This window comes from Pelodiscus sinensis, chromosome 23, assembly GCF_049634645.1.
Source record: "Pelodiscus sinensis isolate JC-2024 chromosome 23, ASM4963464v1, whole genome shotgun sequence".
Taxonomy (NCBI): domain Eukaryota; kingdom Metazoa; phylum Chordata; order Testudines; family Trionychidae; genus Pelodiscus; species Pelodiscus sinensis.
Window position 1 is genome coordinate 17,410,063 of NC_134733.1, and position 103,873 is coordinate 17,513,935.

General features: G+C 48.1%; 2 protein-coding genes across 5 annotated transcripts; one reads left to right on the forward strand and one right to left on the reverse strand.

Moving 5' to 3' along the window:
• Window positions 1–2,573: 2,573 nt before the first annotated feature.
• Window positions 2,574–14,765, reverse strand: LOC102451115 (uncharacterized). Of its 4 annotated transcripts, XR_012897299.1 has the most exons (7): window positions 14,607–14,765; window positions 13,661–13,784; window positions 13,120–13,253; window positions 10,716–11,616; window positions 5,980–6,153; window positions 4,686–4,830; window positions 2,574–4,417 (listed from the first exon to the last, which is right to left on the reverse strand). XR_012897299.1 is itself a non-coding variant. In XM_075906423.1 (6 exons), exons 2-6 carry the CDS (start codon window positions 13,774–13,776, stop codon window positions 4,252–4,254), a joined length of 1,491 nt encoding a protein of 496 aa, XP_075762538.1. In that variant the 5' UTR covers window positions 13,777–13,784; window positions 14,607–14,764; the 3' UTR covers window positions 2,574–4,251. The 4 variants fall into 4 exon arrangements, 3 of the variants coding, with proteins under 3 accessions (XP_075762538.1, XP_006124723.2, XP_025041241.2); XM_075906423.1 differs by lacking the exon at window positions 4,686–4,830 and having other exon boundaries at window positions 14,607–14,764; XM_006124661.3 differs by lacking the exons at window positions 4,686–4,830; window positions 13,661–13,784 and having other exon boundaries at window positions 14,607–14,764.
• A 202-nt stretch (window positions 14,766–14,967) lies between these two features.
• Window positions 14,968–90,629, forward strand: LOC102462273 (ATPase family AAA domain containing 3A). The gene is made up of 16 exons (XM_075906421.1): window positions 14,968–15,291; window positions 17,178–17,254; window positions 19,935–20,036; window positions 21,238–21,297; window positions 21,788–21,857; window positions 25,652–25,817; window positions 29,020–29,089; window positions 47,735–47,890; window positions 48,175–48,231; window positions 48,866–48,991; window positions 55,116–55,240; window positions 59,091–59,142; window positions 60,113–60,183; window positions 65,283–65,450; window positions 67,522–67,630; window positions 85,553–90,629. Exons 1-16 carry the CDS (start codon window positions 15,072–15,074, stop codon window positions 85,730–85,732), a joined length of 1,809 nt encoding a protein of 602 aa, XP_075762536.1. The 5' UTR covers window positions 14,968–15,071; the 3' UTR covers window positions 85,733–90,629.
• The last annotated feature ends 13,244 nt before the right edge of the window (window positions 90,630–103,873 follow it).

Here is a 103,873-nt window from a genome sequence, read left to right on the forward strand (position 1 = left end):
CTTTAAGGGGCTGTGGGAGGGTGTTTGTCATGGATATGGCTCTGTGGGGTATAAAAGCTAGGCCAGTTTCCCCAGGCCCGAGGAGAAGCATTCAGCCTGCCAGGAAAGTGCTCTGACAACGTGAGGAATGAAAGGCTCCCGAGAGCAATGGAGTTTTGTTCAGGGCTTCCCTTTTCCCGGGTGCACTCTCCTGCAGCACTGCGAGTCCTTGCCATAAGCTGAAGTCAATGTTTCTGCATGCTGATGGGGAAGCAGCTACCTGCGCTGCAGCCAGAGGGGGCTGGATGGCTTGTTTCCAGCACTCTGCCATGAAGAAGTTTATTAAATCCCAGCCTTTAAAATCTCCTGAGGAACCAGAGCAGCAGGTAACCAACATTTGCAGTTGCCCTGAAAATGAGAGTGCTGCCGAACAAGTGGCTTCTGCCTTGGGGGAGCTTCCTCTCCTTTATCACCACCAAACTGCATGATTGCAGAGGATGGGCGGGGGGGGGGGGGGGGAGACACCATTGCTTGCAAATGGACAGCACAGCCCTGGGTGAAAATGGGCTCAATCCAATGCAACAGCAGCAACTGCAGGGGAAAAGGAGAAGAGAAAATTTCTTGGGCTCGTAAAGCTTGCAGGGAGAACCTTAGGCTCAGCTGAACATATGAGAAGAGAATCTTCTTTAATTCAATGCACACTGCAACCACATTTTCTCTAGCAGTAAATACAGTACTCCTTTGACTCTGCATGTAAATTATAATCCACCATCACTTACCTAAAAAGGGCCCACCCGTCCCCCTTCTGATACCACTGGTTTATTACAAAGCAGAAGGGACAGCACTTGATTTTTTCCAATCCTGCATTCAGTTTCCCATGTTGGTAGGAAGAAAATTCTGGCTTTGAGTTCCATGCTGTGAATGTTGGATTTGGAGTAAACAGGGCAAAAATCTATGTTAAGTGAATGCAGCTACAGGAGATGCACAGGGGTAAATGGGTGTAGACTACAGCTGAATGTTGCTGGTCACTTGTGACCACATTTGCACGTTAGGTGATTTAGTGTAAGCCATAAATGTTACGATTCTTTGGAACAGAGAACAGTGTATGTGAGCTGGATGGGACTGCAAAGGTTTCAGGAGCATTTGAGCTCTCATATTCCATGGGAATTCAATGGGAGTGGAATTAGGGATGTTAAATACTGGTTAGTTGAATAGTCGAGCAACCTCATGAATTCTTATCAGTTAGTCGGCTCGTCTATAGTCCCCAGGGGCGGGGCCAGCAGCAGCGTGGGGTGCCAGGTGGGAGTTAGTCTGTGAGGGGACCCAGTTTAAAAACCCGCTCCCCTTGTAGACCAGCTGCTTGTCGCCCTATACTGCTGCCTCTGATAAAGAGGCAGCAGTGCAGGGTGGCAGCAGCCCCTGTCAGGGAGGAGTCTGAACTCCCAAACCCAGCCCGAACTGGAACTAAGTCGGGCTGCCTGCCCACCCGGCTCCTAATACACTTTAAACGCAGAGCCACAGCAGGGGTAGGTCTTGGACCCAGCATGAGCCAGAACTGAGCGGGGCTGTTGGCCAGCCTGCTAAAAAATGTATTAGTTCGGGGGGTAGGAATAGAGGGAAATGCATGTAGTCTATAAGCTTTTGCTTCTCCGTTAATCGACTATGCTATTACATTCCTAAGTGGAATTCCCAAATCCCTTAGCGTCTTTTAAAAATCCCCAAGTTGCTGTGAGATGGGCTGTTTGCTGCCTCATTTCATTCATGTTCCTAGAATCAGCAAAATCCAGACCTTTGGAATGTTGGTTATTCATGAGGTAGAGTCTGCAATAGTTTATTAATCATCCAGGTTTCTCATTTATACAGAATTTCTACACAACAGTCATCCCAAGAGAAAACAATCACATGAAAGGGAAGAACAAACTAGTGAGATGAAAGAACCACTTCTGAACAAAGACATAATGAGTCACATTTTTTAAACACAGCTGCCTAAAGTTAAACTCCTAAATCCCTATTTAGGCATTTGAAAAGAGTTGGCCTATGTGTACTATGCAGAATATGTTAACAGTGATCATTTGCTCATGCTACCACAACACACAGGGTGAAATCCTGGCTTCCACTGAAGTCATGGGAGTTTTGCCATCTTTCAGTCAGAAAAACCTTACATAGGTATAGTACAAATCCCTATAGCTTAAATTCTAGTCACAAATTCATCGCACAACCACATGGCAATAATACCTAGGCCCTATATCGTCCTCTTTATCTACTGATCTCAAAGCACTTTACAAAGGTAACTCTCATGATCCCCATTTTAGAAATAAGAAAACTGAGGGACAAAATGACATGTCCAGGTTCACGCAACAAGTCAGTAGCAGACTTGGGAAAAGAAACAAGCACTACTCATGTTCAGTCCTGTGCTCTGGCCACTGGACTGTCTATCATGTAAAGGTGTTCATTTTCTAGTGCAGCTCTTACTGCTTTAGAGGTGGGGGGGGGAGGGGGGTCAGGAAGCATAGCCCACTGTTTAGGTTTTGGAGTGGTTTTAGGGGGGGAGGAGGAGGAGGAAATTTAATAAAACCTAATACAACTGTTAGGAGTTTTATTTCAATTAAAAGTTTTATTTATTTAAACTCCAACCTCCCAGTGATATTTACAACCCACGCACAGTAGCATCCTGCTAATACACGAGAAGCAAGTGAAACCGACTGGGTTCACTTCAAGCTTGCACCGAAATGCAAAAGCTAAGCCAGTATAAACAATGAGAAGGAAATGTAATTTTAAACATTTCAATTTATCTAAGGGTACTGATGGGAAAAGGGGGGGTGATCTGTTGCCTAACATGGTATCTTTCTGTCCTATACACTGCAGATCAATACAACTGTAAATGAACTGGAATGGATTTTAAAGAAGTACCCATATTCTCAGTAATTCTGTTACTTTCTCCCAGTGTGAGACTGGCAGGTTAGTGCAGTAGCTTCCCCAGGAGAGGTAAACAACTACAGCAACTATTGATCTCTCCAGTAGAGGATAATGCCAATCTGTTTGTCAGACATAAATGAGCTGGGAGAGAAAAGACATTTTTAATTTTCTTCTTTATTTGGGCCCTTCTGGACTTGTGAAATGAGTCCCTAGTCCCAGCTCCCCTCTCAGACTATTTTGCCTTTAGTGTAGCAAATAGATTATCTATGCTGGATAGCTGAAGTGCTCCAAACCAAGGCCTATACTCAAGCCCATTGCTTGCAATGACAACTGGTGATAGTGTTATTAAAACAATCAGTATATTCTAATGCCCCTGATGGAGGATTTAAAATGTTAATTAGAAAGTTATTAAAGCAGAATTAATTATACTGTTTTGAGAATGGAGACGGATCATCCCGGGACTGGTTGCTTGTAAATTGTGTAACTAATGGATGCTGCAGGCTAAAATCTTCAAAACAAACTAACGCGCCAGCCTGCCTTTTATTTGGTTTCCAGAACTGTTTCCATTGCATCTTGGGATCAAGTAGCACCAAAATGCTAACATTTATAAGTTGCTGTAGGAAGCAGTTCGCTTTTTGTTTGCCGCTGTCCCTGGGCAACTGGCTGGTTTTGGAATACTTTACTTGCCAGCAGTTAATTACAGAAGGGATTAAAGAAAAAAATGAAGAGTGGGGACTCGTTCTTAAACTGCACTTTGATGGAAGCAAGTGTTGAAAAAAAGGATACAGTCAGTGGAAACGCTGAACAAATGCCATTCTGCTATTTATTAACATGTCCGAGCCAATCAATGCCATATTCTGTGCTTTTCATCCTCCCAAGCTGCAGGATCTGACAGCAAGGGCTTTAGGTCTGTGTCTGATGTCCTCATTATAGACCAACCTTTCTATGGTTTGAGACCCTTCACTTTTCCTTTCTGCCTTTCCCAACACTTCATTAAAAGGTTCTTTATGCTGCAAGTAAGTTGATTAGGGATCATTCCTCGTAGGTAAAAGTCCCCTACCCCCTGCTGTGCAGAGAGCCAGCACGATTTTCTGCTGGCCTGGAGCACAGATATGAATAGAATTTGTGATTTGTTATTTACAATAATGAACCAAATTCAGTGCAGAAGGCAATGAAGATGCATCGGGGTGGGACTGGCCCTTTGGCAACTGGATCCAAAGAATTCTCCTTTCTACCATCTTGTTTCCTGTTCATTAACCGCAGCACATGGACATCCCAGAATTTACAAGCTGGAGTCTCTGCTTGCATCTGCTTCCAGTACAGGTTAGTTCGAGCTCTTCCCATGTGTTTTTGTTATTAGAGAGAGTGCAGGTGAGCAGGTTTCAGATGCTGTTGGAATTCCTTGGACACTGATGCCAGTTCCTGCCTATAGTTATACACAGACTGCAAGTCCTGGCTGCTCCTCAGCAACTCATTATTCTTGTGGGCTTCATAATGAAACTGGGAGTTCTTCATCTCATACCTGGAAAAGAGAAACAACAGTACTGGACAGTCCCTGAGAGGGGACTAACAATAAAAGGCACAGGGCTTTGGTACCACATCAGTGGTTTTTTTCCCCCAATCATCCCTTGTCCTCTGGACTCTTCCTTCGAGCTCTAAATCTTCCAAACGCCCATCTGAGCTGGGCTAGTGTGAAAGCCATGAAAAAGCTGCATTCATTACCTTTGTATTTGTGAATTTCCACCCAACACACAAACCTATCGGATGCCTGGACCTGAAAAAGAACTAACCTCAACCCCAAATATCTGTGTGCAGAGAATCTTGCCTCTCCAGAGCCCTGCCTTTCTCTCTTGGATATCCTATGACTTCCTGGTGGGATGCACATGGTACTCTGTTCCATCATCCTCTTGTGATGAGACAGATCTGTACATGACACTGGAGGAAAGGAAGTTCATTAAGTCTACAGGAAGCCTCAATGTGCTACTACCTGCCCAGGGTAGGGCCCAATTCAGAAGGATGGTACAGAGCCATCAGGTCACTAATGGACATACAGGACCAAGTGACCCTCAGTCTGGGAAATGCTCTTTAAGAGACTCAGTCATAAAATATTTCTCACTATCTGTCCACGTACTAACAAGGCTGAGGTCCTGGAGTACTTCTGTAATTGTAATTGTGCGTGTACAGACTGGTTTATGGGCTCTAAACTGCAGCAAGGGAGATTTAAGATAGACATTAGGAGAAACTTCCTAACTCTCAGGGTGGTTAAGCACTGGAATAAATTGCCTATGGAAGTTGTGGAATCTCCATCATTGGAGATATTTAAGAGCAGGTTGGATAGACAACTATCAGGGATGATTTAGACAGTGCTTGGTTCTGCCATGAGAGCAGGGAACTAGACTTGATGACCTCTCGAGGTCCCTTTCAGTTCTAGTATTCTATGATTCTATACTTCCCATTACATTAACAGAACACTCTCCCACTTTACAGACACTAACACTACAGCTTTACTCTTTAGCAAATGCTGATTTCCTCCTCCCATGAGCCCCTCTCCTCCGCCCCATCTCTCATGGAGCACAAGAGGAGACGGCTACTTCCATTAGCATCATCAATACTTCATCTGAAGAAGTGGGCTGTGCCCACAAAAGCTCATGACACCATCTACATTTTTTTGCTGTCTCTAAGGTGCTGCAGGACTATTTGGTATTTTTTTCAGGTTTCTGAGTTTGTTAGTTAGCTTTTGCTCCCTCTGCTGGTTGAATAGTAGCTCTTACATTTTCAGTACCTAGTGCCAATCTGCACTCACAAAATGTGCGTGCATGCACAGATCCATTTTGGCTCATAATATGGGGTCCTGCAGAGATAAAGGTCAGAAACCTACGTCCTGAGAAAACTGGCTTGATTTCAGAGAGGGATGATAATATTTCTGAAGCACTCTAGGGAATTGGGAAGTTATTTCCCCACCACACTGTATATGCAGTAGCAGCCATGGAGTTTTAATCTGACCTGGGTTCTTTTTCCCTTGGAGAACCCCAGCGGGCAGCCTACCCATCTGGACTACCCACAAGGTTCAGGATTTGCACTTACCATTTTGGCTTTGGACCCCGAGTTCGCTCCAGTTCTTGCTGCCTCTTTAGTTCTAATAACCATTCCTCCTCCACACGCAGGCGCTCCAGCCTGAGTCGAGTCAGCTCCTTCTGATACGGGGACATTTCGATCAGGGACCTCCCAACAGCACCTTCGGCAAGAGTCTGCAAAAACCTGATTGACCAACAAGAGCAAGCCCTTGCATTTCTAGAACATCTCTTGGCTGGGGAATTCACGGCATTTTATAAACTGTGGCCCAAAGTGAATAGTGAGTTTAGTTGTACAATTTTTGAGCACCTAAATAGATTTTTGAAGGGCTTATGGTGACACCAGCTGGCCCCACCCGGGTAGGCTCTGCAGGGCAGGAGCAGCCCCCGATCCACAGTGGGTGGGGGGCCTGCTCCAGCCCCCATCGGTTAACCGTAATTGCCATTAAGGGTGAGGCTTACTGGATAACAGGGTAAATATTCACATCTCTAGTTCTAGCCCCCTCACCCACAACACACGTGATTTTCCAGATAAAGTGGTAGGGGACATCTGGCTGTATATGGTGATGCGGAACAGAGTGTTGCAAGACTGACATCCCTATTGGACAGAGTTAAAGGTGTGTTGTATTGTGCGCTATTAGTTCAAGCAGAGAGCTGTGTCTGAGAGAAGAAGTAAAAAATGTTATCACTAGCTTTAACTTTTCATTTCCAGGATTCTGTGTAAAGTCTGTTATATATAAAGCAATCTTGGCTCACACACACCATAGGACTTTGTATACTAATACAGCTCTAAAGCACAAGACAACGTGAGGATGACTGCCCTATAACACAGGTAATCATTTGTTAACCCACTTTTCTTAAAACAATAGCATGACAGGGTCAGGATGGAGGACTACAATAGATAGAGAGAAAAGCAGCTCTAAGAGGCAGCAACAGCCCTGATTAATCAGGAGCAGAGGAGATAGGGCTGCTGTAAATCAATTACAGCCAGGTGATCTCACTTGATGCTGTCTTAGAGCCTTTTAAAAGGAAGCCCCCCCACCCCCACAAGGAGGGGGAGGAAGCAGAGTGAGGAGACCAAAGCATACAGGGAGAGAACCAGACAAAATGAGAAAGGTAACCGCAACATTGCCAGAGACAGCAGAGGGGGGAGCTCCAAACACTGGTTTCAGGCCCCCCTTCTCCTGGCAGCCTGAGAATCCAGCTTAGAGCTGGAGAGCACTGTTTTTACAGTGCTGACCCCGGGCAATGCCCTTTCTAGCTGAGGGACAAGAGCTCAAACCCTGCCAAGGGCTAATAGCGTAGTACTGAGACTGCCAGATTAAGGACTGAGTAGGGTGCTGGGACCCAGAAGTGGGGTTACCCTGCCACAATACTTAGCACCTCCAATGACATTGGTGACAGGATCATGTTACATAAAACCATTCTGTGCTAAACAGATTTAAATTGTAGGATTACAGATGTATAAGAGTGATCAGTATTTAGTAAAGCTGTCAAATGATAAAAAATTGATTGTGTAATGAAAAAATTAATTTTGATTGATTACACATTTACTCACAGTGTTAAAGAATAGAATACCATTTATTTAAATGTTTTTGGATGTTTTCTACATTTTCAAATATATTGATTTCAGCCACAACATGGAATACAAAGTGTACAGCACTCACTCTATTTTTTTTTTTTATTACAAATATCTGGACTGTAAAAAACAAAAGAAAGTCCTTTACAATTCACCTAATACAAGTAATGCAGTGCAATCTCTTTAACATGAAAGTTGAACTTAACTGTAGAATTATACAAAAATAACTGCATTCAAAAATAAAACACAGTAAAATGTTACAGCCTACAACTCCACTCTGTCCTACTTCTTGTTCAACCAATTGCTCAGACAAATATTTGCAGGAGATAATGCTGCCTGCTTCTTGTTTAGTGTCACCTGAAAGTGAAAACAGGAATTCGCATGGCACTGTTATAGCCAGCATCGCAATATATTTATGTACCACATGAGATAAAGATTCATGTCCCTTCATGCTTCCACCACTATTCCAGAGGCCATGCATCCATGCTGATGATGGGTTCTGCTAGATAATGATCCAAAGCAGATCATTTTCATCATCAAAGTCACATGTGACCAGCAGAAGTTTAATTTTCTTTTTTGGTGGTTTGGATTCTGTAGTTTCCACATCAGCGTGTTGCTCTTTTTAAGACTTCTGAAAGCATGCTCCACATCTCGTCCCTCCCAGACTTTGGAAGGCACATCAGATTCTTAAATCTTCGGTCAAGTGCCATAGGTATTTTTAGAAATCTTACATCGGTACATTCTTTGACTTTTGTAAAATCTGTAGTGAAAAAGTATTCTTAAAACGAACGTGGGCCGGGTCATCTTCCGAGACTGCTATAACATAGCATATACGGCCAAATGCAGGTAAAACCGAGCATGAGACATACAATTCTTCCCCATGGAATTTAGTCACAATTTTAATGAATGCATCATCAGCATGGAAGTATGTCTTCTAGAATCATGGTTAAAACATGAAGGAACATATGAAAATTTAGAATGTCTATATCATAAATACAGGTTAGACCTCTCTGATCCGGCACCCTCAGGACCTGACCGATCCTGAATGAGGGAATTTGCTGGACATGGGGAGGTCCTCTACTACTGGCCCCCCAGCCTGCCTCCCCTACTCACTGCCAGCCCTGGCCATGTCCCCCTGCTGGGCAGCCATGCTGCTGTGGCCCCGGCAGCCCGGACTGCCATATCCCCAGCCCCGCTACCGGGGCTGCCATGGTTGTGTATACCCAGCCCTAGCCCCATTACCTGGGCTGAAGCGGCTCCTGCATCCACGACCCTGCCGCCACTACCGGGGCTCCAACACCTGTGTATCCCCAGCCCCAGCCCCGTTATTGGGACTGAAGCAGTTGCCGCATCCATGCCCCACCTCCGCTACTAGGGCTGCCATAGCTGCTACTGGGGCTGCTACGGCCCTGACTGAGCTATCGGGGCCACCAGCCCTTTTGTCACTGGGGCTCCCAGTCAGGACTCCCTGGTCCAGAAACATGTTTTGGAGGTCCAACCTGTACCTTGGAATGCTAGCTTAAAAAGTGCCATGTGATTGGGGGTTCTCACTTTCAGGTGACACTGTAAACAAGAAGTAGGAAGCATTATCTCCTGTAAATGTAAACAAACTTGTTTGTCTTAGCAATTGGCTGAACAAAAAGTAGGACAGAATGGACTTGTAGATGCTGAAGTTTTACATTGTTTCAGTTTTGAGTGCAGTTATGTAACCAAAAAAAAAAATCTACAGTTGTAAATTGCACTTTCACGATAAAAAGTCTGCACTACAGCACTTGTATGAAATTAATTGAAAAATACTATTTATTAATCATTTTTACAGTACAAATATTTGTACTAAAATAATGTAAAGTGAGCAGAATACACTTTGTTAAAATAGAATACTAATTGAAATTTATTTTTGTATTTTTTACTTTTTCAAATATTAATTTTAATTACAGCACTGAATGCATAGTGATTAAAACTGTGATTAATCACCACTTAATTTTTAATCATTAATTTTATGAGTTAATCACATAAGTGAACAAGGATTGACAGCCCTAGTATTTAGAAATGATAAGTATGCGTTAGGTATGTAAGTAAATCTGAAATGCAAGATCCATAGGCTGATGCCTGTAAAGTGTCAGCTTAGTCACACTAGTCCACAGGCTGAAAATATGCTTAATGTATATGATCAAAAAGTGTCTCATGCCACAAGATTATGGAAAAAAATGTACAAATGGGTGGTATTGTTAAAAATTAACCGTAAAAGTAATTTTTAACTACAAGATCTCTGGTAGTCACAATGTTCTAAGACAGGCCCTAACCACAGGCTGCACTTTGTGCATCAATGCTAATGGGAATAAAAGAGCTACAAACAACCTATGAAAAATGAGGTGCTTCAATATTCTTAGGGGATACAATACAAATAAGGAAAGTGTGTAGGTGGAGTCAGAATCACAGGATAAATTAGGACTCCTAGACTGGCTAAAATGAGTTCCCTAAAGGAAACTCCAGGAGGCGCCATCCCTCTATGGATGCTCCATAGGCAAGCCATCCACCAGACCATAAGAATATCATTCAAGAGGTAAATATGATTCTGTTTCTATCTTTGTGCGTAGTTTTTATGGAATTTTTATACACATGGATAACTAACTTTAACTGTACCTTTAATAAAACTTGTAACACAGACAAGACCTTGTACTTGTGAATATATGTGTGGTCACTAATCTTGGCCTTTATGTGTAGCTAGTGACTAAATCCAAAGCAAGTAGAAGAGGTGACTTCTGCTCTTTTGAGCTTTAAACTGTAGTCACCAGAGCCAAACCCACAATAGTGTAATACAACATGACTAAATTCACTTTCATTAAAAAAGGCTACAGAGGCAATGTTACATTAAAAGCTACAGTAAAATCCTGACTTAGGTTATTTGTTTTAAAGTAAACACTCCTGGAACTGAGTCCAAATCCATTTAAAGTCTAATGGAAAGACTCTGGATGAAGCCCTAAGGTAACAAATTAAAATGTAGCCTGGGAATAAGACGTATTTTCTTGTGTTTGGTTCACTATTTGGACAAACCAGTGTGGAATATGGACCAAAGTCACATTTGACAGTTATCTAGTAAGATGTGCTAGACTAATGCTGACAGGAAGAACTCATGGAAAGCTTGAATCTCCCCGCAAGCCTGTTCTTACCTTTCGTTAATCTCCTGAGCTGTTGGTGAGGATACGGCAGTGGAGGGCAGACTATAAGGGCTCCAAGAATAGTTCACTGTTCCCCTTGAATTCATCCTGGCTGGAGTACAGGACCTGGCAGCCAGGGCTCCTGGTTTGTATATTCTGGATCGTGATTGTCTGGTTGAAGCCGTTTTCTTTCTGCTGTATCTGGACCTGCCAAAGTTTGGTGGAGGCTGGGCACAGGCATTTGCCTTAGCAGAATTTGGTCTCCAGATGGGTCTAGGTGACTGTGAGCGAGATCTTAGCCAGCGGGTTCTTTTGGGAGCCGGAGAGAATGAACGGGATCGGTTGGTCCCAGAACGATCAAAGGAGAGGGACCTGCCTCTGTCTAAGGGAGACGTGACCCTCTCAGGAGAGCGATCCCGCACTGGGATTTTAGGGGGCAACAACGACCTGACTCCAATCACATGAGGAGCACCGAGCTTCACTGGGAAAGATTCTGTATGTGCAAGATCCAGTGATGGCAAATAGTTCCGACTTGCAATCTCACTCCCCAGGAGCCCTGGCACACGGTTGACCGATGATGTGGAGAATGTTGGAAGGCCTAAGCTTGTTAGTGCCGGATATTCTCCCAGTGGCTTGACTAAATGTCTTGGGTTCAGAAACCACGCTGACTCTGCAGATTGTGTCGGTGAATCTCCAATGTCTGCCTCTCCATAGGACCCATTATTAACTCTTGGCCACATAAAATTGAAGGTGCTTGAGTTGACTGTTGTGCCAGACTCTATGGCATAGTCTTGATCAGGGTCAAAACTCAGACTTGAAGCTAAGCTGTCCACCTGAACTTTAAGTTTCCGCAAACTTTCTTCTAAGTCATCAATGGTGGGACTCGCCTCTATATATGGAGACAAGCTAGTTTCTAGGTGGGAAAAAAATATGTATTTAGGAAATGCTATTAATTATACCAGTAGATTGCTGTATATTATCAGCCGATATTAGCACAGTGCAGAAATAACAATGGTAGTAGAAGTGGGTTGTGCCCACCAAAGCTCATGATACCACCTACATGTTTTGTTAGTCTTTAACGTGCTGCCAGACTACTCGTTGTTTTTTAAGTTTTTCCAGTGATAGTATAGGTACTTCTGTCAAAGAATCTCACAGCACTTCACAAACTAAGCTTCACAGCCCCACAGGGATAGAATTATTCTATGTACTATACATATTGTGTGGTACACAGTTCTACTAGTATGGTGTGGGTGTTGTATAATGTGCTGCAAACAAAAGACAATCAGGGTAAGTATTGAAAATATGAGAACTGACCATAGAACAACCTGGATATGAGAGAGTCATTTTGAGGATTACTATTGGTATTTTGGGATTATCCCCCTTTTAAAGCACTATCCATATCATTATAATTGTGGCATAGAATATGGCCCAATAACTTTACAGCTCTTAGGGATTTTCATGCCAAAGGATCTCAGAGCACTTCATGTGCTGTGGGATGAACCCTGTGAAAACTGACTACTGACTATAGTGTTCACTACTGAGAAAGGTGCCATGATCTCCAGGGAAGTACTAGGGTATAAGCAGTAGGCCCAGTAGTAAGTATTTGCAGGATCAGGGCCTATGAAATACTAGGGTTGCCAGGTGTCCGGTACTGAACCGGACAGTCTGGTATTTGCACCTTCTGTCCGGTAAATAAATCGAAAAAATACCAGACATATAAAATATCCGGTATTTTCTGCTTTTCCTGGCTTGGTGTTTGATGGAAACACGGAGTAGCAGGGGAGCAATTAAAGGGGCTGCAACTGCATTTTTGGCAGCTAGGCAGGATGTTTGGTTTTTTTTCCTCCCTCAACAAAATGTTCCCGGCACTTTTTTTTTTGGGAAGGGGGGGTGGAGTGGGAGGGGAAAGGGTCCGGTACTTTTGGTGAAACCGTCTGGCAACCCTATGAAAACAGCCAAGTTTGTTAGCCCTAGACAGTATAGCTTCATCAGTCCTGATGTTTAGACCACACTCCACAGCACTGCTTCCTGTAAAAAAGCCCCATCATTATTCTTGATATAAAATATAGAACAGGATTAAGTGAGTTAATACTTAACACAATTTTTAAATCCTTTGGTAAAACATATTTGCTCTCATTTTGGATTTAAAAGATCTGTATTTTGTATGTTTATGATAAATACATATAAACACAACAGAGATCCCTTGAACATCAATCTTTTATAGCTTAAATAAAGTGGTCCTTATCCTGATGTGATTCACTGGAACTGGTTGGTTCCATTGGTTTCAATGTACTGATTTACATGAACTTGAAACCTGAATAGGGCCCAGAGTCTTTTCCAGATAAGATATACTGTGTAAAAAGAGAGCCCCCACTGTCAAAGAGATGACTTTATCGTGATTTATCTTATATCCTACCAATTTGTTTTTTAAATAATGAAGTTTCTTCCTCGTTGCTGTGCAGTATCTGGCTCTTTTCCAGCCCTCTCAGGTTTTGGTGGTGAGTAGCAGTAGTTTTCTGGGTGCTGCTAAAGAATTTGTTTGGCTTCTCTCTTTAAAGAAAAAACAACATTTTAGTGTTGAGTGGTTTTTTAAAATTGAATAACAGGTGTTGTATGTGTTTGTGTTACTCTTGAAACTGGTGGAAATGTCCACTGTAGTCTAACTAAGCATAATAGTCTCTATTCAGCTGTGAATTATGTCTAACACAGGCTCCAGCAATAGCAGCCTCCCATGGTGTCTCAGCTCTGAAGTACATGGTTATTGTGGAAACTGAAAGACAGAAGCAGACATGAATTGTTTCCTTTCATTTATATCAAAGTAAATTACTAGGAATTTAATAAGTCAGTGGAGTTGAAATGTTGAAGAACTGATTATTTGAGAGCAGAGTCTGGATCACTCTGAACCTAGAAAGTTTGTTTTTCTTCATGGTTTTAGTTTCTATGCTCTAAATATTTACAGGTATGAGCTGATCAGCAGGTGCTTTATTCGTGAGTTTTTCGTTCCTCTGAAACATTTCATTTGGTCACTAGATCTAGGCTGTCTTTTCCAGTCCTTCTGGAGTAAAACCACCATTGGTTTATCTGGCAAAAGAAACCCTTATCATTATTCATATATCTTTCTCTTTACCTTTTGTTGTCATAAATAAACGGACATTCTGCAGAACCATTTATTTCTCTTTTATAAGGCGATTGACTGTTTCAGGATAAATTAATTTAACATTCTCCACTGTCTCTTGGGAAGCAATGGCATTGCTGGAAACAATCGCTGCAAATCAATTTTCATTAATTCCTCAAATGTGTGAATATGGTACAATATGATGTGTGGAACCATCAGAGCAGAGGGTGGGAAAGCCAGCTGCCTAGATCCAATGCTGTGCCACTGAGCTGCTGTGTGATCTTGGCCAAATCACCTTTCCTCTCTGCACCAGCTTTGTCATTTGTACCTAGCATTTGTTCTGTGAAGCATGTGTAAGAATGAATTCATTAATGCATGCAAAGCACTCCGAGCACCTGGCTTAGAAGGAGCTAGAGAAGGACATTATAAAGCAGGAGAGCCCTGAAGCTCTCACGACAGGGTTCATATCCCCATCCCTCTGGGGGTCGTTTCCTTGGGGCTGATCCCCCCCCCCCTTTGCCTGCTGGGCTCTCTCCCCTGAAGTTCCTGCCCCTTTTCTTTGGGAGGTCAGTATCGCCTCCCCGGGGTCGGGGGGTCCACCTTCTCTTGGGGGGGGGGGTAGCTCTTCCCCAGGGTTCCTGATCGAGGGGCGTCCCTCCCTAGGGCTCCTGCTCCCCTCCCCCCGCCCTGGGGCTCCTCGCCCTGCCTCCGGGGGGTTCGCTCCCGTGGGATTCCTACCCCTTCCCGCCGGCAGGTCACTCCCCCAGTTCTCAGCCCCGCCCCGGTACCTAATGCGGGCTCCGCGGCCCCGCACCCCCAGCGCCTTCTCCGCCATGTCCGGAACCGGCTGCTTTCCCTCCTTAGCGACGCCCCCCAACACTCTCGTTGCTAGGGGGAAGCGCCGGCCTGCTTCCTTCCCGTTTGTCCCTTCTCCCCTCCCATCCTGAACTCGAAGTCCCGCCCCCTCGGCGACCTCGCTAACCAATCGGATGACTCCTCCCAGCCGGCGCGTAGCGTCCCGCTCCAGCATCGAACCAATCGGAAGTCGGGAAGGGGATCCCGTGACCGAGGCGGGGCCTCCTCGAGGGACGTGCTGAGGTCATTCCCAGCGTAGCCAATCCGAAGTTCCACGCCGTGGTGCGGCCCGTTTGCTCTGCTCCAATGGACGCAGGGAGGGCGGCGCCGCGCCTGCGCGGCGGAAGCGGCGGCGGCTCCGCGTGTGGCTGGCTCCCGGCGGCGGTGGCGCGGGCACCATGTCGTGGCTGTTCGGGCTGAACCGGGGCTCTCCCCCCGCGACGGGGGACGCGGGGCCGGGCGGGGCAGGCCTGGCCCTGCCGCCCCCTCCCTCCGCCGGGGGCCCCGCAGCGGGCGACGGGGCCGGGGACCGGCACACGCCCAAGGACAAATGGAGCAACTTTGACCCCACCGGGCTGGAGCGGGCGGCCAAGGCGGCCCGGGAGCTGGAGGCGTCCCGTGAGTCGGGGGGGGGGGGGGGGGTACTTGGGGTTGAGGCGCGGGGGGGCTGATGGTTACCAGGGTAATGCCGCATGGCAGGGCCGGGGTCTCGCTGGCCGGGGGGTGATGCCTGGGCTCGGGGGCGGGCGCCCGGCTGGGGACTCCCGGCCAGGTTGGGGGGGAGGCGCTGGGCCGCAGGCTGCTGCCCTGAGGCGGGTGCTGGTGACGGGTGCAGCGTGGAGCTGACTTTATTCTGAGCGTCAGTTGCCCAAACGCCAGGCCCCAGCTGGTCCCGCATTAACACGGGTCCTGATGGCCGCGGGGGGGGGCGAGGTGACTTGGCGTCATGGTGCCCATCGCGCGCTACTGGCGACAGCCTAAAACTCGCCGCTCCGGAGCCTCTGAGTCTGGGCCCGAGGCTGGCACCGCGCTGGCCGCTTCGCAGGGTCGCCCAGTTCATGTGTCTCCTTGCCTTGGCGAGACCTTTTCTGTGGCGGGGCAGCAGCCCTGTCCTGGTGACCCTGCCCGTGCTTTGTGACCGTTGGGGTTCACGAGAGTTCTGTTGATGGAAGCTGGTTTATTGAAAGTTGGGCTGAACCCCTCTCCCTCCCCGCCAATGAATTTACACAAGCTACCTGCCATTTGCTGCTAATAACTTTGTGCGACCTTTGACCTGCATCGGTTTCAGATTTGTGACCTAGAAGTGACTGACTCTGTCTCCTGTGTCCAGTCCTCCCCCCGCTTCTATTCATACATTTGGTTCAGAGTCTCATTATGATAAAGAGTAAATTACCAAATTATAATGCATACATTTTTGAGCACTTAAATATTCCTTTCTTTTGGGGAGTAAAAGAGTGGGGAGTATTTGAGGGTGATGAAGGTTCCTGGCCTGAAGTGAGGGGACTCAACAGTTTTGAAGAACATAACACACAAAACACATTTCTTGAAAGCTTTAAACACTCGGTAGTTTCTTTAAAGCAGGGGTCAGAAACCGTTTTTGGATAGGGGGCCACTGACTGCAAGAAAAATCAGTCCTGGGCCACACAAGTGAGAAGCAAGCACACACCAAAAAAAAAAAAAAAAAACCCATTTATGCGGCCCCCAACTGAGAAGCAGAAAGACATTCCCCACTAAGGGGGCCCAGGCTATGGATTTTGTGGGGGCCCATGGGCTCTAGGGTGGGGCTGGGCCAAAAATGAGGGGTTCAGTGTGTGGAGGGGTTTGCCAGGAAGCATTCTTGGGTGTGGGGTCTGGGTGGGAGAGAGAGTGCAGGAGTGGGCTGGGGATGAGGGGGTCTGGGTAAGTGAAGGTGCAGGGTTTGGATGATGATGTACTTACCCAATGCAGCTATCTGGGGACACACATTGCTCTGTGTCACAGGCACTGTCTCCTGCTGCTCCTATTGACCACAAACACAGGCAGTTGGAGCAATAGGGGCAAAAGCCTCCAGTCAGCGCTTTGCTGTGCCAGCATGGGGAAGGGATAGGCAGTACAACTCCAGCCTGCAAGGCATGGGACTCCCCCACAGTGGGAAGCTGGCTCTCTAGCCCCACATGGGGAGTTGCAGGAGGGCCATGGGGCTGAGTGCCAGTGCAGGCTCCTCAATGGTGGAGGGGAGCCTCAGGGCCGGATTTGATCCCTGGGCTTTAGATTCCCTGCCTGTGCTTCAAAAATAGTTGCATCTGTTAGCTGCTTTCAGGCAGCTATTGCACATGATTACATCAAACAATTACTCACTGCCCTTTTGACTTGGCATCATGTGACTAGTGCCTGGACTGTAAGTTTTGTGGGTAAAGAGCTGAGTTTCTAGAGCCAAAAATGACATCTTTCACGGGCGCTGTTTGCTTAGAAAAATAGGATCAAGTTCTACAGGAACAAGTTCTTAAACAACATTATTATTTCAGGCCATGCAAAAGAGGCTCTTAATCTTGCTCAGCTGCAGGAACAGACATTGCAACTGGAGCAGCAGTCCAAAGTTAAGGTACGTTAAGCCTTGGGATCAGATTCATGCCTGCTACATCTCTCCTCATATCCTTGGATGAGTTTGGCCATCAATTGTCTAGCAATCTGCTTAGGATCGTTTCACTACTACTTGTGCGGAGAAGTTCACTTTTAGCACACTGCTTTTCCCAGCATTTTCATTACTTATCATTTATTTTTAAAAAAGAGTCTGGAAATGCAGCGTTGCAGCTGGACTAACTTCTGCTCTTTTACAGGGTTTGTGTCCATGTTAAGAACTTGTGGTATTTTGTGGCTGCTGTGGTAGTCCCCAGAGTTTCATTTAGCCACAATGGCAATAGATACATATATTTTCTCAGTGCCTCATTTGTGGTATCTGAGCCTCAAGTATGGTTAGGGTAACCATATTCCTCTATGCTGAATACAGGACACCTGGTAAAATTACTCATATTCAAGTCAGTGGCAATCAAACATTCAGAACTATGCAGTACAAACACAAATTAACATCAAGTTGACTGAGCCCCTATTAAAAAGAAATCCTGTGTCGCTTGGGTCTCTGTTTACCTTCTTATTTTTAAAGGTTTGCACAGGCAGCGGTGATGTGGGCTCACACACTTTTACACCTCTCACATGGGGATAGGGCTGACTGACTTGCCCCAACCGCCCCCCGCCCAGTGCTCCCCACCCACCATGCCTGGCTGGACCCCTGAGAGGGACTCACTTCTCCTGGTACCTGGCTCTGGGGTCGTCATGGGCAGGGCTCGCCGAACAGCGGCGAGCCCTGCTCACCAGCCGCACTGTCCGGCGATCTGCGCATGCGCACATCGCCCGAACCCGGCTCTTCCAGGTTACAATCTACTCGTCCGTGGCGAGTAGATTGTATTATTTGTCGAACCCTGTTCATGGGTAACACGGGGGGCGCACAGGGCCCTCCCCCCATTCAAATTTCTGTCAGAGTTCATGCCAAAATGTGACAGATACTTAAATGTGTGGAAGGGAGGGGATGGGATCTGCTTCCAGCCTGGGGGGGCAGAGAGTAGGGATGACCTAGCTTGTATTTTGCAGAGGTCATCTTTTCCCTCCTCCACCCTCCCTCACTGCTTCCCTGTGGCTAGAAGCGTCTTGCCCCTTCCTGCTTGTACAGTGTAGAAAGGCGGTTAATACATCCATGCTGCTGCTGGCCACTGACATAACCCAGCTGCCTCCTGTCCCCTGCCTACAGCGGGGCAGGAGGGGGATAAACCCTAGGATGCATTGTGCACCAGGGAACTTGACTGCAGAGGCTTCAGCGAACCGGGCCAGAGAGATGGCTCTGGTGGGACAGAGCGTGAAGAGGGTGCTAAGCATCATTGCAGGGAGAGAGTCAGAGGGGGTGCTATGCAGCATTTGCTATGCAGGGTTTTGGTGCGAATAGGCTGGAAAGGGCTTCCTTCTTGCCATTCCAGAGCTTGGCTAACGGCAGAGTGACATTTTTGTGCCAGTGCTGTGTGGAGCTTTGCTAGCTTCCTGGCTGAAGGGGCTGAGCTTTCCCCAAGCACCAGCCCAACAAGAGTCAGCGGGGGAAGGAGGGAGCCTGACACCCAGGCTGTTGATGAGCTTGAATGATCCAACCTGGGGCTGGTTCACCATGCAGCACTGGGAGCAGACCTACTCCACTGGAGCATTGGTATGGGGGCATGGGTGAAGGATACATCAGGAAGGGGACAATGAGAGGGAGAGCATGTATAGGGTTGATGAGTGGGCAGCTGAGGCAACGCGTAACCAGCCACCCAAGCAAATAGCCTGTGGGCGTGAGCCTTCTGGCCAAGAGTCTGCTCGCAGCAGGGACTGCACTGTCGGACCAGTAAGGAGTCGCGCCGGCCATGCATGTCGCAGCTTTGCCTGACCACCAGCCTTGCCACTCAACACCCCTTCCCGAACTCACCGTTGATGGGTGGCCAGCCTGACAAGCAAGGATCTGCTCAGCAGTAGGACCCATCAGTACTGATGGGAGGAGAGAAACAAACTACCCCACAATTTGCCCATTTTTAAGAAAAAGGGTCCCCTGCAGGAGGGTTTAAATATGGGACTGTCCCTTTAAAAATGGGGCATCTGGTCATCTCAATATGGCATGTGCATGTGACATTTTGCAAAATGCAAAATCAGAAAAGACCAGGCATCTTAACTCCGGGCTTGTCTAGACTACATCCCTCTTTCAAAAGAGGGATGTAAATGAGCCTGATCGAAAGAGCAAATGAAGCGTGGATTTAAGTATCCTGTGCTTCGTTTGCGTATTCACGTCCGATCGCTGTTTCGAAAAAGGGTATTTCGAAATTGAAACCAGAGTCTAGATGCGGTTCTTTCAGGGGGGATAAAACCCCTTTTTCAAAAGATCCTGTACTCCTGAAAAAATGAGTACTGGATCTTTCGAAAAAGGGTTTTTTTTGTTTGTTTGTTTGTTTTCAAAAGAACAGCAGCTAGACTGTGGTTTCACATTTGAAATACCCTTTTTCAAAACAATGATCGGACATGAATATGCAAATGAAGCACGGAATATTTAAATCCGTGCTTCATTTGCACTTTCAATCTGCCTAATCTACATCCTTCTTTTCGAAAGATCACCCCACCAAGGAACAGAAACTTACTAGAAGGACTATTCTGAAGAATGTCATAGTTTGTAGCCTTCTAGAGGCTTTTGTGTTCAGCTGACGTCTTTCTCATAGGAATATGAAGCGGCCATTGAGCAGCTAAAGAATGACCAGATCCGAGTACAAGCAGAGGAGAGAAGAAAAACGCTAAATGAAGAAACCAGACAGCATCAAGCGGTAAGGAAACTGGGGGAAGCCAGCAGATCTGATGGCTGGCTTGTTTCCCATTCCAGCTAGCAAAACACCATGATAGGCTTCTGCAGTTACAACAGTTGTTCTCCACCTGGGGGTTGCTGTCCTTAAGGGGAGTGCATCCCCAATTGAATCTGCCTCATTCCCCAGTTCTGGCATTCCATTGATGCTGGTTTGCCTCATCACTTGTAGCAGTCTCTCAGACATCCTGGAGAATCAAGTAAATTATACCAGTTACTAGGCTCTGCCTTTGAATCATCTTTAAGTGCTGCAGTACATGGTGTAAAAGTTCTGGGGTGCATTGTAGCTTGCATGTACCCCAGGACAAAAAACAACGGGCTTAACTTGCAGCAAGGGAGGTTTAGGTTGGACATTAGGAGAAACTTCCAGTTAGAGTGGTTAAGCACTGGAATAAATTGCCTAGGAAGATTGTAGAATCTCCATCAGTGGAGATATTTAAGAGGAGGTTGGATAGACACCTATCAGGGATGATCTGGATAGTGCTTGGTCCTTATATGAGGGCAGGAGACTGGACTCAATGACCTCTCAAGGTCCCTTCGAGTTCTAGGATTCTATGTACACATCATGGTAAGAGAAGAATTGAAAACTGTTGGCTTATATAGCATGTCTGTAGTCTGGACAATGAAATGAATCCAAAGTTACTTGGAGTGCCACCTCAGGTTGCCTCTAATTTTCCCTGCTTCTCAAGTTTTCCGGAATTTAACCCCGTAGAAAGAACTCAGGAAGTTACCATCTTGAAAAGAAAAATCAAATTCTGGGTTATTAATTGGCTGCTGTACTTTTTGATGGGGTACATGAGGGGTTATAACCGGGAAAATGCAGTTCAGCTTTTATTCTTATTGCTGACAGACTGACGTTAAGGTACAACATCCTTGCCATTTGCTGAGAACGTGCTTTATCCATGGGAAAAGCAAAGATTTCCAGATGCTTTGAAGCATTCGTCACTAGCCCTGTATTTTCATTTATCATAACTTCAAATCCCCGCTGCCATACACCTTCAGCTTTTTTTGCCACTGGTCTAGGACTGACTGTCTCACACCTTGGCAGTGTTGTTTTTCAGATGCTGATCTTCTTCACTTTGTTTTCTCCAAGCCTCGTTACTGATTTGAGCAGGGATACAAGAATAACCTTAATGTTTGTGCATTTTCTCTTTTCTTTTTTGAAGAGGGCCCAATATCAGGACAAGCTGGCAAGACAGCGCTACGAAGAGCAGCTGCGACAGCAGGTAAGATATTTTGTCTTATAAAACTGCTGAGAGCCTAGATGATCCATATTAACTTCACCTGGAGCAATGATGCTCAATCCTCATGACCTAATGACTGATGCTATTCACCACTATGATGCGAGGGCTTCGTTTTTTTGCACAGCCTCAGGGTTTTTGCATTCCCAGCCTAGCAGGCTTCAGTGTGACGCAAAAGAAACTGACAGCAAATATCGCAAAGAAGCAAGAAATAGCTGGGAGAGCATGAGATCCTGAATATGAGTCTTGGTGATGGGGTGGTGGGTTCATAGGAAGAACATATTTAATTCTAAGGATTGTTTTGTTTTTTTTCTTTCCCCAGAATGTTTGTAATGTTTTGGTCTGCATGTGTTTTAGGTTGATTGGTGACCTTAAAACAGCTAGTGTGTGTGAAAACTACAAACAGTTTTCCATTTTTCTGTTTTGCCTTTTCTCACAACCTAAATCTTCTTTTGTTGTGATCTCTTCTTTGTAGCAACTCCTTAATGAGGAGAACTTGAGGAAGCAGGAAGAATCTGTGCAGAAGCAGGAAGCAATGAGGCGAGGTAACGTTAAATTTCAGTTTTCCCTTTGGGGTTGGGATTTAATTGGCTCTGCGGAGCAAACACTGAACTGCATTTGGAGTGCAAGTACGTACTCGCTGGTATGTCATCCAAAGGTTCAAAATGCAGTGTCTGTAAGTAGCAGCTAGATCATGGCTAGTTTTCAGGTTTGTCTACATGAATGTGTAGTTCACAACCAGCTGAGATGTTACTCGACCTTCACTAGCCTACTGCAAGCTAACTGTCCTTGTGTACCCTGCTAACACACATGAACAGTTCCCTAGTGCATTTTGATCCACTCCTGTTTCAAAGCAGAGTAGATCAAAGTGCACTTATGGCACTGTAAAGGCTTGTTGGCAGTGTCTGCGCAGACAGTGCAGGGTAGATTTGCATCCCACCTTGCTGTGAACTATGGAAACCTCTAGATAAGCCCTTAGAGCATGGGTTTCCAAATTGGGGGGGCGTGAAGAAATTCCAGGGTGGGTGCAAGGTGACCCAGCCTCCTCCCCACCCTCCAATCAAATTTTGCTGCCCCAGTCAGTTCTTTTTTTGCTCAAGTTTTGCTGCTACTTGGAGGCGGGGGAGGGGATGAGGGTTTTTCAAAGATCAAAAAGGAGGCGTGATGCCGAAAAGTTTGGGAACCACTGCCTTAGAGTTACTGGTGTCTGCAGCTCCTTTCTGGGAAAGGCTAAACTTGACTATAGAGAACATTTGTTTAAATGAAACACTCGACTGTGGCCTCCAGTGGCTGAACACTGGACTAGACCAAGAAAGGTTGGTGTATTACAGTGATTCTCAACCTTTTTTATAAAGTACTCCTTTTTCAAAATAATAATAATTATAAACAGGGCTTGACAAATAATGTAATCTACTTGCTCATGGCGAGTAGATTACAACCCGGAAGAGCCAGCGCAGAACGATCTGCACATGTGCAGAACGCAGAACCGCGTGGCTGGCGAGTGGGGCTCGCCGCCACTTGGCGAGCCCTGATTATAAATACCCCCAGTACCTACAGTTTTCAGACATACACAATTTTTCCTACCATTGCAACACATTTGTTTAAACAACTTAATTGTAGCCAGGCTGGTGGTGAAATTTTTGGGTATAAAAAGTACAAAAATAATACAGTGCTATAAAAATTAAAACCAATTCAATTTTCTCCAAATGTCAGTTGTTGACGTACCCCCTAGATGTCTCGCATACCCCTAAGGATATCCGTACCACTGATTGAGAAACACTGGTCTAGTCTAGTATGTATTTGAGAGAATCTGTGTGTTTGTTCAAGAACTCTTCCTAAACTATAAGAACTAGGACCACCAGATTCGGTGTACAGTTTCCTTATACCATAACTTAAAGCAAGGGCAGTGTTTGATTATACCAGGAAAATGGGATGTGCCTGGAATGAGATTTCTGTGGTTTTCTGAGAAGCAAAGTGAAAATGACCAGGCAGGTGAAAGGAGCTGGCTGGGGGACCCCATCACCTGTCTGAAATGGCTTGAGCCTCCCATTCCCCCAGTTGCCTGTAGGAGAAGGCAAAAGGGTCTGAAGCTTTCTCCTCCCTGTCTCCCACATTCATGCGGGAAAATTGTTGGCTGTTCCCCTTCGTTAGGGAGCAAAGGGAAAGTGCACAGTTGGCTGCATTCCTCGCTCTGGCTGGGGAGCGCAGGGGGCAGACGAATCTGGACCTGCCCCAGTCGGGGGGGAACACACCCCTCCCCCAGCCATGCCTGCTGGAGCTGCAGTGGCCATAGAGAGGCGCTTCTCCCCTGGCTCCAAGCTGCTGCAGTGAGAGGGCTGGGGTAGTCCTCTCTCCTAGGGGCAGCCTGCCTAGTCAACTCCTCCTCCCCAGCCCCACCCCAGAGCAGTGATTGAAATGAAACATGTACGATTTCATTTTACTTTAAAAAAAAAAAAAATTAATTGTATTAAGGACCTGAGCAAAACCGGGTAAATCTTCTAGTAATATTGTAGCACCACCAGCTTTCCCATCCTCAGGATGTAATCAGGAACCATTGAGATCAATATGGTGTTTGGCTAGGACTTCACTGGGCATTAATACTTGAAATCCAGTGTTGATTTTAAGTATCTTGTTTGCCTGTCCTGCTTGTGCACTGGCTTTCTCTCAGAAATCAGTGGTGGAAAGGATCTGTAAAGTCATCCGGTTCCCTTTGCTTCCCTGGAGCACTGTATCTCCCCTCTAATGTATCCTCTAGTGTTTTGTCTCCTATTTTAAGTATCTCGATGGGCCTTGTTAGGAGATTTGTTTCAGAATTAGGGATGGTAGGATTCGATTTGAATTGAAAACAAGGGATGCTAAATTTTGATGAATTAACTAATCGAACAGTGGATGGGATTTCCATCAACTTTTCAATTATTCGATAAGAACTAGCGGGTTCGTCTTTGAAATGTACAAGAGTCCCAGTGGGGACTCTTGTGAATTTCAAAGTTGAAACACCGCATGGAGCCTTGGGCCAGCAGGGAGTCCTGCTCACTCCAGGCTCCATGGGGTGCTTCCTCTTTGAAATGTACAAGGGGGACTCTTGTACATTCAAAGTTTAAAATGCCATGTGGAGTAGATTTCAAAGTTGGAACGCCGCCCTTCCCCCCCCGCACCCCCCCAGCACCCGCTCCTCTTCCTTCCCCCCTCCCCCCGCTGCCTCTTTGTGATAGAGGCCGCAAGGGGGGAAGCAACTAGTCGACTAGAGTGTCGACTATGCAGTAAGCTTTGCTACTGGATAGTCAATTAGTCGCTTACATCCCTATGGATAACTGTTGGCCAGTGTTGATTTCAGGTAACATGCTGAAATCAGCACAAAAAAAAAATCAGCTGGTGACCATTGTTGGGTGTGCGGCCTCCCCCTTGTACCTACAGGGGCTGGATGTCAGTAGCCCTGCAGCAGGTCAGGGATCCCTCTGTGCCATCACTGGCGCTGCCTGTGCCCTCACTCCCATGACAGCAGGTAGGCAGACGGCTTCCAGTGCTATTCAGCCCCACAGTGGCCTCCCCCGTGCCAGGGTTTGTCATTCTCACAGTCCTGGACAGGGTCTTTGCTCCACACTGCCAGGACCAAAGCCTTCCCTGCACCTTTCCCATGTGTGTCTTGGGCTTCTCTACTGTGTACGGAGACTCCGGTTGCCTTGCTGTCAGCTCTGCCCTAGCTTCCTTGCCCCTTAATTTCCAATAGCTATGAAAATAAAAATAGCTAATTGAGTATTAAAAATAAAATATTCAATTTTGAAATTAGGAAAAAAGGGCATTCTGCCAGCCCTGTCCATAGTCTAGTCATTTTTGCATTTGGGTAAGTTTTTTGCTTACATTGATTCTTTGCTTTCACTCCATTATTCCTAGTTGCACACCCTGGGCGTGTGCACCCTTCCCTTTGTGCAACGGATGCCCCCCTCAGGCATCCAAACTCCACCAGTCTAAGTAGAGTTTTCTTATTGTTCTCTGATGCCACGTTCGCCCTCGTTATTTTCGTTGCTCTGCTCTCCACAAAGGAGTTTAGTGTGTTCTCTTGGTAGCATGTTCCCTGAATGGAATGATGATTCTTAGTACAGTCCCGCCTAAATATTACAGAGATGACCATCTCCTTGTTCAAAAGAGGGAGGATTCTTAGGCTTGGCTTTCAAGCCGTTATATTGATTTGCTTCCTCTTGTGGAGGCCAGTCACCACTGAAACCTAGCGTCAGGTCGCACCCATCTGACGTGCAGCAAAGCCGATATTTATCCCTTTCCCCAAAGCTGGGTTTTGGGATAATGCCTAGAGTAATTTCTGACCCTCTTGTTTCTTCTAAAGCCACTGTGGAGCGGGAGATGGAGCTGCGGCATAAGAATGAGATGCTGCGTATCGAAGCGGAAGTCCGCGCCCGCGCAAAGGCTGAGCGTGAGAATGCCGACCTCATTCGGGAGCAGATCCGCCTGAAAGCTGCTGAGCATCGCCAGACAGTGTTAGATTCCCTCAAGTACGTGCAAACCAGCTGCGGGGAGTTGGTCAGCTTGCTGCTGCCTCCAACTACCCACCTCAAACGGGGTTTATAGAAATCTTTGGTGCCTTTCCACAAGCTTAAAGGAAACGAGAGTTATTGCTGGCATTCCCTCATTCCCCACCCAGAATGGTGTATTAAAAATAGCTATTGCTCTTTCTCTGTGTGCTTGGGATTGATAGTGTAGTGGAAAGGGGAACTATTCTCTAGTGATTAGAGCCATGTATTGGGTCCCAGGAAGCTTGCATTCTAGTCTGAGTCTCGGAGGGTATGTCTACACTACAAAGTTAATTCGAACTAACGGACGTTAGTTCGAATTAACTTTGATAGGCGCTACACTAGCGCTCAGCTAGTTCGAACTTAATTCGAACTAGCGGAGCGCTTAGTTCGAACTAGGTAAACCTCATTCTACGAGGACTAAGCCTAGTTCGAGCTTACTAGTTTGAATTAAGGGGTGTGTAGCCCCTTAATTCGAACTAGTGGGAGGCTAGCCCTCCCCAGCTTTCCCTGGTGGCCACTCTGGCCAACACCAGGGAAACTCTACTGCCCACCTCCCGGCCCCAGACCCCTTAAAGGGGCACGGGCAGGCTAGGGTGCCCATGCCAGGTGCAAGCCTGCCAGCACCCAGCTAGCAGACCCTGCACCTAGCACGGCTCGAGCCAGCCACCCGATGCCCCCCAGCCCTCCCCCTCTTCCCGGGACCAGGCTGGCAGCTCCCGGGAGCTTGCCCGGGACCGCAAGAGGCGGGCACCCGCCTGGTCTAGTGCGGACATCATGGACCTCGTCCACGACCTCCGCACTAGGCACAGGAAAGGAGCTGTCTAGGGCAGGAGAGCTGCCAGCCTGGCCACCCAGGAGCAGGTGTGCATGAAAATCAAGGTGGTCCACTGAGACCCCCGACCCTGAGCCCTGAGCTTACAATGGCTGTACTGGGTCAGACCAAAGGTCCGTCTAGCCCAGTAGCCTGTCTGCCGACAGCGGCCAACCCTAGGGACCCTGGAGGGGATGGACCGAAGACAGTGACAAAGCCATTTGTCTCGTGCCATCCCTCTCCAGCCTTCCACAAACTTTGGGCAGGGACACCACTCCTACCCCCTGGCTAATACCACTCCATGGACCCAACCTCCATGACTTGATCTCACTTCTCTTTAAACTCTGTTCTAGTTCTAACCTTCACAGCCTCCTGCAGCAAGGAGTTCCACAGGTTGACTCTTTGCTTTGTGAAGAACAACTTTCTGTTACTAGTTTGAAGCCTGCTACCCATTCCTTTCCTTTGGTGTCCTCTAGTCGTCCTATTATGGGAACTAATGAAGAACTTTTCTTGATGCACCCTCTCCACCCCACTCATGCTTTTATAGACCTCTATCCTATCCCCCCTCAGTCGCCTCTTTTCTAAACTGAAAAGTCCCAGTCTCTTTAGCCTTTCTTCATATGGGACCTCTTCCAAACCTCTGATCATTGTAGTTGCCCTCCCCACTCCCACCTTCTCTCTTCCCCTCTCCCACCTCCTTTTCCCAGTCTCCCCGAGTTTTGTTCAATGAAGAGAGATTCTATTTTTGACCACATGTTTTCTTTATTTTGTACATCAGGAATGGGGGCTAGGGAAGGGTAAGTGGAAGGAGGTGAGGGAGGAATGGGGTACGCGCCCCCGATGGGGAGGACTGGGCTGGCTCTGCGGGCTTCTGGGGGTGGAAGCTCTCCTGCAGCCCCCCAATTGCCCCCTCTCCCCAGATGGCAGCCTGCGGCAAGTGCAGCCGGTCTGATGGCCGAGTGCTGTGATGTGCCCAATGTGGGCACTCCAAGCCAGGACTGCTTTGCAAGCGGGACACCCCTGAGAACTGTCTGTCCGGGGTGGGGGTCGGGTCCCTTTAAGCTCAGCCCTCGGCTAGCCTGAGGCAGCAGCTCCACGCTCTAAGTCCTCATCTGATGCCCTGCCGGCACTGCTTCCGGCCATTCTTAACCCTGGTTCAGGGTCCACTCTGTGTGGACATGCTAGTTCGAATTAGCAAAATGCTAATTCGAACTAGTTTTTTAGTCTGGATCCGTTAGTTAATTTGAACTAAGCTATTCGAACTAAGTTAGTTCGAATTAGCGCTGTAGTGTAGACATACCCTAACAGACTGCATGACTAACCTGGTCATTTTGGGGTGAAATCCTGGCTCTGTGGAAATCTTTGGCAATGCTCTTTGGCTCTACTGAAAAGAGGTTTCACCCTAATTTCTGAGGCTGTTTTCCCCAACTACAAAACAAAAGTAAAATTTACTTCTCATGAGGGTGTTGGTTTTGATTTTTATAAAGTCCGTTGAGATTCTTGGCTGGATGGTGTCTAGAATGGCAAATATCAGAGGGGTGTTAGTCTGTGTCTGCAAAACGGACAAGGAGTCCTGTGCATCTAAAGAAGTAGGTTTTTGCCCACGAAAGCTTATGCCCAAATAAATGTTAGTCTGTAAGGTGCCACTGGACTCCTCGTGGTGTGTTGTTTTTTTTTTTTTAAAGAATGGCAAAGTAACTATGAAATTTTATTACCATTCAACTCTAATGAAATGAGTGAAAAATAAACATATTAGCTTTGGTCTGGAAACTCTTCTGGATTTAATCCTAGATACACCAGGCAATCTGCTCCATATTTGTTTGTATGTCTACATGTTTGTTTGTTCAAGAACTCCTCCTAAACGTTAAGAACTAGGACCACCAAATTAGATACGCAGCCTCCTTTTATCATAACTGAAAGCAAAGGTAGGGTTTGGTTGTGCAAGGAAAATGGGATGTGCCTGAAATAGGATTGCTTCTCATAAAACCCTACAGAAAAGAGACAGAATCACCAGACAAGTGAAAGGGGGGCTGGCGGGGGGTGCCCTCCCCATCTGGGACTTCACCAGCCCCAAGCCTTCCACCCACCAGGCACCCTTTGGCATAGGGCCTTAAGCTCCCCTTACCTCCACACGATTCGTATGGGAACACTGCCAGGTAAATCTTCTAGTTGTTATACATATACTTGCCCTGCATGTTTGGATTCCTGAATGAACTCTTTTAGTTTTGAATAGTTCTGAAGAAAGTAATCAGGGAAACTGGAGTAATCTTGTAAAATGCTTGTAATTCTGTCCTTAAAACTTAAAATCCTTCCCTCTTTCCTGCCATATACCCTAATGTCTCAGCTTACATTGCTGCTTTCTTTCTGCAGGACAGCAGGTACATTGTTTGGAGAAGGATTTCGTGCCTTTGTAACAGACTGGGATAAAGTTACAGCCACGGTAAGCAGTGGACATAACTTCTAGAAGATAAACAGTTATTTTCAAACCTGAATTTGTGTGTTTTCACCTTTTCTATGGTAATGTTAAAAAAAAGAGTTGACTTTCCAAGATACTTTGATGGTGTCTGTAACACCATGTTTCTGTCTGCCAGTCTGCCTCCTGATTACCTGCATCCTGCTTCAAGACCTTTTAACACCAGACCACGAGCTTTGGCCCACAAAAGCTCATCACCTAATAAACCATCTTGTTAGTCTTTAAAGTGCTACAGAGTCCTGTATTTTGTTTCAGCTACCCCAGACTAACACGGCTCCATTTCTATCACTATCCTCTGAACTATCATTCAAGCTTTAATTTGACACTTTACACCTAGGTCTTAACAAGGACCCTAATTATCTTACCCATTACAAAAATAGCTTCCCCAATTATCACCTCTAATATCATTAATTCACAGACATTTACCTCCCCCCTCATCACCCTTCTGTTCTGAAATTTGATTTGTCCTTTTCATATTTGTTCATTTTTTTGATTGTATCCTTTGGTATATATGGTCGTACCAATTTTCTTCCACTATTTTGATCTGAGGAAGTGGGTCTGGCCCACGAAAGCTCATCACCTAAAAAAACATCTTGTTAGTCTTTAAAGTGCTACATAGTCCTGTTTTTTTTTTTTTTTTGTTCCAGTTAACACGTAAGGTTTCAATTATTACAAGAGGAGACAAATGGCAACTTTTCCTATTTACTTTCTGCATGTGTCCAGGCTGTTCCCCACTCTGGCACTTTAAGTGCAGAAGTTGGAGGCCCACAAGAGACTTAAAAAAAAAAAAAAAAAAAAACCCAAACACTTTGCCTCTAAAGGTTTCTGCTTAAATTTCCCCTTGGTCACAGACTCCCTGACCTTGGATGGTACGCTGCTCCCACCCAATGCAAAAACCCCGTGAGAGCTCAGGAAGATGCACTTGGAAATGTCTTCCTGTGGGGTAATCCCACGCTCTTTAACCTTTGCTCAGTAGAGAGCTTGAAAACAAACGTGTTGATTTTAAGAATTCCAGCCTGTTCTCCCTTTTCCGTTCTCATGTTTAGGAAACGGAAGAGTCTGTTTTGGTGTCTTGTCGGTGGCACTGCAATAACGTTGGAAGTGACTCTTTGAGGGTGTGAAGGAAAGATGCATTTGTGTACCTGCAAAAGGGGGAACAAGTTGAGCTTTATACCCTCTTTACTCTACTCTGGACAAAGATCCAAAAGGGGGTTTCGGAGTGAAGGGAGTTTCTACTTGTGGCGTGGTGGGTGGGTGGTGGTGGGTTTTTTGTTTTGTTTTTAAAAACGGTCCAAAGATAGGATGGATCTAGCTTGAAAAACTAAAATGACAAAGGAAAGAAAATGCTGCCCTTTCTGGTTGTCAGTGATTTGACAGCTTTAGGACGCATCTCCTCTTTCAACTAGTTCTGTATTCAAAACCATTGATATAGCCTAAATATATTGTCCTTCATTTTCTTCCCCTTAATTGAGGTTCATACAGCACTTTGGAAGGGTAATCAGCATATGTATGCCAAGTATTGATCACTAGAGGTGCAGTGGGTCTTGTCTTATTGAGCTGAGGGTGACAGTCATATGCAGCTTTTTGGGTGAATAAGCTGTTTATTAGGGAGGGTTTCTTGTGCATTGTACAGTACAAATATGAATTATGCAGGTAAATACCTGCTAACAGTTAATCTTTGTGTCTTCTCTTTCTTAGCTCCATTATTTTTGCTACCAATCTCCTCGTGAAAAAATACATACTGATTTTTTTGCACTGACCTGTAAGTTTTTCATGTCTGCACCTCTGTCTGTTGGTTTTATAAAATCTGATGCAGTGTGATACTGAATCATGGCTTAATCCAAAAACCTGTGTCTTTGGGTCAGGACCCACAGACCCCATAGGGTACATGTCTAACCCTCGCTGGAGAATAACATAGGAAGCTTCAGCTTTTAGAATTGATTTTTTTGGCTTTTCCATGACAATTTGTATTTGGTTCTATAAAACAAACTCTTCTATTAAACCAAGCTGTATATCCAGCAAGACTCAAGTGAAGTATCATGTAGTGCATGCACAAATTCTGCTGCCTTAGATGCTAGCAAGACTTGGGCTTCTTCCATCTGTCTGAATTCTTGCACCTTATGTGTGCACTTGGTATCTAGCAAACTAGCCTCTTAGCAAGAACTTGAAGATGGAACGTAGACAGTGAAGTGTGCAGCCAGGTTTTGGTGGATTTAGATAATGGGCATTCGTTCCTACAGTAACTTGATTGGATCCGGCTGTGCTGCTGTCAGCTGCAATAGTTTGCTGGGGCAGATGAAAGTTCTGATGTCAGGCTGCAAGCCCCTGCTTTGATTTGCAAAAGGAGAATCAGAAAAACTTAATTTAGAGGAAGGAAAATTGAACAAAAGAGACATTTGAATTTTTATTTTTCCAGCCTCGTCTGCTTACAGCATAGTGGCTATCGCACATCACTTCAGTCCCTACAATACACAGGCCTAGTTCTATATTGTAACACTAGATGGCATAACTGGCAATGGTAAAGAACCACCTAAATGCAGTAATGTTTACCCAGAGGTAGCTTTATGACAGCGGTACTGGTAGCAGAACAATACTAAATTGTCACAGCTTCCATTATAGCGCAGTTCAATTGCAGTGGTTTTATTACTTGATTGTTGGGAGGAGAAAAACACTAGGTTTTAAATTGGCAATAAACTTTTAGCCAGGGGGCAAACATTTTAATTTTAAATCCCAGGGCAAAGATTTAAAAATTCAGGTGTTTGTTCTTTTAACTCAGATGATTCTTTAATTTTAAAAATAAAAGAAGCACTTGATTCTTTTGTTGATCTAGCTGTAAGAGTCGAGCTGAAAACATAAGGATGTGCGTCATGCTCCGGTGAGCAGTAGATTTCTGTCTTCTGATATATTTCCGTCTAATCCCACATGGCACTGCAGACCCTTTTGGTAGATCCTGGGCTGAAAATCTGCTGAGACACGTTTTAAGAAACTGCATGTTTCTGCACAGGGATTTTATGAAGCAGATTGGGTTCATTTCTAACCTCTTGTATGTCACACATTGCTACTGATTATCTTGGAAAATCATCTACAGGTCACACAATGACTGGACTTACAAGATCAGTGTTGATGTATGCAGTGCACCAAAAGGCAGGATTGAGCCTTTGGTGTTGCATCCTTGAAATCTGCATTTGCAGCTTATTGTGTAAGAAATCTGCGGATTTAATTTCCCAAGGACACCTAGGCTATATCCTGAGTGTATCTGCTCAAATGACTGACTAGGTGGCGCCATTTTCCTATGAATATTGCCCTTATGTCTGCCATGCAAAGGTAGTTTGCATAGAAAAGAAATCCTAAGTTAATGTTCCCCAATTTTTCTGGTGTGCCTAGATATTACAGCATGCTTGATGCTATGTAATAACTTCACTAAATGAGCTTGCAGTTTCAAGAAAAAACTGCTAGGAACTGGGGTTAGGTCCGTGGTGTTCAACCAGTTCTGAAGCCAGTAAGTAGTGAACTAGCCACACTCGGACCAAATAGCCACATGTGGCTAGTGGCTAACATGTTGGACACTACAGGGTTAGGGTTTGGATTAGTGCTTAATTACTTAGTTCCTTTTCCAAGTTTGTTGGCACTAGCATTTAAATGACCCTTTCAGACTAGCAATCTTGTTAGGTGTGTCTTGCTATGGTGACAATTACTCTTTGCATTTCATTGCCTATCTGGTCTCGTGCACTGTACCCAACCCCTTTACCTTAGAATTTTGTCTCAAATTTATCCAAACATTGCTTTAAACCTGGTTTGTGTGCTTCAATACATTATGAACTTTGTGAAAAGCTCACATTGGACAGCTTCAGCTTTTGCCAACATCTTTTCTAATGCATATTGCTTTGTATGAGCTAAGATCTGGAAGATACCAGCATTTAGTAGCTGGACCTCAGAAACCATTTTTGAGGTCCTGTTAGATTTGGCTGAAAACTTGCCTTTATGTGTTTATCTACCTGTGGGTTTTTTCCCCATTTTCATTGTAGGTTTTCAAAATGTGATACTTATTTATGAGAGAGAGAGATTTATAAATTATGCTGGTGTTATGCTTTAGCCACAGGGACAGTTTTATATTCATTCACCAGTTATATAGGACTGCTGTCCATCCAAAAACTCATCCGTACCTTGCCCGTAGGCCTCAACTCTCTTCTACTTTATCCCTCTATTTCATACAGTCCTCAGAGCGTGTGGACAAACAAAGGTCATGTCGATGCTGCAAGTGAGTGTAATCAAGGTGTGAATAGGTGTTCCCAGGCTAGCTTCCATCTGTTTAACACAGGTAACAATAGCATTGTGGCTGGGGGACAGATCTGGGCAAGCAACGTACAAGTCAGCCAGGAGCCTGGGTACATACGTGGCTTGCTGGCCTGTGTTAATGCCTATGCTGCCACATCTACACTACTGTTAGCAGTGCAAGCTAGATGAAGATGGGTCTGGGTGTGCCTGCCCATGCTATGAGCCTTCACTTCCAGTGTAGACAAACCCTTTTTTATTTGATGCGTGTGGAACAGTGATGGCAATTGTGACGAACTAGGGATGGAATTTGCTTTGTTCGCTTGGCATGTTGCATCTGATTTCTACTGTCCGGGTGTGTGCCTCATTTTCCTTGGGCATCACACCAATAGCTAAATGGTGATGGGAATTTCAGAGTGGCAGCCTCCTGCGCGTGCACGATGGCTGATGCTTTCTGTAACCTGTGCCTGAGAGAGGGTGCAATCAAGTGACACCTTGTGCCCATGAAGCTGGACAATGGCTGGAGACAGGGCTGGGGTGGACTACTGGGAGGTGTGAATGAGTCTTAGCTGGCTTGGGATACAGGGAGGGGCCCAAGATGGATTCTACTCACTGCTTCTGGTTCCTGTGCCAACAAGCCTGTTCTACAGCATATCTCTGTGGACTAATAGCCAACAGGTAGAACGGAAAGTCTAAGTCACATTTGGCTGCGGATGGGGGGTGTGCAGGGCCCTGTGACTCCCCCCACCTCGGTGACAACATTGGTGTGACAACCATTGCATCTTAAGCTCTCTTACCCAGTCTGAAACAGAAGGGGTAGTCGTGTGAATGACTGCGACCCCTCTAGGTTGAGCACTGTTGCATGATGCTCGCCCGACAGTTAGCACCACCCCACGGTCACAGTTTGATCATTTTCTGACTTTCCATCGATGGAGCGAGTGTGTGCATCTTCCACAACAGGTGTGGCTGTATTTTGGAGCTGCCATTAAATGCCACGTGGAGGAAAAGCCCGGCACTTGCGCATTTGGATTGTCAGTTAAAGTTTTGTTTGGTATAGGGATGTTAAATATAACTAGTCGATGGATTTTTCCACTGATTAGTCAATGAGTGGAGGAGCTGCAGGGGGTTTAGCTCCCAACCCAGATAGCTAAACCTGCTACGTCTCTGCTTTTTAAATGTATTAAGAGCATGCAGAGTCTGGGACTGGGCATGAGCTGGGAATCAAAGCTGATTCCTGGCTTGCACTTGGTTCCCTGCTACTCCCCTGCCCCCCCGCAGAGATGGTGCTGGGGGGAACCGGCTTTTAAGCTGGCTTCCCATCACTGGCTCCTGTTCTCCCCCCCTTGCTGCCTCTGATAGAAGCAGCAAGGGTGGGGGTGATTAGTCGACTATCAGATAAGCTTTTGATTAGCCGCTTACATCCCTAGTTTGGTACGTCAGCAGCTGCCCGGGTTTCAGACCATCTTCTGCAGCTGTTCTCATCATCTGCATGAAAGCTGTGGCATGGGATCAGAGGGGTGGTTTGATTTTGGTTGGTGATGAGGGGAAGAGCGGTAGTGGGATATTTGCCATGCTCTCTCTAACGGGCAGACCTACCCTAATGATCATTGAGCTCTGCCTCTGTACGCTGAGTTCCAGACTCAAAGGCTCTTCTTTCTTTCTTTCTCCCTCCTTCCTCCAAAGTGCAAATCTGTTGGGTTAGTCAGTTCTCCAAGTACCTCGTGAGTGAGTTGAGTCACTGACCTAGTTCCATAACAAACTGAGAAGACATCAGTCATGCACTTTGCTGCCTAGCTCATCACTAGCTCAGGAGCACCAAGGCTGCTTGCTGAAGATGCTGCCTCCCTTCCAGTTTCTTTTTGGGAACCTCCTACGGGGAGACTCGGCATCTTTGGGAATAATAGGAGATACAGCACAAAAGCTGGTTTCAATTTGCTATTTTAAGCTACAGGTTTTTAAGGCCGCTGCAAGACATTCTTCATTCTCCCTCACTCTGACGTCCAGCTTGCCTTACACGACTTACTCCTCCTCCTTGCTATCAAGATCTTGCCTGTCTGCCATGCTTCTTTCAGCTGAAGAGGACTGGAGGGGGCTGTCATCAGTGCCACAGTTAAACTGTCCAGTGAGGTAGCTGTAGAGGACCCCACGAGGCCTGGAAGCGAGTCATGGCTTTCACCATGTCGGAAGATAGTCTCGACAGTGAGCTTCCCGGTGTACTGATGTCGCAATCTTTCTGCTGCCTAAGTAAATGCAACGGCAAGGCTAGGTCAGGAAGGCCCTGCTTTTTGTCCTGTATGGCTACGCTGAAGGATGCACAACCATTTGACTTTCTCCCCAGAAAGTAGCAGCATAGGATGTCCCCATTGAGTGGGGGAGCCAACAGGCCCTGCACCCCCATCCGCAGTCAGATGTGGCTCTCAGCCTGCAGGTAGAACAGAAGGTTTATTAGTTCACAAAGATACAGCATAGAACAGACTTGTTAGCACTAGAACCAGAAAGTCAGTACAAGTCATCTTGGGGAGAGGGGGTTCAGAGCCAAGGGCCCTGCCTTCCCATCTCTGCTCCCCCAGCCAGCCAGATCCACTCCCCTGCCTAGTAGCCCATCTCCACCTGCAGGCAGCTCCACCTCCAGCTCCGACCTTTGTCCAGCTTCCTGGGCAGAAGGAGTCACCTGGTCACACACCCCTCTGAGCCTCAGGTTGCAGAAAGCCTTGCCATTGCATCCGTGCTGGGGCTGGGGCAGCCTCTCTCATTGGGAATTTCTATCCCTTTCTATGTATTAGTACAGTGCCCAGGGAAACTGAGGCACATATACATGGTTACCACAGGACAGTAGAACTCATATGCAGCATCATGAAGTGAACTCATTGAATCCAATCCTCACTCCATCACATTGTATACATGTGCTGAACAGTTTTAGCACAAAACCATGGAGGTGGAGGGTGGGGTGATACTTATGGGGCACTTTTCATGTGGGAACTGGTGGGGGGAGTCTGGAAGGACTCAAGTCCCTGGGCTCTTCTGTTCAGAGGGCCCCCCTGTGTATGCTAAGGATTTTGCTCATGCTAAAGTTGACCTTGAAACAAAATTAGTGGAGTCACCTGTGGCAGACATTCCTACTTAATTTATCACCTCTTGAATGAAGCTTTACAAAAACTTCTTGAGTCCATATTTTCCTTTCCCTCCCAGAGCAGCAAGCCTGACATGTGCTTGAAGTCCCAGTTCATTTGCTGAAATAAATTGTGGCTCAAAGCTTCACAGTGTCAGTCACGCAGCATGAATGCAGGCCAGCCTGTTTGTGTTGCTGGAAGTTTTCCTCTTAGAATCTTACCAACTCAGCAACACCTCCCGATTTCGTAGTTTTTTGAGGAGATATTTTTAGAAGCCCAGCTTGTTAAAATGGATACCTTGCTTGAAAGCCATTTCCACCGTCTGCTCCACCCTCCAGTTTTACACACTGAGGCTCCTATGTGGGCTGGTAAAAAGAGCATATTGTGCAGCCTTTGCAGTGACAGCAAGACATGCTTTGAGTGAATCCTTTTGTAAAATGTGGGCCGCACGGGAGACCTCGGGAGCCGCCAGATCATTTTGAAACTTGCTGTCTGGTGCTTTTAGCTCCACAAATTCCTGATCCAGAGATCTCTGCTTTATTGCAGCCTTTGTGCAAGATAACATGCTCTTTTGTTGTGAACTTGGAGTTTTAAGCTAAACTTTTTATTCCCTCCCAAGCTCTCACCTGGATTTTCTGCCATGTGAAAATCTTTGGTGGCAAGATTTGGGGAGTCAGTCTAATTGTTTCTTTTAACCCAGCCTATTTTCTGTCTCAGGGTTTCCCATAACTTAGCCCTGTGTTCTGAGGCCTACTGGTCACCTCCCCCTCCTTATGTGTAATCCCAATAGTTCTACTCGATTGATGCAGGGTATTTTCAGAGTGATCATTTTCCCTGCAGGTTCAAAAGAGCAAGATTTGTTTTGGGGTTGTCACTTACTCGGGCCTTTGTGAAGCTTTGGATACCATGGGGATGAATATCAGAGGGGTAGCCGTGCTAGTCTGTCTCTACATCAGACAGCGTGGGTCTCTACCCATGAAAGCTGATCCCCAATCACTCTGTTAGTCTTTAAGGTGCCACAGGACTCCTTGTTTTTTTCATGGCTTTTCCATAACCTGCAAGTGTATATTAGTAAAATGCAAGTCTAATAGCTCTCTGGCAGATCCTTTTTTAATTTTTGCAGCCTAGAATAGTGGCTTGACCCAGTTCTTAATTGCCATGTATCAAAGCAGAAGGTCTTTGCCTGAGAGAGCATGTTATGGGCTGGATATTGATTGTGGGTAGTCTCTTTACAGAGGGGCTGCTGGAAAAGGGAAGGGATTTTTTTTGTCTTCCCTTGTGGATTCCTTCCAACATATCTGTAAATTGAGATGAATTGAATGCTGAGGCCTTCCTGCTATTTTATGAATCTGAGGTTATTTTGAGCCCTCCAGGCCTGTTACTGCACACTTAGAGTGACTAAAATTAAATGATGTTCATATTCTATTTGCCCTTGAGCCCTTGGTTTGACCTTGTCATTCACTTTGAGAGAAATACTCAGTTTGCTGGCTCTAAAAGCAATTGCTGCATCCTGCTCTTTGCCCCCTCTAACTGGAGCTGCTTTGGTTTGAATCGCCAGCATCGGGCTGTAAATTAAACATTAAGCTAATGACTCTGTAAACTAGGGATGTAAAATCCCATTTAATTGGCTAACCAGTTAACCGATTAAAGGGAGGTGAGTAGCGAGGGGGGGGGGGGGGTTGGAGTAGCTTCCTTCTCCTCCCCCTCCCCGCCCGCAGGCAGAGCGCCCAGGCTCACCATGGATAGGGGCTGCTCCAGCTGTCCAGGACACCCTATAGGCAGGAGCTGCTCTGATGTCCTGATGGGAGCAGCCCCTGCCAGTGTGGTGCCCAGGCCCACCACAGACAGACTGCTCCAGCAGCCCCTGTCTGTGGTGAGCCCTATAAGGCTGGAACAGTCCCCTTCCTGCAGCAGGTGGGAAGCTGCTCCAGCCCCCACTGGTTAACCATAACTGGTAAGCCTCACCCATTAAGCATGAGGGTTAACCTTTAAACCTTCACATCCTTTCTGTAAAACTGTGCTGCTAGGTTCTGGGGCACAGAGTTCAAGTCTTTCTGGAGTGTTGCAGAACTGGCCTCTTCCCCAAAAATCTTTCTTTGCAAACTTTTAAGAACATCAGAATGGCTGTCCTGGGTCAGATCACCTTGCCTAGCACCCAGTCTTCCAATAGTGGCCAGTGCCAGATGGTTCAGAGCATCGGTTCCCAAACTGGGGGGCTGAGTATCTTCTGGTCTTGGTGACTTGTTACTCTTCATTTTATCCCAAATACTCCTCTAATGCCTTGGTCTGGAACAGTTCCTCAGATTTGTCACCTAAAGAGAATGAAACAGGTGCAGGAATCTCCCTCACATCCACTGCAGTGAAAAATGAATTCTTTGCATCCGTCAGGTTTTCTGCAGCAGCCTTGTTTTCATTAACTGACTGCTTCTTCAGCAACCCCACTCCTTGTTTGGCAGGTTTTCTGCTTCTGATATAACTTTTAAAACATTTGCTGTTAGTTTGTGTGCCTTTACATTAAAGTCAGCTGTTCTTAAAGTATGTAATGTAGTGGTGATTAATTTGCCTGCATAATACCTTCTATCCCCAAGTACTTCACAGATTATATGCATAGGCAGGTGACAACCCCTAGTTAAATATATTACTAGGGAAGGGAATTGTCACCAGGAACAAACCTCAGCCTTTACAAAAAATCTCATGGAGCCATTACTGTCTCTCCATGTATGAGCATGCTTTCTCCCTCTTCCTCTTCTCAATGGCACTAACTTTACTACCTCAGCCGGATGAAGAGCAGCCAGCCCTCTGGAGAGATGAGCCTTCAAAGTCTCTCTTAACTAGGAGTGCACTGTAGTAGTTTAGAAAGAAAAAGGCAGATCCAACGTGTAGCGCCACATTGTTGCCTAGTGCATAGATCAGGAAACTCTTGAGACCTAGTTTCTATTTCTGCCACTGAGTCCATGTTAATGTCTGTGGTTGGGTGTTGAGAGATGTTTGGCTCTGTGTGTAGGTTCCCTCTGTGTGTCACCCCAGCACAGCGCAGACAGCTGGCACGGCAGGCCTTGTGTGAACTGCCCAATGACCACAAGTTTCGTTAAGGGGCAGAGGCATCCGGCCAGGTTTATTGTTGACAAAGCACGGTACTAGTATCCCGCAGACTGTGCTGGACCACTAACATATGTATGCCCAAAACAATGGACCAGTGGGACTTTCCATTCCTTTCTAGGCTAGGCAGAGAGATACCTTTATACCCGGATACAAACAAGTTAGTACTGCCCTCTGACATAGTTACAGCCCCTTGACGTGGCTAGTTATCACTGATCACATTGGTCATTTTGGTTCAATCAAAATTCACCTCTATTACATCATCCTGACTGTCTCAGTGTGCTCCTCTTATACTTGGGGGAATGTTTGCACTGTCCTTGAGGTCAGGATGTGCTTGTATTATTTGATATTGGGATGTGTTTGCGTGAGTGCTCTGAGATGAGCACTTAGGAGTGTGTATTCTGCAATTTGAGCCCTGTTCCTCCCAGAGTCTGAGCAGCTCCTGCCTCATTCCAGGCCTCTTAATACAAGGGGTTATAATTCAGGTGCTCTTCCGACTACAACGTCTGTTTCCATTAAATAGGGACAGTATCTATCTGTGCAGAGGTCTTTGAGGTCTGACGGGGATAGGAGTGCTAAAACACATAATCTGGTTCAGAATTCTTAATTAAAGTTTAACTCTTAAATTGGCAGCCTTTAGATGCCTTGGAGTGATCCCTTTTCAAGGCTCAGCATTGGCGGCCCAAAGGGTACGTCTAGACTACATGCCTCTGGCGACAGAGGCATGTAGATTAGGCTACCCGGCATAGGAAAATGAAGCGGCGATTTAAATAATCGCTGCTTCATTAAATTTAAATGGCTGTTGCGTTGAGCCGATCAGCTGTTTGTCGTCTCAGCGCAGTAGTCTGGACGCTCTGCGGTCGACATCAAAGGCATTTGTCAACCTCCCAGGTATGCCTCCTGGGATGAGGTTTACCTGGGAGGTTGACAAATTCCTTAGATGTCGACTGCAAAGTGTCCAGACTACCACGCTGAGCCGACAAACAGCTGATCGGCTCAGCGTGGCAGCCATTTAAATTTAAATGAAGCGGCGATTATTTAAATTGCCGCTTCATTTTCCTATGCCGGGTAGCCTAATCTACATGCCTCCGTCGCCAGAGGCATGTAGTCTAGATGTACCCAAAGTGTATAAGGTGGTAGGATTTCCAGATGTTGTAATGAACAGGGAATATGATTTTCAGTGGGCAAGATCTTCCCCACGATCTTGTCTTGGCAGATGGAGTTTGGGGGCAGAGCAAGTGTTGGGTCTTACGTGACAAGGGAATGTGCCAAACAGCGTGGCCCTAATCGAGAGTTTTGGAAGTCAAGCACTCTCCCCCTTGCTCCTGGAGATGTAGTGCCCATTCACATTGAAGACTTGTTTGAAGTCCTGCTGTTCTAATCCTTCCCACTTTGAAGCATTAGTCTTAGCAAATTCCCAGAATGCCTTTCGTGTTGTCAGAAAGGCAGCTTGCCTTACTCTGTCTGACAGGCAGCTAATGCAAAGAAGCTGCCAGCAGGGTTGCTTAGTTTAGTACAAGTTTACTGCAGGGTTGTTGAATTGGACACCAGCTGTAACCAGAGGGGAAGTTTCAGGTCTTTCTGCTCAACTTATTGATGGGGATATTCTGTGCCCAATGCTTTCTGAGAACTGTAGTTTTTAACATTGGGAAGATAATTTCAAAGGTTGGTACAGTGTTAAAGCTAGTTTTGGGTGGCTGTTTTCTTGCTGCTGTGCTTGATCTCGCTCTGTTCATCCCCCACCTGCAGCCAGGTGTAGTCACTGCCAGTCCCTGTTAGCAGCTGGAGGCTGAGCCGTTACTGCCATCCTATCAGCTATCTGCTCATCTTCTGTTCATTATTCCTTTTTAAAATGCAGCTCACACCCCACCTCTGCGGGACCCCAGGCTGATGGTTGCAATTCCCAGGGCCACCTTTACCGTTAGCCCTACCTACTCATGCCTGGCTGTAACATGTCCATGCTCGGGTACTGTGCGCTCTGAAATGGTTGTCTCCATATGCATTATGATGATGCATTCTCTAATTCCATGCACTGCTTCAGCTGATCATATTTGCCTGTTTCATGTTCTTTTCAGGGAAGGTGGGAGGGGATTTATTTGAACTATTATCAGGCAATAAATCTCCCTCCTATTTCCATGCCTGCTTTGATCAAGCCTGTTCTTTTTAATTGGCTGCTTAAATTAAATATGGGAATAGCCCGCAGAAGGAGAATTTTAACTTTTCTCCACATTCATGACCAAGGACAGTTATTCCCCCTACCACTGCCGCCTGCTGTAAATGCCGTAATGGCCCCATTCTAGTAAGGGTCTGTGGAGGTCGAATGTAGAGCTACATTCTGTTCAGTCTCAGCTTCACCTCAGCCTTTTTATTTCAGCCAAACTACCACTGAAGTCAGCGAGGTGAATGTCCCAGCAACAACAGGCAGCTAACTCGAATTGGTCTCAGTGCAAACTGGGCTGGTCAGGCTGAAATGAATCTGATGCTTAGAATGCCAGTGAAAATTTCAATTTCAGCTATTGTAGGGCTGTTAGTGGGGACTTGCGGATGAACCACCACTGTGAACTGTCTTCCACTGGCATTTTAGCAGAATCCAATGAATTGAGCTGCAGGGCCCCTGAGTTTTCAGTGTTGAGAGCACACCCGATATTTACAGACAGTTCCTCAGAGGAGCAGTGTTAGTTGTGGGCATGTCTCTCCTGTCTAGAATGAGGGGAGATGTTCTTTGATCTAGACTGACACTTGCAGAGGGAATGAGTGCAGCCCTTGGATGCTGGTGAAACAGAGCTCAGAGGCACTGTACCGCAGCCTGAACCAGAGTTTCTCTGGGTGTAATGCTTCTGCTGGAACACACTCAGGGCTTGTCTTCACCACTGGGCCAGCGATCCATCCAGCAGCAGTCGATTTATGGAGTCTAATATAGACATAAAAAATAGACCATCAATCACTCTCCCATCGAGTCTGGTACACCACCTCAGAGACGTGCAAGGGGAGTCAATGTGAGACTGTCTCCTGTTGGTACATGGGTCTAAATGCATTAACTTCAGCTATGCTATTCACCTAGCTGCAGTTGCGTAACTTGGTGTAGACCTTCCCTCAGACTAGCCATTCCCATGTCCCTGTACTTCTGAAAAGTGTCCTGGTGAGACTGTAATGGGCAGGTGCCCTTGGGTCATGAGAGGTAGTGCTGCTGTGAATCACCCTAGCAGGTCTCTCACATTCATTTTGGATGCATTTTCACAGAAATCCTCGATACCAAAGATAAATGGAGTGTAGCCAAGCTCCATTTATTATTCATTTTACAGTCTTTGATATGAAAAAGTGAATAGGCACTTAGTCAGCTAGGAATAATATTCAGAGCTTCCTGTCCTTTTCACTAAGAGCAGCATTGGAGTCCTAGGTGAACAACCCTGTAATACCAAGAGTTCCCAATGCCTGTTAATCACAGTAGAAACTGTCACGATTCTCTAAAGCCACACAGGCAATTCGGTCCCTCCTCCCCCACACACTGTTGGATAACCACGGTGATACTGTATTGGTTTTCAGCCCTCTTCATGTATATATTACCCCTTCCAAGAAATGTTACAGTATTCTGTTTGAATAGTGAGATGCTAATACTGCTTCCTAGTGCATGGTATTACAGTACTGTGTGTGTGACGGAGTATGTTTATAAGGGTTCATTAGACTGAACTGTGCTGGTGGCAAGTGTATTCGCAGCTCACGGATGTGCAGTACTACATATTGATGTGGATGTAGTTCCATGCTACTGAACAGTAGATGAGTGTGCCTTGCACTTTATATTGGGAGCTCTGCTATGTTGATTGTGATAGGACTAGAGTGCAAATCTAAAGGGCTGTCAGTGAATGAATCCATGTAGTCAGGTAGCCACAGAGCTTATGTTTTGGGCCTAAAAAGTTCTCTGATCATTGGGCCAACAGAAGAACAACAGTGCAAAATGAGGTTCCTCCAAGCCCCTCCTCCCTCTTTATCTACTTCAGTAGCCTCTGAGCAAAATCTTGTGGTTCTCTCCAAAGGGATGCCGCGCACAACACACCTGTCCATGTCAGGACATAATTTTTACCATCTCCCTGATGAACTCTGTGTCTCTGTTTTTATAACCCTCTTTATTGGCCAGTCTGCTCAGATGCCCTTAATAATCTGATTCGATACCAGAAGGGCTCTGAGACACCATTGATTGTAAATCCTCAAAGTTATTTACTTGTGGCATTTATGGGCCAGTTAGTGTAAAAGTTGTAGCAAGAGCCTTTTTTTCTGAACTGGTGGTATCTCCTGCCATAGTTTATTGCTATCTCTGCCCTTGTTTTGACAGGTGGTGAATTTCTTGTGTATTTTCATCTGCCCTTAGCCCTCACTAGCAAGCAGAATTCAGACATTTGTCTGAGCATCTTTGTCCCAACAAGGACTGTCTTTGGGGCAGGGGAACCACCCATAGAGCACAAGGTTAAATGCTTGTACAGAAGAGGCTTAAAAATAACTCACCCCAATGGTATAATAATGTTTCCATAATCTAGAGGGCTCTGAGCCAAAGTTTGCCCTAGGGGAAATGCTCCGTTTGATATGGGTTGGTTTGAAAAGGTTCAGCCCTGAAATTATTGGCGGGCAGAAGGATTATTAGTCTTGTGGTTATTTCATGGCAGCTATTTCTGCCTTCCTGAAATTCCCATGCAGTTTTGGTTGGATACGTTGTTCACCTCCTACACTCTTGTTTCATGTTACCGTACACTGATGTATACCTGCCAGGCTCCACCTCGAGGTAGCTGCATATCAGTGGTGGGCAAAGTGATTTGAAAATCTTGACCCACAGACACACAAGCGGCTTTATTTTGGGTGCCTGACTTGCGTCATTTTAAAGGGGCCAGATTTTCAGACTGCCCATGGCTCAGCATTTCCTGAAAGTCAGGCCTTTTTCAAGAGACTCATACAAAAGCTTAGAACCGTAGTTTGTTAAAACAGCGCAGGATTCTGCTGGCTAGAAGATCATTGTTCCCTTGTGCATGAATGCTCTGGGCACACTCTGGGGTTGTGACACTCTTCCCCAGATTGTTCCATAAGTGAATAATTTAAGGACACTTTAAAAACTAAAAATAGGATTCGCTTTCTGCCACACAGCCCCCAACCTCCTGCCTCTCCCTATATTGGCTCCTGTGGTGTTTGGAATGTGGTGTTTGTTCCTGTTCAAAGCATTCTGCTGCACTGTGACTAGTGGGGGGTTTCTCTGCGCTCAATCCATGTGGCAGTTAATGGTTTGAGGAGTTCAGCTGGACACGGAAAAGGCTGTTGCAGGAAGCTTATTTACAGGCTGCTTATCAAAGCAAGTGCGGATGGTGTTTAAATGGCCTATGGATAGCTCACCTTACTGAGTGCAGATTTCTTTCTGGCAGCATTTCTGGTGGGGGCAGTTTAATCCAAATGAAACCTAGTTTCATTTAGAGCAAATAAAGCTCACTTTGGTTGGAAGAGGAACTGGTTGACAGGTGGGGAGGGTGAAGCAGGCACTACATCTCCATCCTGTTGGGCCCCCTCATGCCTCCCTGTACTGCTGCCAACAGGGATTGGGATTAAAGGTAAAATGCAGAGCCTCCTGCGCTCTCACTATCACAGTAGTTTGCTGGTCGTTACAAAGATGGGGGTTAAAAATGTGCACAGCAAACTCTAGCAGCTTGATTGCTAAAGCAGAGTACCTCTGCATCTAAGTATAAGGAGATTTCCCCCGCCTCACCCTTGAAAGGAAGGGAGTGGAAGGAGGGGAAGGGAAGGATATTTTGGTGACCATCCCAAAATCATTTAGTAGGGGGTCACAAAGGAGAGGAGCACAAGCTAAGCCTGCAACCATAGCCAGGACTTGGTTCAGCATAGGGATGTAAGCGGCTAGTCCCTCGACTAATCGCTCCCCCTCTTGTTGCCTCTATCAGAGGCAGAGGGGGAGGAGCAGGAGCCCGTGCTGGAGAGAGCCAGATTAAAAGCCCGTTCTTTCCAGCACCCTCTCTGTGGGAGGCAGAGGGATAGGGGGGACCAGATGTGAGCTGGGAATCAGCTGATTCCCAGGTTGCACCCAATCCCAGGATGCTGCCTCTCTGCTTTTTAAATGTATTAAGAGCTTGCTGACTCTCAATACATTTAAAAGGCAGAGCCACAGTGGGGTTAGCTCCTGGGGGCTGGGAGCTAACCCTGCTGTGGCTGCCCCGCTTATCGACTAGTTGATGAAACTAAATTTAACATCCCTAGTTCAGCATGCAATGATTTAGAATTGTGGCGAAGTGACAGTAAATTTGGCAGTTTCATGCTTACCTCCTGGTGGTGTGATTTCAAGCTGTATCTGCTTCCTTCCCTGACAGGTTTTCTCTTGGCAGCCACTCTTGGTAATCCTGTTCACATGAGGGACCAGCATGGTGCTTGATGGCCCAGGTGTGGCTGGGGGTTGCTAAGCAGCAGAGAAGATTGGGGGGCACTTAGCCTTTTCCCCTGTGTTTCCTTAAATGGGACTTTTCTGAACTAGAAAATCGGTGGCTTTAGTTCTAATGTGCTTTTGGAAAACTCAGTCTGAGCTTCCGGGAACTGTCCTCTTCGCCCATAGAGCTCTGCAGTTGCCAGCAAAGCAGTGCCAGTCAGACCAACAGCAGAGAGTGGTGTGCTGATGTGACCTGGCCTCCTTCGGATTCTTTGGAGTGTGTATCCAGTGGCATTTTAGCTAAAGTGATGAAATATTAAAGCACCTTAATAACACAAATCGAGGCTTTTTAGGAACATAAGAATAGCCACACTGGGTCAGACCAAAGGTCCATCTAGCCCAGTCTCCTGTCTTCTGACAGTGGCCAATGCCAGGTGCCCAGTGGGAATGAACAGAACAAGGAATCCTCAAATAATCCATCTCCTGTCGCCTATTCCCAGCTTCTGACAAACAGGCTAATAGCCATTGATGGACCTACTTTACATGAATTTATCTAGGGTTTTTTTGAGTCCTGTTATAGTCCTGGCCTTCAAAACATCCTCTGGCAAGGAGTCCCACAGGCTGGCTGTGCGTTGTGGTGTTTTCCAGCTGACCAAGGTGCCCTCACGCCACTAGCACATATTCTCTTCTCTTTAACCATGTTTTGTTTCTTTTAACCAAACTTTCTACTGTAGGTCCCTTTTCCTGAGAAGCCCTCTGCGAAAGAGCAGAGCTTTGCACCTGGCCTTGACTGCTCCTTTGGCCTGGAAAGTTACTGCCAGCTTGAGTCTCCCATCGTTCTCGAATTTACTCTGAATTTCACAGCTACGCTTAGAGTTGCTTGTATATGGAAATCCTTCTAAATATTTAAAGGAACATGCTCAGATTTTTTTTAAATACTCATGCATTGCAAGTAACATTCGGAATCATTAAAACTGGGTTCTGTACCATTCTCAGAAGCATGTTAGGTGTTGCATGCAAGAAATGAAGGGCACGTTCACTGGCTTTGGACAATGAAAGAGGACAGGTCTGTTTCTTCTCTCTTGAGTGTTTTTAACACTGCTGCGCTGTCTGCAAACCCTACTGGTGGTCTGAGAACATCACCGCACCCTTTATGGAAACTATTTTGTTTTCTCTTTTGGGTGCTTGTTTTTCAGTTAAAACTACATGACAAGATTTGACATAGTTTGGTAACTGGCGATCTTCTGATGGTGGAGGATGCTTTGTCCATTAACTGAAAGGAGGGAACAGTAAAAGTACATTTCCACTGAAAAGTCCCTTCTTTATATTGGTAGTTATTAGAGTCACACGTTACTTGCTGTACACTAGCATGTAAATATAAATCAAATCACCCCGGTACCATTCAGAGAATATACAAAGATAAACAGATTTAGCAATTAATGCAGCTTGAAAATACATTTGACTGTCAGTTTCGTTGTTCAAAAATGTAATTAACCAAGTAGGAAATAAAATAAATTTAGTCTCTTCCTCCATAACACTGTTCAGTTTACAGTGTGAGTTGGACAGATCTGTGCTTTAACACCCTTTGACCAGCATGTAGGTAGACAAGGCCTCCTAAAGCCTCGACTATGACCTGCCAATAGGAGATGGCTGCAGACTCCAGATTGTCATTCTTCTAGCATGGTTTGCAAAGGAGATTGATCAGAATCGTCCTCTCTTCTCCAGGTGGCTGGTCTGACCCTGCTAGCAGTGGGGATTTACACTGCCAAGAATGCTACAGGAGTTGCAGGGCGGTATATAGAGGCTCGTCTGGGCAAGCCCTCCCTGGTGAGAGAGACTTCGCGCATTACTGTGCTAGAAGCACTCAAGCATCCCATCACGGTAAATACCATCAAGGTCTGACAGTGTGAGGCTGGTAACCCCACACTCACTGGGAATGCTTATATTTGCATAACTTTTTTATCAGATAAACAGGACAGGGGATGCTGTCTCAGTTGACAGTTTCCAGTCCATTCTCTGGGGAGTGATAAGCATCTGGACTGCTTAGACATACTGACATCTCTCTGCCTATTATTTTTATCATGATCTAAGCTAGCTTGCTTTTGCACTGTGACTGGATTCTTCGGGCAGGTGACTGAATTGGTAACTAATCTCCTCTTTCTCAGGTTGGCAAGCGTCTTACCAGCAAGGCTCAAGATGCCCTTGAAGGAGTGGTTCTCAGTGTGAGTATTGGCTTTTGCTATCTCTGTCTGCACAGAATCTTAAGTGACTTTCTTGGTGTCTAACCATCAAAGGTTCCCTCCTGGCTTTTATTTTAAATTGTTAGAGTTCAGTAGTACAGGAAACATAGCACTCTTGGGGCAACCCAGATGTAAAGAAGCTTCTGTGTTCAGCATGGGCCACATTAAACACCTTGCTAACCTTTGATCCCTCTGTACGGAGCAATTGGAAGTCTTGGGTCAGCACTTCTGTCAATATGATTTTCTCCTTAGTCAACATGTTAATGTGACAGTATATTTGGTCTGAGTTCTACATGTCATAGTAGCCTGGATTCTGAAAGGTTCATGTCCATTATCCATCCAAGAAAGTATCCTTATTAGCTAAAGCTTTGCTTATTGGCTGTGGCTTGAGTTTGAAGTAATTAGAACTTTGAAATATAATAAATCCTAAAGCAGGAAGAGAAACTACTTAAGTCCAAGCCAATAAGCTGCAGGAATTCAGGCTAAAAACTCATCATACCTAAGACTCCAACCCTGGTCTTTGCATACAGCCCAATGGCCATCTGCTTATACCATTATGCGATGTGTACAGTTCTGAGTATCTGATTTCTCAACCTCAACTTTTCTCCTCTTGCAGCCCAAGCTGGAGGAACGTGTGAGAGACATCGCCATAGCAACAAGAAATACAAAAAAGAACAAAAGTTTGTACAGGAATATCCTTATGTACGGCCCCCCAGGTACTGGGAAGACACTCTTTGCGAAGGTAAGACTTTGCCAAGATTCTAACAGCCCAGCTGTTGTAGGATATACCTTAAAAATCCACAGTGTTATAACTATGCCTCTCTGGCCTGCAAGCAACTGCTGTAGTTTTGCCACGCCTTGAGGTGTGTGTGTGTGTATGTATGTGTGTGTGTGTAGTAGGGGACTGGGACACTGAAGGAGGAAGAAGGGACATTCACTTTACAGCACTTGACTTTCTGCTCCGGGTTAGACAGTCCAATGATTTGGATTCTAGAGTTCAGCATAGAGAGAGAAACTGTTCCCTCGGGATTGGCTGATAGCATGAAACAGTCTGTGCGTGCCACTTGGCAGGCATGACTTGTGAAATGCCAATGCCAGCCCTGGTTTCTCATTTCCACCTCTGTTAATCATGTTTGACTCCTCATCGGGGCTTTCCTGTTGCTTATTAACTCATGGGGTTGGGAGCAGGAGGGCTGGATAAGTAGAAATTGTTCTGTCTGCCCTGTCAATGTGTTTCATTTTGTCCGGCGTTTACTCTAATGCACGTAAAAATGGCCATAGTGGGTCAGACCAAAGGTCTATCTAGCCCAGTATCCTGTCTGCCAACAGTGGCCAATGGCAGTGCCCCAGAGGGTATGAACAGAACAGGAAAATCCAGTGATCCATTCTCTGTTTCATTCCCAGGCTCTGACAGATGAGGGACGCCATCCCTGCCCATTCTGGCTAATAGCCATTGATGAACTTATCTTCCATATACCTATCTTATTATCTCATCTAGTGTGGTGGGTGGGGGATTTGGGGTTTGTTTGTTTTTTGCGGGAACCCTGTTATTCTTGACCTTCACACCAAACAGCACCCAGCTATCTCACAGCAGCTCTGATAGGTGGAAAGGCCTCTTTAATTTAGATAATGGATTTTACTTTTGCTCTCAAAGCCCCAGGGAAATCTTTCTCCCAACCCTGATAGTTGTTATTGAATCATAGGGTTGGAAGAGACCTCAGAAGATCATCTAATCCAAACCTCTGCTAAAAGCAGGACCAGTCCCAACTAAGGCATCCCAATCCGGGCTTTGTGAAGCCGGGACTTAAAAACCTCTAGGGATGGAGATTCCACCACCTCGCAAGGTAACCCATCCCAGTGCTTCACCACCCTCACAGTGAAATAGTTTTTCCTAATATGCAACCTAAACCTCCCCCACTGCAACTAAAGACCATTGCTCCTCGTTCTGTCATCTGTCACCACTGAGAACAGCCTCTCTCCATCCTCTTGGAACCCCCCTTCAGATAGTTGAAGGCTGCTATCAAATCTCCCCTCACGCTTCTGCAGTCTAAATAAGCCCAAATCCCTCAGCCTCTCCTCATAAGTCATGTGCTCCAGCATCCTCCTCATTTTGGTCTCCCTGATGCAGGAGGGTTTAGATCCCTTCCAAACTCTTTTTTAAATATTCTAGATCAGGATATTCATATCCATATAAACAGGGCTCGACAATTAATATAATCTACTCTCCCATGGCGAGTAGATTACAAGCCGGCACCGCTGCACAGCGCGGTCTGTGCATGCGCAGTGTACAGAACCTCATGGCAGCTTGGTGAGCCCTGCATATAAACATCCAGTCCTTTCTGAATCCTGCTATGCTCTTGTGCCAGTGAGTTCCACAGGTGCTTCATGCTGTGGAAATGTCATTCCTTTTCAGTTTTTTGTCACCTTTGTGTTTCATTGACTGTTCCTAAATTCTTGCATTTAGAGCATCCAGTCACCAAGCCAGTTGTATGAGTCGGAGACTGAACTAGCATCTTATCTCTTGAGATGAGCTCTCAGGTTTGGAGTTGATACACTGCTAGGGCTTGACTGTCTCCACCATTGCTGAATGGGTGTCTGTAAAAATAAAAGCTTTCGAGTGTTCCTGAGAGAATACATTTCACAAACATTACATTTAGTTGTAGTGAAAGACGACATTATCACAGCAGGAGCCTTCTTTTCCTTAGCCTGTGACACCACCAGATAGTCCATTATGCCTGTTTGGATTGACTGTCACTCGTGATTAACCGTGGTGGGGTTGTGTGGCACTGAATCCACACTTTGCTGCCAGCCAGAATTCCCCAGCACCTGGATCCAAAGACCCTGCGTGCTTAGACTTGTTCTTTTGTCTTTAGGCGGTAGCATTGGGCACATGGGTGCTATAACTAAAATATGGGCGAATAACTGCTGAGCAGTGGAGCTGCAGCATGGGAGTTATAAACCTTCCCAAATAGCAAAAGGAGATGCTGCCAGTGCCGTAGGAAACTAGCTGCTGTTAGAATTCATCTGCTTATCTCGACTTCATTGGTTGTAAAGTCTAGCGATGGATCAGCTGTCAGAATCTCTCAGAACAAGTGTGGACCAAACACACCTCTAGTATAAGGGGACATAGGCCTACCAGCATGTTATTTAACAACTCGATGGGAGGGAAAGCATCAGTTGTGATCTCCTCTAAGGAAATAAGCCCTGTTCTTGTAGATCTCTTGCCATCTCAAGCTCCTCGTGGTAGTCAGGGGGTCCTAACAGGTCTCCTGCTCCATCAGTTATGAAAACCGTCTGTGTGCGTGTGTGCACCTCCTGTATGTCGTGTTGACTTTGCGCGGGTCAACACAGCAGACTCTGTGAGAGCCCGCAAAACTTACAAAATCAGATATGGATCAATGGCACCAGGCCAGGTTTATTGTCAAAGGAAGTACAATAATAGTTGTCAGTAGACTCCACTGAACCACTGTGCATATGTACCCTCTGACAGTGGCCCAACCCAGTGCCAGGAATGTGACACTGCCCCTTCAGTTGGACAAAGACAACTCTTTGGGGTACATTTTTATACACAGGCACAAACAAGTTACACATCACTCCTCATGTATCAGGTTGCCACTCTCTTACGTTACCAAGATACACCCATTACTTTGTACACAGGGGTTTGATCCCTGTCTGTCGTGCTGTCAGCTTGGACCCTGTCCTGAACCTGGGTCAGTACGGTCCTGTTCTCTGTGGGGAGTGTGGTAGTAGCAAGATATTCCTTTACTAGGTGTTCTGTTATGACCCTTCTGGAATGTGCTGAAGGCCTGTGCCTAGTATCTCTGAGGTCTGAGTGTTTCTGTAATGTTGGCCGTGTTCTTGCCAACTTCTGTGAGCAGGACCTGCCTCTTGCTCACAGCTTCACTCCGCTTCGTATTAGCCTCATATCTGGCCTGTAATATGTGGACTTCTGATTCAGGCCCTCATCTTACTACACTCCTATGGTCCCATGAATGGGAGTTGGGGAGAGAAATCTGCACCATCTTGATGTTCACATCTCCATTATGCCCTCCTGTCCCCCTCCTCTGAGCAAGTGTGTACGGTGCTCTTTCGGGTAGCACTTCTACGCTGGGAGACACCATCCTGGGAATTCGGAGCCCCCCTTGTGCTTTCTTGAAATGTCCAGGGTTTTTCTCCTCTTTGGATACAATTCTTAAGGTATGAAATCAGTCTTCTAGTTGTGTCCTGTAATTTGGGTCATTTCTTCCCAACAAGAATGGCATAGTACTTGTCAGTGAAGTTGGCTATCCTTTCCGAGGTGAAGCGTGAGGTATTAGCCCTGGACGTGGATGTCCACTCTCCACAGAACAGGTAAAGCTGAAGCAGCAGCTATGAACTCTTGCTCATGCTGCTCCATTGATCTTCTTCAGTCCTGTCCTCTAGGGGCCACTGTGTGTGTTTCCCTAGCCCGTCTGATCATTGGCCGGTTGTGGGTGGCTTTTGTCATGTGGCCACCCATCCGCTGGGAAAGAGGTTGGAAACCACTGACTTGTATCCCAGCATCAGTGTTCAGACCGGTTTTACCAGAACACAGCAGTTCCACGAGCTCACTCTTCCGCAAACAACAAAAGATGGCAGCACGGAGCAACGTGACTGGATTTTCTGCCTCATGCAATGTAGGGCTCTGTGGGTCAACAATCTGCTAAGTAGCTGTGTGGGGTGGCAGGATGTCAATGCCGCAGATGTGGCTCTGAGCTCCCAGCACTGTCAACCTGATTCAGAACACTTTCAATATTAGCAGCGGGAGCTGGGTGATTTTAATGGACAAAGCAAAGCTTTTTTCCCCTGCTTCCTGCTGCCCAGCAATTAATTGGCCGGTACAGCTAAGCCTGTTTCACTGGAGATGGGAAGGTGTTAATGGTGTCGGTGGCTGTGGCTGTCACTTCCCTGCATGAGCTGCCTTGTTCACTTGCTCCTTCAGGTAACTTCCTTCGGCTGACTCAGCAGAACGGGGTGGCAAAGAACTGGGCTGGCTATTTGAGCTCTTTCCTTAATTCAGCCTGCTCCAGGCTGGGCTCCCTCAAGCTGCTCTTTGCCACCACCTCCTGATATGGGGCGTGGGGGAGGGAGAGGCGCTGTCCTAGTATGCTCTTTCCCTACACTCAGCTGAACCCAGAGGGTCTGTGTGGAACGGGTGGTCACATGTGCATGTATCTTGTGACAGAGTCCTTGTGTGTTGGGGACAGACTGAACAATTGACTAAGCCCCTCTGTTGCTTTTGGGCATGGGCAGTTGCAGGCTAATCCCCTATCAGCCTCCCGTATTGAGGAAATTTGGGAATTAATGTCATGGTCTTGAAATCATGGGTTGAGCCCTTCAGTAACTCAGCCAGAGCTTAGGGGTTTACCTCAGGTGTGGATGAGCGAGGTTCTCTGGCCTGCAATATGCAGGTCGGGTTTAGAGGGTCATGATGGCCCCTTCTGCTCTTAGCCTACAGCTCCAAAGCTTGGGGGGTGAAGGGAGACTCTCCTGGTTCTCTGGTTCCATGTCACTTCCGACCTGCTCCATCAACACAGGCTTCCAGCCTGCCTGGGGGTTGGGCTAGCATTCTGTGATTTAGCAAAACCACCGCAGATTTTCCCCTCACTTCCAGGCTTGTGGCATAAATTCCTGACCCACTCCAAAGGTTTCTTCATGACACCAGGCGAGGGACTTGTCAGGCATTGAAGACAGCCTACAAAAGGGAAAGGAAAGTTCCATAACTTCTTTAGCCTTCAGACTAAATTAAATAGTCGTCGGTAATCCAGGTTTATAACTCCACCAGCAAACAGAGAAGTGCAGAGCTTCATCCCTCATGGATTATATCACTCTAACCCCAAAAGAACTAGTTGAAATTAGGGCTCCATTATGTTGCCCAGGCAGGAAAGGAAGAGTCTCTGCCCTGAAGCCTTTACAGTCTAAACAAACAATGCAGAGAAGGGGACACAAAAGGCAATGAGAAGGTGGGGAACTGAGGCATAGAAAGGTTAAATGAGTTGCCTGACATTGACCTTCTGGTGTCCGGTTCTTAAAAAACAAACAAACGGGGGGACGGGAAGAGGATATCAGATTGGAAAGGATTCAGAATTGCTCTGAGAATTATTTGACTTTTGGAAAAGCTTCTTTACAACTGTAGTTTCACTGAGAGAGAGAGATGACTTGACCAAGATGTGCAAATACTAAGTGAGAAGATGTGTTTTATGGCTCTGATCTAGCAGGCAAAGGTACAACAAGATCCCTGGTTTGGCGGCTGAAGCTAGATATATTTAGGCTACAAGTCAAGTGAACATTTTAACAGGCAGGGTAATAACCATTGGAACTCACATGGGCTTTAAATCAAGACGGGATGTCTTTCTAAGATATGTGCTCCAGCTGAAGCAGAAGGTCTGGACTTAATGCAGAAGTGACTAGGTGATCTCTGGCCTGTGCTGTGTAGGAAGTCAGACTTTAGGATTAGAATTAGTCCCTTCTGTGTTTTAAAATGTGTGAATTTGGATCTCCTAAGTCTGCCCTCATGGCTATCCATTCTGCCTTCCGTCCTTTTCCTGAAAATACTCTGCTCGTGCCCCCTGTGATTTGAGAGCAGCGTTTAGTACTACTCGGACTTTCCTTTTTGATCAGCAGAGCAATTTACTAGCATTAATATTCCCTTTACCCAGTTGAGGAAGGTATTCCCAGAATTTCACAGGTGGGCAAATGAGGTGGAGAGGCTCTGACATGTCCCAAGCCATGGATGATGTCAATAATTTAACACTCTTGCGCCGCCTTGCTCTGTACTATGCAGTAGAGAGAGAACATTTCAATCACCACTCACAACCTCTTTGCTCTTCCTTCTTTCTGTTTTCCAGAAATTAGCCATGCATTCCGGCATGGATTATGCCATCATGACAGGTGGCGATGTCGCCCCCATGGGGCGGGAAGGAGTTACTGCCATGCACAAGGTCTTTGACTGGGCTAACACGAGTAGGAGAGGGTAAGTAGGAATGCCACTGGCATCTGAGCTTTGCCTAGATCCTTTATCTTGCACGGGGGGACCTAGTGGAATGGGAGTGTGTAGTGCCCAAGCCTTTAGCAACAGTATGTCTGTACTTCAGTCTCAGTGGATGTACCCTCATAAGCTTTAGGCTGACTGGCTTGGGCCCTACTTCCAGCAAAGCTGAGGCAGCAGTAGCTTCAGTGAGCACAGGATCCCAGGTCACTTAGGTACCTACAGGTGCTTCTGGGACTGAGTGGAAACTCTTAACGGACCAGGTGTTCCTTCAGCCGTCCCAAATCGTACCTTTTAATAGTGACCTGCACGGAGGAGCCCCCTGCTGCTGCTTAACGAGGTATAAAGGGCTAAAGGAGCCCTCCCCTCCCGACCCCCTCAGTCAGAAAGAATAATATTCAGTTTGCTTGTTACCTGAGGCTTCTCCGGGATGCCAGGCCTATCTGGACAGTCTTCCTAGAGGAACAGAGAACTGGACTGAGATCTCTGTTCCTGGGTGAAGAAGTGGGAGGGGTGAATCCAAGAGCTTTTCTCCTAAGAGTGTCAGTGGTTGCAATTAAATGTTAACAAAAATTGAGCCATGTCCAGGTTTTAGAGCAGGGGTGGGGAACCTACGGCCCGCAGAGCTTCCCCTACCACAGAGGGGTGAACTGGCGCCGTTGCTAGAGCCTCAGGCCCAATCAAGGCAAGCCATGGGCAGCATCTGGCCTGTGGACTCTGCCGGGAGGGGGAGGAAGTGGCCCTGCACGCTAGGGATGGTAGATGTCAAGTAATAGGATAGTTGAGTAACTCCATGAATTCTTATTGGTTGCTTGACTATTCTGTAGTTCCCAAAGGCGGGGCTGGCAGCCAATGCACTCTGCCACCACTCCCGGGGAGCCCTCTGCCACACTATGCTGCGGGGTTGCAAGCAGGAGCCAGTCTGCGAGGGGAGCCAGTTTAAAAAACAGCTCCCCATATAGACCAGCTGCCTGCCGCCCTGCTGCCTCTGATAGGTAGCAACATGCAGCCCTTGTCTGTGGGGTACTGAGCTTGCTGCTGACAGAGGAGATGCAGAGCAGCCTCTGTCTGCGGGAAGCTCGGACCCCCCACAGACAGGGGCTGTTTCATGGAGGCTTCTACTTCCCCCGTCCTGCTGCTGCTGACTCTGATAGAGGCAGCAGCTTGGAAGGTGGAGGGCAGCTGGCACTGCGGAGCCAGTGCTGGGGGAATCTGCTTTAAGATGGCTCCCCCCAGCGCTGGCTCCTGCTTCTCCCCCCCCCCCCCCCCCCCTTGCTGACTCTGATGCAGAGGGTAATGTGACTAGTCAACAGATTAGCCTAGGCTTATCGGTTAATTGTCTAATTGGCATCCCTTCTGCACAATGTAGGGAAACGCTCCCTGCAGGCACTGCCCCCATCACTCCCATTGGCTAATCATCACTCCCCTGGATCCCGCAAAACTGCGTGGAGCTACCTGTGCACCACTCCCGCCTAGATCCCTCACCCTCAGCCCATTCCTGCACCCTCCCTCCTGCCCAGACCCCACACCCTCCCCCCGAACCACTCCTGGGCAGTCCCCTCCTGCACCTTCTACTCCTCGTTTTTGGCCTGGGGGCCCCATGATCTACTAGCCTCAAGCCACCAGAAGAGTTAATCCAGCTGTAGGCCATAAACCCTGAGCCTTGATGCCTCCTCCTCTACCCCTGGGACTGGAGCTTGATGGGTGTAAAGGGAATTTATTTTTTTCCTGTTTCTTAGGGGTTTTTTCTCTTTCTCACTTGAGGAGGCCAAGTCACTGAGGGTTATGTTTTGCTTCTCACTTGCATGTGGCCCCAGATTAAATTTTTTTTCCCCTGTGGGTCAGTGGTCCCCACCTCTGTTAGAGAATCTAGTAATTCCCTCCCCTTTCTGTTTATCAAGTTACAGGCTGTTGTGGTGTCATGATCTCCCTGCTTGTCTGGTTCTTTTGCCAATGAGCTTCCATCAAAAACAGGGAATTCTGTTCCTGATATTTGTAACAAGGAGAGGAGGAAGGAGGGAAATCCATTTCACCACATGGTGCCTTCTTGATCAGTTTGTGTCAGTCTGTCTTTCCAAAATCCCTTTTACAACAAATAGTCTGGAGTGGTTCTTTCATTGATGCTAAATCCCCACTTTTGAGTCTTGAGAGAGCACCTTGCCAGTCTGTCTGCGGGGATGTGCATTGCTTTGTGCGAGTGGCAGCCAGGCATGAAGCCGCTATCCCTCTGTGCACCTATGCCCTCTCCCGGCATATTAAAATCCAATCGCGGCCTGGGAGCAGTCTTATTTTGCTGCTGTGCTATTTTGCAGAGTGTAAGCCTTGCGTGGAGAAAGCTAATTGGTGACTGATGTGCACTGCGATTGGTTCAGACAGACACTTTCGTGCCATGTCCATACTGATACTCTGCTGTGTTCCTCACCAAAATGTTTTAATTTCCCCCCCAAAGTCGATATTTAAAGCTAGCAAAATAAACTTCCCTGAATGGAGGCTGTAAAGGGGAGGGCATGCAGTTTGTAGGGAAAGGGACTAGCATTAGATGTGCCAGAAAATGGCCACCTGAGGGTGTGCTGGAGGAACCCCAGCCTGCTTTCCGTTGGTTTGGATCACTTTCCTACTCCAGACAGGGTGTCCTCAGTAGGCAGGCTCTTTTCTGGGCAGGTTGTTGGGGAGGGCAAGGGAAAGAGAGGTGAGGTTCCCTCCTCTAAACCAGACTCCCCAGCAGACTGCCACACTTCACAGCACTGGTTGGTTTGGAATTTGAACATACACACTTGCTACATCTCAAGGCTCCATCCCAGAAATAGTAAACGGCAAAGGCCATGGGTATATACATTCACGTTCTAGGAGCAGTGTGCGCAAGCTTCTAACCTGCTTCCATCAAGGACGTATTGTCTTTCAGAGTTGACATTGAGCAGTTAAGTTGCCAATATTTGGAGGCAGGGGCAAAGGCAACTCAAACTGTGCCATTGGGAAGGAGTAGCTGAGAATATTTTCAGGAGCGCTGGAGTTCAGTAAAAGGGTTTTTTTAAATAAGGCACTTGGATCACTTGAAACAACATCTATTCTCTGTGTTAGATAGGAATATAATACACTGGTCTCCTCTCTTTACCCTCTGTCTCCTGCAGGGACCAGAAACTTTGTGTTACCAAAGCATTTATTTTCTGAATTATTCATTGACTTTACCTGGAGAAACAAATACATAAGTAATAAAACCATTATTTCCATCTGTGTATTCAAAAACAATTAAGCTAACAAAGAGAAGATATGGGGAAAATACCACCAGTTAGTGGGGGAAATTTTCATTCCATGGCAGTGATCTGAAAATCACATTGGTGAAATAACAGCAGCCGCAGCCTGTTGGGTTCTTGGATGTCTGCCTAGTACCTCGAGCTGTTCGTTTACTTAGATGTATACAAACGCTAGGAGCACCTACCCTACTTAATTACTTGAACATAACTCAAGTGCAGCAGTACAATTTAGGATTATCCACTTCCATTAAACCATGCAATTCAAAGCCTCAGACTCCCTGTAGCTATTCCATGCTCCCTCCTGTTTCAGACAGCTGGAGAAAAGAGAAGAGCTTTGCCCTGTGCCCTGAAAGTTCCCAATTAAGGTGATTTCTGACCATTGGGCTACAATTTCCAAGTCTGTGGGACCCCACCAGCAGCCACTCCCCATATACACCAGTGGAGTGTCCACTTAGACACCTCAGCTGATCAGGTCTAAGGGGGAGGTATCCTTAGCCAGTTAGGGGACTGTAGGTCATTGGCCCTCTTGCCTTGTATTTGTTTCCCTGTGTTTCTGCTTGTTTTAGCTTTTTTTCCCTTCACAGCCTCTTGCTGTTTGTGGATGAAGCAGACGCCTTCCTACGGAAGAGGGCGACAGTGAGTACTTTCCATGCAGCTCCATCTGTGTGTGGTGGGGGTCAGTCACTCAGCAAGCAGCCTTCATGATTAACCGGATTAGTTAGTTTCACCAGGCAAAAATGATTAATACTGCCAGGTGCCCTACTCTTTATGTAATCTAGTGACTTGAAGAGGAGAAATTGCCCTCTTGCAACTGCCTGGTGCAACCTCACTCGAAATTGACATGGGAAATGGAGGGGTAGCATGAACTGTGTATTGGAAGTCTTGTAGGTGGCTGGGGATAGGAAAGAAAATAAGTAATTAAAATAACAGGAGGCAGAGGAAACATGATCCCACATTTCACTGCCGTGCCCCTGCAGGTGTGTGTTACCCTGGCCAGTGGCTGGCTTGGGCTTCTGTAAAATCTGAGTTGCTTTCCACAGCAGTAACAAAGTTTCACCAAAAAAGCCACAAATTTCTTTTTGCCTGTTGAACAAATTCCCATGCTGCGCATTGCTCTGAGGCCCAGCACTCAGCATCCAAGTGAACCAGTTAAAGGTTTTTTTATAACCAGCTCTGGAGAAATCATGTTCATACAATGCAAGGGAATCCTTTGCTTACTGCAGCTATTTATTCCCCTTCCTTTCAAGTACCTAGATAGAAAATGACAGCTTCCCTTAAGTACATTAGATAGCCAGAGGCAGCATGATCCAGTGGCTAGCGCACTGTACTGGGAGCCAAGAGAGCTGGGTTCTTTTCCTGCCTTTGCCACTGGTGTGCTTGGTAACTTTCACTTCTGTGTTTTTTCCCTTCCCACTCTCTTGAATATGTAGCTTGCAAGCTCTTCAGAGCAGGCACACTTAGTGTGTACACAGTGCCTCATCTAAGGGGCCCTGGCTTTGTGCAAGGTCTCTAGGCAACTACCATACAAACACAAAAATGACTATTAGTATTTGGAAAGGTTGCAGCCCAAGGGTGACTGACCAGTCTCTGAAATGTATCTCTGCAGGAGAAAATCAGTGAAGACCTGAGAGCGACACTGAACGCATTTCTGCACAGGACAGGACAGCACAGCAACAAGTAAGAACCCATTCTCTGGAGTACAGCAACTCCAGTGCTGCAAAAAGCAGGCAAAAGTCACTACGTCCTTTTTTGCCTGGTGAAAGGGTATGCAAGTGAAGAGGGTCATTGGGAGTTAGACCTTTGAGCTCTTCCATCAAATACAAAAGTCTGATGAGCAAACTGAGTGACTGACTTCTTAAAAGTAATATGTAAATGTGGTCACCTGCTTCTCTTTCCTTGAAGCCAGAAAATAAGCTCCTAAGTGTCGTGCAGGGTGGAGACTCCAAATTGTCAAACTTGGAGGCTCTTTGGGTGCCCCAGAAAGTGTTTGAAGGGAGCTTGTACAGATCTCGTTCGAATATGTGGTACAACAGATCTAGTAGTCCTTATACATGCAGATACGGCATATAGCTCTATTCTAGTGTTTGAGGTGCATTGTACGACCTTAATTGATATGGGTAGGGATATAAAAGAGTAATCAAATAGTCTACTACCCGATAAGCCTAGTCAAATTGTATTGACTACACGATTACCCAGTTACCCGCATCTTAAAATCCTTAGTTAGAGGTGGTATATGGGTCTGTAGATCGCCTTGAAGGAAGCATAAACTCAAACTTTCTCCTTGAGCAGTTAGCATTTCTGCTAAGCCAGCGGAGTCTGACTTCTTGGACATCAGTGTTACTTAAAGTGGTAGGCTCACCATGAGGTTGAGTGGCACTCAGATGTGTGTTTGAACTAGGGATGTGAAGGACCAGTCAGCTATCCGATAAGCAAATGCTTATCAGATAGTCAGGAGGCTAGTCAACTAGTCTCCCCCCTCTCTCCCCACCTTGCTGCCTGCATCACAAGGAGGAGGGGAAAGAGGATGGGGTACTTCAAAGCGGCGGCACTGCATGAAGCCTGGGGCCAGACCGTGGGCTCCAAGCAGCACTGCCGCTTTGAAATGTCTCAAGGAACACGGGGCCAGCTGGGGTGTCCTCAGGTTGCACATGCCATTTCAAAGCAGCAGCACTGCATGGAGCCCGGGATCAGCCAGGGACTCCCCCGTTGACCCCGGGCTCCATGCAGCACTATCTCTTTGAAGTGCCATGGGGAGCCTGGGGTCAGGCTCCTCACGGTGTTTCAAAGCAGCAGTGCTGCACGGAGCCCAGAGTCAGCGGGGGAGTCCCCAGCTGACCCTGTGCTCCATGTGACTTTCACACCTTTGAAGTATAGCAACAGGCTTTGGGTGGCTGTTACACTTCAGAGGCGGAGGTGCCCTATCGACTAATTGAATAGTAGATGAATTTTGCATTGACTATTTGATTAGTCAGTCAATATTTAACATCCCTAGTTTGAACCCTTTTGACAGGACATCCTGGCATCTGACTTGCAGCTCTCATCCTGTTCTAGTGTCCCCTCTGACCATGTGCCTCAGAGCGAGCCATCTCTCGTGCCTAAAGCTGGCCCTGGTCTCACTTGTGAACAAGCTGTCAAGTGGATTGCATATATTTGTCCTCTCTATTGTAAATACACTTAGAGCTATTCTCTGAGCCAGTCACGTGTGTCCCCAAATGCAGGTTATTGTGGGGTGTTCTTGTCAAAGATGCGTGCATGTGAATTAGACTGGCTGTCTTTCACCTTCTGCCCTGCTTCTGTACAGTCAGCATTTCCCATTTGGAGAGCACTCTTTCACCTAATGGGATTCATTTCCCTCTGATCATAATGGTCACATAAAGGTGATTTTTTCCTCCCTTAGTCATATTACTTGGTTCTTTGCCAAATCTGCTTGATAATTAAATTTCTCCTTTTATACATGAGCCAAATCAAAAATAGCCATCTCCTTTGAGAGTTCCAGGAGGTCAGCTGCCCAGTGATTAAAATGTAATGAAGGACATAGACAGTGCACATTGTCATGGTAATAGTCTGACTGCTCAGGACAGTTAGCTAAGGGATTTTCCTCCGAGGCACCCACTGGACTCTCCTTAGCAGGGATGAGACCTATAGCCTGCAAAGTGTATGGTTTAGGTACATTGATCCCCCTTAAACTTTTCAGGTGTTTTAATAGGGTGGGAATGTGGCCAACTACATAGGGGGCACTGAAACGTGAGACACACATTCTGGAGTCTCTTCCTGGCATGCTGAATTCCTGTGCCTTGGTTTCCCCTGCAGTACAATGGGGATGGGGATTCTTGGTCTCATTTTCTGAAGCACTTGGAAAAGTTCTAGCAATGCTAAGAATTAAGCAGTGCTACTTCAGTATTTCCCAGCGGTGTAGAACAAATGCTACACGTTCTGAGTGAGCGTTGTGGTGTGTTAAGACAACACAGCAAAGATTTAAGGGGTAAAGCTGTATAATGTCTAATCATCAGGTATCTTAAAGGCTGTTGTTTGCCCTATGTCTTGCCAAAACAATAGAGCAGCAGCTAGGGAGTTTTGTCCAGAAGAAGCCCCAGGACTCAGGAATAATAGTGTGTTGCAGCTCAAGGTTTATTGCAATTATTTTCTGTCTTTCCTCCCAAGGAGTAAACCTTATGGCTCTATATTTCAAGGGTAAACTGAAGCCTAGCATCACAGGCCAGGTCTACACTAGAAGATAACTTTGAATTAAGATGTGCAAATCCAGCTGTGTTAATTGTGTAGCTGGAGTCAACGTACCTTGTTTCAAACTTTGACACCATGCCCACAACTGGAGGTTGATGGGAGAACCGCTCCCGTCAATTCCTCTTATACCTCATGAGGAGTAGGAGTATCCGTGCCCAAAGGGGGGCACCCTCAGCATTCGATTTAGCAGGTCCTTACTAGACCTGCTAAATCGGAAGCCAGAAGATCCCAGAGCCTCGATGTGTGGGTAAATATAGAAGTGGGCAGAGTCAGTCACACAGCGATCCGGAAACAGCCTGGGCGCTTGAGCTCCCTTTTTGAGGTGCATTGGGCAGAGCTCTGGAGAAGCTTGTTCCTGGGTTTGCTGGTCCCGTGCTCCAATCCAAATGATCAGTTCTTCATTTTGATGGGTACGTAACTTGCCCATGACTCCTGCAGTGAGCCATTCTAGGAAAACTAACCAACCCTTCCTGGATTTTGTACATGGCTTAATTGAGAGATTCTCAGTGCAGCTTTTTTAGTTGTCAAATCCTCCATGCCAGCCATAGATGGGAATTTTGGGATGTGACTCTGATGGTCCATGTAAAGAAACCAGCATCAGTGGGACCCGGAGAGTTCTGTTACTTAGCAGGAACTGCCTCTGAGTGTTCAGTTTTATACAACTGACCTTAGCTTCCCCAGAGGATGTACCAGGAAATCAGAGTGTTAATAACAGGTGCCCAACATCTCCAAGAGACTTTCTCAGATCCCTTCTATCAAGGTGTCTCACTTAATCTTTCCCCTGCCCGAGGAAAGCCCTCTGTCTAGGAAAGCCCGTCTGTGTGTCCCCCATGGCTCAGCAGATGAAATAGGTTCATGCCAGTGCAACTTTGGGGCCAGACAAGCTATCGTTGCAAATAAATGCAAAGAACATGGCCTCTGGCAGGCCTGGATTTAAACAAATGGCAAAGAGTGTTGATATTCCGAAAGCTGCTGTTACAAGCCCATTTCAAATTAACCAGTACCATTAGGCCAGTCACATCAATTAATTTCATTAAAGTAAAATTGGCATGCGGAGAGTGCATCGTTACAAAGCGAAAAAGCAGGCGGTTTCAAAATGCAAATTGGGAAGACACCAGGCAGGGAGCGAGAGGGCAGGGGTGGGTAGCTGCTGGAGCAATGGGAGGTCAGGTCGGCTTCCTTTGGCCTGCCCGATCTTGAACACCACCTTCTCTTAGGTGCGCTTGCCAGTGTGCTTCAAAGGCTGGGCTCTCCCTGCATTCTTCGCGCTGAAGGAAATGCCTGGTGTTATCCAGGTTTAAATCAAAAGCAATTTCCCTGCCACTTGCAGGCTCCCTGCTGCTAAATGTTTCCATCTTTCCAGAGGAATTAATGTGCCTGCAAACAGCTGCTTCTGAACCGCAGGGACCCAAATAGTCCTGTCACAAAGCGGGTGCAGCCACAACTGTGCCATCACTGGGGAGTCTCCTCCGAGCATGGGGCTGGCTTGTATATGGCTTGTATATGTAGCATGGGTTGTATATGTGGCTCGTGAAAACTTTTGTTTACTGGTGCCCACATGCAGGGTTACTAAATTCCACTGATTTTGGACTGTTTGGTTTTTCTCCCTATCAGCATTACTGAAGTGATGCACACGTAAAGCCAGGGCACATGAAGTGAGGTTCTGTACATAGCATTGACTGTGAGAGCTGGGCGCTCCCTCTGCATCCAGTCAAAGCGCTGCTACGGTTCCATCGGCACCCCCTGCAAATTCTAGGCACGCAAGCACAGTGAGCAAAATGACCCTGTTCCAGGACACTGCCTTGGTTATGACAATTTTGAAGCCCCCTGAGATGGAGGGTCAGTCATGCAGCCCACTCACTAGCTTACGTTGCCTATTGCTATCCTAAAGGAAGATGGTTCTGACCAGTCTTTGGTGTTTCCACTGAAAGAGCCAGCAAAGGTTCTCTCTGTGCGGCAAGTTTTTTGTGAGCCTCTTTTCTCCCTCCCCCCAATCTTGTTTCATTTAAGATACCAGACTGCTGCTAGAGGGTAAGAGCTTTCATCCAGCTCTCTGGAGTGAGTGTGAACCAGTGACCTAGAGGTGTGAGAGAATCTGTCCTCTTGCCAGCCTCTGGGCCAGTCTCTTCAGCTAGTATGGGTGATATCGGTGCTGGTCTATTTGTTGGCTCTCACGCTCTAGCCAGCTGCTTCTGTGCTGGTGTTCCAAGCCTCTTTCCAGCCCACATCTGTCGCAGTCGAAGCAATGGCCACACCGAGCAGGCCTTCGCTGGAGGATTAGAAAGTGGGAAAAGATGAATGTCTTGTGTAACATGTGCATGTTGCACATTCTAACCCATGTACTATGTCATGCTGCAATAGGATCTGGGTACATGTTGCTACGACTGCAAAGTTACATGAGGAATTGTAGGACCAAGCATCATGTGGACTCTGCAGTGTGCAGATCTCCAGGCCACAGCAGTCATGAGTCAGCGTATTGCAGCCACACCCATGGGGGTCTTTCTCACTACTCTCCCTTCTTCTCTCCTCACCAGGTTTATGCTTGTTTTAGCAAGTAACCAGCCAGAGCAGTTTGATTGGGCCATCAACGACCGAATCGATGAAATGGTGAACTTTGACCTACCGCAGCTAGAAGAGCGGGAGCGACTGGTGAGGATGTATTTTGATAAGCACGTCTTGAAGCCTGCCACAGAGGGGAAACAGTAAGTATCCCATCTCAGAGCAGTGGGGTCACTGAGGGTTTGGTCCCCGAGTCAGAGAAAAGCTCTTTGTTGATTATCATCACTGGGGAGGCCAAAGTTGCCCTCACAGCCAGTTGCGCCTTGTGATCAGAAGGTGGATTTCTCAGGGCTTCAGGAGAACGTTTGCTGCAGAGTGACTCTGAGCTTTTCTTCTTCATCATTCAAGAGCGTCCCCTGCTCTTGAGTAGAATTTGGGGAAGGTGATAACTGGGCCCCCAATACCTTGGTGACTGGACTCTTGGCAGTAATTAGGCCACTGGGGAAGGAATTTCCTCGTACTCCACTGTCTGTCAAGCCAGGTCTACCCTGGTGGAGAAAATTGATGCAACATGCACAACTCCAGCTACGTGAATTGCATGGCTGAAGTCGATGTACCTTGCATTGTTTTTTTTTTTTTTTCTGGGGGAGGCCCCCACAGGAGGCCAACAGGAGAAATTCTTCTCATGACAGCAAGTAGTACTACAGTCAATGGGGGCATCATAGCATTCGATTTACTGGGTCGTTATTAGACCTGCTAAATAAAAAAAACCTTGAAAGATCAGTCGCCAGAGTGTCCATCCTCCGGTAAGTGGAGACATGGCCTGAGCCTGTGGCCAGAGTCTGTGGCCATCTGTCATGTCTTCTATTTAGATTGTAAGCTCCTTGGGGCAGTGACCTTTGTTTTGTTTGTGCAGCACCTAGTATATTGGGGTTCGTCACTGGGTTGTAAGTGCTGTGGTGATAATGGATTCATGTTTCGGTCAGCTTGGGACATATCCCAGTCTGTCAGTGGTTCTCCCTGTTTCTTCTCCCCCGCCCCCCAGAATAAGCATCTCTGGGAGGAGGGGGAACAGTCAGGAGACTATTAAAGAAGGGAGATGAGGCAAAAGTGAAGGCAGAGAAATTTCCTGATTGCTTACAGTTTCAAGTGTGTGCCCCTTTAGGAAGCTTATCCCAGTCCTCATTTGCTAGCCAAATATTTATACCTCATGAAACTGTGGCTTTTGTGGGTTTGACCACTTCTCAGTTGCTGGGGGACTCACGAAGTCCAGACTCCCTTGTGTGAAAAACCCACATTGTGGTTTGCATGCCATGCCCCTAGAATACCTAAGAGCCAAACAACAACTTGCTTCCAGAACACTCCTCATTCAGTCTCATTCAGAGTTTCACGCTGCCTTACTCTTGACAGCTTATCTCAGAATCTCCCCCTTTGTCCTTCTTACCACCAGCGTGGGGGTGGGAGCCAACATGCTGCAGAGTGGGATATATTGGGGCTCAGAGGGAGTCCCTCACACGGGATGCCGTCAGCAGAGCTGGGGGTAGAATCCTGGTCTCTTGATTCCCAGCCCTCTGCTCGGGCTACGTGTAAGCTGTGAGCTTTGCCTTCCGCTGTCTTGTCCTTCAGGTCCCCAGGCCACAAATGGGATAGAGATGCAGCCTCCTGACAAATCCCTCTTTTTTTTTCTTAGTGCTTATGAAACTCTGGAACATTTGGCATAGACCTCATGAAGAGAAGTGGAAATTTCACCAGCTAGAGGGGGGGCACGAATTAATGAGAGAAGAGCTGACAACCAGCTGTGACCATCAAGATTACACTGGGGGGCCAGTTTGATCCTTTGTTTCCTAATTTCCAAAAGCGAACTGCTGCTGGCAGATAAAATTGCTTGAATAGTGATGGTTAACCAGCGTAGCAGCCATACTTCTCCATTATTTTCAACCAGTTCCCGGCACCTTTGTGGCGGGACGCCTCTGCCTCCATTCGAGATGCCAGGGGCCTAATTAACCTTCTCAGCAGGAGTCTAAATCTGGTCAGGAACCTTTAGGAGCCCACCACAGATAGCTGTGCCTAGCTGTGGTCCGTGTGCTATTCCAGCTCCTGGCGCCTGTATGTAAATGCTCCCTTGAGAGCATGCGAACGTATGGCACCTGCATTGGCCTCACTTTGTTTCCATCCACCTAAATGGAGGCCAGAGCACTTCTCAAAATCTCACTTTCCTGTTTTTGTCTCGCGATGTTCCTGAATGGAAACTGATCCTTGTGCTTCTGCTTGTAGGCGTCTAAAGCTGGCCCAGTTTGACTACGGGAAAAAGTGTTCTGAGATTGCCAAGCTGACAGAGGGCATGTCTGGCCGAGAGATCTCCCAGCTAGCTGTGGCGTGGCAGGTAAGCTGACGACTGGCGTTCGTGGGTGGCTTTTCTTTTATAAGAGCAGAAGGAACACTTACAATCAGCCATGCCCACCTCGATAGTCAGCTTTTGCTTTTCCACGTGGCGTTTTAATCCCTCTTGCTGTGCTCTGGGTGACCCGCAGTTGGCCTTTCAATGCTTGACTTGGAGAACAATGATTCCGAAAGGAGGGCTACCAGAGCCTGGTGGAAAATGGTCAGTGAGCTGATGGGAGCGGTAACCAGTCTTGTTCATGCTTCGTTGTGGGCAAAAAGGCAAGGGACAAAGCAAGCCAGTCTCCAGACAGAGCAGGGCCAGGGCCCAGAAGTGCAGAGCTGGCCAGACACTGGCTTCAATAGACTGCACTGTGTGAGGTGGGGAGGGGGAGGATTGCCAGGCATGACAAATGGCCCAAACAGTGATGAGCCAGAGTCAGACCTGGTGGAAGCAGATGCTGAGACTTGACTGTAATTACAACCTTATGTCAGGTCTGAGTTTCATTCTGTCGTACACACCAGTCAGAAAACAGGTTCCCAGGCAGAGACTGCAAGCCTAATGTTTGGTGGCTATTCAGAAAGCAAAGTGAATACTGCACAATTCAAGCAGCTTCGGCCCCAAATACTAGAATGTTGTGACGCGGTATGGAGGGGGTGGTTGTGATCTAGGATTTGGGGGTGTCTTACTTCTTGAAGACATGTAATAGGGAGCCAGCTTTGGGCTCTGCTAGTGGATTTCTAAGTCGTTAAAAATCTGAAAATGTCAGTCGCTATCGGGCAAGTGATGGTGTCTTGTTCTGGCATTGCTGCCTCAGGCTGTGAGGGTTCAGGTAGTAGGGGCAGGGGGCCTCTGGGGTTGTGAGATGTGAAAAGTAGCTTTGCTGTCAGTTTTTGGTGGCTCACAAAGATAGCAAAATGCTTTGTGGATGACAGCACTTCCCTTAGAACCAGGGTTCCCTGTAATCTGTGCGCTCAGGAGTGATTTAAATGCTGCCCAGCTTATTAGCAGAGCGCCCTGTTTCTGTGAGGGGTGCACGTTCACACATGCTTGGGCATACGTAGCTACGACACGGATTACATTTCTGGCTGATGAAAAGAACAACCCCACAGTGGTTTGACTTCAGCTTGATTCCCTCTTCTCGCTTTGCGTGCACGAAAGGAGGCCTTGCCGAATTGTTTCTCTCATTAAAGCTTAATTCTTCAGCAGCCACACTGGCATATGCCGGGGTGATGGCAGAGAGCCTGTTGCCCATAAGTGCTCTGAATGCAGCTCCTGTCACCTTCTGTTGGGTTGTACATTACAGTGGTCAGAGCAGAAAGTCTGTTGCTTTTTTACAGCAAGTGCCCCAAAGCAGAGCGCAGAATTCACACCTGTTGGTTTCCACGTAAATAAACGTTACTGAGTTGCTGAAAATCAGGGTTGGAACTGTGTATTTTCTTGTGCAGCGTTGGTCTCTGGCTGATGGTCTGTAACGCAATTGCTGTTACCAATAATAAGCCTGTGACATCTTGGGCTTGGTTAGATGCGCTGAGGCATAGATGATTGAGCAGACTCCTCTAGCTAAATTCTGCACAGTAGCTGAAGTGTGAATCCATTACGACTTCGATGGAGTACTCAGAATTTACGATGTTATGGCCAAGAGCAGAGATGGACCCTTTAAAAGTCAATATGCCAGGTACAGATTTAAAGTTACTAAAGAAGAGTCTACAACTTCTCTGAAATTACATGTAGTTTAAAAAAAAAAAACTAGGAAAGTTCAGTGAGGATAAGTCCATCATTGGCTGTTAGCCAGGATGGGCAGTTATGGTATCCCTAGCTTTTGTTAGCCTGAAGCTGGGAATGGATGACCAAGGAGGGATCACTTGATTCCCTGTTCTGTTCGTTTCCTCTAGGGCACCTGGCATTGGCCACTGTCAGAAAATAGGATCTTGGGCTAGACAGACCATTGGTCTGACACACTACGGCTATTCTAATCTTGGAAGTTGGGAAATAAATCTCTTCTTTCCCTTGACCCCTGATTCCATCCTTTGCTCAGTCTGTATCCAGCAAGCCTCATACTGCGTTCTCCTGCATCTCTGCAGAACTTGAACCTTTGCTCAACCTATTGGGCTTTTGACCATCTCCTGGGAAATCTTCCCAGAATTCTCTGCCTCCCCAAACTGGTAATTTATCAGGAGCTTCCTGCTATATCAATTGCATGTCAGAATTTCAGACTTGCTGAAGTTCACAGGTAGATGAGGCTGCCTGTCTGCAAAAGCTCATGTTTCAAAAACTGCTTTTCTAATAGCTTGGCAAAAAAGCAGCTGAAATGAACACCTTCTTCCCTTTTCACAACTTCGTCTAATGGGTTTTATTTTAAAAGGAAATAAGGTAGATGTGGAATGAGCCAGATTCTCACCTGATGTAAATCTATTTAACTTCAATGGAGCTACACCATTCTGTCCCTTGACTTTTATTTAATGCCCAGGGCATCTGTTCAGCCTCCTGCCTTGTGAAATAATTCATACAGAAAGCTCTCGGGATAATGCAGGGTTGCTCAGATACTTCACTTCGTGAGTTGTACTGTGGTATTAATGATGGAAATTCAAAGGCATGTGCTGTAGGTGAGGAAAAGGGTACCACTGAGCATTGCATCAGAAATAAAGGTTTAAGTATGTATGTTCAGATGCCCAGGAGTTTAGAAGGCCACAAGAGAACCCATAGGATAGCTAGTGGCCAGTATAACTTAGGGCACTCCTTTCCATAGCAGTACAGGCAGTCCCCAAGTTATGTGGATCTGACTTACGTTGGATCCGCAGTTACGAACGGCGCCCTCCCTCTCCCTGGTCTCCAGCAGACCAGGGAGAGGAAGCAAAGCGGTGGAACACGCGGGCAGAGGACAGCCCAGACGCGTCTGGGCTGTCCGCTGCCCGCGTGCTCCGCCGCTTTGCTTCCTCTCCCTGGTCTGCTGGAGACCAGGGGGACGGGGAGCAAAGCAGAGCAAAGTGGCGGAGCACGCAGGCAGCAGGACAGCCACGGCGCATCTGGGCTGTCCCGCTGCCCCCGTGCTCCGCGGCTTTGCTCCGGACACCTGTGGTACAGCAGCTGGGGCGCTGCCGGTTGGTCCCGTAGCGCCGCTCTGGGCGCTACTGGACCAACCCGGCAGCACCCCAGCTGCTCTGCCCCAGGCGTCCTGATTCAGCCGCTGCTGGTCAGTTTCAGCAGCGGCTGAATCAGGACGCCTGGGGCAGAGCAGCTTGGGTGCTGCTGGGTTGGTCCAGTAGTGCCGAGGAGCGGTGGCGCTACTGGACCAACCCAGCAGCACCGCAGCTGTTCTGCCCCAGGCGTCCCCAAGTCAGCCGCTGCTGAAACTGACCAGTGGCTGACTACAGGAAGCCCGTGCCCTGGGCTTCCTGGAATCAGCCGCTGATCAGTTTCAGCAGCAGCTGACTTGGGGATGCCTGGGGTTCTTAAGTTGAATCTGTATGTAAGTCAGAACTGGCGTCCAGATTCAGCCGCTGTTGAAACTGATCAGTTTCAGCAGCGGCTGAATCTGGACGCCAGTTCCGACTTGCATACAGATTCAACTTAAGAACAAACCTACAGTCCCTATCTTGTACGTAACCCGGGGACTGCCTGTATTTTACATTTTCATGGGCCCATGGTTTCTTACTTCTGGCTCTGCTGTGTTGCCTGTTACTGGCATGAGTGCACAAAGGTGAGCCTATTCGCTCTCGCTTCTTGTGCTGCAAAATCTAAAATCTGCCGCCCTCCTGCTTCTGGGGAGGCAAGCAAAGGTGCAGGCTGCGGATGCTGCATTTGAAAGGGACAACACCCATCTCCCTCTAAACATGGGAGTCAATTAGCATTGCCTCCCTCCATCGCAAATTACCAACAATGACTTTGTGCAGAAATGGCAACGTGATCCTTTCTACTGAGTGAATAACAATTTGCAGTAAACTGGCAATTTGCTTAATACGCTTGGAGTGTGGAGCCTGCTGATTGACCTGATGCTGCTATTCCAGTTGAAGCTATTTTCGCTCCCAAATCAGCCCCCAGCGCCTGGATTGGGACGCATGGCGACTGACTGTTACAAGCCGTGAGCTCTAGCCTCCCTGGCCCTATGTCATTCTCTTTGGAAATCCCCAGAGAGGGCAGTTCCCGAATCTAGCTGATTGGATGGCTTTGGGAGCTGCAAGTCGGTGTTATGAGGCTAATTCAACAGTAGTTGGCGGCGGCTGCTGCTACAGCTTCACATCGCCGTGCAGGAATAAAGCAATTGCAAAGTTTTCCCTTCAATTGGGATAATGCTTGGCTTCTAACTAGTGCATGCCAATGTAACTAATCTTAATGGTGTTCGCCTGAGGTGTTTCCTCTCTGCTCCTATAACCTTCCTACAGCTGTAGATTTCCGCATGCTCCCAAGTCCTGCCTTCTGTTCTGCAGCCACCAGAGCCGTTACAGACTGTTTTCTGTTTGGGATGCTGCTTACTCTCTTCTGCTGCTTAATCTTTTAAAATATCAGACCAAGTATCTTCTCCATATCCGAGCTCTGCTGCAATTGCACCATGGAATTGTTTCCAGAAGACGTGTTGTATACAATCTTGTTACACGCTATGGACGCGATCAGGAAACAGCTGGTCGTTTAAATATGAAGTCAGACATTGAAGTCACTTTCCTTTCAGCAGCGTGTTCCTTAGGAATTAGCCAGCCTGTTTAACTGTGTGTGTTACAACTTCGTGCTAATGACCATGGTGGCAGAGACGTGGTGCCTGATTTTTCAGAAGTGCACATAATTGCATGTTTAGAATGGCGCTTGAAATTCCTACAGTTGTACATATAAATTGCATATTCACATGCACAGCTGCAGTCCATCCGCATGCCCAGTTACCCAGTTTTTGGCAGCAGATGCAGTATTGTAACTAGCAATTGTGCATGCAGCTTTGAAAATCAACCTCCACGTGTTTATACATTTGCTAGTTGAGCAGGTCATTGGAAGCTTATGTCTGATTTTTACATCCAACCTACATCAAAAGACAGGCCAGTAGAATTTTTGCCTTTACTTTGTGACCTGCCTAAACTATAATTTCACAAGATGTGAGAAGAAGAATTTAATGCTGTACCTGCCACACATTCTCTCCTGAATAATGAACTGGAATAGTGGGAAATTCACAGGTCTAACCAATGTGATTTAAACCGTTAGTGATATAAACTTAACACTTTCCATCAAGAGTCTGTGTGACTTAGACTCCAAAATATTGTACACCAAAACTGAACTTATTTCAAGGCCAGAGCTCTTGGCTTTTGTAGCATGTATAAAGTACAGCAGAATGTGATTTCTCTGAGTTTAAGCCATGGAATGTTGTGTATGTTTTCCTCAGAGTATTCATGCATTGAACAGACCAGAAGAAATTTTTTTAAAAATCCCTTTGGTAGTCAGTTCTCATATAAACAATTCTTCTAGACATTCGTGTCTAGGACTGGAAAGTGCAGCTTTGAGTTTTAAAAGCGTCTTTTCTGACCGGTCATCTGCTCGGTTTCCCATAAAGAGGAGGTGAGTTTCCAGAATGATCTTGTAACTCAGCGACCGGTTTTAAAAATCCAGCCAAGTGTTGCAAAACCAGATCAAATCTAGTTTGTCAGTTGCCTTGCTTAGCAGAATAGGTCTGCATGAGAGACAGGGGCAGCGGAAAGACATGGTTTATTCTGCCAAAGAATTTGACTCTTGTCTCGCTTGCTGGCATTTTTGGAGAAGGGCCCAGATCACAGCAAAATAAGGCCCCAAGTTTTGTGGCAAGGACCCTGGCTTTTGCAGCACGTTGCAGCAAGCTGAACCCATGTCTGCTACGTTTGAATGAGAGATTGAGATTTTGAAGGCCCCAAGTGTGGTGATCAATACCACCAGAGCAGTGTCCCATGTGATAGTAAATTTATTTATTTATTGCTGTCTCTGCACTTGCAGTTTTGATCTCCCTGGAGACTTTTGTCCAGTTGATGCAGAATGGCGCTGGAGAAGTCTGAATTGGAAACGGAGAGAAAGCTAGAATTGGTTTGGCAATTGGGCAGGAGATAGGTTGAGACTTTGGGCACTCAGAAAGGCCTGGGAGTTGATCCAGCCTTATAGGACCAGCACATCAGCTCAATATTTCTGCAGTGGTAACATCATTGCAAGACTTCAGAAGTAAAATCCTATGGATATGAACGGGGCCGTTCACATCTCCCCGACCTGTTTCAGGATGTCTAGAGTTTTTTGTCGTGGTTGTTTGCGCTGGCTTGAAATGCTTTAAAAAATAAAACAAATTGTGAAGCACAGTTCTGCAGCAATGGGTTGATTCAGCAGCCAACTCTAGGGCCCTCACACTGCAGAGTCCATAGAGCCCTGGTCAAGGACCAGTCAGCAGTGGAGAGACAGAAAATGCTTTTCAGAGAGAACCCAGATGGCTGTAGAGCAGTAAGGCTTGGATTCTTTCCTGTGTATTGCCTCAGATGATCCTCAGCCAGCCATGTAGGGAAAGGGGTAACTGAGAACACCATGGCTTTCCTGCCCATCACCACAACTGCACCGTTTCGGCAATCGGCTTCCGATCAGTCGTAGCGCTAAATGATATGTGGAAGCTGGGTGCTGGCATTACTTCACTAGCTGCCAGGAGCTTTCATTCTACCCAGTAACATCTAAATTACTGAAGAATTCTTTCCCTTCCCCTCCACCCCTGAAAAATGAGTGATCAGTACTATGGCTGGTCATCAGTGTTCCCTCTAAGATTTTCCAACCATGAGCAGAGTGAGCTTAGGCTTGTGCACCAATATTGAGGTCATGTGTGCTGGTTTGGATGCATGCTGCCGTGGCACCCAATTCTCACTCTCACACACACACACTCCCTCCCCTCCCTCTTCCCCCCCCCTCTCCCCAGCTGCTGGAGCAGAATTTCTCCCATTCCCCTGCCATGCAGCATGGAGCAGACATCCCCACCTTCCCCCCAATCATGCAGCATGTCCTGTTCCTGGCCTCTGGAGCGGACATGAACACACAACCCCCCACCATGCGGCAGGTCCCATTCCTGGCCCCCCTTGCCACATGGCAGTCCCGGCCACCAGAACAGGCTAGGCTGCCTTCTCTCCCCTGCCGCACAGCTTCGGCAAGTCTTGGCTCCCCGCCACAGCAGCTCCCTCACCAGGCTGGAGCAGCCTCCTGCCGTGCGGCTATCCAGAGGAAGTGGACGGGGAAGAACTTTTTGTGCACAGCTACGCACCTTAGTGGGAACTATGCTGGTCATTCCATTAAAAAGGACTGGGGGGCTCTTTGTCATGTGCAGCTTGCTCTTAGGAGCTCTTTAGGAAGCTTTACACAGTGCCTCAGTTAGGTTTCCTTTCCGAGGTTGAAGGCTGAAATCTAGCAGCCACAGCAACATCCTTCTCCTTTCCCCTTGCCCCCTCGGCTGGAAAGCAGCTCCTCACGTTGAATTTCACCTCCTCTTCCCCCATCCCCTCCCCCCAGCCAAGTGAATTCAAGGTTGTTTTAGAAGGGCTGCCTGTGCTCCTCTTAGACACATTTGCAGAGCAATCTCGCAAGCGTCCCATGAACGTCTCAGCCTGAGCATGCCGTGTACTCGCTTGCCCTTTGCATAATGAAGGAGTGAACGGTGTTTTTTTCACCTCGCAAGTGCTTGCTTGGCCTAGGAGTTAAATTTTGCAAAGCTGCTGCGGCCCTGGGATATTTGAATTTTTACAAGCCAGCCAAGTGTTTGGTGAAAAGGGAGAGAGTTTGAGCTGGAATTGGGGGGTAGTTTCTGTACTAGTTTGTCACAGGGGAAGAGCTAACAAGTCCATTTGCTATTTTGCTGATAAATCCTCCCAAACCTGGTTCCTTCTGCAAAGCATTGTTTATGCAGGTAGAGGAAGAACAACAGAATGAGCAGTTCCTACCTGGAACAGAACCCCATCCACACTGGATGTTGGAGATGTAGCTGAAATGAGCTAATCCTAGTGGAGATCCCTCGTGTTTCAGAAATCCTTCCACAGAATTGGCACTACTCATCATTCGTGTCCTTAGAGCACTAGTTGGCCGAAGCAAATACCTGGAGCATTGCATCTGGTTGGATGAAGGGGCACTTACACAGCCTCACATTATGCTGTCTAGACAGGGATTTCAGCCTCTTCAAAAGTACTAAAAGTCTCCCCTACACTATGACCTAAAGTTAAAAAAAGGAAACTTGTTTTCTTCCACACACGTGTGTGCTGAGGAAGAATTAAATAGTCACTGTGCTGGTTGTAAGTGTTCAGAGCTTTTTGTTACCCTGTTTTGCCAGAGTGCTTGGTAAGAGTACTGTTACTAGATTTCTTGCATAACATTAAGAAGAAAGCAAGTAGTGTCAACTTCCCAACTATTTATACAGCACCTAGCATGTTGCTCCAGTATTGGACCACAGCTCCTAATGCCCTGAATCCTATAAGCCAGTTACAACCTGCTCAAGTCAACTTTCTCTGCACTGTAGATGCAGGTGAAGTACGTTGGTACCAGGCAGCTAATGCAGTTCATCAAGCCACCAACTCGTCCAGGCTTCATTAATTCCCAGGAATGACGTCCCCTTCCATCCTTTATTCCTTAAGTGGAGTTTGCGATGGACTCCCTTTGTGGCTGGGAAAATACCGTTTCCCAGAAGTGAAGGATTTTGCTTTGTGTATTGACACATAGTAATAAATCAAGTTTCAGTCCTGCAGAAAATATGTCCTAACTCAGTGGTCCCCAATGTTTTGGGGCTGCCAGGCGCCTGGGGGCAGGGCCGCTCACACGCCGTGTGTCCAGGGGCGGGGCCGCTCATGGGCCACGTGCCTGGGGGCGGGGCCAAGCATGCACCGTGCACCCGGGGCCGGCACCAGCATGTGCTGCGACGCCGGGCAGGGACCGCCCAGGTGCCGCACGCCCAGGGCCGGCACCAGCATGTGCTGCGACCCCGGGGCAGGGGCTGCCTATGTGCCTGGGGCTGGCACCTGCAGCGCGCCCAGGGGCGGCGCCAGTCCAGATTGCTGCACGGGCGCACATAAATGGCCCAGCAGGCGCCATGGCGCCCGCGGGCACTGCGTTGGGGACCACTGTCCTAACCCAAACCATGGCATCTAGGTAAGATGTCAGGTCACAAACTTTGTCTTGCCTGCCTTTTGTGGGCAAGCAGCTTGTTTCTTGATTGCACTTCCCTTTCCCTTGTGGTTCTACATAAGTTAGTAGAAACTAAACACCCTTAATCCAGACCATTTAGGGAGGTCTCTAGTACAGGGAGATATTGCTGCTTTTTCCCCATATTGCAACCAGTGTTCTCTAAGTGGAATGCTTGGGGGGTTGCCCAGGAGAGATTCCAATGCTGCCCAGCTGATTAGCAGAGCACTCACAGCCAGCATGTGGCTTCAACTGGTGATGCACCTCTGCACATGCACATAACATTTATTCTTCCCGTGGATGGAAAAAATTAGCAGGAATATTGGTTACAGCCCATCATACACTCGGCACAGTTGCTCATACGAATCCTGAATTCTTTGTTATAAATACACAAAGCCAAGGGAGAGATGCTGAACCTATAACACCTAAAACAAAGAACAAAAATGTGGCTACCTGGTGTTTTTTGGGGGGGAGCGGTTATTGTCTTTTTGAACACCAACAAGTCTTTATTTTATTCACCTGTGATTAGCTTTACTCTGGAAGCTGAGGGAACATAATCTTTAACTCCCCGGCCTGAGATGCCTATGGGTCCTGCAGTAGTAGAATAGCCAGAAAGCAGCCAGCTGCTTCATGATGCAGAATTATTATGGTGAGGATCCAAAATCTTCAGAATTGGGGCTGTATGGATGATCATTCAGTTCCAGGTCCCCTCCAGCTCTCTCAAAGTAGTATTTTTTTGAGGTCACAGTGCTGATCATTAGGGAAAACTTGGATTTTCTTCCTAATTTCCGAGCAGAGCAGCTGTGATGGGGGGGGGGGGGGGGGGGGGGTAATGTTGTAATGCCAGGGTGTCGTGTCTATCTCCTGGCTTTCTAGTCATAGCTGTGCCTTAAAGCTGGTAACCAGCAGACGCAGCGAGGCTGGTGCTCTTTCAGCATCCTCAAAGCAGCCTTGCAGCAATTATCGCTTGAGGTATTTAAGCTTCCAAGTCTTCTCAAGTTGGGCTCGTCAGAACAGCTCCTAGAATCTAATATGCCTGCAGACTCGATTAATTTAAGAGGGAAATTGACCTATTGCAATGAAGATTTTAGCGTAGAGCCCCAGTGAAAATTGTCAGTTCTGAATGCTAGAACAAAATGCTCACTGGCTGCATTTCATCTGTCTTTTGTTTTGGGCTATTTTGCATTCTGCCCTCAACGTGACTCTAAGTTAATCCCCAAAGAGCGGGCTTAATTGCAACATGCCTGTCACTTAATTTGTCTCAGATTCATGTATCTATTTTCTTTAATTAGCTTTTTTCTCCACCAGTCGTTTGCAGTGTTGCTGTCTGTAATCATTAAACCTCCTTCCATGTGTCTCAAACTGAACAAAACCATGCGTAGTGTCTGGCCGGAGCAGCGAATGCTGCAGGCATGAAATGGCAGGCTGGAGCCACACAAAATGCTGCTGCGTTCCGTGAGGTCTGTCCTCTCGCTGCTCCGAGCAGGCCAGGCCCACATTGCATCTGATTTCCATACTAATTTCCCCCCTAGTTGTACCTGAACAAATCACCCATGAAACACCAGACACGGCACTATCTGCTGTCTGATTCTGTTCTCCACCTCCCCACTGCCTCCCCAAATCAGCAGCCACCCTGGGAGAAATGCAGGCAGAGAACACATCTATTACCAAGCTCTCAAAAAGGCATTGGGCTTTGGGTGAAATTGGTGTTCGCGAATTGTCAGGGTACTGCTGGTGGGTGCTATGCAGTGCAGGCTTTGTGCTGCAGCAGCATAAATGGCCCCAGCCCATGCTCTTCCTCCATGCATGTGCTCTCCTTCATCTCTACGTGCACTGTGGTGCCAGCGCATGTCCTGCATGAGCTGCCTGCTGTTCCCCGGGCCACAGGTCCCTCCGCTCTGCTGCTGCATCTTGATCTTAGCCAGCAGCCACCCCCTCTCACCTGCTTATCTAGGTCCTGACCCATCACTAGTGCTCGTTAGCCTAATAAACATCGAGCCTCGGGGCTACCAGTCCTACCCAACTCTGGTGGTTCTGAGACGGGCATGAACGTCCGGCCAGGGCTGGGATAAGAAACTATCCAACTTAGTTTGCTCCTGTCCTAGTAGGGAGGTGAATGACGGTTTGCAGTGAAAGGCAGGGGCACGGATCCACTGTGTCGCTTAGCCTGCAGTAACTCGCATCAGTGTGCATTCGTGTGCTGTGGAAACAACATTGCCCCCGACCCTAACTTCCTGCCTACATCAGGATAGCCGTTGCCGCGAGTACGGTTTTAATCCCATCATAAACGGGATTTTAAGTTGATTCTCTCATAAACTGACTTGTGGGTCATGGTCAGTTACTTTTACTTTGGCTCACTTGCCAAGACCTGTTTTCCTCACGCAAACATTAAGGTGCAAAAAAGCCAGCATGTCCAGTGTCTCGCACTGGGAAACTACATCTCTGTGCAATTTGCCTGTAACAGCCTGCATGCTAGAAACCCATATGGGCATAGGCCCTCTTTTACAGATAATCATCACTGGCTTCCCCGAGTCCCAGATGGCTTTTTCTTCTGCCTAACTGACCCTTATGGCTACGGCAGAAGATTAAATTCACTTCCCCTAGTGAGTCTTTCCTTCCAAGATATTTCCAGTACTCTGCAAACTTCTGATTTCTGCATCTTGAATTGCAGCTTATTGACATGTTGCTGCTCTGGAATATTAGCAAATGAGTTTTTATTGATCCAGCTCCCATCCTCTAACCTAGGGGAGATTGCCAGAACCTCACTGAGAGAGAATTCCCACAGTGTGGATTCTGTCCCATTGCTAAAGTTGCCTAACAGTTAGAAATAGAGAATCTATGTGTTCCCTTCTTTGCCAAAGACTTGTGTGACCTTACCCAGTCTGCATCTCATCTGCAGAATGCCTGCCTCGCAGTGTGTCATGAGAATTCATGTTTGGGAAGTGATTTGAGCTGAAGGGTGTTTGAGGTGAGATTTGTTACCAGGCAGGCTGTCCTACACCGCACCATCTCTAGTAAACACATCCAGATCAGAGCTTGTCAGCTGAGCTTACCAGTCTTTCCCCTGCTCAAAGAAGGGGGTTGGGGAGAATTGGTTAGGTAATTCGTAAGGGGTTTATGCTCTGCCTCCTAACCAAGCTCCCCAACAATTTCACTTTGCCTCCAAATTGTTCCACGTCTGGGTCCACGTTCCCAAGCTTGCAAAGTCGCGTTAGAGAAAATTGGGTTAAAATATGTCCGCACAGAAGAGCAAAGTATGAATATAAATGACGCACGGCACAGCTTTTACCATCCAAGCTGCTCCCAGAAGGGATAGCCGCTTCCCTATTTGCTTCCTTGATAGCTACAGCCCTGGGCTTTCTATTTATAGAAAGTCATTGAGAAAATCAGTGGAGCGTGAACTGCACAGCATTGCTGAAGCTTTCACAATGGGACGGATGGGCTGTGCAGGGGCAGGGAAGGAGCGAATGCCTCCTGTCTGTTCATCATGGGGGGCATGCATGTCACAGGGAAGCGCTTGCCCCCATTTTAAACTGCTGCATCGTCCCAACTGCAGGGCTGCCCCCTGAGAAAACCAGCAGGTTTGGGGGCACGGCGCTGGCAGGGTTACCCCCTGTGGAAAAAGGGATGTTCAAACTCACCCTGCAGCTTTTTCACCACCCAGGCTGCTCGTGAGTATTCGTGAGGGGCTGGCTGGTGATTGAGGAATGCCTGGGCTCCCTTGCCAGTGTGTTGCAGAATGAGGCCTGTAGTGTCGGTGCGCAGCACGGAGCCTCCCGCCCGATGGAAACGCTTGACTTAGGAGAGTAAATGCAGGGCAGGCCCGAGACGCTGTCCTTTCATGACTTCTTCCTTGGGCGCTTCTCAGCCAAGCGCCGTGAGGCTGTTTGCTAATGTGAAGGTGCACAAGCGCCCCTGTGAGAGGGGAATTTACCCCGTTCCAAGGTGGGCAAGTGAGGCAGGGAGGCTGGACAGGGTTAGCCCAGGCGCATCAGTGACCACGGTGGTAATAGAATGGAGCAGGCCTCATCACCTAGGCAACCGCCACCAGCGCCTTCTGGAGGCAGGAATCTTCCTTCCAGGCTTCCTAAAGTCCAAAGAGGTGACCAGGGATGGAGCAGAACTGCTCTGCCAGGGCCCGCTGGGGCTCTTACACGCACTGCAAGCAGTGAGCCCTCTTGCCTGCTGTGGTTGATCTCTCTCTAGGAGGCTTTAAAGCAGTTACAGCTTGGGCTTGAGAGCTGGGCTGCAAAGGAATCAAGCAGCTCCTCTGATGGAGGAAGATAGGCTGGGGGAGCAGGTGTCCTGACCTCGCTGACATCAGTTTCCCTTCCCGGGTCTGTGCCTTTGAGGAGGGAGGCCCGAGCCCAGATGTCCCCGTGGCTTTGAGAGGAGAAGCTGTATTCAGATGCCTATTGCAGCCAAAAGGCAATACACCTCCACTCTGACTGCCCTCTTTTGCCACACAATCTTTGCCTGGGGGCAAGTGCAGAAATTTGCAAGGTTGTGCCTCAGTGACTCCCTTTGTGGTGGCCTGAGCACGCCGCCCCTTTGGATTCAGACACTACTGTCTGCATGTCCAGGGGAGGACCATGCTGTGGCCAGAGAGCCCTTCCTCCCCTTGCTAGCTGGCCAGCTGTCTGAGGAAGAAGGGGGGTCCAAGCATGGGCGGGAGGGGGGCCAGGACCCAGTTGGGAACCTTGCACCTCACAACTAGGAGAGACGGGCTTTCTGGTCCTGCTATGAGGAAGCATAGATCAGATGAACATGTGAAGCCTCCCTCTGTCGGCCGTCCCCTTACTCTGCTGCTATGGCGCCATGTGGCCTCCCCCTCTCGGTCTGGTTTGCTGTCTGTCTGCATAAGGACCTGGGGGAGCAAGAAGCCATTACGTTACATTTCACAGCTGCGAACCCGCCTGGCAGCCTCAGCAGTGGACTCTCATTAATGATTTATGGAGCCAGGTGCTTGTGCCCAGTGCTTTATGGATGCAAGATGTGGGCTCCGCCTTGAAAAGCTTCTCCTGTAATTCAGCCAGACGCGTCTGCTTCGTGGGGAAGCCGTGCCGCCAGGCTGCTGGGGAGATGGCGTTGGCATGTGCTGGCCAAGGAGTCAAGGACTCTTCTCGGCATGGGGGAAGTACTGGGTGCCAATAGGGGGCCCATCCTGCATGGTGCTGAGCATGATGCTCACTCCCAGTGCCACGCTCAGAGCAGAAAGTGCTGTCCGGGTTTTGCAGATGGGAGAGGGGAGCAAAGAAGCGCAGCGGTGGAGGTCGAGACACGTTTGCAGTTAGCGTGGAAGGCGAGGAACTAGAGTCTGGTGTGAGAAACCAGTATGACCGCCCTTACCACAAAGGACAGCTGGGCAGCACTTCTGGTGGGACCATTCCTCTTGGGTCCTGCATCCCCCCAAACGGTTGATCTGTGCGCCCCGTCCCAGTCTGCTGCTGGTTGCTTTTGAAGTCACTAATGACTAGGAAGTGCATTACGCTCCTTCCAGCACAGAACAGTTTTATCAGATTTGTATTCAAATCTGATAAAACCCGCAGGGGGGCGTACGGCTTGGTGACCCGCCGCACTTTTATGAGCTGGGCAGGAATTAGTATGTGCGTGGCTTGAGGCCACAGAGGAAGCAGGCTCGTGGGTGACTGCTCAGCATAGGAGCTCACTCCGGTGGGGATGCAGGGAAAGGGGGATCTTTCACTTGAGGTCAGTTGTTCATTGAAAGGAGGCCAGGACAGGCGGACACTTAGTTCCCTGTAATCTGAGTGCTTGTGTGGCTGTGCAGGAGAAAGTCGAATGGGCACCAGCTGATTAGTAAAGAGCTCACCGCTAGGTTTGTGTTTGTTCCGAGGGTGCACAGTCACACATACCTCAGTGCGCATAAAATGTATTCCGCACAGGGATGGAAAAGATTGGCGTGAACATTGGCTGACCCCTCTGTTGGCTCTTCTGAAAGGCTGCAGTAAGGCTTAGCGCTAGTGGAATGCCATCAGTGCCACAGAAGCATTGATCTCCAGAAGGCCGCATCAGGCACATGGACTTACCCCATTTTACAGATGGGAACACTGAGGTACAAAGAGGCGGCAATTTGCCTAGTCCGCATAGTGAGTCGGTGATAGAGCTACTAAGGGCACCCGGGGGACCTGAGCTTCCAGTTCACTGCACTAACCTTTAGTCAGTCCTTTGTCTGGATGAGGGGCTAGAATCTCTCCTCTCCTCTTGAACTCCATTTGCTCCTTCAGCTCTTTCTTCCGCCCCGTGACTTCCACTCCTGTTTCTTTCACTCCTTTCTTTTCAAGGAGGAAGGGTTTTAAAAGCACTAGGAGGTGATCCCATCTTGAATACACCAGCAGCTGCTCCAGCGCCTGCCACCAGCAGCCTGCAACCCTTGTGTAGCTGCTGATGGCTCTGGCAGTGCTCTCTTCACACTCAAAAAACAATTTGCCTGGAACTTGCCCACTCAAGGGGAGCGTCTCCCCCTGACGTCCCATCAGGCAGCTCCCACCTGAGATTCTCTGCTCGGCACTGAGAGCACAATAGCCAGGCGGGGGGCTTGCCTTACCACGCTGCACCTGATCTGTGGGCGCACAAGTTGGCAGTCTCTAGGGCGGTCTGTCTAGCTCAGTATTGGGAAATACCCGCCGGCAGGCTGGATGCTGTTTGCCAGGGTGCACCCCTGCTGGGCCACCACTGGTGTATTTACCTGCTCGCAGCTCCCATTGTCCACAGCTCGCTGTTCCCGGCCAATGAGAGCTGCAGAAAGTGGTGTCCTGCACCAGTGACCTGCCAGGAGCTAACCCTGGCAAACTGCCTTCATTTTTGTTGCCCTCCCTGGTCTAGCACCTTTCATTAGCAGGAGACGAGGGGTGGCCATTGCCTTGGGATGCCTTAAGCCTCTCAATTCTGAGGCACAAGCCATCTGGAGCCCTCTGTCCCACCCTGGGTGGGGAGAGCAATGTGGGTTTATAATCAGGCTTAAATTCTTTTATGGGTCTTAGGTTTTTGCAGCTGTAGCATTTTAGAATCGTAGAATCATAGAATACTAGGACTGGAAGGGACCTTGAGAGGTCATCGAGTCCAGTCCCCTGCCCCCATGGCAGGACCAAATACTGTCTAGACCATCCCTGACAGACATTTATTTAACCTGCTCTTAAATATCTCCAGAGATGGGGATTCCACAACCTCCCTGGGCAATTTATTCCAGTGTTTAACCACCCTGATAGGTAGGAACTTTTTCCTAATGTCCAACCTAAACCTCCCTTGCTGTAGTTTAAGCCCGTTGCTGCTTGTTCTATCCTCAGAGGCCAAGATAAACAAGTTTTCTCCCTCCTCCTTATGACACCCTTTTAGATACCTGAAAACTGCTATCATGTCCCTCCTCAATCTTCTTTTCCAAACTAAACATGCCCACTTCTTTCAGCCTTCCTTCATAGGTCATGTTCTCTAGACCTTTCATGATTCTTGTTGCTCTTCTCTGGACACTCTCCAATTTCTCCACATCTTTCTTGAAATGCAGTGCCCAGAACTGGACACAATACTCCAACTGAGGCTTAACCAGCGCAGAGTAGAGCGGAAGAATGACTTCTCGTGTCTTGCTCTCAACACTCCTGTTAATGCGTCCCAGAGTCATGTTTGCTTTTTTTGCTACAGCATCACACTCTTGACTCATATTCAGCTTGTGGTCCACTATAACCCCTAGATTCCTTTCTGCAGTACTCCTTCCTAGACGGTCGCTTCCCATTCTGTATGTGTGAAACTGATTGTTCCTTCCTAAGTGGAGCACTTTAATAGACTTCATCCTGTTTACCTCAGACCATTTCTCCAATTTGTCCCGATCATTTTGAATTATGACCCTATTCTCCAGAGCAGTCGCAACCCCTCCCAGCTTCGTATCATCTGCAAACTTAAGCGTACTTTCTATGCCAATATCTAAATCAAAGGGGTGTGCGCGTTCAGCGGGCTTCCCCTCTCCGCGGCCCAGCGCTTTTAGATTGTTTGTCCATGGCAGTGATTCCCAGGTGGAAGCACCTTTTTTAAAAGCGAAGGGAGGCATCTGCGAGTGAAATAGTGTCTGTCTCGTTCCCTGCCGCTCTGGGATGCGGAGAGAAGCCCTGGAAGAGTTTTTCCTTTTACCACCACAAAGCTCAGGTCAGGTTGCGCTTCGTGATTGCTTCTCTAGAAGATCGGGGCTTTGGTCTAGACTCCGTTTTTCAGGGAGATTCTGTGCGTAACTGGAGAGCCATTGGGGTTACAGCATCACCAGTGTGAAGCAAGTGAAACCTGAGCCATTATAAAGCGATTTTTTTTGAAGTCGGCTGCTCCAATGCTGGAGGCAGAGAGGGGGCTGGGATGTATGTTAACCGTGATTTCACTCAAACCCCTGCCAGACAGGCAGGAAGATCTCTGTGCAAGAGATGCCAGCCCTTTGGGTGAGGGCTGAGACCAGGGAGGCTGCCTCTGATCTGTCTAAGGTGGAAAAAAATTGAAATCAGCCCAGCCTAGTCCCTGGGGTGGATTTTCTTTGATTTCTGCCCCCGGGTGCAGGCAGATAAACATGCTTTTAGCCCTTGGGAATCTTACTGTGCTTCCAGGTACTCACGCTGAGAGCAGCTCAGCTGGTTTGCCCTACTGGCTAGCAAGATAGACAAGGCCCTGTGCCAGGGGGCTCAGGAACCCAGGGAACAGACGCTCTGGCAGCTCTTGCGTGGCTCCGGGGGGCAGGAGGAGGTCACCCCAGTGCTGCCAAGGGCCTTCCATTCCTAACCCATTGGCCTTCTCTTCCCCCGATAGGCTGCCGCCTATGCGTCCTCGGACGGCATCCTCACCGAGGCCATGATCGACGCCCGTGTGACGGATGCCGTGCAGCAGCACCAGCAGAAGATGGAGTGGCTGAAGACCGAGGGCAAGGAAGCGAGCCAGGAGGCGGGCAAGAGCCGCCGGATGCCTCTTCCCGTGGGGCCAGCCGTCTGAGATGCTGCCCCTGGGCTCAGCCGGGCGCACGTGTTGGCCGGCCGGGTTGGTGGAATCATGTGATGGAGATGGGTGCCCAGCGGTGCCAGCCGAGCAGAGGCAGGAGCTGCCCCGGCCCTGCCCTCTCAATTTTATACTTTTAGGGAGCACCGGAAATAAATGTCTTTTAAAGCAGAGTGAAGCTGCCCTACTGAAGGAGCCTCCTACCTCGCAGCTAGCCTCTGGCTTGTCCCCAGAGAGCATCCAAGTCAGCCCCCTCTGGGTGCCACTAGACCCCTTGTGCCAGCCAGCAGCCAGGCTATGAGGATGCCTGGCACTAGCCATGCCTGCTGAGGGCGGGGGGGTGTTTCATTCACTCACCACCTTCTAGGGATGTGAATGGGTTACTGGTTACACAGGAAGCATCACCCTGGCAGGAGGGTGAGAGGCTACTGAGTGGCCCCCTCCCCATGGAGTCCTGCTTAATCAGTTACATTTAACCTGTTCCCTGATTAAACAGGATTTGACATCCCTGCCACCTCCAGGTCTTGCCCCAGCATCCTCTGCTGCGAATGCCCCCAGACTCCCCATCCTCTCCTGGCCCCCTGGCTGCGTGGGGTGAGGCTGGGACAGGTCCAAGCAGGCTCCTGCTGGTGCTTGGGCCCTGTCTCTGGGAGAAACGCCCGCAGCTGAGAGTGCTGCGGTTTTGCTGCCTGCCCTGCTGGGCTGGGTGGGGTAACAGACAGGCCTCCGCAGGGGCTGTGATGTTTGCAGGGAAAATGAATCCCTCCTTGGGGGCTTCCCCCGTTACTTGTGCTCAGTGTGAGGGAAGCCCCGGCTCTCCACCAGGGAAGGGAGAAGTCACTGATGCTGGTGGCTTCCCTCCCGTTCTGCCTGGGCTCCAGGCCAGGTGTCTCGCCGCTGGTGGCTGGACACAGCTGCGGGGCTGCTGCCTGTCCCAGAACATTGCTGGCTTGTGGTTTCCAGCGAGTGGAGCAGCCCCAGCCTTCTGCCTCGGCCAGAATCCTCATGCTATAGGGTTGACTGTTTCCCCGCGACCGGGGCTACGTTCGTGTTGCACAGGACGTGTCCCAGGAGATGCCAGGTTTGCGGTGCCCATCCAGCCTCTTGCTACCCTGGCCGGTCAGGGAGCAGTAAAGGCTTATATATGGATTTTGCTTCCACATGATTCTGTCCACAGAGGACTCTCGGAGTCAGTGGATCCTAGCAGACAGGTGGCCGGGGCATAAAAAGCACCAGCTCCACTGGCAAAGGATTAGACAGAACTTGTACCCTACAGCAGCCCACCTTCCAGGCCTGGCTTGCTCTCCAGGCATGGGGGTTAGCTGGCCTGGTTGCTCTCCGTGCTCTGGGGATGTCTGCCCTCTGGCCCCGTCCCAGTGCTGTTCACTAGGTACACGTATGCCATGGCAGCTCTCGTGCCTTTTCATGGCGTGGGCAGCAATGGGAGTTGCCAGGCTGCCATTTGACAAGCATGCCTGTGACGGGGCCAGGGAGCCAAGCTCCCTGATTGGGAGTGAGAGGGCAGGCTGGCCAGACACAGCCTCTGGTTTGGAGCTGACCTGGGTTTGAACTCCAGGTTCCCCTCCATGCTGGCATCGCACGGCAGTGTTGGCCTGACGCCTCCTGTGCCCTGGAGCGCCTTGCTGAGGACCAGACAGCGCTCCGCCGGTCCCTCTCGCTGCGGGCATGAGAAATACGTGTGAGTGGCAGGGATGAGGCGACTGGGCTGACGCCGCCGAGACTGGCCTCGTGGGGACTTGAAACAGGCAGCTCATGGCAACATGAAGGCACCAGCCTTCGTGGCTGCAGATCCTCTCGGCTTGAGCCATCCTCGCACTCGCGACAGCTGCCCCGAGACCCTAGATCCCAGGTCTGGCATGAGAGACTGTCTGCCTGGGAAAAGCCCAGCTTCAGGCACGGCTGTTTGTGGGAGGCCGGTGCAGCTGCAGGGTCCCGTGCAGCAGTACGTGGCTCCTCTTGCTAAGGTCCGGGCAGAGAGCCAGCTGGCCTGGCAGCGTCTCTCCCGGGAGGTGCCTGTCAGTGCTTCTGCAGGCAGCTTCCCCGCTGCTCCCCCAGCAGCTGCCCAGCAAGTCCTCTGGGACACAAGTTGCCTGTTGCAAGGCTGCCGGTGCTGTGGGCTAGCGGGCAGGTGCTGCTTTGTGCTGAGGAGTGAGGGAGTTCACACAGCTCTGGCCAGGGGAGCATAGGGCCTGCGCGCCCCATGCTCCTCTGGCCAATGGGCTTTGTCCCCCTTAAAGGGGTGCCCCTGCTGGAACAGCTGACACATTTCAGGCTGAGAATGAAGTGGGCAAGCGCCGTCCGTCCGGTCTCATTGCTGCCTTGGGAAGGGAGGTGATGGCGGCTGGGGCAGGGGGGAGGGAGGAGTAGGTGCCGGACTGTGTTGTGCTGTGTGTGCTTACAAAGTGTCCTCTCCTGCATCTCCGGCAGGGTCCTGGCGCTTTGATCATGGGGCCAAACACCGGTGGGGACGTGGCTTTGTCAGTTTTGGGCGCCAGGGAAGCTGAAGGCCTCTCCCTCGTGCAGCGCTAGCCCTGCGACCGGTGTAATTACCCAAGAAGGGGGCAGCTCCTTTTGCCTTGGCAAGGGGCCGGTTTTATTACATGCCCTGCGGTTGAGGTTGGCAGGGGTGGTCCCAAGGTGCCCTGCAGGGCCAAGCTCAGGGTGTAGGGAGGGCAGAGTAGAGACTGAGCTGCCCAAGGGGTAGAGCTGATACCAGAGGTCAGACGGGGAATACTGACTGTGGCATCTTGTTACTCGACATTCCTACCCCTACCCTTACTACTCCCCCCCCCCCCCCCCCCCCCCCCCCCCCAGTGTGTCTGAGTCGGGGCTGCTGGGCTGCACGTGAGGCTGGGTGTGGGGTGATGTAGGTGCTAGTCCAGGCTCTCCACCTGCCCTGCTGAGATCACAGGCAAGTTCCACATGCCCGGGGGTCCCGGCGGTCGGAAGTCGTGCAGCTCTCACTGGGCATGCTCGGCTTCTCCGAAAATCAGACTTCCTGTCTCTGGCCTCCCCGCCTGTGCAATGGGAGTGGTGCAGGGAATGGTCCTCACCCTGCTTTGGAGAGTGCTTTGAGATCTACTGATGGGGAATGCACCAGCTGTGACCTGCCTCCCTTGGGGCCTTTCCGCCTGGCCACACTGCTACGGCCTGGACTGGGGTGTTATTAGCTGTCGGTTAACTGAATAGTCGGCTAACCGCCTGAATTCTTAGCCATTAGTCGATCGTCCTTGGGGCAGGGCTGGCAGCCAGCTCGCTCCGGCCCCACTCTGGGGAGCCCCCTGCCACCCTGCGCTGCTGCTGCCTCTCTCCCCGAGCTGGTACGTGAGGGAAGCTCCTCTCGCGGATACAGAGGCAGCAGCGCAGGGTGGCAGTAGCCCCTGACCACAGTGAGGTGGGACCCACCACAGACGCGGCCGCGCCTGCAAAGCAGCCTTTGCCCGTGGTGACCCAGGGTTCAGCACAGGCTGAGGCTGCTTCCCGTCAGCCTCCCCTTTCCCCCTCCCCCACAGTAGTGGCAGCCGTGCGGGGAGCGGCAGACAGCGCCACGGAGCCGGTGCTGAGGAGAGCTGTCTTTTAATGCAGCAAGGGGGGGTGTGAGTGGTCGACTAGATTAACCAATAAGTCCAGGCTTATCGGTTAATCAACTAGTCAACGACTCCTTCACATCCCTAGTCTGGATCCCACTCTGCCTCAGCACCGTTGTCTTAACCTTTGACCCTTTAACAATGTGAACAGCCACTGCGTGCCTTTCAGGTGTTACAGCCCTGGCAGCATGGGGGGGGGGGGGGGGGATCCGCCTTTTCCCTTGTCAACGGAGCCCACTTCCTTTGGCATCCCTAGAAACAAACACGGCCCATCGTTCTTACTGCCCCTCTTTCCGCACGGGGACTGCTCAGTCCCTACAAGCTGTGGATGTATTCGGGCAGCACCAGCACACTAGTCTCTTCCCACTCTAGTTTTTCCTCATCACATTTTTCTTCCATAGGCTGAGAGAGGGAAGGGCTGGGGCACAGCTGGGTAGTTCACCGCTTGGCCTGCTATGGCAGAGATGGAGCCCGCGGTTCCTAGAAGTGCTGTGCTTCCTACCGTGCTCTCCGTCCGTTCATCCCTTTCTAGCCTTTCTTGTTTTCCGCTGACACCAATAAATAGAGCGCGCCACGTAACTGCGTGAAACCGTGTGTTCCATGCGGCTCCCCCCACTGGCCACCCTCTGTTACTTCCTTGTGGAGCCAAAACTGGTGACGGTTACATTCCCCCCGCCCCCACCCCAACTGGTCATTTTGCAGGGAGAGGTGGAGCCCAGTTAAAAGCAGTTAGATTGGGGGGAGTGGATTTGGAGGACTGGTGGCATCCCGGGCCCAGCTGCTCGCTGGTGCTGACAGCCAGTTTAGGTGAGGCTTTGCCCCAATTATTAGTTCTTTGCTGCCAAATGAGTGGACTTAGAAACGGCCTTTAAGTGACTGCTATTAATTGGAGGCGTCCGTAGCTTTCCCCTGGGGTTCTGCTGCACAGAATTTCCACCTGAGTGACAAAGGTTCCATGCCCTGGAAAGCAGCCGGTTGCTACTTGAATCGCTGCAGTGTCTCTGGGGCGTAAGCAGCGGTCTCCATTAGTGCCCTCACTAACTGTATTTCCTGCCATGTGCTACAGCCACTGGGCTCCAGTGGCTTCTCTGTGGGCGGTCTGGGGAGTTAAGTGGGACTCCAGGCTCCGTGTCTAACTTTTAGGTCTTGTGATCATTATTTTTGTAAATTGCCCAAATAATTGAACTGGAAATGGAGCATCTGAGAAGAGCAGGAAAGGGGCGGGGCAAACGTCTGTCAAGATAGAGCCAATGGTTTTTGTTCTAATAAAACAATGTGAAATTTGACTCTGTAGTCAGTGGCTCTCTGCCTTCTGTGGGACCCTGCACCTGGTTGTGTGCATGTGGGGGGTGGGGACGGGCGGCTCGCCAGCGAAACCGAAGAGAGGCTGATGGTAGTAACCTTTTGTTTCTTTTTATGGGGGGGGGGGATCAGCGATTCTTTGCCCTTCGCTAATGAAGTCATTTTTTTTCTCCCTCTGAAATCGCTTTGCACCCAGTAAAGCGAGGTGGCTTCCACCAGGCACTGAACCCAGGAGTACCAGTGGGTTGGTTTCCACTACACGGGTGGGTGCATTGCTTGCACCCAGCGCTCTTGAGGTAAAGGCCTAATGGAGACCGGGCGCTGGCGGCTTTTACCTCCATGTAGAAAGCTTATGTCAACTTCATACCGCCCACCTGGGGTTGACCTTGACTAGCTATCTGGGGTGAAAACAGGTTCACCTCTGCTAGATTTTACATTGAGACTGATATCTGGATGTGGTGGTGGTGGGGGTGTAATACTGCTGCTTTCCTGCAGTGAAGGTGTATTCCCAGACTGTGATAGAAATGGAGCCGTGTTAGTCTGGTCTTGCTGAAACAAAAAACAGGACTATGTAGCACTTTAAAGACTAACAAGATGGTTTATTAGGTGATGAGCTTTCGTGGGCCAGACCCACTTCCTCTGATCAAATAGTGGAAAAAAATTGGCATGACCATATATACCAAAGGATACAATAAAAAAAAATGAACACATATGAAAAAGACAAATCAAATTTCAGAACAGAAGAAGGATGGGGGTGGAGGTGAATGTCTGAGCTAATGATATCATCTCTAATAAACCAATAACCATCTTGTTAGTCTTTAAAGTGCTACATAGTACTATTTTTTTTATTCCCAGACTGGAAAGAGAACCCCTCAGTCCTGCCTCCCCGTCCCCTGCTGTAACCAGGCCTGTGGGTGGTACGTGTTCAGATCCATGTGGCTTACACTGAAGCACAGGAATTCTGTCTTCTCTGGGGCTGCACCCTGCACAGCTCTGCAACATTCCTAGCTCCAAACCTCACCTGCGCCATCCCCACATGCAGCAGTTAACTTCATTGTAGCTGTGCACATCTGGGCTTTGCAGGCCTTGTTAGCCAGCTGCTCGTGACTGTGCCTTGGGCTTCTGAGATCTCTGGAGCGTCACGCTTGGGTCTCTTGTCCACTTCCCTCCCTCCCTGCCATGGTTAGGTGGTAGATCAAAAACAGTATCAATAGCCTGACGTAGCCCGTGGCTCGGTGACTTTTTAGCCTCACCCAGAAAAATCCCAACTAAAAAAAGCTTTTGCAGTGTTTCTGTAGCCATCTTGGTCCCAGGATATGAGACACACAAGGTGGGCAATAATTGCTGGGCCAACTTCTGTTGGTGAGAGAGATGAACTTCTTGGCGCTCCATCTGGGAAGGATGCTCAAAGCATCACAGTCAAGTACCAGGTGGGATTGTTAAGCACAAGAAGTTGACACTTGTTGCAAGAGACCATATAAGGCAAAATGGACAATTACGACCCCTGCAGTCGTAGGGCAAAGAAGGGGTAGTGGATTACAGCGGCTTATAATGAGACTTATCCGGTGTCTCCACTGAGTCTACCTGACAGCTGATGTCGGCATAGTGGGCCGTTCAGGGGGTGAAAACACCGTCCCCGAATGACAAATGACACTGACGTAAGCACCAGCGTGCACAGTGCTGGGCTGGCAGGCGCGCGTCCCCACATAGCTACCGCCACTCGAGGCGGGTTTGTGCCGATGGGAGAGCTCTCCCGTCCCCAGATGCGCTGCAGCGGTGGCCCAGCAGCCCTGTACGTGTAGACGTGCTCTTTGTGTCTAGCCACATGATGAATGTAACCTTCCACAGTCAGAAGTGGCCTCCTGCTTGCAAAGCTGAAAGGTTCTTCCACCTACCCCTCCGACCTCACCCCACCCCCGCCGCCTGGCTAGTATCATTGGTACCAGCTCAGGATTTGAGCTCCACCTTGGGGGTGTTACGCTTCTGCCCCCCACTTCACAGAGCATCCCCTTGGATTGCACCAGCCAAAAGCTGAAACTGACCTCCGCAGCAAAGGAGATTAAAACCTGAACGTGTGCCCACCGGCCCTGTAGGGCCTGCCTTTTAGAAGGCATTCCTCCTCCTTTTGCCCATGTGCTTGGCTCCCCGCCTCCAGGAGATGCGATTTCATGCCCTGCTGCTTGCTGAATCGCTGTGCCAGTTGCTGCCACCACTGTTGTTAATCATCCCCCAATGCAAAGAGGAAAAGGGGTGCCTGCCTGCTTCCAGCCTCCAAGCTCATCAGATTTAAAGGCAGAGTCTGACAACTTCCCCGGCCTTAATCTGCTTCATAATTAAGTTTAGTTAGCTGTCAATCCAGTGACTAAACGATGCCCCTGGGGAGATGGCAATTTGTAATGCTCTGGGCAGGGATGGGATGGCATTTCCTGGCAAAGGTTATCTCCCATCCATGAAATAGTGTGAGTTATGAGCTAATGGTGCTTTGTGAAAACGATATGTTCTATCCGACAGCGAATCTGAGGCCAGATGGATCAGTGAGCGATCAATCACTCCCCCCCATCGCCGTTGCCGTCCGAACCTTCTTTCCGTGCATAATACCATCAGATCTGCAAGAGAGATTTATAATTTGGTCATCTATCTGTTCCCTTCCGCCACCCGTGCTAGCGGTTTGCTTTTGAATATAATGCATCAGGATAAAAGATCCATCACTCGGGGTGGAGAAATGAGAGCCGTGTGTCCTGCTTCTAACTACAGCCCATCCCAAATCATATGCTTTCTAGGGAAAGACACCTCCAGGGGGTATGAAGTTGAGCTGCTCAGGAAATCTGACATCCCTTCCCCTTGCTAAAACAATTACAACGAAAATAAAAATGGGTTTGTTTGCATCAAAATGTTCTGTTGAAATTTCAGGTTTTTGACAGTTTTAAAATAGAAGAAATGGCTTTTAAAAGAGGAATTGAAAATTTTGCAGGTTTGGGAATTTTCTGTGAAAATCCCCCAATTTTTTGACAAAATGGACTCTTTTTGGTGAAAATTTTCTAAAAAATATTTTGCTGGAAAATTTTTGCACTGTTCTAATGTAAACCATGGGCCTTCCCACTTGCTACAGGGTGCGGGGGGAGTGTTAAGGATGAATTATGCAAAAAGATTTGTCTTGCTTTTATGGAAGAATTACTTCTACAACTGTCAATTAAAATGAATGACCTAACTCAGAAGAAGCGCCAGGGATTGCATGGACTAAAGAGACGGAACCATCCACTGCCCAACCAACCAGCGGGATCAGGTTAGACATTGGGAAACGCTTCTACCAGTACAGGGACTTAAGCACCACAGCAAATTACTTAGGGACGTGGTAGAATCTCCATCAATGTTTTAGAATGTTTACGGCTGGACAAACACCTGTCAGGGATGGTCTAGAGCAGGGATGGGGAAGCTCAGGCCCGGGGGCTGGATCTAGTTCCCCAAGCATCTCTCTGCAGCCCATCTGGCTCATGAGCAGAGGTGCAGACTTACATCTGGCAGCCTGTGTTCAGCTCCATCCTGCAGCCCAGCCCCTCCCAGGATCCTCCTAGCTGTGCAGAGCAGGACTCAGAGACAGAGACACTCAGCAGAGCTGCTCCAGTCTGAAGCCTGTGATGGGGGAACACAGAGCAGGACTAATTTCCCTTTGACTATGTCTAGACTGCATTACTCTTTGGGGATACTGGGAGTATCCCGGAAAAGCAATGCCGTGTCCAAGGAGTGCATCTGCTTTTTTTAATTTTTTTTTGAAAAAGACGTACGCTTTTGCCATCCCTGTAAAACCTCGTTCTACGAGGAATAAGGGATGTGTCGAAAGAGCACTTTCTTTCGACATTTGGCGTCATGTAGACCCGCCACATTTCGAAAGAGCCTCTTTTGAAAGTCAATCGGAAAAAGATACACAATTTGCATAGTGCATATGACCTCTCAGAAACGTAGCCAGCACACACACAGACCCACCTGTCTGTGCCATAGCCAGTCACATACACTCCTGTCTCTGTGCCACACAATCGCTGTCACAAAATATCTCACAAAGTTTCTGTCTCTTTCTCTCTCACACAAACATACACACACACACACACACACTTTCTGTAGTCCAAGCCCCACCTCTTACACTCGAGGCCCCATCCCTGCTGGGGTGGGCGGAGCCAGCCTGCAACCATGGACCAAAATTTGTGAAGTGGCAAAAACTGCAAAAATTATTGTCCACAAAACTCTAGGTTATACTTAGTCCTGTCTCAGGGCAGGGGATGGGAGCAGCTGCCCTATTGAGGGTCCTTCCACTCCTTTCTGTAGTTCTCTTCTAATGCCGAGACCTGAGGCATGTTACCATGGGTTGCTTGCTCTGTTGCTGCCTGTGCTGACTTGACCTGTGGCTCAGGCCTTGTCTATGAACCCTGGAACATAGATCTGTGGAGCATGGATCTCCAGGTAAGCAATTTGGTGGGTCTAATAAAGACCCACTAAATTGACTGCTGACCATGCTCCCCAGTACTCCATGGGGTTTTGAGGAGTAAGGGACGTCAACAGGAAAGTTTCTCCCATTGACTTCCCACAGTGGAATCACTGCAGAAATTTAATTTAAGATATGTCAATTCCAGCTGTGCTGTTCTCGTAGCTGGAGTTGTGTAACTTAAGGTGACTTTCTCCTCCAGTGTAAACCTGGCCTAAGTAGCAGCCTTGTGGCTCCAGGCTCCAAGCAGCAAAGTGTGGGGTTTGAATTTCCTCCGAGTCGTGGTTGTGTAGCCATGAAGCTAAACTTCTGGGGAGCCGCACAAAGCACCACAATTTCTTAATCACCACAATTTCTATGTACATACAGTAAAACTCCCAATTAGCTTTATCAGTTCCTGAAAATATTAAATGTTCAAATAACTTGTTATAAAAATTTACAAATTCAGTTCCACCTATAAACTAAAATTTTTAGAATAGTTCACTTACTATCAATTAGCCATAAATAAGTCCTATTAATAATCCAATAATCATCATAAAATAATATAAAAACACAAGCTAAATTTTAAAATCACTAACACATTAAAATTAAAGGTGCCTTTAAAAACACTATATGAACTGCCTTAGCTATAAAATGTGCTAAAGTGCAAACTCTTAGCTTGGCATCTCTTAAACAGAAAATATATTAAATATCTAAAAATATTGGCCCATCTTTTGCAATAAAAAGTCATTATTCAACATATAAATAAATACAATTTGTCTCTAATATAATTCAACCTAATTAACAAAAACATCAGTATTAAAATGGTTCACTAACAATCTAGAAAAACAAAAATATAAAAAATAAGCCCACTCAAAAAATTAACCATAAAATCTTTTTAATTATCCCGGATTATAAATCAATTAGCTAAAAAAACCCAACAATTATTAAACACTCAAATATAAAAAATAAAGCCCTCAAAAATGGCTATACTTATCCTTGCCTGTCACCACAAAACCATGCAACATAAACACATCATTAAAAATGTTTAAAATAAATTAAACAATACAATGCGTCCTGTATAAAAAACAAAATGTGAATATTACAGCCTAAAAAATATTTTTAAAAATTAGCCAATTATCAATAAACGTCGTCATATTATATATTAAGTACCAGACTTACTATTTACCAACAATTTTTAAAACACAAATAAGTATAACTTACAGTTTAGAAAATTTCTGCTACTCTTAACCTAAACTAGCATAATTTAACAAATCACTTACAAAGAAAAATAACCCAGTTTTTAAAAGAAACACAAATATATACATAAATATATTCAAATATTACATGCTAATAAAATATATTATTTGCTAATTCTAAAAAAAATAACAGCCTATAACTGGCATAATATTTTACTGGCTAGTCTACAACTTCTAAAAGCATGCTGTCTCTAATGTTTCAGCCATTCTTAATTATTTTAATACTATCATTATTTTTTTAATATTGCATATTTAAATAATTAATAGAATGTTCTATATACCATATTTTTTATTTAATAATTTAAATTACAACCACAAGCCCAAATTGCTTCTCAGTATATTGCTCTAAAATAATTATATAAACTGTGACCCACTCAAGAATTGTTCTTGAGGGGTCAAAAAAAATGTAGCCATGTAGCTTAAATGCAGTGTTATGCAAAGTAATGTGCCTCATTGTACTTTGCAAGCCACCCTTTCGGACAGGAGAAGGAACTTTTACCTTTCCATTGGTGCACCAGCCAAAATATTGTGCCTAAAGTAAAAATAGATTCTTAGGGTCACCATTCTGTTTTAGACTTATAACAAACATGATAAAATAAGTAAAAAAAAAATTGTTTTTCTTAAAATTGTAGTTTAATGTCCTTCTTCAAATGTGCATATTGCTTCTCTAGAACAAAAAAAAACTTGTTTTATGTAAATAAAAAAAATTGATATTAAAAAAGTGCAAAAGCTGCCAAACCAATTGTTCTTAAAAAAAAAAAAGCCAAAAACAAACAATAAAAGCACCAAAAATGCTATCTATCCCCATCCAAATGTAAGCAACTTAACTCTAAAAAAAAAAAAAGCACCTATCAAAACAAAATATTCATAATCAAAAACAGCTCAGCATAGCAAAAAACAAACATCCAACAAAAAACACCATAATATAAAACTTACTAATTCTACTAAAAAAACTGCTATTAAAAAAAAAAAAAAGCTGCTTTACCATAATTTTTAAAAACATCCTGCCATAACTAAATCATCAGTCTAAACCAATAAACCCCCACTCCTCTACTTGTAATGAATCTAGTTAGCCACAAAACCACAGATTAATAAATATATCAATTGGTAAAACAATAGATATGGGTAAGTGTGTGTGTGTGTCTGTGTCTGTGTCTGTATAAGCACCTGCTAACTTCTTTGCCATTGTATCTCAAAGGCAGCATGATGTCTTTTCCCCATGTGCTGCTCATAAGCTAACAGCTGTTGGAGGATGGAGCCAGACCTGAGCCCTGCAAGCAGCTGGAGAGGGAGGCAGAGTTGGTACCCAGCATTGCATGGGAGTCTATCTATGTATATTCAGTGTTAAATATCCCTTCTCTTCCCCACTCCCTCTCCCACCTCCCCCCCCCCCCTTGCTGTTGGAGGGATTGCCCCAGGGGCTAACAGCGAGGGGACTCCATGGGGGTGTCATGGTTTAAGAAGCTATTTGCTGTTGAGCATCAGCCTCACTTCCTCGTGAAAGGGGCAGCAAAGCAGGTGAGGCATGTGCTTGGGCTATTCCAGGCCCTTGGGATGGGGCAAGAGAGGAGCATGCAACAGGCAGCCAGAGCACAGTGCCTTCCGCTGCAGCTTCTCGACTCTGTTCCCTCTTCGGCAGCAGGACAGCGAGGAGCAGCTGCTTGTGCCTCAGACAGTCCTAAGGGGGCTGTTCGGTGCCCTCAGAGCAAAACCACGTCCAAAGGCTTGTTTAGCGATTGGGCCGCTCTCGGCTCGCCTTGATTTCATCAGGCATGCAAGTCTGCTGCAGGGTTTGCTCCTCTCTCAGGACCTGCAGTCTGTGATGTAGCAGGTAGCCTTGGTCTTGTGTGCCGAGGTCCCAGGAGCCAACCCAGCTGTACAGCTCCGAGCGCACGGGGGCCTGGGGCTAGCACCCGATAAATAACCCTGCTCATTTACAGCAGCAGAACATGGCATGGTCGGTGCAGCTTCTGAACGAGGTGCAAGACACGCTGCAGAAGGCTGTCCCGGCATAACCTGCCCCAGGGAAAGATCTCTCCTCTTGCCTGTGTGTGGGAGGTCGGCTCGTGCTGTGGGGCATGTAAACCTCCCCAAGCCCTAGTCTTAATCCTGCGACTGGCTGTTCTCATCCATGTCAAGGTCCAAGCCTGCTGGGCCTGTCATCTATGTGCTAGTTCATAGCGGGCCCCGGCTCCCAACAGAAACGTGCATCTCGGCTCCTTGTCGAGGGTCTTGCTTCATGGCAGCTCGCTAACAAGGGAGGCCCAGAGCTCGGCGCCCCCAGCAAAGGTACAAGGGCTCAGGGCGTCGTGCAGGGAGAGCGACACGTCCCCATCCTCCAGAGCAGTGAAACAGCCCGTGTTCAAGGCCAATTCCTTGCAGAATGTGCCTTCTGCGTGTTGATAGCTTGGCCACGCTCAGTTCCCTGGGGCTGGTGCCGTTCCTCTAGCAGGTGGAGCCCCCAATAGTGCGGCTGGGAGGGGCAGCGCAACAGAGCGGTTAGGGCTGGCATGTCGTTCGCTGCAGCCCAAAACGGCAAGTACAGGTTGAACCTCTCTGGTCCGGCAACATCCAGGGTCCGGCATGATTTCAGTTCACCGGATGTCCACTTCCCATAGGCGAGGCCAAGTTGCCCATGGTCCCATAAAGTTTATCGCCACCAGCCCTGGCTCTCTGTTATTAGTTCTAATGTACCCCGAAAGCTCTCTAAGAGCCCAGCAAGCAGGGGAAAGGTTGGTAACGCTGCTAGAGAAGACTGACCGCCCATGGTTTGGCAAATTTGCCTCCGGTCAGCTCCCCAGGGTGCTGGGCTAGAGAGGTTGAACCTGCATAAACAAGTGCAAGCCCCTGTTCCTTCCTTCCCCCAAAGGCAGCATGTGCCCAATGGCCCGTGTGCTTCCTGGCCTGCCAAGCCCAGGGCAAAGGGACTTTGTGGAGTTGCCAGAGGAAAGTCCCAACCGCCGGGGCTACTGCTGGTTGCTCAGCGTGTGGGTGGGGGCAGTTGTGGCATGCGGCAGGTGATGCTGCGCATGCAGGTGCCTGGCTGCATAGACCCCGCCCCCACCCCCAGGGCTTGCAGGGGCGAAGAGGGGTGTGCGCTCCTTTGTCGCTGAAAATCAGGCCACCTGCACACCAGGTCCATGCAACGAGGCGCTTTCCAGCTCTGAAGTGAGGACAGCGCCAGGCCCAGCCAGGAGAGATGTTTCTGTGCCGGAAAGAGAACACCAGCGCTCTCAAATACCGGGCCTCTTTTGCTGTCTGATCACCCTGAAGGCGACCCACCAATGGGGAAGGGGGTAAAGAGGGCAACTGCCCCAGGCCTTGGCGATTTCAAAACAGCCTCGGGCTATCAGCTGCTACCACTGCTGGCAGCAGCACCAGCCAGCACCCTGGGCCCTTTAAATCACCTCTGGAGCCCAGCGTGCTGCATTCCAGGCACCGCTGAGGCCACCTGGGGGAAGCTAGCCCCAGCCCTGCCCCTTTTGGAGGCACAGAGCCCGCCTCCCCCTGCCTTGCTTCACGGCCCAGTGAGGCTGTCAACACCACTGCTTTGAAGCCAAGTTTGTAAAGAACACTGGGCCTGATCCATGGAGCCATTGATGTCGATCAGTTTTGAGTCCGGCTTCACTGACCTGACCAACCCCCCAGACCAGCCCCACCCGACCCCTGACCCCCTTCCCTCCCCCCCATCTGAGATCAAGTGTGTCCGGTATTTCTTTTTAAAGCCATTGGGTAACCCTACCCGGAACCGACCTCCAGTGCGGGAGGAGGAGTCAGTAGAACAGAGACCGATCCTGGAGCCCCCAGCCAAGGAGAGGGGAAGCAGCCCGGAGTCTGCGCGACGAGCTCTGTTATAGCAGCAGGCTGATGGCAGCTGGCCGGGAATCTCACAGCTTAGAGCAAACTGGAGCCCTAAGGGCTGGGATCTGGATGCCCCGCTTCCACAGCTGTTCCTGTTAGCCTTCGTTTCTTCTCCCCTTCCCCCCCCCCACCCCCTGCAGAGCTCCCGAGCCTGCAACTGGAAGCATCATCTCCTAGGGAGAGGCCGGGTGTCGGGTTCTGAATATGCGGTGGCTCCATCACAGGAAGCAATGGTCCCCTTCTAGCAGTGGGATGGGGGGAGGCAACTTACAGACTGAGGTTACACGCTGCAATCAAGGCTGTTGGGTGAGATCTGCAAAGGGTTCCCTCTACGTTGCGTGGCCGAGCAGCTGTCTGATAAGTGCCAGGCAGGGGCTCAGAGCTGCCATGCATCATGCAGCATTTCCTTTCCCCCGCTGTCTCCAGCAGCCCAGACCTGCCAAAAGCCAAGAGAGGTGCCCATCCCAGCCCTGCCCCACTGGAGCTGCCGTGGCTGGTAGAGGCACCTCTCATCTGGCCCAGAGCTGCTGTTTCCCAGGGGAGCCTGTACGCAAAACCTCTTCTCCCCGGTCTCATCTGAAATCCGGCTGCCCCAGCCACAACCTTTGCCCTTGCACTCCAACCGTAAGCTGCCTCCTGCTCCCCAAATGCCTCATCCCTGAGCCTGCATCCCTAGACAGAGCCCCCATCCCCCCAACTCTGAGCCCCCTCCCGCACTAAACCTTAAGTCCTCCCACCACCACAAATCACCCATGTGTCACACATCAGCTCCCTATGGGTGGTTGCACACAACAAAATTCAAGTCAGACACATGGACATAAAAAATTAGAGGGAAAACAGCGCCCACTTAGCCCTCCAGGGCTCGGCCTTGTGGTGCACTTCTGCTCTGTGGAGAACGTGCTGGAAAAATCATCAGTGCTCTTGGCTTCTCCCTGACCTCAGCCGTGACCTTCAATGTAGGTCCCAGCTGCTATTAGTCAATTTCAGTTCCAGCAACCAGCCTTCATTTTGCAGCCTGGGCCTGCCAGCCCCTCCTCTCCTGTATTTCTGCTGTACCGGAGGCTCTGAATTTCTTCTCCGCAGAGGCTGGGGTGGGTTTTGTTCCCACTCTGATTTCACATTTGGTCTCATCTGAGCCTGAGGCATCTGTGCCCCCGAGCTGCCTGCCGAATCCTGGATAACAAATCATGCCCCAACAACTCCTCACCGAGGAAAAGACCTGGAAGAATTGCTCAGTGTGACTGTTTTTGGTTGGTTGGTTTAGTATCAAGCAGAGCGGGATGTGAGGAAGGGAGGGGCATTAACAGACAGATCAGCAGTGGGTTAATATACCAGCTTTCCCCCTTAGTGTTCACTCCTAACCATAGGCCCTGGCCCCCTGCCCTGCCCCACATCGTGTGCTCTTCCCATACCGAGCACAGTTCAGCTAAGGCACTTCCCTTCTGAATATCTGCCCCCATTACTAATCTCCCCCTAAATTGCACCGTGCTCAGCCAGCGTACCTCGCCCCTGACCCACAGCCTGCCTGTCCTTCCAGCTGTGGGCTCCACAAGTCTCTGGCCCTGCTTTTCACGCCTCACCAGCTGCGTTCCAGGACCAGGCCACCCTGCGACAGATGCTGGAGCCCAACAGCGTCTAGTACACTTTCGCCAGCAATTCCTGGCCACCAATGCGGCTGGTATCAGGTGGCGGGAGAAGGCCGACCTATGAAGATGATGCCCCAGGCTGCTTGAGGGCTGTGTTTGGGGTAAGACCCCTTGCGAGATAAATGCAAACTGGCCAGAGAATCAACAGAGCTTCGTTTTGCTTTCTTCAGACTTCTCAGGGAGGACGAGCACGCGATCACTGTGGCAGTAGATCTGACGGCGCAGCGTAGTGGTCCCCTGTCTAGGCATACGCTTCGCCCTGCATGGACAGGGCGTGAGCAGTAAAGACAGGGGAATTAGCTCTTCTCCATGTGCTTGATGCTAATTACTGATGGTTACTTAGTACTAAGCCATTTTGTCCGTTCCCTCCCCTCCCCCCCGGCTGTTCTTTATGCTCATTAGCGCACACAGCGCAGTTTATGGGCACTTTGACTCCTGAGCTCTCTTCCAGCCCTTTGCACAAAGCAGAACCAAGCCCAACAAAATTCATCCCAGCCAGGGCTTTGTCAAGCCAGCACTTAAAAAACCTCTAAGGATGGAGAGTCCACCCCCCTCCCTAAGGAACCCATCCCAGTGCTTCCCCACTCTCCTAGGGAAATCATTTTTCCTGATATCCAACCTATCCCACTGCAACTTGAGATCATTGTGCCTCAGTCTGTCCTATTTATTATAACGTTGTGCCCCTCAGTGTCTTTCATACAGTCACCACTTTTTAGGCCAGAAGGGACTGCTAGGATAATCTAGCCTGACGGCCTGCATAATCTAGGTCAGAGCGCCTTTCCCGTGATTCCTGCATCAGGTCCAGGACGTCTGGTTGAGCTGGATTCATTAAAGACTGCAAGTGATGGAGAAGCCAACACGTCCTTACTGTGGTCGTCCAAGGGCTAATTGTCCTCACTGTTACAAAACAATCGGCACCTTCTATCCAGTCTTAATGCATTTAGCTTTAGTTTCTAGCCAGCAGAGCTCCGCCTGCCTTTTGTGCTGGATGGAAGAGCTGCCACATACAGACGGGGATCAGCTCATCTCGTGGCCTTCACTTGGATAAAGTGAAGAGCTGGAACGGCTCCAGCCCTCAGCTCATCCTGGCAGGTCTTTGCTGGACCCTTCCCAGTTTGTCAAAACGTCTTCGTCCTTGATTATTCTCCAGGTGCAACTCCCCTTTGGGCACGTAACCCTGGCCAGGAGGAAAGCCCTGTGCTAGTCCAGCCACCTCCTCGGAGCTGCCCTGATTTGAGCCGGGATGTTTTGTCTCCTTGTCAGCCTCTGAGTTGTCCCAAGCAAAGCCAGGAGCAAATCTCCTAGGAGGAAGGAGCGCACTGCCTAGCGCATCTCATAGTCAAAGCACTTAATAAGCGTAGGCTAATTAACTCTGCCAAGGGGGCCTGATTCTGCTTGCACCTCTGGGTAAATCAAGAGGACCGCCAATGAATTTACACTGGGATGAGTGAGAGGAGAATCCGACACTGTTCCCATTTGGCAGATGGGGATGTGGAGGCAAAGAGGCTGCAATTTTCAATGCCGGTGCACTTCAAACTTCCTGTGGGACTCTTAGCCCAGCCGCTCCATCAAGGTGTGCACATGGGAGGTAGACCAGACCTTATGGCATCCCAGTTCTTTGCCCAGTGCTTAAATCCCCACTCCACAAAGTCAGCTGGTCTGTGGAGTGTTCTCTGGCGGCCTATAACAAAGTGAATCCCAGGAATGTTCATTTTGGAAGTGGGGCGAGGCTGCTGCTAGTTCTAGCTCACCCTGACTGCTAGGGTGTAACTGAGCAATCACGTCTGAGTGTGTGACATGGATTGATTTTATGGAAACCGTTATAAATCCTCCGCCCACGAGGACTCAGTTGCTTTGTGTGTGTGGTACTATATGTGTATATTTAGACACTCACTCTAAGGCACCCGGGCTAGCAAGGGGTCTCTTAACCTGCTGAATAATGGAAGAGGGTTGTTCTCCATGCCTCAACAGATAATGCGGGGAGCACTTACGCTGCCGTGCAAGCATCT

Excerpts from the sequence above, each read along its gene's own strand:
- LOC102451115 (XM_075906423.1), bottom strand. The coding sequence starts at position 13,776 with ATGGTGGTTTTACTCCAGAAGGACTGGAAAAGACAGCCTAGATCTAGT. Across the intron at positions 13,254-13,660 it reads CTGCTGATCAGCTCATACCT|AGAGAAGCCAAACAAATTCT; the intron begins GTAAATATTTAG and ends TTTTCTTTAAAG. Across the intron at positions 6,154-10,715 it reads GCTCAGGAGATTAACGAAAG|GTTTTTGCAGACTCTTGCCG; the intron begins GTAAGAACAGGC and ends TTGGTCAATCAG.
- LOC102462273 (XM_075906421.1), top strand. The coding sequence starts at position 15,072 with ATGTCGTGGCTGTTCGGGCTGAACCGGGGCTCTCCCCCCGCGACGGGG. Across the intron at positions 29,090-47,734 it reads GGGATAAAGTTACAGCCACG|GTGGCTGGTCTGACCCTGCT; the intron begins GTAAGCAGTGGA and ends TCTCTTCTCCAG. Across the intron at positions 48,992-55,115 it reads GGAAGACACTCTTTGCGAAG|AAATTAGCCATGCATTCCGG; the intron begins GTAAGACTTTGC and ends TCTGTTTTCCAG.